Here is a 143,886-nt window from a genome sequence, read left to right on the forward strand (position 1 = left end):
CATTAGTTGTTGTGGTGGGATTTGCGAGAGAAGGACTTGGGCACTCCGTTTGCCCTTGCCATTGCATTTGATGCACATGTTTGAGTTCTCCACGGTGATACGTGGAAGTGAAGTTTGAATAGCTTATTACTCTTGGGTACTTGGTACTCTAGAGCTTGTTCCTCTTGGGTGTTTGGGCGCCCTAGACGGTTGGTGGTGTCTCGGAGCTCAATCATTGTGGTGTAAAGCTCCAGACAAGCATCGGGGTCTCCAATAAGAGGTGGAGATTGCCCCGTGCAATTTCTACGTGTTTCGGTGACCGCCCCCAAGGGTTGACAATTGTATGGGTTCGGTGACCGCCCTCAAGGGTCCATAGTGTGGAACCACGGTATCTTGCATCGTGTGAGAGCGTGAGGAGAATACGGTGGCCCTACTGGCATTTTGGGGAGCATTGTGCCTCCACACCACTCCAAACGGAGATTAGCATCCGCGAGGGTGTGAACTTCGGGATACATCATCGTCTCCGCATGCCTCGGTTATCTCTTACCCGAGCTCTTTACTTATGCACTTTACTTTGTGATAGCCATAGTGGTTCATGTTATATATGTTGCTATCACTTAGTTGTTTATCTTGTTTAGTATAAGTTGGTGGTGCACATAGGTGAGGCTAGTTGGTTTAGGTTTTGTGCTTGACAAATTCAACACTGGTTTTATGCTGTATTTGTTCAAGCCTAAACCATAATTATTTTAAAGCGCCTATTCACCCCCCTCTAGGCGACATACACGATTTTTTGTCCGCTCCTTTCCTCCTCCTTCCTTACACTAGTCCCGCAACTCGATGACGACCCCTTCCTAATTCCATGATCTCCTCCAACAGGTCGCTGCTCATAGGTCCAGCGATCCTCTCATCACTCTCATTTCCAATCAAAACTCCCTCCTTCCCTTTGCTCTTATCTGACCCAAGAATTGAGATCTTTCCCCTCCATCTGGTTACACACTCACGTGGATTTAGAGATGCCATAAGAACCCCAAGAGCCTTCTCCCTCAACCTCTCCCACTCCCCTTCTAACCCCATTTCGGCGAGGCAAAAGCCCTGACATACCAACTCAATCTCCCTTCCTTTGAAGATTGGAACCGCCTCGTATGTCGTTCCTACCATCGTCGTTCTACGATTGTTGATGTGTCAACGTCTCAGTTCTGCCCCACGTCTCCTGCCACTAACCCTGGCCGAAATCCTTGAGGCAGTTGGCGTCATGCATATTATATCAATTCCTGTCCCCGCAATTTGGCCAGGACAATTTTGTGGAATGAAGCTATACAAACAAAGGGAAAATTTTAGGTTAACGACCCCTTTTTCTAAAGTGGCAGGGGTCATCAAACACATACTTTTCCTATGCGAGACTGACGAAGGGTGCTTGGTAAACATTAGGGTTGGAAAACATTGCACAAGAAGCATGCAAATGTCGTTAGATCAATCTTTTTTGCTGCTCGGGAACATCTATCGTGGCTCCCGGAGATGCATTTGTCAGTTTTGAACCAAATTAGGCTTCGGGAGAACTTTCACCGCGACAATCTTGGTATATTTGATGGGAAAGACGTCCGCTGGTGCATGGCGGACCCATACACATGTTTACCTAAACCACCATGTCAACCAAAGCCGACGTAGAGAATTTGACGAGGGCTCGGCGGAACGTAAGCAAAACCAAATCCTCCTGCACTATGTTCGAAGGAGATATCCAAAATTCGAACTGTGGACATGTAATAAGTATTTTGAAAAAAAAATCAGGTTTTGTATTATATACTCCCTCCGTTCCTAACTATAAGTCTTTTTAGAGATTTTAATATGGACTACATACGAATGTATATAGACTTATTTTAGAATGTAGATTCACTCATTTTGCTCCGTATATAGTTTATATTAAAATCTTTAGAAAGACTTATATTTAGGAACGGAGGTAATATATATGAGTATAAAAAATGCCCCAAAGACCAAGGTATTTTGGTGAGGAAGAAAAATTATCCATATACCCCAAAACTCCACTCCTCTTTGCCGTACCTTTCTTTCCTCTCTCTCTCTCTCTCCCTTCCGAGTCCTGACCTACCAACGCAATCCCTCCCTCCCTCCCTTCCCCCTCCGAAGATCGGAGCCGCCTCGTCCGCCGTCGCCGCCGCCGTCGCCTCGCCGTCCTACAGCCTCCGCCGCGCCACACCTCAGCGCCGACGCCCCAATCCCGCCTCCCGCGCCCCCCGCCCTCCCGCCTCTCGGGGTCGTCGCCGCCATCGCCGTCCCCGCCCCTCCTCGCCGGCACGTCGCGCGCGCTCCTGCCGTCTCCGCCCCGTCCCAGTCTCCGGCCACTGGGTCTCCTCGGAGGTACGAGCTAGGTTGGTTCCATCCAGCGATTCCCCTAGCTAAATCCCACTAGGGGTAGGGCTCGACCTGCACGATTCCTGGGTGTGCCGCGCCGGCGCACACCCGGCGCGCCGTCTAGATCCGCCCCTGCCCAAGGCCGCGGTTAGCTCTCCGTCGGGACACGTGCCGCGTGTTTCCCCATTTCTTCGCCGCCCTGCCCTGGGGTTTGTTTGCGGTCTGGGCACCCCTTGTGAGTGCAGTATGGGATTATGGACTCTTAATTGTTCTCTTTGATGGAGAAATGTGGTGTGTCTGTTTCATCTGAGTGTGCCGGATTCATGTTTTAGGCTTACTCGGTACCGTGAGAATGTCCAGTCAGTGTAACTGTTATGGGCTGTTTGACCGGTTGCCACTGTATGTTTTATTGGTGTGCAATCATAGAGGACCGAAATGAGTAACCACTTTGTGCACATTACCTGCTTGATCGTGATATTCTCATTCTTGGAAATATGGTAAATGCTTTTCTGTTGGATTGGATTGAACTGAGATTTTGAGAATGTCATAATCAGGATGAGAACATCAATGTAATGATGTTTCTGTTGTCAAATAGCCTTCTGTGTTGTAATGTTATAGTTTTACCTTCCGTACGCACATTTGCAAAATGTGTCTTATTGTCCTATTTCTATTTCTATTTTTTCTGATGACAAATATGAGGTCATTTTTTTGGCTGAGAAATGTAAGCTTGTTGGTGCTAATCTAGATGTCTACAAATATATTCGTAACCAAAATTAGGAAAGTTCAATCCCACTGCTCCATTGTTTTGCTGCTAGATGTGCATGGTACGAAAGAAAATGGAGTAGGGATGTAAATCTGAAGTATCTTAAATGTTCCCTTGATCCATGGACTGGCATGTTTTACATAATCCTGTTATTGTTCGAAGTGGGCATCGAATAGTTCAGTCTTATAGCCTTTTTTAATGTGTTGATATTTGAAAGGGGAACAGGGCAATGTGTTGCCACTCCTGCTGTTGTTAGAGCGCTATATTTTATTGTTAATCATGCTATGTTCCAAACTCCTTTTTATTCTGCTCATATGATATTGCTCACCTTTTGTTTTCTGTCCTGATGCCTCATGTATTTACAGTAGTAATGTTCTAAATTTAGTGTTTCTTGAACATGGTCAGGGCAATGGATAAAATCTAGATCCTAAGTTGACTTTTTTCCCGCGGATTTGCTTATCGTGAAGATGCACAAAGGGTCTATAGCTCAAGCATTGGATGCTGACAAAATAGAAGTTCCTTCACCAAAGGAAGAAAGTAATTCCACCGATTCGGAAGCTGCTACAGATACTGAAAACTTTGAAATTAGTGACGACGACGATGATGATCGTAATCACAAGCACCGAAGAAGAGAGGCTATGCCTCAACCTTTTGGTGAGAGTATCGAAGAGCAAGCTGCAGGGAGGCCTTTTAAAAGAAGGCCCAGGATTTCTGGTAATGGGCAGCCTTTTGGTGGAGCTGATTCACGTGGGGAAGCACAGAACAACTTCATACCAAAATTCAAGAGGCGTCCTGGACCAGGAGCTCACAGTCGGGGAGGTAGAGTGAACCAGTCCTTCCATTCAGCTTCTGCTGCTGCTCGCCCTCCTATGGCACGGGGAAGAGGACGGAATGGTGCACCCTGGACTCATCATGACCCAAGATTTAACACACTTGACATGATTGATTTTGCATCACAGATGGCCTCACAAGGACCACCCACACATCCTAACTTATTTATGGGTCCTCCACTGCCGAGTGGCGGTGGTGCTCAAAACGGTCCGTGGGGTCTGTATGGATTTATGCCTGGAATGCCTAATGGAATGATGGATCCAATTCACCCACTTGGAATGCAGGGCCCTATTCAGCCTCCTTTAATTGATCTTGGCATGCCTCGTCAACGTTGTAGAGACTTTGAGGAGCGTGGATTTTGCTTGAGAGGGGATATGTGCCCCATGGAGCATGGTGTAAATAGAATTGTTGTCGAAGATATGCAGGTCAGTCTGTTTCTTGATCTTCAGAGAATATTCTGCATTACATCCTGCACTTTAGTGTTATTTCAATCGCAGCATTGAAATAGTATGATCTATTACTTCACATTTTCTGTATCATGAGGACCACTGCCACGTTGTTCCAATATAACCGTAGCCTTGAAAGGTGTCCTCTAAGTGCTGTTACCATTGATGATTTGAATTGCAATTAACGTTCTTCACAATACCCTGTCCAAAATCGTAACTGAGTAGCGTCAACGAGCGTCGGATTCAGACCCCACTATGTTGTAACACTTGCTTGCCTGGACTATTTTCTATACTGCAGCATTTTATGTTCTGATAGTTCTTTGACCTTACTTGGCTTGAAATAATTTTCTAAATTATAATGACTTTGTTATACTGTTCTTATGCAATACAAGCTAAAGTTCCTGTGGACAAGTATTACTGTATGCATACTGTCAACTCTTGGAAGATTCCAGATCTCAATATGATGTAACTAGCATGTCTTGGAGTAATTTATTCTTCTGGCTATTATTTAACTTTGTTAAATTCTGCTGTTCTTTCTACAAAAACTTCGTTATACCGTGCTTTTGCAAGCTGAGGTGATGTTTTTGTGGCCAAGTAGTTACTTTTTTTGCTTAGGTCAATACATTGATTTTTAATAGAGTAGTTTTTAAACACTTTGCAGAGCCTATCACAGTTCAATCTTCCAGTCTCAGTTCCAAATGCTCCAGGACTAGGAATCCAAAGTGAGACAGGAACTGCTCATGTTAACTTAACAAACCTAGGGGGCAGTAAAGGTGTTCCTGCAAAAGATATCAAATCTGGTGTGGCAGATAACCCATCGAAGCTAAATGGAAGCACTGCTTCAGCTGTTGCTGATGCAGATGTATATGATCCTGATCAGCCCCTGTGGAACAATGAACGGCCTGAAGCATCTAGTGCTGGTTTTGCACATACTAATGATGGAATATGGAATGCTGAAACCTCAAGCTATGAAGCAGGGTGGGAGCATGCAAATCAGGGTTTTGCAGCTGATGATTCACAAAATCCAAAGTCTTCTGTTTGGGGGAGAATAGCATCAAAGAGAAAACCCGGGCCTGGCAAAACAGCTAATACTACTTCGACGAGTGCAACTGGAAACCAAAGAAGTGACTACAATGATGATATGGCTCCTAGCACTGTCCAAGTAAAGCCTGCTTCTATTAAGGATACTAATGGTCGACCCAGTTCAAGAATGTCTGCAGATGTGGGCCGGCAAAGTAATAGTAGGACCTCTCACAAAGCATCTCGCACACTTTATGTAAATGGCATTCCACCAGAAAGTAACAGATGGGAGGCCCTTCTGTCGCACTTCGAAAAATTCGGTCAAGTAATAGATATATATGTTCCAGCTAACAGTGAGAAAGCTTTTATCCAGTTCTCTAAAAGGGAAGAAGCTGAAGCTGCCCTAAAAGCTCCAGACGCTGTGATGGGAAACCGTTTTATAAGGCTATGGTGGGCGAACAGAGACAGGATTACTGACGAGGGAGATGGTAGAATCTCTGCGAAACCTCCTCTGTCAAATTCTGCCCTTCCCCAACCATCTTCATCCAACAGAGGCAAGGATCTTCAATCTACAACTCCAAGGGCCAGTTCTGGATCTTCTGCATCAGGCCCTGGTATAGGTCCTAAAAAGTTGCCTGCCAACAGTATAACATCAATACCTCCCCCTGCTCCCAAAAGGCAAGAAAATCTGGAAATGCTGGAAGCAATTCGTAAAAAACAAGATATGTTAGCTCAGCAGCGTGACGAGTTACTTCAGCGGTTAGAGAAATATGCGAAACAAGTACTTACTATTTCCTTTGATAATACTTTGGTTTCAATTTTTTTTTGTTATCTATATAACCTATGTGTTTAGCTGAACAAATTTTCATTAGTACTGGTTTCTACTAATGCAGACAAGTTCAGCAAATTCAGTAAAACAGGCAGAGGCTGGTGGAAAAACAGTTGGGTCAAATGCTGTGGGGAAAGTGGGCGATGTCAGTTCCATGAACACTGGGACAGAAGGGCCGCAAGAGGTCGCTGGTACACTGGAAAAGAAAATTTCTGGGGAGATGGCTTCATCTTCCCCAAAATATGCTCCAACATCCACACAGAAACCAGCTGTAGCTGCGAGGCAGCTGTCTCCTCTGTTAGCACCACCGCAGAATAGGTTTAAGCTTGACAACCGGACCACATCGTTTAGGATCCTTCCTCCTTTGCCACCTGAAATCGCAAATGTAAGTGGACTACCTAACCTCTTGTCCTTCCGTCATTGATCTTCTTAACCAACCAAAAAGGGTGAACTAAACATGCTTAGAAGCACAGCTCCCTGTTTTCTTTTCACAATAGAGATCAAACACTGAAATGTATAGGTGGGGTACCTGCTTTTGCTTAATTTTTGGCATCCTTACCATTTAATGAAAGCTACTCTTGCACTTGTTTGATGTTATCCTTTGGATCTCAACCCTGTCTAGGTGTTGAGGTTAGATCATCTGGGTTTCACAAGCACATTCCATCTTGAAAATATGGGTTAAGAAAGTTTTTGTGTATTGTGCTATATTAATACGCTACTGCAATTTCTTTGTTATGACCTTTATTCAGTTACACAACAGTTGATCTTATTTTGCTATGGCAGTTGCCAGGGTTCAGTTATGTTTTTTTTGGTAATCATATATGTGCTTAAGATTACTATTATTTTATTCTCCGATTAGATGTCATACATCCACTCAACAGAACAGATATTTTGGTATAAATAGCTTCTATTTTGCTTTGCTAGTGTGTTTGTCATTTCTGCTTAACTTGCATTACAATAATATTCATTGGCGAATCCTTGGTATAGTGTTTTGTCTCCAGTTTCATGATGATACTTTTGATTAAGAGAAGCTTTGGTGTGACTGCGAGTATTGTTTAGACAGTGGCTGAAACCTGCCCACCAAAGTTTTCGGTCAAAAAAAATCTGTCCATCAAATTATTATTATTTTTGGCCATGACTCTAATTTTGGTCTTTGTTTGGATAGTTGCCGGGTTTTTTGGCATGACAATGGCTCTTTGCCCATTCTAGTTCATTTTCCTTGCCAACATAGCCGATGCCAAACATAATCTGTACATAATAACTTGTCTTTTCATGTTCAAACAAATGTAACTTGTCTTTTTATGTTCAAACAAAAAACTATTAATTTTCTCCATTCAGAAGAGTAAGATGTTGAAGAAACTAAAGCCCGATGTATACTTGTGCTAACTTTGACTGATCATTCATGTTCCCTTTTGTGCTGATGTGCTTGATTATGAGCTGTTTCTTCTACTTCTGATGTCTTTGACTACTTTGTTTACAGGAAACTGTCTTGAAAGATCATTTTGCAGCATTCGGTGAGCTTTCATCTGTTGTACTGGAAGACACCGAAGCCCACAACCATGATACAACCTTAAAGCCTTCCCTGAGTTGCTCGGCTTGTGTGACGTATGCAACGCGGCAATCTGCTGAGAAAGCATTTATTAGTGGCAAATCTTGTAAAGGGCACATGCTACGGTATATGTGGTTGACGGCCTCTCCTGGCTCTAATAACCAATCAATACCTCAGAAAAGTTTAATTCCTGTCAGGCCCACTGGCATCTCAGGCCAAACTGGCAACATGACATCTGAGTCCCAAAGCCCTGTTGGGAAAATCTCATCTGCTGCCACATCTGGTACAGCAGCCATTCCTTATAGTGAATCCGTTCCAAGTGCAGAAAGTTCAAAGACATTTCCTATTGGGATTTCCAAAGAATTATCTTCCAGTTCCTCTCTATCATCAAATGTGGAGTGTCCTCCTGGAAATGATTCCACAATGAATGCCGTCTTTACAGACCCTGGTGTTGCGCAGTGAGGTATGCTGCACTTTTTGTTGGAAAAGAGTTGTGGTTCATGGCAAGGTTTGAAATATTTATTTTTTATTTTGCTTGTTATATGTATAATATATAGAACTATGTGTTACACTGCTACTACTTGCCTACCTGTTGAATAGTTTGAAGGAAATCATCGATACCAGCTTATACCACTAGTTGGCAGAATAGCTGGCAGGATTAAAGTATGACATAAGCTTGTGATTTAGCATAGGAGCTGGTCACTCAGGTGATGTGCAGGGTGTGAAAAACTGGTGGGAACCAAGTGGTTCCCTCAGATTTTTAGTTTTTAGGACCCGGTAACATAACAGCAATAATTCTAGGAGCTGAATTTATAATTTTGAGTCCAATTTGATGAACAGTTGTTATGTGCCACATGGAGTCTAATTCAGATCGTGTGTGCTATATAAATATGCAAACTGAAACTGACTTTTTTTTTGGCTCTGCCAGGAGCCGGTTCCAGCTGCCTTTATTTATTTATTAGGAAAATATGTTCTCCCTAATGCCTGTAAGCAGTTGCCTATCAGCTATCATGGGACGTTAGTGTACATTGTTCTGAAACAAAACAGTAAAGCTCAGTAGGTACGAGATTTATCACAAAATAGCTTCACATAAAATGTTTATGATGTAACAGAAAACAAGGAATATTACGGAAATATTGTGTAAACGAGCTGTTGGTTGATATATTACCTCTTTGGGTGTCGATTTTTGTAGCAGACTAGTTAAATGCTTGTGCATTGCTATGGATGTTATTAAACACTTGTGCCACCATAGTTCGTGAGTAGTTGAGTTAGTATAAAATAGGATAAATTAACTCAAAATATAGATAAGTCCAATCAACCATATGTAGGGTAATTTCTTAGTAATAACTTGAGAGATGAACTGAACGTCACCTACACAGATCTTTATAATAGTATAAAGATAAGTTCATTCCCTCAAAAAAGTGTTCATGCCTGCTTTTGTTATTAAGGTCCTATTTCTTGTACCGTTAACAGTGCTAAGGTACATGCTATTGAGGCTTACATACTGACGACTAGTTTACTACTCCCTCCGTCCGGAAATACTTGTCAGAGAAATGGATAAAATGGATGTATTTAAAACTAAAATTTGTCTAGATACATCCATTTCTCTGACAAGTATTTCCAGAAGGAGGGAGTACAATTCTACAAAAGTTGCTGCCAGTAGCCAACATGTACTCCCTCCGTTCCGAATTACTTGTCGCATGTATGGATGTATCTAGATGTATTTTAGTTATAGATACATTCATTTCTGTGACGAGTAATTTGGAACGGAGGGAGTATTTATTAACTTAAATTGTTGATAAGTTAGAATATGCTGATTGATATGGTTATCTTGTCAATACTAGATTTACCGAGCTTGTTAAACCATTGTTTAGCTTGTCCATTATTGTTATCTTACACATGAGTAAATTTATCACATATAATTCCAGATGATTTTCACACTGTGGTATACTGGTATATATCAGTATAAATATTCTTATATGGGATTTAATTCTAAGGCATGGGCATACCGATGGCTGGTATGTGGCGGGGTGATGGGGTCGCTTGTGTGGGGGCTGTGGCAAATAGATTGCAAGTCAGGCTCATCAGACATGAGCTTATAACTCTGTCAGCCTAAACAAAACATGATGCTAGCGCTAATTACCGCTGCTAGTTTTGCTGCTTTTCCTTATAGTTTTCACAGTTGTGTTTTACCCCTGCGATGTAATACCGCAAATTGTTTCTGCTGTTGGAAAACCTTAAATTGTAGCGCTAATATTGTTTTTCTCACAGGTGCTGGAACGGAGCGGATCGAGAAGAGCCGACGGGATTCTGACACTTCTTTTCGGTGGCTCGTCTACACAGCGAGTCTTTACAGAGTCGGTTGGAACATATGTTAAATCATACACGGAACCTGCGAAGACCTGGGCGATTGATTTACTGATCTTGGGGGGAAGGGGAACATATACCGGGCATTTTACAGACAGCGTCGTCGCCCATTCTTAGTTTATTATGAGTGAAATGTAGATTGTGTTTTGGTTACTGTACCAATTCGATATCAGGTCAGATAGCATCATCATCTGGCCGAAAGCGGCTGGCATTGTGGTTGGTTTTTGTTGCCGAAATTGAAATGTATGCATTTGGGTGGATCTGCCTGTCCATGTCTCAGCAACAACTTCCGGTCAAGAATCTCTGAACTTGTGCATATTGAACGATTGGATTCAAGGATCAGTCCCCTTGAATGAGGAAATTTTGTAACCTAGTATGTCTTGCCATGCTTTGTGATCATGTTTTTATGTCGTTTTGAATTTGTTTGAACGCCGTAGCTATTCCTTCCTTCCCATCGATGTTGTTTTAGAAATGATGCCAGCCATCATCACGTGATACCATGGTACATGTTTTAAAATAAAATCTTGTAGATGTTTTAAAAAGTTCTGAAAAAATCATGAATTTTCACAAGATAAATCAAATCCAAAATCGAAATACACATGGAGGGCAAAAAAGCCAAACCCAAATGTGAAGAGTGTGATTTTTGCTCGTCTTCTTTTGAGACTTTATGGCGGGTTTGTTCAAATTCGGATTTGAAATTCTAGGAACATGGCTATAGGGGTGAGGATCCCTGCCTTAAGTGTTCGCTGTTAGGTAGAATGACTGAGTTTTACTCGGATTACACCCTGCGAGTCAAACACTGAGGGCGGGGTTCGCCACCATTGGTGGTAGAACTAGATGAAATATGCTAGGGAAGCGAAAGACAAAATATTGCTTCATGTTTTAGCAATCCCAGTTTAGATATTCTACCTCCTTTTAAATAATAATGTGCAAAACATGACAGATTGTCCAACCATGCTAGACAAAGAAGAAATTTTGCAGGTTATTAAGGGGATGAAAAGGAATGCTTCTCCAGGACCAGATGGTCTCAGTGTGGCTTTCTACCTTTCAGCTTGAAAGTGGATTGGAAATGACGTAACCAAGTTGGTAAAAGATTTATACATCACAGGTAAACTTCACCCTCAACTCAACAAAGCTTATATTACTTTAATTCAAAGAAAGAAAATGTTAAGAGCCCTCAAGATTTGGGACCTATTAGCCTATGTAATGTAGTGTATAAATTCATTACCAATACTATGGCTAATAGCCTTAAGGATCACCTGCCTGATTACATACATGAATGCTTGCAAACTTTTACCCAAGGTATAAGAATTACTAATAATATTATTGTTGCTCAAGAAATTACTCTCTTTTCAGCTTGCCTTGTGGAAACACAAAGCTTTCACGCTTAAAATAGATCTGGCTTTTGACAAGAGAATGGAGCTTCAACAGGAGAGTGTTGCTATGTGAAGAGATGCATGGTTAGTTCGTAGATTTAATATTTGAATGTATCTCTTCTGCCATGTTTTTAATTAACATTAATGGGCAGCTGTTTGGCAGCTTTAAAGGACCCCGAGGTATTCGGCAACGTTGTCCTCTGTCGTCATATCCTTTTATTCTTGCTGTCAATGAATTGTCACCTTTTATGCAAGAAGTTTTAAATGCAAGTCATTTGAACATCATCCAGTTGGGTCCCTCTTGCCCCCTATCCACTCTTAATGTTTGCAGATGATCTTATCATTTGCGATAGGGCTGATAAAGGTGATGCGAGCACTATTGCTTGCATTATTAATAAGTTTTTTGCAGCCTCTGGTCAAACCCCTACTTGGAATAAATCTGCTATCTTATTTAACATACACACTGATTATATCAAGAATATTTTTCCTACCCTGGATATGGATCTTAATGCTACTCACCTTGGCCACCCTCTCATAATACCAGGCAGGAATAGAGTTGCACCCTACAACTTCATCATTGACTAGTTTAAGGCTAAACCCAACTACTACAAGGCCATCAGACTTTCACATGCATGTAGGCTTACTCTCACTAAATTTGTGTTTGCTTCTCTTCTTGTTTACTACATGTCGAACATTCTCTTGAGTAAAACCACCATTGATAAAGATAATGATTCTAAGTCTATTTGTTTTAGAGCTTCGGATGACATCTGCAAACCTATGCATAAAGTGTTGGGGAACGTAGCAGAAATTCAAAATTTTCTACGCATCACCAAGATCAATCTATGGAGTAATCTAGCAACGAGGGAAAGAAGAGTGCATCTACATACCCTTGTAGATCGCTAAGCGGAAGCGTTCAAGTGAACGGGGTTGATGGAGTCGTACTCGTCGTGATCCAAATCACCGATGATCCTAGTGTCGAACAGACGGCACATCCGCGTTCAACACACGTGCAGCCCGGTGACGTCTCCCATGCCTTGATCCAGCAAGGAGAGAGGGAGAGGTTGGGGAAGACTCCGTCCAACAGCAGCACGACGCGCGTGGTGGAGGAGCGTGGCAATCCTGCAGGGCTTCGCCAAGCACCGCGGGAGAGGAGGAGGACTTGGGAGAGGGGGAGGACTGCGCCAGAACTTGGGTGCGGCTGCCCTCCCACCCCCACATATATATAGGGGCAAGGGAGAGGGAGGCCGGCCCCCTCAGATCCAATCTGAGGAGGGGGCGGCGGCCAGGGGGGTTGCCTTGCCCCCCAAGGCAAGGGGCACTAGTAGAAAAAGGGTCAAACGTGAAGCACATTAGTGCCGGTTTGCATTAGAGCCGGCACTAATGTGTACATTAGTGTCGGTTCGTGGCGGCGATCAATAGTACCGGTTCGTGGCGAACCTTTAGTACCGGTTCATGCCACGAACCGGTACTAAAGAGGCCGTGTCAGCCTGCGGTCAGGCTATGGCCCCACCATCACCATTTAGTGCCAGTTCGTACCACGAACCGGTACTAATGAGGTTATGGCAAGCTGTTTTTAGTCCCACCTCGTCAAGAGAGAGGCAGTATGAGCGGTTTATAAGCCGTGAGTGCACAGACAATGACGAAGAGTTGCAATGCTCACCTACATGTTGATTAGCTTCAAGCCTTGCGGAATAACATAGATTGCACTGAGCTATGTGCAGTGGCTTAGTGCAATCTATACTATTCCGAATGGCTTGAAGCAAATTAACCAGCATTGCACCTCTTTTTTATTTTTAATAACTTATTTAAACTCCGGACTTCTTTTGTGTTCAGTATGCAGCATTTAAAGCGACGTCATCAATTTCCAACATGCTCTGACATCATTTGTTGTTTTTCGGTCATTTACCTAATTGTTTAGAGAGCTAAATGACCGTGAAATTGAAAATCACTACAAAATGAATCTTGAAAATGTTGAAACTTGGCATGGTATCATCATATCACCCGCATAGCATGCACGAAAGAGTAGAGAGGGTCACGGCAAAAACTGGACGCACTTCGTGTACAAACTGGACATACTCTTTCCGAGTATCAGGGTTTCGGACGAGAACTTATCCGTTACATGGCCACTTCAATGTTTTTTAAACTTATTTGAACTCCGGACTTCTTTTGTGTTTAGTATGCAACATTTAAAGCGACGTCATCAATTTCCAACATGTTCTGACATCATTTGTTGTTTTTCGGTCATTTACCTAATTGTTTAGAGAGCTAAATGACCGTGAAATTGAAAATCACTACAAAATGAATCCTGAAAATGTTGAAACTTGGCATGGTATCATCATATCACCCGCATAGCATGCGCGAAAGAGTAGAGAGGGTCACGGCAAAAACTGGACGCACTTCGTGTACAAACTGGACAAACTCTTTCCGAGTATCAGGGTTTCGGAGTCCGGAGTGGATACTAATGTGCATCCCACCAATCAGGAAGAATCACACGGATCGTGTGTTTCTGATACGGACGTTGATGCTAGTGATGTCGAGGGATCAATACAGCGAAATATCTACGCTCCTAATTATTTTCAGTTGAGTGAAGATGGCTCGGTGGTCAAATCATTGAACAATCATTCTTGTTTTGTTCTGAGCACATGCAATTACGGTGTATTTCTTGATTTGGTCCCGGGAGATAAGAAACGAACTGAGTTATATGGTAATGGAAAACTACAACGTGAGTACTACTTGCATGGATCTCGTCGGTCCTTGAGCCATGCATACTCAGGCCACAAGGTTGTACGTATGGATGAGTTTACAAGGGAATATTCTAATCGGAGATATAGAGGCGTTGTACGCTGGTTTAAAAGGAAATCAATGCAATTTAGATTTTTATATTTATTCTTGCTAGGCAAAGAGACGTATCAGGGAGGAACATGTAGAAGATGCAGCGCATGGAGTCTTCTTTCCTTAAAGGAAATTGGATGGGGTCCACCTGCCATGCAATCAGAGAAGACGCACGAACCTACAACAGAATTAGTTTCCTTTTATGTTTAGCCGTGAGAGATATCAATTGATGAATAGTTTGGTTTGTTGCTCAAGTTAGATGGATTGGCTAATATATAAAGCCATGATGCGTTCATTGTAAAGGAGGTTATATTTTTATGAAATAGACACGATGTGTTTTTAGGGTAGACACCCGTATCAAGTTTTGGAGGGATCTTTAGAAAACCTCTGTGTTGCGATTTCTCTTTGTGGAAATTGTTTTGCGCATGAGTACCTTCGTCGAGATTGGTTTTCTCGTACTGGGCCGCAAGGTTCAAACCCTCTACATCGTGTACATCGCGTGCGCGGGCGAGAGGTTACTACTATTGGTGGTGGAGTGTCGTGAAAGGTCGGGCCGCAACGACGGATCGGATCTCGCCACGAGGTTCGGTCTTTATCAGTTTCTTTCTAGCTCTTGCGAGTCGTTGGATCAAGGGTGTGTTTCTTCCTAGCTCATGTGAGTCGTTGGATCGAAACTACCACAATCACTTTGTGAGCCAGACGACCCTATATATAGCCCACCTCTCGCCTTCCCTGCATAAGTCTTTCAGTTCATCGACTACATACATCTACCAGTTCATCGACTGCATACATCTACCAGTTCATCGACTGAATACAAATCATTCGGATTCGCCATCATACGTCCAACCGTGCATTTGATATGCATATATATGCATCACGAGCCACGGTTGGGCTGTATGATGGCGATACCGATTGGTTTGTTCTAGATCCGACATAAAAGGTTTGATACAACTTTTTTTTTGTGACATAAGAGCTATCTCTCCTCCTACCTATTTTAGTTACACAACTATCTATTTGTGCCAAATTTTCACTTTTGCTGTTGCTCTTGCATCATAAGCATCCATGTTAACTGGACTTATAAGTAATGCAATTTAACCAAACTATCTTGTGATCTTCGCCAAGAGAGAGGCAGTATAAGCGGTTTATAAGCCGTGAGTGCACAGACAATGACGAAGAGTTGCAATGCTCATCTACATGTTGATTAGCTTCAAGCCTTGCGGAATAGCATAGATTGCACTGAGGTATGTGCAGTGCAGTCTACACTATTCCGAAAGGCTTGAAGCAAATTAACCAGCATTGCACCTCTTTTTTATTTTTAATAACTTATTTAAACTCCGGACTTCTTTTGTGTTCAGTATGCAGCATTTAAAGCGACGTCATCAATTTCCAACATGTTCTGACATCATTTGTTGTTTTTCGGTCATTTACCTAATTGTTCAGTATGCAGCATTCAATTTTCAGAAGAAAATAAATAGAAGAAAATAAATAATGCAGAAAATAAAAAAACTATACAAAAAAATTACTCAAAAATAAATAGAAGAAAATAAATAATGCAGAAAAGAAAAAACTATATAAAAAACTACTCAAAAATAAATAGAAGAAAATAAGTAATGCAGAAAAGAAAAAATTATATAAAAAATTTGTTGGCGCACTGCCCAGTGGGCCTGCCAGACCTAGGGCACGACGCAAATGGACACACGCGAAGAAAAAGTTTCACAACTAAAAATAAATAAAACAAAATAAATAAAGCAGAAAAGAAAAAACTAAATGAAAAAAGCCCACCTACCGGGCCACAGCCGCCTGCATACGACTAGAAACCCGACCTGTTGTTGGGCCAGGATGCAGGCCCGCAAGCCCAATAGGCCCCACAGGGCAGAGTAGCAGAGGTAGTCCCAGAAGGCCTGCTTTAGAGAGGAGCTCGAGACAGCAGCGACGGCGGGGCTTATAAGCAGGTGTGAGCGCCCTTCGGCTAGCGAGGTGGGACTAAACTTCTGCGCCCCTCGCCTGGCAGCGCACACCCCTTTAGTACCGGTTGATGGCTCCAACCGGTACTAAAGGCCCCCCCCCTTTAGTACCGGTTGGTGGCTCCAACCGGTACTAAAAGCCTTCGTTTCCCGCCGCTTGGCCTGGCGAAAATAGGCCTTTAGTACCGGTTGGAGCCACCAACCGGTACTAAAGGCCCATCCTATATATATAGCACTTACGAAAATTTCAGTTTCATCTCCCCACTTCGTCTCCAACCTCCGCCGCGCGCGCCGCTCGATCCCGTCGTCGCCGCCCGTCGCCCGTACCGTCGTCCATCGTCATCGTCGCTGTCCCCGCCGCCGCCCGTCGTCGTCGTCGTCTCGCGCTGCCGCCCCGAACGCCGCCGCCGTCCGTCGTCATCGCCGCGGCCGTACGTCTCTCTCTCGCTCCCGCACACACATACATACACACATACACACACACACCGGCGCCCCCGCTCGTACGTACGGGGCGGCGGCGTAGGGCCGCACACACACACACATATACCACACACACACACGCATACACACACATACACACATACGTACGCACACACATATACGTATATATACACACACATGCATACACACACATACACACACACACATTTTTTTACTTATTTTCTGTTTTTTAGAAAAGTTAATTAGATGATCGAATGTTAGATTAATGTCGAATGTTAGATGAATTATCAAGCTAGCTAGATAGAAAAATTGTCGAACTAGAGATTAGAACTAGTTGAATAATTAATATAACTAGTTTATTTTTAGTAAGAAAATTTAGGTATATGAGATTAGAACTAGTTGAATAATTAATATAACTAGTTTATTTTTAGTAAGAAAATTTAGGTATATGAGATTTGATGATCTAATTAAAATATTATTTGTTAATGAGTTTTTCTATTTATTTAATTTTTTATATATTTTGAGTTTATATAAATGTTAGATTAATGTCGAATGTTAGATGAATTAGATAGAAAAGTTAAATATATAGTAATGTCAATTGAATATATAGTTAGATATATTAATGTCAAATGTTAGATGAATATATATTTGGCTAGATATAGGTGTTTAATGTTTCACCTATATGAACATAGGAAATGTCATCTGACGACGAAAAAGATTTTATTATGTGCGAACACTGTGAAGACCAGCGTGGCCTGTGCAACCAAAATTTCCTTGTTGATGGTAGACGCTTCAGCATCAAGCTGGATAAGACATTTGAAGTTGATACAGTAAGTCACTTTGTCAATTATTATTTGAATGCAAAACTTATGCTTCATTTGCTTCAACTTATAATTTTAAATTTTCACTATTCTACTAGCGCATCCCCTGTCATGCAAGAATTTTTGTCTTGGATAAGATAGGTTTTAGTGCTATAGATGATATGGAGGTAAAAAGAGTTTACTTGAAGACGGAGCATGGGTATATTTTCAACGTCAAATTATATAATGGAGACACATACACCCATTTTGAATGCAAAACTTGGCAAGCACTATGCAAGGCTTATGCATTTGAGCCTGATATGGTTATCACCTTTGATATTCGTCCGGAAGATGATATTGAAGGTAATATAGACATCTGGGTCGATGTGCAAACGCCTCCAGTTCTACCATTTGGTGAGTTTTTCTCAACCATGCATGCATATGTTTACGTCTTTCATACAGTTTATTCAAAAATAGTTGACAACTAATTTGTATTGTCAGCTTATTTCGGTTCAAGCAAACATGTCCGGCGCTTGGTAGACAGGACCTACTACTGCCCCGGGGCTCAACTAAACTGCGAGGAGATAAGTCATTATGTTTCATGGCTTGAGGATCTTAATACTGTCAAGACAATTTTTTTTTCCTAAACTTAGAAATGTTAGTACTCAAAACGTGCGACCAATGGTGATCGTATTGAACTACGGTCACATCTATAATCAAAAGATGGTAAGATTTTAAATATTTGTCCTTAATTAGTGCATCTTTTGCATACATTATTTTTGAAGCTAAAACTTTCATTGCTTAGTATATTAATTACTATACGATGTTGTTCAACAGGGACTTCCGATGACAGTTGTGCCTCAGTGGATCGAGACAAAAGGTCGCATGTCAATGGTTAGCTTACGACCAAGATTTCCTACATTGCACATGAGTGCATTCAGGATTTCTGAAAGTGAAGAATGCTTAATAGTGAAAGATTGGAGCAAAATTGTTAACGATCGCAGAGAAGTACTAGGGGCAGTAAGGAGAAGCGCAACCAAAGATTAGGAGACAGATTCATCTGCATGCTCCAGTATGATGAATCAGGAGATCTATAAATGTTCTATGCTATTCTACCTGAGAGGGAGCAGCAGGATCAGTAGCTACTACTTCATGCTCTTAATTAGTACTTGTCTCATGGATCCGTGTCCTGAACTTCGATGTTGGTGATGATTATGTTGAACTTGATGATATCTCTTTGCTTCTGTTACAAAGTGAATGTTTCCTCTTTAAGCTAGCCAACGTTGATGATGATTACATAGCTAGCGGTAATGACTATGATAATTAAATAGTGGTAATTAGACAACTACGATGATTTTTAGCTAGCTAGAGTTTATTTATTTATTAATATGCGATGATGATGATGATGATGATGACGACTACAACTCATTATAACGTAAAACAATCCTAAATTAAATTGATAACACAAATTTAATTGAAAAATACAAAATAAAACAAAAACCCACAACCATTTAGTACCGGTTGGTGTTACCAACCGGTACTAAAGGGCTCCCGGCCCCCGGAGCTGGCTCGTGCCACGTGGTACCCCTTTAGCACTGGTTCATGCTGAACCGGTACTAAGGGGGGGGGGGGCTTTAGTGCCGAAACTTTAGTGCCGGTTCCTGAACCGGCACTAAAGGGCCTTATGAACCGGTGCTATTGCCCGGTTCTGCATTAGTGGGGGCGCCCCCCCTTTAGGGTTCCCCCAAACCCTAGGCGCATGGGCCCCAAGGGGGGGAGGCGCCCAGCCCACTAAGGGGCTGGTCCCTTTCCACAAACAGCCCATAGGGCCCTCCGGGGCAGGTGGACCCTCCCGGTGGACCCCCGGAACCCCTTCGGTGGTCCCGGTACAATACCGGTACCCCCCGAATTATTCCGGTGACCGTATGATGACTTCCCATATATAAATCTTTACCTCCGGACCATTCCGGAACTCCTCGTGACGTCTGGGATCTCATCCGGGACTGCGAACAACATTCGGTAACCACGTATATCTATTCCCTATAACCCTAGCGTCATCGAACCTTAAGTGTGTAGACCCTACGGGTTCAGGAGACACGTAGACATGACCGAGACAACTCTCCGGCCAATAACCAACAGCGGGATCTGGATACCCATGTTGGCTCCCACATGTTCCACGATGATCTCATCGGATGAACCACGATGTCGAGGATTCAATCAATCCCGTATTCAATTCCCTTTGTCTAGCGGTATTGTACTTGCCCGAGATTCGATCGTCGGTATGCCGATACCTTGTTCAATCTCGTTACCGGCAAGTCTCTTTACTCGTTCCGTAACACATCATCCCGTGATCAACCCCTTGGTCACATTGTGCACATTATGATGATGTCCTACCGAGTGGGCCCAGAGATACCTCTCCGTCACGCGGAGTGACAAATCCCAGTCTCGATTCGTGCCAACCCAACAGACACTTTCGGAGATACCCGTAGTGCACCTTTATAGTCACCCAGTTACATTGTGACGTTTGGTACACCCAAAGCATTCCTACGGTATCCGGGAGTTGCACAGTCTCATGGTCTAAGGAAATGATACTTGACATTAGAAAAGATTTAGCATACGAACTACACGATCTTTGTGCTAGGCTTAGGATTGGGTCTTGTCCATCACATCATTCTCCTAATGATGTGATCCCGTTATCAACGACATCCAATGTCCATGGTCAGGAAACCGTAACCATCTATTGATCAACGAGCTAGTCAACTAGAGGCTTACTAGGGACATGGTGTTGTCTATGTATCCACACATGTATCTGAGTTTCCTATCAATACAGTTATAGCATGGATAATAAACGATTATCATGAACAAGGAAATATAATAATAATAACTAATTTATTATTGCCTCTAGGGCATATTTCCAACAGTCTCCCACTTGCACTAGAGTCAATAATCTAGTTCACATCGCCATGTGATTAACATTGACAGGTCACATCGCCATGTGACCAACATCCAAAGAGTTTACTAGTGTCACTAAACTAGTTCACATCATCATGTGATTAAGACTCAATGAGTTCTGGGGTTTGATCATGTTTTGCTTGTGAGAGAGGTTTTAGTCAACGGGTTTGCAACATTCAGATCCGTATGTACTTCGCAAATCTCTAGGTCATATTGTAAATGCTGCTTCCACGCTCCACTTGGAGCTATTCCAAATGGTTGCTCCACTATACGTATCCGGTTTGCTACTCAGAGTCACTCGGATAGGTGTTAAAGCTTACATCGACATAACCCTTTACGCCGAACTCTTTATCACCTCCATAATCGAGAAACATGTCCTTATTACTCCAAGGACAATTTTGACCACTGTCCAATGATCCATTCCTGGATCATTCTTGTACCCCTTGACTGATTCATGGCAAGGCACACTTCCGGTGCGGTACACAGCATAGCATACTATAGAGCCTACATCTGAAGCATAGGGGACGACCTTCATCCTTTCTCTCTCTTCTGCCGTGGTCGAGCTTTAACTCTTAACTTCATACCTTACAACTCAGGCAAGAACTCCTTCTTTGACTGATCCATCTTGAACACCTTCAAGATCATGTCAAGGTATGTGCTCATTTGAAAGTACCATTTTGCAGTTTTTGATCTATCCTCATAGATCTTGATGCTCAATGTTCAAGCAGCTTAAACCAGGTTTTTTATTGAAAAACAACCCTATATGCTTTCCAGAAATTCTACATCATTTCCGATCAACAACATATACTCATTAGAAATGCTATAGTGCTCCCACTCACTTCTTTGGAAATACAAGTTTCTCATAAACTTTGTATAAACCCAAAATCTTTGGTCACCTCATCAAAGCGTACATTCCAACTCCGAGATGCTTACTCCAGTCCTTAGAAGGATCGCTGGAGCTAGCATACCTTTTAGCATCCTTAGGATTGACAAAACCTTTCTGATTGTATCGCATACAACCTTTCCTTACGAAAACTGGTAAGGAAACTCGTTTTGACATCCATTTGGCAGATTTCATAAATGCAGCTAATGCTAACATGATTCTGACGGACTTAAGCATCGCTACGGATGAGAAAATCTCATCGTAGTCAACTTCCTTGAACTTGTGAAAAAATCTTTGCCACAAGTCGAGCTTCATAGACGGTGACATTACTGTCCACGTCCGTCTTCTTCTTAAAGATCCATTTATCTCAATGGCTTGCCGATCATCGGGCAAGTCCACCAAAATCCATGCTTTGTTCTGATACATGGATCCTATCTCGGATTTCATGGCTTCTAACCATCTGTCGGAATATGGGCCCACCATCGCTTCTCCATAGCTCGTAGGTTCATTGTTGTCTAGCAACACGACCTTCAAGACAGGATTACGTACCACTCTGAAGCAGTGCGCATCCTTATCGACCTACGAGGTTTGGTGGTGACTTGATCCGAAGTTTCATGATCACTATCATAAGCTTCTACTTCAATTGGTGTAGGTGCCATAGGAACAACTTCCTGTGCCCTGCTACACACTAGTTGAAGTGATGGTTCAACAACCTCATCAAGTCTCCACCATCCTCCCACTCAATTCTTTCGAGACAAACTTTTCCTCGAGAAAGGACCCGATTCAAGAAACAATCCCTATTGCTTTCGGATCTGAAGTAGGAGGTATACCCAACTATTTTTGGGTGTCCTATGAAGATGCATTTATCCGCTTTGGGTTCGAGCTTATCAACCTGAAACTTTTTCACATAAGCGTCGCAGCCCCAAACTTTTAAGAAACGACAACTTAGGTTTCTCCAAACCACAGTTCAAACGATGTCGTCTCAACGGAATTCCGTGGTGCCCTATTAAAGTGAGTGCGGTTGTCTCTAATGCCTAACCCATGAACGATAGTGGTAATTCGACAAGAGACATCATGGTACGCACCATATCCAATAGGGTGCAACTATGATGTTCGGACACACCATCACACTATGGTGTTCCAGGCGGTATTAATTGTGAAACAATTTCCACAATGTCTTAATTGCGTGCCAAAACTCGTAACTCAGATACTCATCTCTATGATCATATCATAGACATTTTATCCTCTTGTCACGATGATCTTCAACTTCACTCTGCAATTACTTGAACCATTCAATAATTCAGACTTGTGTTTCATCAAGTAAATATACTCAGTATCTACTCAAATCATTCGTGAAGTAAGAACATAATGATATCCACTGCGTGCCTCAGCACTCATTGGACTGCACACATCAAAATGTATTACTTCCAACAAGTTGCTTTCTTGTTCCATTTTACTGAAAACGAGGTTTTCAGTCATCTTGCCCATGTGGTATGATTTGCATGTCTCAAGTGATTCAAAAATCAAGTGAGTCCGAACGGTCCATTTGCATGGAGTTTCTTCATGCATATACACCAATAGACATGGTTCGCATGTCTCAAACTTTTCAAAAACGAGTGAGTCCAAAGATCCATCAACATGGAGCTTCTTCATGCGCTTTATACCAATGACTTACATGGCAGTGCCACAAGTAGGTGGTACTATCATTACTATCTTATATCTTTTGGCATGAACATGTGTATCACTACGATCGAGATTCAATAAACCATTCATTTTAGGTGCAAGACCATTGAAGGTATTATTCAAATAAACAGAGTCACTATTATTCTCTTTAAATGAATAACCGTATTGTGATAGACATAATCCAATCATGTCTATGCTCAACGCAAACACCAAATAACAATTATTTAGGTTTAACACCAATCTCGATGGTAGAGGGAGCGTGCGATGCTTGATCACATCAACCTTGGAAACACTTCCAACACATATCGTCAGCTCACCTTTAGCTAGTCTCCGTTTATTCCGTAGCTTTTATTTCGAGTTACTAACACTTAGCAACCGAACCGGTATCTAATACCCTGGTGCTACTAGGAGTACTAGTAAAGTACACATTAACATAATGTATATCCAATATACTTCTATCGACCTTGCCAGCCTTCTCATCTACCAAGTATCTAGGGTAATTCCGCTCTTAGTGACTGTTCCCCTTATCACAGAAGCACTTAGTCTCGGGTTTGGGTTCAACCTTGGGTTTCTTCACTAGAGCAGCAGCTGATTTGCCGTTTCATGAAGTATCCCTTCTTGCCCTTGCCCTTTCCCTTCTTGAAACTAGTGGTTTCACTAACCATCAACAATTGATGCTCCTTCTTGATTTCTACTTTCGCGGTGTCAAACATCGCGAATATTTCAAGGATCATCATCTCTATCCCTGATATGTTATAGTTCATCACGAAGCTCTAGTAGCTTGGTGGCAATGACTTTGGAAAAACATCACTATCTCATCTGGAAGATTAACTCCCACTCGATTCAAGTGATTGTGGTACTCAAACAATCTGAGCACAAGCTCAACGATTGAGCTTTTCTCCCTTAGTTTGCAGGCTAAGAAAATCGTCGGAGGTCTTATACCTCTTGACGTGGGCACGAGCCTGAAATCCCAATTTCAGCCCTCAAAACATCTCATATGTTCCGCGACGTTTCGAAATCGTCTTTGGTGCCTCAATTCTAAACCGTTTAACTAAACTATCATGTAGTTATCAAAACGTGTATGTCAGATGTTCGCAACATCCACAGACGACGTTCGAGGTTCAGCACACTGAGCGGTGCATTAAGGATATAAGCCTTCTACGAAGCAACGAGGACAATCCTCAGTTTACGGACCTAGTCCGCACAATCGCTACTATTAACTTTCAACTAAATTTTTTCTAGGAACATATCTAAACAGTAGAACTAAAGCGCGAGCTTACGACATAATTTGCAAAGATCTTTTGACTATGTTCAGGATAATTAAGTTCATCTTATGAACTCCCACTCAGATAGACACCCCTCTAGTCATCTAAGTGATTACATGATCCGAGTCAACTAGGCCGTGTCCGATCATCACGTGAGACGGACTAGTCAACGTCGGTGAACATCTTCATGTTGATCGTATCTTCTATACGACTCATGCTCGACCTTTCGGTCTTCCGTGTTCCGAGTCCATGTCTGTACATGCTAGGCTCTTCAAGTAAACCTAAGTGTATTGCGTGTGTAAATCTGGCTTACACCCGTTGTATTCGAACGTTAGAATCTATCACACCCGATCATCACGTGGTGCTTCGAAACAACGAACCTTCGCAACGGTGCACAGTTAGGGGGAACACTTTCTTGAAATTTTAATGAGGGATCATCTTATTTACTACCGTCGTTCTAAGCAAATAAGATGCTTAAACATGATAAACATCACATGCAATCAAAAAGTGACATGATATGGCCAATATCATTTTGCTCCTTTTGATCTCCATCTTCGGGGCTCCATGATCATCATCGTCACCGGCATGACACCATGATCTCCATCATCGTGTCTCCATGAAGTTGTCTCGCCAACTATTACTTCTACTACTAAGGCTAATGGTTTAGCAATAAAGTAAAGTAATTACATGGCGTTGTTCATTGACACGTAGGTCATACAATAAATTAAGACAACTCCTATGGCTCCTGCCGGTTGTCATACTCATCGACATGCAAGTCGTGATTCCTATTACAAGAACATGATCAATCTCATACATCACATATATCATTCACCACATTCTTTTTGGCCATATCACATCACATAGCATACTCTGCAAAAACAAGTTAGACGTCCTCTAATTGTTGTTTGCATGTTTTACGTGGCTGCTATGGGTTTCTAGCAAGAACGTTTCTTACCTACGCAAAAACCACAACGTGATATGTCAATTGCTATTTACCCTTCATAAGGACCCTTTTCATCGAATCCGATCCGACTAAAGTGGGAGAGACTGGCACCCGCTAGCCACCTTATGCAACAAGTGCATGTCAGTCGGTGGAACCTGTCTCACGTAAGTGTACGTGTAAGGTCGGTCCGGGCCGCTTCATCCCACAATACCGTCGAAACAAGATTGGACTAGTAACGGTAAGCATATTGAACAAAATCAACGCCCACAACAACTTGTGTTCTACTCGTGCATAGAAACTACGCATAAACCTGGCTTTGATACCACTGTTGGGGAACGTAGCAGAAATTCAAAATTTTCTTTATGGAGTAATCTAGCAACGAGGGGAAGGAGAGTGCATCTACATACCCTTGTAGATCGCTAAGCGGAAGCGTTCAAGTGAACGGGGTTGATGGAGTCGTACTCGCCGTGATCCAAATCACCGATGATCCTAGTGTCGAACGGACGGCACCTCCGCGTTCAACACACGTGCAGCCCGGTGACGTCTCCCATGCCTTGATCCAGCAAGGAGAGAGGGAGAGGTTGGGGAAGACTCCTTCCAACAGCAGCACGACGACGTGGTGGTGGTGGAGGAGCGTGGCAATCCTGCAGGGCTTCGCCAAGCACCGCGAGAGAGGAGGAGGACTTGAGAGAGGGGGAGGGCTGCGCCAGAACTTGGGTGCGGCTGCCCTCCCACCCCCACATATATATATAGGGGCAAGGGAGAGGGGGGTCGGCCCCCTCATATCCAATCTGAGGAGGGGGCGGCGGCCAGGGGGTTGCCTTGCCCCCCAAGGCAAGGGGGCGCCCCCCTTTAGGGTTCCCCCAAACCCTAGGCGCATGGGCCCTAAGGGGGGGAGGCGCCCAGCCCACTAAGGGGCTGGTACCTTTCCACAAACAGCCCATAGGGCCCTCCGGGGCAGGTGGACCCCCGGAACCCCTTCAGTGGTCCCGGTACAATACCGGTACCCCCCAAATTATTCCGGTGACCGTATGATGACTTCCCATATATAAATCTTTACCTCCGGACCATTCCGGAACTCCTCGTGACGTCCGGGATCTCATCCGGGACTGCGAACAACATTCGGTAACCACGTATATCTATTCCCTATAACCCTAGCGTCATCGAACCTTAAGTGTGTAGACCCTACGGGTTCGGGAGACACGTAGACATGACCGAGACAACTCTCCGGCCAATAACCAACAGTGGGATCTGGATACCCATGTTGGCTCCCACATGTTCCACGATGATCTCATCGGATGAACCACGATGTCGAGGATTCAATCAATCCCGTATTCAATTCCCTTTGTCTAGCGGTATTGTACTTGCCCGAGATTCGATCGTTGGTATGCCGATACCTTGTTCAATCTCGTTATCGGCAAGTCTCTTTACTCGTTCCGTAACACATCATCCCGTGATCAACCCCTTGGTCACATTGTGCACATTATGATGATGTCCTACCGAGTGGGCCCAGAGATACCTCTCCGTCATGCAGAGTGACAAATCCCAGTCTCGATTCGTGCCAACCCAACAGACACTTTCGGAGATACCCGTAGTGCACCTTTATAGTCACCCAGTTACGTTGTGACGTTTGGTACACCCAAAGCATTCCTACGGTATCTGGGAGTTGCACAATCTCATGGTCTAAGGAAATGATACTTGACATTAGAAAAGCTTTAGCATACGAACTACACGATCTTTGTGCTAGGCTTAGGATTGGGTCTTGTCCATCACATCATTCTCCTAATGATGTGATCCCGTTATCAACGACATCCAATGTCCATGGTCAGGAAACCGTAACCATCTATTGATCAACGAGCTAGTCAACTAGAGGCTTACTAGGGACATGGTGTTGTCTATGTATCCACACATGTATCTGAGTTTCCTATCAATAGAATTATAGCATGGATAATAAACGATTATCATGAACAAGGAAATATAATAATAATAACTAATTTATTATTGCCTCTAGGGCATATTTCCAACATAAAGGTGGGTTGGGCATCATGGATTTGGCTCTCATGAACAAATATATGGTGGCTATGAGCCTATGATGGCCTGGAGAATTATCAAGAATCTCAATTCCTTGATAAATAAAATTCTTAGAGCTAGATATTGTCATAACTCCTCTATTTGGAAACCCAACTATTATACTCCTAAATCAACCATATGGGTTTCTGTTATTAAGATTGTTATTTTCATTCTTAAGGCTAGGCAACTTCAAATTGCTAATGGGAACTCTTGCATTTGGATTAGACCTTGGTGCAAGGAATGGAAGAACATTCATGATCATCTCAAGCCTAATTTGGAAGGGCCTTGTTCAAGTATTATTAGTGATCTTTGTAAGCACTATACCAAAGTTTGGGATGAAGAGAAAATTAGTGTCTACTTTGATGAGTGCTTTAAGAATACTTTATTGAACATTCCTATTATCAACGCTAATCTTGAAGATACCATGTGTTGGTCTCACACTCCTAATGCAGGTTGTACAACGAAAAGTGCATACAAAACTCTCGTGCAGGAAATTCAAGATAACTCTTTGAGAAGAGAATCTCTTACTTTGGATCAAGAAGAAGTTGCTATCCTCAGCCAGGTTTGGAAAGCAAAACAACCACTATGGTCAAAACTTTTGCGAGGAGGCTAATTAGGAGGGTTGTAGCTACATGACTAAAATCTTCCAGGTACTCCAAATGTATCAAGAAAGATTGTTGTAGGTGTGCCCAAATAGAATCCGATTTATAGATTTTTCTTACAATCTAGCTTTTCTGGATCAATTTGGTTCACTTTTGGTTTCAAAACTGATATGTTCAATTCCAGTCTATATCATGTTGATGTCATTCAAATGATATTGACCACTCAACACCCACAACTGAAGTTAGACACTATTTTCACAATTCTATGGAACATATGGAAAGCCATAAATGGACTTCTCTTCAATAAAAAAATGGAGTGCTATGTAGGTATCCATGCCACAAAGTTATGCTTGGTGTAGGTTTAATGTAGGAGAAAGGGGAAGGAACTAAGCTTCCTGATGATAACCACTCCAATTCTTCTCCAAGTACAATTTTGCATACTCAACTTACAGGTCTCCTAGCCTATGTTGATGCGCATACAACCCTATGGTGGCGACTGATGAGGCATCTCTTCGAGTGTTCTAAGAAATGAGCAAAGTGGACATTCCGTTTTCATCCAAGCAGCATCTGTGAGCGTGCATTTTGTTTTGTAGGCAGAAGCTCTGGGATTACTTCTCATAGCAACAATTGTCAAGGCTTTAAATTGGAACAATGTATCCTTTCTCTCTGATTGCAGCACCTTGGTGGAATCAACTAAAGCCAAAGATTTACGACAACATGCAGGTCATTGGAAGATCAGACCGGTACTAGTAGAATTCTTCAATCTTACTTGTGATCTCTCTCAATGTAGGATAGAACACATTCCCAGACTCAAGAATCTTATAGCTCATATACTTGCAAAAAGGCTTTTTTGTAGTAGATCCTCTTCTAAATGCAACTTCTTCTGTAGCAAAAGCTTCTAAATGTAATTCCAAAATGGATTTGGAAGCCATCTCTTTCGCCATGGGGAAGCTACTCTCTGTATGCTGCTTTGGTTGCTAATGAATAAAGTTGAGCCCTCTCGGAGAGCATCTGTTTGCTAAAGAACACCGGTCCATTAGAATCCAGCAATGGTGCCTACATGGATGTGATATGGTAAATGGTAGAAACGACATCAATAGTGCAGTTCTTCCATGAACCAAGGTTATTGATACATAGAGATTGGTTTCTAAATAGCAGCACAACACAAATAACACAATAAACACACACATATCTTAATCAAAGAGATGTACAAGAAATATGCATGTGTACATGAAAGACCACATCATGAAAATAAAAGTAAAGCAAATGAATCGGACCAGTTGCCGTTGGCTGCTGCTAAAAGCTCGTTGGAGCAGGCAGTATAAGCATAACCAAAGAGGACAGACCAAAACCGACAAACAACCCCTAGGAGGAGTGGTTGAGCATTTTGGCGGATCCCGACAACCAACTTGTAAACAATGTGGGCTACGATCCTATGCATCTTTCTCCTTTTCCCCAGCATAAATTATTATTTTTCACGGACTAGTCTCTTGTTCACATTTTACCAAGATTGGATCAACTTTCTAGGTATTATCAAACTACACCCAACTTGGTTATAAAAAGTCAGTTTCCTCCTATAAATTCCCCATCTAAACCCTCCCATATTTTTTCTTCACAAACTTGGTTCAAAACCCGGGGGGGGGGGGGGGGGGGGGAGTGGCAGTGCCCTTCTGAGAGTAACACATAGCTCCGCCTTTATTCACCACTATAAACAATAGTCACTGAGCTAGCACTTAGTTCTCTGGATTTGAAATTATTATGGATAATAGAAATATGTTTTAAAAATTATTTTAAAAATTCACAAATTTTTGAAACATCTAATTCAATTTTTTGTGGCATGATTATGTGAAGATTCATATCGATGACGCTTTCTCACCGAGCAATCATCGTGGTTGCTGGGATGTAGCGATGCGGGACTGCTCGGGGAATGTGTTGTGTTAATGTTGCAGGTCACTTTGTGTCACTTCATGACCCTTTTTCGTGCTGAAGTGATGGCAGCTCGGCGGGCAATCCAAACTGCAAATGAGTATGGGTTGGGAGGTGTGTGTTTGAAAACTGTGTGATGCTGTTGAAGGAGGCCCGTGAGAACCAAAGGCATGATTTGTCAAGCTCGAGGATCCTCGCTGAAGATTTAAAACTGTTCAATAGGTTAAAATCTTGTGATGTCAAAGTAGTGTACTACCCTAGGGACTGTTACAAGGCCGATAATGCTCTTGCAGCTAAGGGTGCTCATATGGTGGCTGATGCTCCAGATATAATGGACTTGTTCTACCATGTGTCGCCACTAGGTCTTTTAGTGACGAGCGATTTTGCTTCACACACTAGTTAATGCATATGTATTGGGTTAAAAAAATATGCCTTCACAAAATTTTGAAACATCTTACTTTGGATCGGAGGGAAGTAATTTACTTTTTGTGGTGTGGTATAAAATCACAACTCTCAAAGGACTAAACTGCGAAGTTCTTCCACCCAACGCCGCCGTTTCCGCCCCGCCGCCGCTTCCTCCCGTCCGCCGTTGCCCGGTGATGGAGGCGGCCGCCGTCGCTTCCCCCGGCTCCGGGCTGCGCTACCTGCCACCGATCAACCCCGCCCAGAAGCGGCAGCGGAGCCGGAGCGCGACGGCGGGGGCCTTCGCGACCACGCGGCGGCAGCCTCGCGCTGCTGTCGCTTGCAGGCGGCCCCATCGCGTTGAGGCGGCGGCGGCGGCGAGGGATAGCGGTGGATCCGGGGACTCTTCTCACTGTTCCGGCGGAGTGAGGAGCAGGAAACGCCTCGCGGTGTTCGTGTCCGGCGGCGGCTCCAACTTCCGGTCCATCCACGAGGCCACCGCCGCGGGCGGCAAGGCGAGCAGCGGGGATGTGGTCGCGCTCGTCACGGACAAGCCAGGTGATGAGGATGATCCGATCCCTTCCTCGTAGCTCCGTTCTTCCCCCTTGTTACTGTGAGGTGAAGTGGGGATTGGACTGGGGTGGTTCTGACGCGACGGGATGGAATGGAATGGACTGGGATGTTGCAGGATGCGGCGGAGCGGAGTACGCGAGGCGCAGCGGCATACCGGTGGTCCTGTTCCCCAGGTCCAAATCGGCGCCGGAGGGGGTGCCGACGGCTCAGCTTCTGAATGCCCTGAGGTTTGTTGGCTCTGTTGTTGAACTCATCTCAGAGGTCAGCTTGTACATTTCTAATTCTTCAGAGGAGAAGGCCATCAGTGTATCGACTTCCACTTTTAGTCCGGTTGTTGAATGCTTTCATACCATGTTCTGAAGTCAGTGAACATAATTTGAGTAGATGACACACAAGCTATATGTTGCTCTTCTAGCCGCATGAACTTGGTGCCACCAGTGTGCTTCAGTTTGCCCTTTCAAGCGTGAAGATTTTGTGTTTGTGGCGCGTGCAGGGTGCCTCATCTTAGCTCATGATTATGTCTATTGTGAAACAGGGATCTCAGGGTGGACTTCGTTCTGCTCGCTGGTTACCTGAAACTTATACCCAGTGAGCTAGTCCAGGCATATCCCAGATCCGTACTGAATATACATCCTTCGCTCCTCCCGGCATTCGGAGGCAAGGGTTATTATGGTCTGAAGGTGCATAAAGCCGTCATTGCGTCTGGAGCCAGGTGTTGCATGTTTTCTATAGAACTTTTCAGTTCAGCACTTCCTTTTCTTTTTTTTCAAGTGCAAGAGCTATTACTCGCAACCGTGTGGTGGCAGATAATGTCGATTTGTTTGATGAGGGCCCTGGCTGCTACAGTACCCATTGCTTTTTGTTTTTTGTTTAGCATCCACATGAAACTATCTGTTTTATTTGATGATATTTTCCAACCATTTGCAGATATTCAGGACCAACTGTGCACTTTGTGGATGAACAGTTCGACACGGGAAGAACTTTAGCCCAAAGGGTTGTGCCTGTGCTAGCCGACGATACTCCAGAGCAATTGGCTGCAAGGGTTCTACATGAGGTAACATCTTATCTGCAGCTGAGGTTCCTCTGCATGCTACATTATTGTGTTATTCACAATTCTTAGCTGCCAACCTACCGTTGACTTTGACATTTCAGGAGCATCATGTTTATGTTGAGGCAGTTGCTGCCTTGTGCGAGGATCGAATCGTGTGGCGAGAAGACGGTGTCCCACTTATCAGAACTCAGACAAACCCCGATGCATACGCCTAATTGGTGGTGCTACCTTGAGGTCTCCTAGACGCTAACGAAATTTATATACCCCCTGCCAGTTTTCCCCAAGGCATGGGAGTTAATTCACCATGTTTGTCTGACTGGGTGAAATAACCTGCCTGATAATCTGGTCACAGAAACATAACTTGCACCTTGCACTGTGTTCCGCTCGTTGCGTGGCTTGGCTTTGAAGATAATCCGTGCTTTCATTTGCAAACTCTTCAATGAGCAATCCACTAACCTACCCTCGCATATCCACATCTCTCCTTTGTTCAAATGATGTTTTCTCTTTGAGATGTCAATTTGGTTTGTGCTGCAGTTTGACATGCTTCTTTATCTGAGAGGGATAGAGAAGGGGATGGTGCGAATCGTAGCCATTCTTGGAGAGCCCTCTCAGACAGCAAGGGATAAGAGGAAGATGAGCGGGTGGCCATTCGGCCATGCAAGCTGCGTTACCGACCCTATCGCAGATTGTGGTCGTAATGCCTACATTTCTCAGTTTCCAACAAATACTGCATCTTTAGCATGATGGCAACTGCATCTTTAGCATGATGGCATACACAAACTAGACCAGTGGAAAGATTTCAGTTGCATTATCTGAAGAATACATAAACACACCCGAGGTTCTGCTTTAGTTACTTATATGAAAGCCAACTCCTTCGGTCAAACTTTGAAGTTTTGTTTAGCTGTAACCTCAACTTGATGGATCCTCATATGCATTTTTTTTCTAGATTTTTTATCATACTCCTCCCCTGTATAGCATGCCTTTTCTATAATCTTTTCTCATATACGCAATCATACAATTCCATATATTTGGCTGCGCAATAATGAAATTCTTCGCTCTCATGTCTCTGATTCAGATTCCTGTCCCAATTTTAGTCCCAACCAAAACGACTCTTCAGTTTTTTGTTCTGAACTGACCATGACTGTTAAGTTATTCTGGACTCACCACTGCACAAACTATGTTAGCCTTTTTGCATTGCCTTAAAAAAAATGTAAATTCTGCTATAGATTAACGCAACTCTACCCTGATTAAAGAATTATGAATTTCAGGATCCATCTTAAGACCTTCCTGCCCAGTTGATACTTTTTCTTGAATTTTGACATTTTGTATCTCTGATTTTGTGCCAATTTTAACAGCAAATCCCAGGCTCGGTCCCACAAGTCCTTGGAGTTGCTGAGGCAGGGGAAGTGTCACTTGCCATTAAGCTTGCCAGCCATGCTCAAAAGTCAAAACCAAGTGTGGATATGACATGCCACTATATATACCTCATCATGATGGTCGCTTGGCACTAGTATTTGCCTCTCCCACTTGGGTCCTTAAGAAGAGTCGCTGTTTCTAGCGAAGTTTGATCGTACAGTTTTGCTAAGTCTCAGTCGACTGAGACTTCGTTATGTATCAGCCGATACTATCTTCCTTTGGTTTTGCATGGAGATTTGTGCAAAAAAAGAAATCTTTTCAGTTTTTCTTTTTTCTTCTTACATACTATATCACTTGACTGAGACTTGATTAAGTCTCAGTCGAATGAGACCTAGCCACACCCTTGATCGTGTGTTTCTTCTTTCGGAATGTTGGTTTCATGTGGGTGCTTGGTTCTATTCTGTGCAATTTAGTGTTCCATGTTATCTTGCTCGCTTTCCTCCGTTTCCTCCTGCGCGAGGTGCTGTAATGGTGATATCGGTTGCTGTAGTGCTCTAGTGTTTTTGTTGCCTTGAGAGATGGTAAGCTGGGCTGGTGAGGTCTGAAACCCGGCGCAGAGGTGCTGGGTTTTACATGCTGTAGGTGTGTTCAGTAATGATATTTTTGCAGGTTAGAGCGGCCAATCAGCATCCACGTTTTGTTTGCGCGTTTTGTAAAATGTGTGATGTTTGCTGTACTGTTTCCGCGTTCGTCTTTTTGTTTTTTGCCCCTTCCGGCATGTATGTAATGTACCACGTGCATGCACGCGCAGTGAGTGATGGACGGTTCTCCGCTGAGAAGCTGCCCTCGTGCGTGCCTCTGAAGTCTGAACTGAACATCGTTGTTGTCTGCATTTTATAACGGCAGCGACGTTAACCAGTTACCAACCCAACCCAGTCATACAGACGCAGATGCTGTGAGGAAACAGCTAACTTAACAGGCGAAAATTCCACCGGTCTTGCCGAACATGGCGGCCCGATTGGCAGCATGTCATGGAGTGAACCTTGTCTGGGTTTGGCGCACTTGACTTTGACCAGCGACCGGTTGACCATCTGGACGATCTGACCAAGAAGGATGCTACTACTGCTGCTAACGCACGCAGGTGAAGCCAGCTAGGTTAGGCTAGGTACTACACCCAGCCTAACTAACGTTAGGTGTAACTAGCAGAGCAGGCACTTAGGCATGCAGCAGCAGCTTGCCAGCCAGCCAGTCAGCATTCCTCTCTTCTCTCCAAGGCTCCAATGCAGAGAAACAAAATAGAATAAAATGTCTAAGTCAATTCACTTGCGTACTCCATCTGTAAACTTTTATAAGATCGTTTACATCTAAACGAATGATCTTATAAAATGCCGCAAAAAAAAAGAATCATCTTATAAAAGTTTACGAGAGGGAGTACTAATTTTCTATTCATTTTGTTGTAAAAAAAAAAGAATCGCTATTCATTTTAGCCCGGACGCCGACGGCACTGATGGTTGCCAAGAAATCCGGCAAAGCAAGCGGACGCGGGCAGGCCGGCGATCCGAAGAGCACGTACCCATCAACCACCGCTGGAATGGAAGAAAAGGACGGCACAATCTTCTGTGTCCGAGTTAATTGCACGGAAGTACCACAATTTGGACATCACATGCAGATTGGTACCACGATTATTAATTTTTACATGTCAGTACCAACATTGATCCGGATTTTTGCAAATTAGGCTAAAACCCGTATTTATACGTATTGACAGTGTATCTGACTGTTGGAGCCCGTCTGTCAGGTGCCGACGTGGCATATTTTTTTACAGAAAACCCCCTTGCTTTATACGTAATCACATAAATACCCGTTATTTTTGCGGGAAAAATGTTAATGTGAGAGAATTTTTTTATTCGGACTTGTTTGAAAGTTTCCAACGAACTGGACAAATAAATAAAGTGAATAAAAAAATCGCGCGCGGCAGGTTTCGAACCTGCGACCTGCAGCACGCGGGCGGAGCGTGCTAGCCACCCGGCTAAGGTGGCCTTTGTTTGAGCTGGAGATAGTGATTCCTGAATTCTAGCACAGTCAAAATCGGATTCACAAACAAACAGGCAGATTCCAACATCAGATGCCTAGAATCGATTCTCCAACTTGCACTGGACGCGGCCGGAAGCTGGAATCAGCGATTTTGCTGATTCCCGAGCTGCCACTTACCCCCTTTCAAATATGGGGCAACTTCTACCCGTTATTACGATGGAAATGCCACCGCATGCCCAGCCCAACCTCTCCATCGACAGGCTCATCCTTTCGTTCGCACACATCCACACCTACCGAACAGAGGCAGAAAAACAGAGAGGGGATGGCTCTCTAGGGTTCGCCCGCCGCCACCGTCGCCGGTCCCGTCGCCGGCAAGGCGTGTGGATCCGGTCTCCGCCGCCCCCGGCCATACACCGGCTGCATCAGATCCGTGGCGCCGCCGTCCCTTAGCACCTGCTGCCCCCGCTCCCAGTCTGTCCCCGTGCTCCACCTGCACCGGTGCCGGAGCTTCATCTGCACCACGCCGGAGCTTCAGCTGCACCACGCCGGAGGCCCCCCCTTGCCCCCCGACTCCACCTCCTCCTGCCTGACTGCACCAGCCCTGCCCCATCTCCTACCTTTGAGAAGGTAACTGTTCATCAGTGCTAAAAATGTATTTTTTGCTTGATGCTCTGAATTATGTTCTTATGTACGAACTGCTTTAGTAATAGGCCTTTATTGGAGCAGTAGCATTGTTCAGATTTAGTAAAATGTCAGATTTAGTAATAGGCCATGATTGGCTGGATATATGTAAATCACCCTTATTGAATTTCATATGTTATAGATGTCAAAAGCTAATTGGAGTCCAGAAATGACCACCATTTTTTGCAATCTCGCTGCTAAGGAGAAGGAAAAGGGGAATAGGCCTACCAAATTTTTGAACCCTACTGGATACAAGAATGTAGAAGTTGGCTTCTTTCAGCAGACCGGAAAACTTTACAGTAGGCTGCAGTTCAAAAATAAGTGGGGCAGTTTGAGGACCTTGTATAGGGATTGGCTGATCCTAAAGAATACATCTACTGGACTTGGTTGGAATGATGAAACGAACACCGTGATTGCTGATGACGAATGGTGGAAGAAGGCCGGTGAAGTAAGTCATGTTCGTAAGATCAAATTGTCTTGTGGCTAATATTGCACTAGAACTTTTTGTTGACAAGTGCCAAATGAATTACTTATGCAGGAAAACAAGGACATCTTGCAGTTTTGTAAATGTGGTCCTGAAAATCTGAACCAAATGAGCATCATGTATGAGAAAATCAATGTTACAGGCGAAACTTCTATGATGCCAGGTGGTGAGCATGAAGTGCTTGATCTTGAAGAAGATGAAACCGAGGAGGAAGAAGTGCAGACTACCCAAGCCAAGAAGGCAAAGAAAGGGCCATTGAAGATAGATGGAAGTTCTAGCAAAAAGAATCCTGTTCAAAGGGACTTCAAGCGCATGGTTGACCACTTGATTAGTGAAGATGTCGCGATGAACTCACATAAGAATAGTGTTGCTGCTGAAATTGAAAAGATAATGGAAGAAGTTGTGGCATGTGGAGCCAATGAGGCAAGTGATGAGTACTTCATAGCAACCAAGTTGTTTGTGAAGTTTGAAAATCGTTGTTTCTTTAACAATATGAAGACTAGCAACGGGAAGAAGAATTGGCTTAGGAGGATGTATGAAGAGCGAAATAGGCATTAGGATTACACTTTAGACGTGTGATCATGAATATGTTATTCCCTTTCTTTAAGTTATGTCGCTTGAGACCTGTTGAACTATATTTCCTTTCTTGTTATGTCACTTGAGACCTGATGAACAATATTTTCCTTCATGTTAGACGAACAATATTTATGCTTATGTTATCGCTTGTGTTGATCCTGACATGCATGTGTTCATAATATTTCTGTGTTTATGTAGATGAGCACAAGTGACAGCCATAGTGAAGAGTCCAAAACTGATTCTGATGCTATGCCAACCTCAAGGAGGCAAAGGAGAAAAAATACATGATGGCTGCACTTGTTGGTATCATGTACAGTGAGAAGTATCTCATGAAAAAGAAGAGAAGAGTTCCGATAATGACCGGACAACAGTGGGTTACGGAGAACTTGAGTACTCCAAAAGATTGCTATAACATGTTCAGAATGTACAAGCCTTGTTTTGATAGGTTGCATCGTACACTTGTACACACATATGGCTTGAAGGGGACAAGAAACATGAGTTCAGAAGAAGCATTGGGTATGTTTCTCTGGACGGTTGGGGGGCCCCAATCCGTAAGCCAAGTGGAGAATCGTTTCAAGAGATCAACTGAAGTTATACATCGCAAATTCAATGAAGTATTGAAATGCTTGAATGACATGGCTGTAGACATCATTCGACCAACTGATCCGGAGTTCAGAGTTGTACATGATAGGCTTCAGGATGCGAGATTTGCACCTCACTTTGATGGTTGCATAGGTGCGATTGATGGGTCACATATTCCTGTAATTGTTCCAAATGATGAGATCGTCAACCATGTTGGTCGACGTGGATACCCAACACAGAATATCATGGCCGTGTGTGACTTTGACATGAGATTCACTTCTATTGTCGCGGGATGGCCAGGGTCAGCACATGACACAAGGATATTCAGAGATACTTTGGTGAAGTATGCAGATAGGTTTCCACATCCACCTATAGGTATCCCTTTCACTTACATGTGCACGGCAATATTGTTTTAGTTATCTTGTTGATCCCTTGTGCAAACTTTTACTTTATGCAGGAAGGTACTATCTTGTTGACTCGGGTTATCCCAATTGTGATGGATATTTGGCTCCATACAAAGGGCAAAAGTACCATGTGCCAGAATTTCGCCAAGGTCTCCCACCGAATGGGAAAAAAGAAATATTTAACTTTGCACATTCATCTCTACGCAATGTTATTGAGCGTTCATTTGGTGTCTGGAAGATGAAATGGCGTATTTTACAAAAAATGCCAAGTTACCCTCCTGAGAAGCAAGCTCGAATCATCATTGCATGCATGGCACTTCATAATTGCATTAGGGAAAGCAATTTGAGAGACTTGGAGTTTGACAAATGTGATCGTGATGAGAACTACATGCCAGGGAATTTACAACCTCTACCCACAGGACATGTGTCCAATATTGTGGTTGGTGATGATGCAATCATGAAAGCAACACGCGAGGCGATTGCTGATGGATTGATGGCGGATCAAGTATAATTTCACATATTACTTGATGAGTCTATGATATCTAGTGCATATTTTGGGTTATATGTGTACGTATGTAAGACTGATGGTTAGTACATATTTTGGATGATATGTGCGCGTATGTAAGACTATGATGGTTGGTCCATATGTGGATGATATATTTCGTATGTAAGACTACGAGGGTTGATTCTTTTTTTGGATGTTACATTTCATATGCATGTTTCAGATTATATATTCATACCATCATGTCATTTCTAAAAAAAATGTATATATTTTGTTTTTGTGCTAGTTCTCACTTTATCAAGTCAAAACAGATAATTTGTGCTTTAATCCGCATATAAACATTATAGTCAACAGTCGAGGGCGTTACTGACATTTCACAACACCCACAACTCCTAAAGCTGACAGACAACAGGGTAAACAAACAGTCAGATTCTGATTCTCAGGAATCCAGAGCCACAGCTGATTCTCAGGAATCTATAGCAAAGTGATTCTCAGGAATCTGTAGCCCAAACAAAGAGGGCCTAAAGGGCTGCTCGTGTTTCTGTCCAGGCAGGATTTTATTTATACAACAGACGAACGCTGGCCGGTGGTTGGGCCAACCAAGGCCTGCAATTGTTTTTTCGTTTCGCCTTTTACTGACGCGCGTGCTGGGCTCGTTCGCCCGGATTTCTTTTCTATTTATTTATTTTATTATGCTTTATTTTTGTTTCTGGTTTTGTCTTATTTTTAGGTTTTTCTTTCTTTCTTCTTTTATTCACTGGGTTCGTTCTTCTTCTGTTTTTAACATACTTACTAAATATTTTTTTAGATAGGCTTCAATACATGATGTTTTCAAATACATGATGAACATGTTTTCGAATTTGCATGAACAATATCTTAATGTACGTTGAGCACCTTTTCTGCGTATAGTGATCATTTTTTAATGCTTGATGAACTTTACTTTGCAAACAGTGAGCATTTTTTTAATATTTGAACTTTTAGGTTGAATATTTTTTTAATATATACGATGTTGTAATTTAGGTTGCTCATTTTTTAATATATACGGTGATCATTTTTGTAATATAGGTTGAGCATTTTCTTAATACATGATGAATTTTTTTGACAATGTGTATTTGAGAAAATGTTCAGCATGTTTTAAAAACTTATTGCGTAAAATCATTCTAGCATTTCGAGAAACACATCTATTTTTTAATAAAAGTTGCACTGTTTTACTGCACTAATATGTAATCGCAAAAAAATGTATTAATATTATGATTAAAAAATAAGTGATTCAGGGCACGCAGCAGCGCTGGGCTCGGCGGCCGGCCCAGCGTGGCTACTATAATATAAAGGACCTCCCGCCTGTAACCTAACAGAAGCTTCGCTGTGGCCTGGTGGCTAGCGCGCTCTGCCCGCGTGCTTGTATGTCGCAGGTTCGAAACCTGGCGCGCGAGATTTTGTGTTCACTTTATTTATTTGTCCAGTTCGTTGGAAACTTTCAAACAAGTCCGAACAAAAAAAATTCTCCCACGTTAATATTTTTCCCGCAAAAATAACGGGTATTTATGTGATTACGTATAAAGCAAGGGGGTTTTATGCAAAAAATATGCCACGTTGGCACCTGACAGACGGGCCCCAACAGTCAGATACACTGTTAATACGTATAAATACGCGTTTTAACCTAATTTGCAAAAATTCAGATCAATATTGATACTGACATGTAAAAATTAGCAATCGTGGTACCAATCTGCATGTAATGCCCGAATTGTGGTACTTCCATGCACGTGGTGCCATGTGTCCTTCTAAATTAGCAATCGTGTCCTTCTCAATGGAAATGGTCGAGGGCTCGAGTCCGGGCTGGGACGTACACATGTTGAGATGATATACAAGGTTTTGCCCGTGGTGCCAGGCTCCATGTTTCTTAGGCCAACTCCGACGCACCAACCAAGCACAGCCTATTTCGTCCACGTGTGTCTTTTCGGGTCTAAACGAATAAAAACAACGGCCCAACGCACAAACTCATCTCATCTTTTTCGTCTGTTTTGTGTCCGTTCGGACCCATTTTCGAAGCAAATCTGCTTGCGATCTGGGCGGAATCAATGTATACGTGTTGGGTGCAGATGACACCAACGACTTTTGCTGATCAAGTGGAGTTATACAAGTAATCAACTTCCTTATCCTAACGAAAAGTCACAGGATTTTGACTCATATTCAGTGCAAGCAGTAATGGTTAGCCTAGGTGATAACCCACAAGTGAAATGAAGCAATCAGATACACACCACATCTTTAGTATGAGATTCATATTGTCATACTCACGCTAATTTTTTTTTGAGCAACCAGCAGGAACATTGCCTTTTCATTAAGGAGGAAATATGTACACGTTGGCATGTTGTAAGGGGTACATATCGAAAACCACCAGGTAGACCAAAACCACATGTAAACTACACTTGGATTTCAATAACTCTAGGTCTAAAGGCCGAATCTCGTTGCACAATCTTCTCGAAGGTGAGATGGCCCTGATTCATCTAGATCATCTCATAAAAAGATGCAAGCACTTCAACGACACCCCCAAAACGCAAACAATCAAAACTCCTACTGCTACTCTCACAAAGCCTTGTATTTAGAGGGACTTTGGTTTAGATAAATCGCCTTATGATCCAGTCGATCAAAAGAGAATTTTAGAGTGCACCAAACTGACTGACCCTGGGGGCTTGCAGACTTGCAGTACCCTACCAGCCACTTGTTTACAGCCTTGAGCTATAGAAATTCCACATGAACTCAGCATGGGTTCTGTATCATAGCTGTTGTGTTTCAGATACGGTCTTTCGTCACTCTCAATCAATGCCCTTGTTTCTGACCTTTTATAAGACTTATCTCTTTGCTATTTCTATGAACCGGTGTGTGCATGCAAATGTGATTATGGGCATCTCTTGAACATCTTCATAATTATCAAAGATATATATATATATATATATGTGTGTGTGTGTGTGTGTGTGTGTGTGTGTGTGTGTGTGTGTGTGTGTGTGTGTGTGTGTGTGTGCCGGATTGTGGTGTATCTGCAACGAATGAACTGTTTTCTTCTCTCCCGTGTATGATCCAAAGGAGACTGCAATGAAGGTTCTCATCGAATGGCAGAGGTACTAATGTTTTCTGTTTAGATCCGTTCATATTCGTGCCGCCGATAATGATTGGTTTTCTCCCTAGAAATACCGACCCACACGTTGGTTCCATCGAAAGAGGCGGCAGTGGCATCCGTCGGCACGGCTCTGAGGCGCCGCGTAATGGTTTCGAACGCACGCCAAGCAGCTTGTGGGCTGCTCGCCTCTGGTGGCGTGGTGGCTGCGCGGTACCTGGGAAGAAAAGAGAGATGCTACACTTACGCGCAGATTTTTACGGAATTAAGTTACACCCTGAATTTTTGTATATAAGGCCACAAACTCATATTACAGGTATCAAGATAAAAATTAATGCATGTTTAAGTCAATGTTGCAAGATAGTAGCTTGTCATCTTGTTTGTCGTGTTAATTAATGTGGTTTTCTCTCCCACGCACAACAAGCCAACCCTCTTCTTGTTGGTTGATTAATGTTGGAAATGCAAGCCAACCTTCTCACTCCCGCATGCATGTAAAAGTAACTAATGTCCCCAGGTGCTAGTACGAGGTAAACACCATCAATTTTGCCTCGATTAATTTTAGTGGCCTTGTATAGTTGCAAATTGTAACTTTGATAGTACTCCCTCCGACTAGGTGAATAAGTCATCTTAGGTTGTGCACCATGACCAAGGAGGAGGGGAAAACGAGAGAACTTAATGTTTATTTGCTAATTAATAGCATTGCATGCAATGAACTAACCACTGCATGTCGTGTTTGTAGTCTCAAGTCATTAAAAGCATGCACACCCACATCTCTTATTGGTTGATATGTTAAGAAACAAGAAACAAGATAGAAGTTAATGCACCGTGCCTAAGTGTTTTTGGATTATTTAATTTTCGTAAGATGATTTACGCACGTAAACGGAGGGAGTAGTCTTGTATTCAAAAATAGAAGGAGTAGAACTGAGATGTTGAATTTCGATTGGAAATATGAAGAGGATGGGACCCACACACACTAAAAATCGAGGGAGTAGTTAGTGCACGGAGGGGTCCGTAGCTGGGCTTCCGTAGGTCTTGCCCGTAAGTGTAGGATTTTCGGAAAGAAAATGTCCAAGGCCTAGAAATCGTGGACATTCTAAGTAGTTGCCAGCACCCCGAGTTTGACTTTTGTACTATTGTAAATTCTTTTCGGGATGTCATTTTCCACAAGTTGAGCAGCTTCCCGTCAAGTACTCCTACTTGTGTCTTTCTCTCTCTGAATCAGTGAAGTAGTTTGCCCATCACTTATGATGAGTCAACCATCAATGATCTATCCAAGCAAGAGTTAAAAAAGGAACACGCTAGTTCTCACATACAAGTTTTTGTTTTTTGAAACTAGGCAAAAATCTCACATACAAGTGGACAGTTGAGTTAACATCATGAACGAACTTTATTAAATTGCTGGATGAATATGCACCCTTGCTCTCACATATAATAAGGCACGAACATAGAAGTAGTAGTCCCGCAGATAGACCTAGCCGTGGGCAGCCCGGCCCGGCCTGAAAAAGCCCGACCCGGCCCGGCCCGACCTTGTCCACGGGCCAGGCTCAGGCCTAGATTTTGAGCTCGAAGCTAGGGTCGGGCCAGGCCTGGGCCCGCCATATTTGCCATTTATTGAAGAGGCCCGGCCCGTGGCCCGAGGCCTGCCGGGCTTCTTGACTGATGGGCCGGGCTTGGGCTTGATTTTTAGGCCCGACAGCAGGCCGGGCCAGGCTCGGGCCTAAGTTTTTTGCATCAGGCTTTGGTAGGCCCGGCCCGAAGCCCGACCCAGCTCGAGGGATGGCCAGGTCTACCCACAGTGATGACACTCACATAGTAGGCTCACATCCGTAGATGGAGTATAAGCAGTACACTCTCACATATATAACTCACCACACTAGCATAGCTCACTCGCACTCACATTGCTCACCAACATAAACAAATCTCATAATACTCCCCTGTCCTTCAAAGAGTATACTTTCAACTCTTTGTTAGAGGGTCAAACTATCTTAAAATTTGATCGAGTTTGTACAAAAATATATCAATGTTTGTGAAACCAAATAGATATATGATGAAAATATATTTTATCATGAATCTAATGCTACTAATTTGATGGCATACATGTTGGTGTATTATTATATTAATACGATGAAACTTAAAAAAGTTCGACTTTCCAACAAAGTTGAAAGTACACTCTTTTAAGGGTAAATGCACTCTGGGTCACTAAACTTGTTAAGGCTGGTCACTCTGATCAATGTATTGAGAAAACAGTTTGTTACGGTAATCATACTTGCTAACACGGACTGAAATGGTCACTGCGTACGTTTGACGCTCGTTTCTGTACGTATTTTGCCCTTGTGGCCCCTTTTGACCGGTCCACTTGGCCACGTAGGAGGTGGGTGCTAGTGGGTGATTTTTGTGGGGGGGGGGGGGGTTCTGCATAATTGCCGCATTACTTCACCACCTGCCGGCTTGATCATATCGTTTCGAAAAGGAAAGCAAGGGCTTGTGGCGTGAACGTCGAGGCAAGGGACGCGGAGGCGGAGGTGTTGGCGGAGGCGGAGGTGCGGCGGCCCCCGGCGTCGGTGGCGAGGGAGACGCCATGGCTGCCGTTCGTCGACGCGATGGCGCTGATCCCCCGGTGTACGGTAAGGCCGCACCTCTGTTCCCCTGTTTCGATCAAAAGGGGGCGATTTGTGGTCGATTTTGATGATCAAAAGGGGGGCAATTTATGGTCGATTTTGTCTTACATTAGGTCGCCTTGTCGATCGAACCCTGTTTTCATGGATTTTTTGTAGTCATGGTAGTTGGTTAGGGGAGGGTTTTGGGAGGGTTTTGTTAGGGTTTTGAGAGGTATTTGTGGCCGATTCAAGTTTGATGGATGTTTGCCATGCGTAATGTAGGTCCCCGAAGCTTGAATTTCTCCGTTGAGTTCAACGTAGGTGGCTATTTCCTTGGTACTGGAACAAACAGAGCATATGTGAATGGGAAGGCGATTTGGTATGATTATCTTCATGTGGACACTTGGTCAAATCTTGTTGTGGAGCATATGGTGGAAGAAATTGGTTATGAAATGGCAGGGAGAATCAAGGCCTATTACCTTATACCAATACTTGATATTACAAGAAATGGGCTCAGGCAGATAAGAGATGATGATGACACGGACAAAATGTGTGATTTTGTAGGAATTGGTTATCATTCTATGCAAATCTTTCTTGATCGTGATGACGGCCTCAACTCAGCAAATAGGGATGATGTAGTGCATTTCCCAGTAGCACATCTACCAACTGTTATTAGTCCAAGAAAGTGCAAGGGCAATGCAGAGCCTGATGCAGAGCCTGAGGCAGATGCAGAGGCTGATACATATGCAGACCATGATGGAGGTACATCACATACAGAGCTTGATGCTGCTGGTACAGATGCACACCATGATGGAGGTACAGCAGATGCAGAGCCTGATGCTGCTGCTACAGATGCACACCATGATGGAGGTACAGCAGATGCAGAGCCTGATGCTGCTGCTACAGATGCACAACATGTTGGAGGTACAACAGATGCAGAACCTGATACAACAGCAAATGCAGAGGCAGCAAGAGAAAGAGAGGCAGAAATAAGGGCAAGAAATGCAGAGGCAGTGCAAGCTGATTACCAAAGGCATAGATTGGGCCAGCAAAGGAGAATGAATGCAAGAGTGCATCATGCTGGTGAATATACAGACTCTGAAGATGAAGACTTTGATCCTGGAGAGATAGTTGACTCTGAATATGAAATATCTGAAGATGATGATGACTTGTATCAAGACAATGTGGACTATGAAGAATATGGACAGATCAGCCATGAACCTCAGGCATCAACAAAGGGAAAAGGAAAGCGATAGTTACTGATACAGAGGAGTTGAAGCCTGCAACTGATGATGAGTCTGAAGGAGATGACATCTGGGCACCAGACTCCGATGAGGAAGCACACAAATTCAGATTCAAGACATTCAGGAAAGAAGATCTACACTGTCCCAAGTTTCATGTAGGTCAAGTGTTTGAGACAGTTGAGATGCTTAGGCGATCAATTAGGGAGTACAGTTGTCAAAACAGGGAGGAATTCAAGATTCCAGTCAATGAAAAGAAGAGGGTGTGTGCTAAATGTGATGCAAACTACAGTTGGTACTTGTGGGCATCTTATGACTCAAGAACCAAGGCTTTCATGGTGAAGAAGTATACTGCAGAACACTCTTGTACCAAAAAATGGAAGATAAAGGCATTTACTGCAAAGTTTATTTCAGAGAAGTACATAGAGCATTTTAGAGCTGACCAAGGCATGAATCTTAGAAATTTTTCTAGGATTGTACAGAAAGAGTGGAACATGACCCCTAGTAGGACAAAATTGCAAAGGGCAAGAAGGTTGGCTATGAAGAAAATACATGGGGATGAAGAAGCTCAATATAGGTTGTTATGGGAGTATGGCAATGAGATTAGGAAAAGTAACCCTGGAAGCACATTCTTTGTGACCCTTGATAAGAACTCCAGGTTTGAGAAGTGTTACTTTGCTCTGGATGCTTGCAAGAGAGGATTTTTAGAGGGGTGCAGACCTATAATCTTTCTGGATGGATGTCACATCAAGACAAGATATAAGGGCCAGATACTAGCAGCAGTGGGTATAGACCCAAATGACTGTATCTTCCCTATAGCAATTGCAGTTGTAGAAGTGGAAGATACACCTAACTGGTCATGGTTTTTGGAAACATTGAAGAGGGATCTAGGGATTTACAACACATATCCATGGACACTCATGTCATACAAACAGAAGGTATTCATCTTCTTTGCCACACTATTCTGGTTCCCAGCTGTAAGGCTATGTAGTTCAATGTAGTTCATAACTTTGCTGACATTGTGATGTCTACAGGGCCTAATAAATGCAGTGAATGAGCAATTCCCTGATGCTAAGCATAGGTTCTGTGTTAGGCACATGTGGCAAAATTTCCAACAAACTTTTAAGGGTGATGTCCTGAAGAACCAGATGTGGAAGATTGCTAGAAGCACAACAACAACTAAGTATGAAGAAAACATGGAGGAGATGAAGACAATCAGTCCAGAAGCATATGTGTGGTTAGCAAAGCATAGCCTAATACTTGGGTTAGGGCTTTTCAGAGTGATATACCTAAATGTGACATACTTCTCAATAACATTTGTGAGGTTTTTAACAAGTAAGCATCAGACACTATTGTTCATCTTTGCTTTCAAATACTTGGTTCATTTTGGTGCTTTACAATTGTTACTTAACAAATGTTGGTTCTTATTGTTTCTTCAGGTACATCTTAGATGCAAGGGAACTGCCAATTATCTCAATGTTTGAGACAATCAAGGCTCAGATCATGAGCAGGCACTACTCAAAGAAGAAAGAGACTGCCAAAATGACAGGGAAAATCTGCCCAAAGATAAAAAAGAGGGTGCAAACAAACAGTGAGTATGCAAGCTTGTGCTATGTTGGTGGAGCAAGTGATGGTGTATTCCAAGTGCATGAAAGGGGTACAGATTATATTGCTGACACTATCTGCCAATCATGCTCATGCAAGAGGTGGGATCTAAGTGGGGTGCCTTGCTCTCATGTGTTAGCCTGTTGCAGAGATGATAGGATAGATGCTGACACTATGGTGAATGATTGCTACTCAATTTCCATGTTTAAGAAGGCCTACAAGTACATCATATACCCTACAAGAGATATGAAAGAATGGGAAAAGATGAATGGCCCAACCCTTGAGCCACCACTATATCTAAAACAAGTAGGTAGGCCAAGCAAGAACAGAAGAAAAGCACCATATGAAGTTAATGACAGAAGTGGTGGTAAGAAAATGTCAAGGCATGGGGTAATTATGCATTGTAGTTACCGTGGTGAGCCTGACCACAACATCAATGGATGTAAATATTTGAAGAATGGCTTGCTACCACCTAATGCCCAAGTGAATGCTGCTGCTGGAGATGCACATGAAGAGCAAGCAAATGCAGTGAATGGAGATGCACATGCAGAGCAAGCAAATGCAGTGAATGGAGATGCACATGTAGAGCAACCAAATGCAGTGAATGGAGATGCACATGCAGAGCAACCAAATGTTGCTGGAGATGCACATGCAGAGCAACCAAATGCTCATTATCAGCCTACTGTGACACCATCAAACATTGTAAACAGACTTGTGGATACAATGCTTCAACAGGTAATTGAAAAAATTGAACTTTCTTATTTACTACACTGTACTGCACTACAATGTACTGACTGAATTCCAATGCAGAGGCCAACTACAAGGCATAGGGCAGAGATGCCAATCCCTGAGTCCACATTTCTAACTGCTGCTCAAGCTAGGATCAGTCAGGAGCAAGGTGGATCAAGCTCTAACTCCATCATGCAGGGAGAATTGGCTGAACAATTAAGGGCCATGAAGATGCAGAGAAGCTTGGAAGCTGAAAATAAAAAGAGAGCAGTGTTTGAAGCTAGGCAGCTGGCAGAGCTCAAGAAGCTTGAAGCAAGTGCAAAGAAGAAGGAAGAGCTTGCAAAGAAGAAGGCAGAAGAGGCAGAAGCAAGGAGGTTGCTTGCAGAAGAGAGGAAGGAGAAAAAAAGGCAGGAGAGAGAGCTGAATAAGCAAGTACAGGCTGAAACAAGAAAGATCATAGCTGAGGCCAAGAGAGCATCTGCTGCTGAGATTAAAGCCGAGCTAAATGCACAGAAGAAGGAGGCTATAGCTGCTGCAAGGAAACAAGCACAAGCACTAGCTTCCCTGGAGAGATCAAGACAAAATGAAGAGAGGAAGTTGCTCATTGCTGCTGCAAAAAGTGCTTCACAAGCTGCTGATGCAGTCAGTTCTAAAACAGTTGGTGCATCCAGTTCAGGAGCTACTACAGAAGCAAGAGGTGTGAAGAGGCCAGCATCACTAACTCAGACATCAATGGCAGTGCAGTCAGCTAAGATTGCAAAAACAAGCTCCATGTTTGATGTTTTCAGGTGATTGTGCTCTGTTGGTTACTGTGCTACAAGATGTGTCCATGGCAGGAAATTTTGATTGCTACAGAACATGACTGAAACTTTTATTGCTTTTGTCTGCTGTGCATGATCCAGCATGTTTCATACTTCATTTCCTTTACAGAACCATGTTCCTAGACTCTACTTTGTTTACAACATGTGGTTGTGTTGGCTGTCATGGATTATGTGTTACAGAACCATCTTATGGATTATGCATTTCACATTAAGTCAATCTTTCAATCTTTTATGGATTATGGATTATGTATTTCACATTATGTAATGATCATGTAAAAGATGCAATCTTTCAATCTTTTATGGCCAATGTACTTCACATTAAGTCAAGAATATGGAGAACAAGTCATCCTATGCACATTGACAGAAATATTTCATGAGTTACTCATAATTGATCCAAGTACATAGCCATTACACAAAAGAAAGATGCCTTGCATCACTTCTACATCTTAACCCAGGTCCAACTACATAGCCATTACACAAAAGAAGATGCCTTGCATCACTACATCAGCTTAACCACTATTTAACAGTAGCTACAAGCTCTAACATAGTTGCAACAACAGCAGCACTACATCATTTCAGAATTAGCACAACAAGGAGCCCACATAGAACAACACCTACAGCCACTACAATCTTCAGAAACAGCAGTAACTGTGCTCCAAGCTCTAACATTCTTGCATTGTTGGACATCCCAAACTCTGTAATTGGTCCTCTTGCCCACTGTTCAACAACAGCACTTTCATGTCCACGCTCCAGCTCCTCCCTCCTGTCCTCACTCCAGCTAATAGCATCGACGGTAGCATTTCCTCTCAGGAATTTATGTTCCACAAGATAAGCGACGTACTCACGCTCCCAATGCCAAAATTTGCAACCACGCTATCAAATGTGAAATAAAGGCATGAGAAGAAATGCATCTGGGCGGCCATCTCTGCATAAATGTAAGTGGGGGAAAGGACTTACATCATGGTTGATGCATCTATAGAAAACCCAGCCATCGTGTTCATCCGTACCGGAGATGTAGCGCTTCACCGTCACCCCACAGTCCGGACAGCCGATCCGGGGGATCAAGGGGCCGCGGCGGCGCTGAGCAGAGCGGGAATAGCTCGAAGACATGGCGCAAAACAAACGCCGTCCAACGGCGGCAATCGACGGCGGCGGCGCGGCGGCGACGCGGCGGAGGTCACGACGAGCTGAGTGGAGAGCGCTAGGGTTCGTCGCAACGGAGTGGGGAATTTTGCAGCACGAGGCGGAGAGAAGAGGGGGTGAAGTTATGTGGCAATTTTGCAAAAGAATCCTTGTATAGATAACAAACTAACACCCACCTCCTACGTGGACAAGTGGACTGGTCAAAAAGCGCCACGAGGGCAAAATACGTACGTAATATGAGCGAAAAACGTAGCCAGTGACCAAATGAGCCCGTTCACTCAAGTACAATTACCGTAATGAGTCAATCTTTGAATACATTGACCAGAGTGACCAGTCTTAACAAGTTTAGTGACCCAGAGTGCATTTTACTCCTCTTTTAAAGACGGAGGGAGTAGCAGACATATGGTGGAGCATCGAACAACAGATAGACGGAGTCATTCAGAGCAAATGATCATGAAGAATATGCACAACATCGTCGCCGTGCCCACGTATGCTCCCCAGCACAGAAATGCGAGATGGAGGTCAGAGAGAAGGCGCTCTCCGTTGGGGACCTTTTGGGTTATTATTTACTACTCCCTCTGTCCGAGAAAAGTTGTCACCAGCATAGTGTACTGCCAATTTTGCAAAGATGCCCTCGTAGCTTGAAATCTGTTACAAACAGTTGGCCGTCTCCTTCCTTCTTCCTCTGCCCGTTGCCCGCGCGCATCGCCAGGGTCAGTCGTCGCCAGGACCTGCACCGGCGCCACCCAGGGCTTTCTCCTCCGCTGTCCAGGACCCGCGCCGCCCAATTAATTGCTCCATCGCCGCCCAATTGCTTGCCCCGGCACCGCCCAGGACGGGCTCCTCCGCCGCCCAATTGCTTGCTCTACCATCGCCCAGGACGTGCTCCTCCCCCACCCAAGACATGCGCCGCTGATATCCCCTCCCGCCACCCACGACCTGCACTACCGCCGCCTAGGACTTGCGCACGTCGGGTCTCGAGCGCCTGGACCTCGAGCTCCCTCAAGCTCTCTCGTTGGCCTGGAACTCAAGCTCGATCTTTTATTTGCTGCTCCTCTGAAAGTTGGTGCTCCTCCCCTGCTCGTGTTGCCGCCCGGAGCTCCCCGGCTCGTGTGCTTTCAGCAGAGGTCCCCTACCCGTGCTGCTGCCAGTGAGAAGAAGTACAAGGCTCCTTGCTTTTTCATCTGTAGTTCCAGATCTGTACCTTGCTCCCAGTATCTCCTCTGCAAGCACTCTGAGAAGAAGTACAGGGCTCGGCCCTGTACCTTGCTCAAGCTCTTACTTGTGCTGCTACCGATGAGAAAATGTGCTCCAGAAGCCCCAATTTCGAACACAATTTCTTTACATTGCAGCGTGTACCTTGCTTGCTCTGTAATTCGAAACACAATTGATCATGTCCTCTGAAGAAATGTTACAAAAAAAAGTTCAGTTAACTGTTATGGTCTAAAATGGGAGAAGGGAAATATCTGTGGAATCATTGATGGTCTGTAGCATTTTCAGCAATTATAAGTGTTCTGTCAATTTCTGTAATGTTCACTATGACATGGAGTGTTAAGTACTGTCAATTTTGTTTCTGTAGTTCCAATTAGAACATTACAGTGGACTATTGTCAATTTTTGTAATGATGATGGAACAATCTTTAGTTGCCATGATTGAAATTTCTGTTTCTGAACTGTCAATTTATCAACATTTATGTTCATGTCTGATGGGACAATCTTTAGTACTGCCAAAAAGAAATTGTTGTTAATGATGACAGTGGAGTATAATGATGACAGAACATTAAGATAAGATTGATGTTGATTTGGCATTATAACTGAAATTTCTATGCAAGTTCTATGCAAGATTGATGACATAACATTAAGATAAGATAAGATAAGATAAGATAAAAAAATTGGAGTACGGTTCTATGCAAGTTACATGTTCAAAATTGAGATGTGTGGACTAAATCAAACTGAATCAAACTGGACAAGAAGCAATGAAGGAAATTACTGGAGTAGATCAATATACTGGTATATCCATGATGTTGAACAGAGGGTAGTACCTGAGCACAGTATAGCAAACTGAATCAAACTGAATTTCAGTAGATCAAATTGCAGTACATCAAACTGAAATGTAGAGCATAGTGTTTCATGAGTAGTTTAAGTGAATGATCCGGTTTTATTTTCAATAAATAATGGCCAAGTTTATTTTCAGTAAATGTAGAGAAAATTGAATCAACCATGATTCATCAAATAATGGTTTATTTTCAGATTATATGCATGAGTAGTTTAAATTTAATGGTACAACACTGAATTTCTGCTGCTGAATGTTGACAGTACAATATACTCCGAAGTTTAATTTCTGCTACTGAATATTGACAATACACCAGTATTCAGTTTATAAAAACAACAATATATTCTCTGAAGTTGCTTTCTTCAGTCAATTTTACCCGATGCTGTCAAAGTGAAAATCCATCCCTGGATATAATTAAGGTGCAAACATCAGTACAATTCCTGTAGAAGCTAAAAGTGGGTGTCAAACTTCTAATTTGCACATGTTTGTTTTATGGTTTGCTGCTTGCCCCTGATGTGCCAGTCAGCAATGCAACATTGAGCCATCACTTCAGTACATGAAAATTTACTGTCAATTTTCAGCAATGCAACATAAAAGATCAAAAATCAGACCTGCCAGTAGTAAAAGATCAAAATTACTGAATTTTGACTTCAGTAGTTACTGGTTTCTCATTGACATTGATCAAGATTTGTCGGAGTAAATAGCCATGGGTAGCCTAGCCGGCTTCCCCTGGCACTCCTGAAAAAATTACGAGCCCGCCCGGCTCTCAAGAATCCAAGACATGGGGCCGCCTTCCCCTAGCCGGCTGCGATCAAGGCCGGCTTTCGGAAGGCGGTCCGACTTTAACCCTCATGAGAGGGCCGACTCCAAGAAGCCGGCTGTGAGAAGGCCGACTCCTTCGAGCCGGCTCCTCGTAAAGCAGTCAAGACCGTACCCTCAGAGTTTGCACCCACCTAACGGCGGTGCGACGGGGCGTGGCTACAGAAGAGCCTGCCACCCCCGAATCCCGGGGCACGCCTGGCACAGTGCGCCGTACGAGGTAGGCATGACCCGTCCGGCGCAGCACTGTTGCCATGTTGACCCTGGCCTCACCCACGACGGGCCGCCAGCGTGGCCCACAGGCGGTGGGCCCCTTAGAGCAGAGAGACGGCCGAAGGCGGCCCCGCTTCCAACCAGCCGGCCCAAGACGGAGCCGGCTCCCCGCAGCCGGCTTGCCGCCTCCCTCAAAGAAGACGCCCCATAAAGGAGACAAGACGCGGTAAGGCTACAGCGATCGTCCGACGGGTGGCGGTACTGTAGCCGCGCTTACCACGATGAAGCTCACGTCAGCAAGATGAAGCCACAGTGACCAGCCGCCGACGTGGCCCCGGACAGTGGAGCCTGCCTGTCGACCAAGGAGTTGGCAGCCGGCGGGACCCACCAGTCGGCGGGCCCCAGCAGCCGGCGCAGAAGCCGGCGAGCGCAGTCACAGACGGCTGGGCCCTGCGCCCAGCCGGATTACCATTGTACCCCGGGGGGTAGGCCTATATAAACCCCCCGGAGCACCCATGCAAAGGGTTGGACCCCCTGCTAGTTCTAGACACCATACAAGGAGAAGAAGCAGGCTAGCCGTGCCCTTTCTTCCTCCTCCCCCCAAAAGCAGCTCAAGGAGCGTCGTGTAGCTACTCGATTCATCTAGTGAGCATGCGGAGACCCCGCAGAGCAGCAGTAGGGGTGTTATCTCCTCGGAGAGCCCCGAAGCTGGGTAAGATCCGCCGGCGTGCATGTCTTCGCCTCATCCCGTTTCCAGGCACCGGCGATGTCTTACTGGTTCCCACAAAGATAAGCCACCCGTTGGCATATGTCGCACCCACCACCCGACATTTGGCGCCCACCGTGGGGCCAGGCGCACCGTCGTCCGGAGACCTGTTCTGGACGGGAACCCTCTTTCTCCCCAGCGAGCGTAGACAGCCCGGCACGCCCGATGGCGCTTGCCACGACGCGCTGCAAGGCGTCACCAGCATCTGCGCGGCAAGCGGCCTCGCCGATCTCCCCGACGAGACCTTCACCTCCAACGAGCCCGCCTCCGATGCGGGCACTGACCGCCTCGCCAACCTTCTCGGCCAGCTCCATGTCTCCAGCGAGCCCGCTGCGGACCTGGAGTCGGTTGGCTCCACCGACCCGATGCCTGTCGACTCTGACACGGCCTCCTACGACGCCTTCCCCACCAACGTCGCGATCTACAACGACCCGCTTCCTCGAGCCGACGGCTACGATGTTGTCACCGCCGAAGTGATGGTTGTCGGCCACGGCGGCCTGGCCGAAGAGAGTGCCCGCGACGCCCCGCGCGCGGCGGCCCACGACTTGTCCGCTCCTCTCCCGGCCGACGCCGACGACGAAGCACTGGAAGCACACCGCCTCGCTCTCCTCGCCGAGGGCCGGAGGCTGGCCTCCGTAAGACGCCTCACTGAGGCCTACCGGCGCGAGGCTGACCGCGCTGCCTTCGGCACGCCGGCCCCGGGCGGGCCAAGCCGGGCCGGCCTTGTCAAGCAACGCGGCGCCGTCATCGCCGACACGCTGGGAGTCGACCACCCGGTCTATGCCACTCCGCTCGAGAACTTGCGTGCCGCCCAGGCGTCTGTAGACGAGCTGGACGGCATGGAAGCCGAAGACCTTCCCCACATGACCCGGCGCATCCAGCAGTTGATTGATGCCGCCACGCAGCGGCACGGAGCCGACGCTCGCGTGGAAAGCCTTCCCCCGCGCCGAGAGCACGGTGCGACGTCCCGGACGCCGACTACGAGCAATACCCACGCGCGACGCGAGAAGGAGCCGGCTACCAGCCGCAGCCGGACCCGGATCTCCATCGAGCGGGACGCGGACGGTCATCCCCGAGCCATGGAGTGGCGGGGCGACCCGCCTCCGCCTTCGCCCCGCGGAGAGAGATATCCCGCCTCACCGCCAGTGGCGCACCCGACTCTCAGCGGCCGGCTGGGCCGCCGCGAAGGAATCGGCGAGAACGACGCCCGTCATCGGATCGACCGCCTGGCGCGATCCCTGGTATTGGAAGAAGAAGACGATGTCGGCCCGCCTTGCTTTGGCCCCCGCATCCGTGACGAGCCTTTTCCCAAAGGGTTCTCGCTCCCGAGAGACACGCCCAAGTACAACGGCTCCGTGAAGTCGGAAGATTGGTTGATCGACTACTCCACCGCAGTTAGCATAGCCAACGGCAATCGGCGCGTCGCCGTGAAATACGTGCCCCTCATGCTGCAGGGCACGACGCGGACCTGGCTCAACAGCCTCAAGCCGCGTAGCATCAACAGCTGGCTAGACTTCACGGAAGCCTTCATCCGCAACTTCACCAGCACCTACAAGCGGGCTCCCAAGCCCAGACAGCTCTCCTTGTGCGTACAAGGCCCCGCCGAGTCCACTCGCGATTACCTCACGCGTTGGGCCGAGCTCCGCAACTCCTGTGAAGGGGTGCACGAGGTGCAAGCCATAGAATACTTCACAGCCGGATGCCGAGAAGGCACCCTCCTCAAGCACAAGCTCCTCTGTGACGAGCCGGCTACCCTCGACGAGCTTCTGGACATAGCGGACAAGTACGCCACCGCCGACTCCTCGATGAAGACCGAGCTTCGGGTAGACGCGCCCGGAAAGGTGCTCAACCCGGCGCCCAAGACGCCGGCTGGAGAACCTGGCCGACACCCCAACTCGAACGACAACAAGCGCAAGGGCCCCGCGCCGCCTCCCGCTAGCCGGCAGGTGGCCACGGTCGAAGATGCGCCGCCTGAAGAACGACCGGCGCCCAAGAAGCCCAAGGGCGGCAGGCCGGCTTGGCAGCCCGCCTTCTCCTACGAGCAAACCCTCGACGCCCCTTGCAAGTTCCACAGCGGCGCGAAGCCGTCCAACCACACGACCCGGAAGTGCAACTGGCTCACCCGAATCTCTAAGGGCGAGGGGCTCTTGCCACCTCCGCCTGCCGGCCCGCCGCCTCTGCCTCCGCCGCCTCCGGCCGCTCGGCCCGCAGTGGGAGCCGTGCATGACGAGTTTCCTGATGAGCAAGCAACCTACATCGTCTTTACAAGCCAGCCCGAAGACCGGCGCAGCAAACGCCGAGAGCACCAGGAAGTCAGCGTGGTCGCTGCCAACCCCGCCGGACACATGCATTGGTCAGAAAAGCCCATCAGCTGGAGCCGGGCCGACCATCCGGAGGTGATGCCATCTCCTGGCTCTTATGCTTTGGTCCTGGAAGCCACCCTTGCAACGGACAGACGCGCCGCCCGCTTCTCCCGTGTGTTGATAGACGGCGGGAGCATCATCAACATCCTGTATCGTGACACCCTGGAGAAGTTGAACGTCAAGACAAAACAGCTCACGCCCACTCGGACAGTGTTCCACGGCATCGTACCCGGCCTGTCCTGCGCCCCCATTGGCAAAATCAAGATTGATGTACTTTTTGGGGACAAGGAGCATTTCCGCCGGGAAGCGATCTGGTTTGAAGTGGTGGACCTGGAGAGCCCTTACCATGCATTGCTGGGCCGACCTGCTTTGGCCAAGTTCATGGAGGTTCCCCACTATGCCTACCTCAAGATGAAGATACCAAGCACCAAAGGCGTCATCACCGTAGCCGGTGACTACAAGAAGTCCTCCGAGTGCGCAGCGGCCAGCAGTCGGCTGGCCGAGTCCCTTGTGATCGCCGAAGAGAAGAAGATGCTGGACCGAGTCGTGGCCATAGCCGGCAAGCAGTCGGCCGTGTCCCCCGACCCCAAGGAGCATGATACTCAAGGGTCTTTTCAGCCGGCCAAGGAGACAAAGAAGATACCCCTTGACCCCGAGCGTCCAGAGAGGTTTGCCGTCATCGGGGCAAACCTGAACAACAAATAGGAAGGCGAGCTCGCCGATTTCCTCCGTGAGAATCGGGACATCTTTGCGTGGTCCCCCAAGGACATGCCGGGTGTTCCGAGGAAATTCGCCGAGCACAAACTACATGTTCGAGAAGACGCAAAGCCTGTCAGACAACCCCTTCGCCGACTGTCAGAGGAGAAACGCAGGATTGTAGGGGAGGAGATAGCCCGGCTCTTGGCGGCCGGCTTTATCATGGAAGTTTTCTTTCCAGAGTGGCTCGCCAACCCGGTCCTTGTGCTAAAGAAGAATAACAAGTGGCGCATGTGTATAGACTACACAAGTCTCAACAAGGCTTGCCCCAAAGATCCTTTTGCCCTGCCAAGGATAGACCAAGTGATAGACTCCACAGCCGGATGCGAGCTGTTGAGTTTTTTGGATGCTTACTCCGGATACCACCAGATAAAACTAGACCCGGATGACCGCCTGAAGACCGTCTTCATCACGCCGTTCAGAGCCTTCTGCTACCTGACTATGACATTCGGCTTGAGAAATGCCGGTGCCACCTTTCAGCGTTGCATGCAGAAGTGCCTCCTCAAGCAGCTCGGCAGGAATGCCCACGTTTATGTGGACGACATCGTGGTGAAAACGGAGAAGCGTGGCACCATGCTGGAAGACCTCAAGGAAACATTTGAGAACCTGCGCCGGTTCCAAATCAAGCTCAACCCCGAGAAATGCGTGTTCGGGGTGCCAGCCGGCCAGCTCCTAGGCTTCCTGGTCTCCGAACGCGGCATCGAATGCAACCCGGCGAAGATCAAGGCCATCGAGAGAATGGCGATCCCTACCAAGCTTCGAGACATTCAGAAGTTCACCGGGTGCTTGGCCTCCTTGAACCGCTTCATGAGCCGGCTCGGAAAGAAAGCTCCCCCCCTCTACCGCCTCATGAAGAAGAGCACTCACTTCGAGTGGAACGACCAGGCCGACCAAGCTTTTCATGAGCTGAAGAAGATGCTGGCCACGCCGCCTGTCCTCGCGGCGCCGACCGAGAAAGAGCCCATGCTCCTTTACATCACTGCAACCAGCCGGGTGGTCAGCACCGTCATCGTAGTCCAGCGCCCGGAAAAAGGCCGAGCCCAGCCGGTCCAGAGGCCGGTGTACTATTTGAGCGAGGTGCTGTCCGCCTCAAAACAGAACTACCCGCACTACCAAAAGATGTGTTACGACGTGTACTTCACCGCCAAGAAGCTGAAGCCCTACTTTCAAGAGCATCCCGTCACGGTCGTATGCACTGCCCCGCTAGCCGAGATCATAGGCAGCCGGGATGCATCCGGCCGGGTCGCGAAATGGGCAATCGAGCTGGCCCCCTACACGATCTTCTACCAGCCCCGCACCGCCATCAAGACCCAAGCACTGGCCGACTTCCTCGTCGACTGGGCCAAGACCCAGTACCTGCCGCCGGCTCCCGACTCCACCCATTGGCGCATGCACTTCGACGGGTCCAAGATGCGCACCGGCTTGGGAGCCGGCATCGTCCTTACCTCTCCCAAAGGCGACAAGCTCAGATACACGCTACAAATCCACTTTGCCGCCTCCAACAATGTGGCCGAGTACGAGGCGCTCATACATGGGCTCCGGCTTGCCAAAGAACTTGGCATTCGCCGGATCCTATGTTATGGCGACTCAGACCTGGTAGTCCAGCAGTCATCCGGCGACTGGGACGCCAAGGACGCGAATATGGCGAGCTATCGTTTCCTGGTCCAACAGCTCAGCGGATACTTTGAAGGATGCGAGTTCCTCCACGTACCTCGGGCCGACAACGAGCTAGCCGATGCCCTGGCTCGAATAGGCTCCACTCGGCAAGCAATTCCAACCGGCGTCGCTCTACGACGCCTCCTCAAGCCGTCCATCAAGCCGTCTCCAGAATCCGATTCCATCTTCGTGCCGCCTGACCCCGATGCGGCCAGGTCCGGCTCGAAGAATCAAGTGGCCGACCCCAAGACCCCCGTAGCCGGCTCGGGGACTTCGGCAGCTGGCTCGGGGACTTCGGTAGCCGGCTCGAGGACTGCGGTAGCCGGCCCGGGGACTGCGGCAGCCGGCCCGGGGACTACACCAGCACTACAGCCGGCGGCTGACTCCAGCACCTCACCGCCCAGCCCGCCCACCCTGGTAGCAGTAGCCACTTTGGCAGTAGAAGAAGTCGCGGCTCCGTCATGGGCTCAGTCCATCCTCAACTTCCTAGTAAACCAAGACCTGCCGGCTGACGAAACAGAAGCAAGACAAGTCCAGCGTCGAGCCGGAGCGTACACAATCGTCAACAGAGAACTACTCAAGCGCAGCGTCACCGGAGTCCTCCAGCGATGCGTCGAGCAAGAGAAGGGCATTGCAATCCTCGCAGACATTCACCAAGGAGAATGCGGCCACCATGCGGCCTCAAGATCACTTGTCGCCAAAGCCTTCCGCCATGGTTTCTTCTGGCCGACTGCTTTGGACGACGCCAAAGAATTAGTCAAGCTTGCAAGGGATGCCAGCTCTTCAGCTCCAAGCAACACATGCCGGCTTCGGCACTCAAGACCATTCCCCTCACTTGGCCCTTTGCCATTTGGGGACTGGACATGGTGGGCCCATTCAAGACGGCGCGCGGTGGCATGACGCATTTGCTCGTCGCCATGGACAAATTCACCAAGTGGGTTGAGGCGAAGCCGATCAAGAAGCTGAATGGGCCGACTGCTGTGACGTTCATCGCGGACATAACAACTCGGTACGGCGTGCCGCACAGCATCATCACCGACAATGGCACGAATTTCGCCAAAGGAGCCTTGGCACGTTTCTGCGCAGCCCAAGGTATCCGGATGGACTTAGCATCCGTCGCCCACCCGCAGTCAAACGGCAAGGTCGAGCGAGCCAACGGCCTCATCCTCTCCGGCATCAAGCCTCGACTGGTTGTACCTCTGGAGCTCTCAGCCGGCTGTTGGCTCGATGAGCTGCCGGCTGTCCTCTGGAGTCTGCGCACTACACCAAACAAGTCAACCGGCTTCACCCCTTTCTTCCTTGTGTATGGTGCCGAGGCGGTCATCCCAACTGACATCGAATTCGACTCGCCTCGAGTAACCATGTACACGGAAGCGGAGGCCAAGGAAGCACGAGAAGACGGCGTCGACCTGCTGGAAGAAAGCCGGCTGTTAGCTCTCAACCGGTCTGCGATTTACCAGCAGGGTTTGCACCGCTACCACAGCCGGAAGGTCAGGCCAAGATCTTTCCAAGAGGGCGACCTTGTGCTCCGGCTGATTCAACGAACAGCCGGCCAGCACAAGCTCTCAGCCCCTTGGGAAGGCCCTTTCGTCATCAGCAGAGCTCTAGGCAACGACTCCTACTACCTGATCGACGCACAGAAGCCGAAGGCACGCAAGAGAGACGACTCCGGCAAGGAGTCGGAACGACCATGGAAGGCCAACCTCCTTCGAAGATTTTATAGTTGAAAGGCAGTATGTATCACGCTAACTTTTGTATTAAGTACAAGACAATAGGCTCCCCGAGGAGGACTCGGGGACTGCCATCCCTTATTTATGAATGTAAAGTATCATGCTTATGACTTGTCGTATCATTTACTTATTCCGTCCGGCACCGAGTTCGACTAGTCGGCTCGAGGACTGGCCGACTGAAGTTATATTAGAAGTCCTACCCGCAGTCAGACAAGTAGTGTGCCGGCTCTCAAGCGTTCCCTTGCCAAAAGTCGCAGAGGGCGTGCTTCCACGCGCCTCGTTGCTGGAGGCACGGTCGGCCTGAGGTCGGCTGGTTGTTCCACCAGCCGGCTCGACGTCTCCGCCGTCGCCGTCTTCGTCTTCTTCGCCCTCGTCGCTGGAGGCGATCTCCTCCGCCGAGTCCTCGCCCACCGCCGGGTTCAGCCCGAACCATTCCTCCGGCTCCGCGACACCGTCATCATCGATTTCGGGCGCGAAAACGCTGATGTCGGTGCACTCGGCGATCGTTGAAGCCCGCTGGGCGATAGCCGGCCTCACCGCCTCCAGCTCCGCGTCGGCCTCCATCCGCCAAGTGCGCAGCTGGTCCAGGCTCAGCCCTGGGTACCAAGCCCGGATGAATTCCAACGCCCGCCCGGCTCCGAGGCGGGCCGCTGACGCTTTCCAAGCCTCGAAGCGACCAACTGCGACTTCCAGCCAGTCGGCAGTTCGGCTCGGAGTGCGGGGGATCGTCTCGCCGGGCCAGAGGGCGGCCAACACTTGCGCCCCGGCACGTTGGAGCTGGCGAAGCATCCGATGAGCCAGCTGCAACCGTGCCTGGACAGCCAGAAGCTGCTCCTCAAGGGTCCGGTTTGCATCCGGCGCGATGTCGGCCCCCGCTTGCCGGCGCGCCTCGCGATGGTCCTCAATGCTTTGGGCGGCGAAGGCGGAGTAGCCTGGGAAGTAATCTGCAAGAAACAACAAGCAAGAGCTCAAGATAAGTCAAAAAAACCCAAGCGATAAGTGGCAGGAGAGGGCCGAGGACGGCAGCTTACCGTCGATCAAGTCTTCGATCCGGCCGAAGCCTTCGTCCAGGCCTCGCCGGGTCTCAGACCAGGTCACCGCCGCCATCTCATACTCCGCCATCAAGGCGTCTTCGCTTTCCCGCGCCGCCTGCAGGGCCGCTTTGTTGGTTTCCTCTTGGTCGGCCAGCTTCTTGGCCAGGCGATCCCGTTCCTGGGCCAAGGCAGTGCACTCGGCCTATTTGGCGTAAAGGGCGGCCTTCGCTTCGCCAAGCTCCTTCCTCAAGTCGGCGTTGGCCCCTGAAGATAAAGAAAAAAGAAAAATCAATAAGAAAAGAGTCGTCAAGAAAGATTCGACCCGACTGCGCAGCAGTCGGCCCGAATCTCGGGGACTACACCCAGTGGGTGCGCTGACGCGCCCCCACAGGAGACAAACAAAACCAAGTACTTACTTCGGCTGTCGGCCAGGTCGTCGGTCCGCCGGCTCAACTCTCGAGCCTGGGAGTCGAAGGCGGCAGCACGAAGGTTGTGGTATTCCTGAAAGTTTAGAAAGAAAGCAAAGTAAGGTGGCCGTCGAGAAAGATCCGACCCGACTGCACAGCAGTCGGCCCGAATCTCGGGGACTACACCCAGTGGGTGCGCTGACGCGCCCCCACGGAAGAAATCAGGAAAGCAAAGCAGCCAAGAGCGAAGGACGCACCCGGACAGTGGTTCGCGTGGACAAGAACTCTTGGTTAAGCTGTTGCAGCAGAGCGGCTTGAGCTTGTAGCCGGCTCCAGACCCCTTGAGCCGCCGCATCCAGCTCGCTAGCCCCCCCGCTGGGAGTCCACTCGGACACGGCGGTGCTGGCCGCCTCCAGATCTCCCGCCGGCTGGCCTGCGCCCGCGGCTCGGCGCAACTCCGGCGGAGCGGTGCCTCTCCCAGCGCGCCGGCCCACCGCCAGCTGCACCTCGAGGCCGGCTCCGCTCTCCGGCTCCCCGCCGGCCGGCTCCTCTGGCGCTGCTGATGATTGACCGCCTTGGCCTGCTCCGGTTGGCGCCGCAGGCGGCGCTCTCCCCGCCAAGGCCACGGGGTCCTCCTCCTTCTCCAACAGCGGCGGGTCTTGGATGATCTCCTCCGCCAAGGGCAACGGGGTGTCGGGGGACACGGCTCGGAGGGGAATGGCGAGCAGCGGAGGCTGGCTGCGCGAGCTTTCCGCCTCCGTCTCTGCGGGAGCCGCCTCCCTCTGGGCCTTAGCTACCGCTTCCGCCTGCCCCTTTGCCGCCTGGGCTGCCGCCTTCTCCGCCGCCTCGCGCTCTTCCCGCGCTTCGCGGGCGTTCCGCTCTGTGGCCTCCCTAAGATCGGCGCGGGGGTCCACGCGGCGGGAGCTCGAAGACCCTCCAGCCGGCCCCACGACGGAGCCGCCCGGGCCCCGCTCAAGGGAAAGCGGCGCCCTGCCCAGCAAGCGAGGAAAAGTTAAGAAGAAATTCGAAGAAAAGAGAACAACGACGAGTGCGGCAAAGCAGTTGAAGACTTACGCTGAGACCGCCTGGGGCTGTTTCACAACCTTGCGTAAGCGGGCCGCCTTCGCGGCCGCCTCATCCTGCTTTGTTGCCGCGGTGGAAGGCTTGGACTTCTTCGGCCGACTGCCGAAGAGGCCTAGAGCGGTCCAACGTTCGGCGCGACAGACGAGCCCGCGCCCTGTTGGTCGGCCGCCGGCTGGCGACGCGGAGCGACTTCGGCTTCGAAATCGTCCGGCCAGTCCTCGAAGCTCGCGGTGAACCTTGAGCCTCCGGGCTCGGCACTGTCCCCCACGACGGCGTCCTCCATGGCAGCCGCCCCCAAGTCCGGGTCGTCAACATCATCCACCGTGCGGTCGGGGGCGTACTGGCGTTCGATCCCTGCCACCCCGGCCGGCGTAGCAAGAAGAGGGTTCTGCTCAAAGAACCGACTGGTCAGAAGCCGGCCGTCACAAAGCCAGCTGACGGCAAAAAGGAAGATAAAGAGAGAAACTTACCACGGGTGGAGGATTTGCGCGAGAATACGGCGCCTTGCCGTATTGCCAGTCCCCGCTGAGCTTGCAGTTGGCGATGTAATTGACCATGAGCGCCACCTCCGCGTGGGGCATCTCCCATGTGCTCAGCCGGCTTGGGTCGAAGCGGCCGCTCATCTGACACATCATATGGGGCCGGCTCTAGAGAGGAAGGATCCGGCGCTCCACGAAGGCGGCCACCAAGTCGGCCCCGCGCAAGCCTTCCGACTGAATCAGCACCCGAAGCCGGGAGATGGCGGCGTTCCCGGTCGGAGACAACGACCGGGATCGGAAGCTCCACGAGGGCTGCCTCCCAGCCGGCGGGCCGGCTACGTAAGCCGGCAGGTTGATGTAGTCTTCTTGCTCGGCGATGTTCTTCACATAGAAATAAGATCGCTGCCAGACCTTTACCGACTGGATTAGGGGGATGGGCGGGAACGGATTGTTCTCACTCGCCCTCCTCATGGCGATGAAGGCCCCGCAGGGGCGGGCACGTCGGCGACGACTGTGCCGAGCTTGCTCTGGAAGAACTCTCCCCAGAGCTCCAGCGTGGGGAGCAGCCCCAAGAAGCCTTCGCAGAGGGAGACGAAGGCCGACAGCAGCATCACCGCATTGGGCGTGAGGTGATGCGGCTGGAGGTTGTAGAAGTCGAGGAAGGAGCGCAGAAACCTGCTCGCCGGGAGGCCGAAGCCGCGCAGGCAGTGCGAGCGGAAGACGACCCGCTCGCCCTCCTCCGGCGCCGGCGAGATCTCCCTCGCGGGCGCCAAGCGTACCTGTACGCGGTCGGCGTCGGGCAGGCGCCGGGTCTGGCGAAGGAACTCCACGTGATCTTCATGGACGTTGGAGCCGTCCCAGGAGCTTGACAATGCCATGGGAGCGAGGTGGCGTGGAGACGCGACGGTGCTGAGACGGGAGGCTGCGGCGGCAGCAAGAGGAAGAAGACGAGAGTTAGGAGGGACGGAGTGGGAGGGAGCGCGCGAACCTCTGTCGCTCCCCCTCCTCCCCCTACTTATAGGCTCACGTGGCGGAGCCGAGGAGGCGTGGCATGGGGAAGCGTGGGGGTCGATCGTGCCCACTTCCCACGCCCCGCGATTATCGATCCTTAATGGCGAGACGAAAACTGCCTTGAGAAGGCGAGCGGCCCTGTGGGCCACGGGAGATCCGCGCCCGGACCGAGGCTCGCGAGTGGCGGGCCCGGGCCTGCGGCGGCGTCCCGTCGCGCGCGTGCGCTCGCAGGATCCTGCCGCCACGTGGCCGCGAGAGGGCCCGTGGTCAGCACGTAGGTCCCCTCTCCTCCCGCCTACGCGGGGCTATCTGAAGTCGGCGTACGCCCGCGGAGCCGGCTCCTCAGGATAGGCAGCTGACCAAGCTTCTCGTCCCCCTGTTCACCTCGGAGCTCGATCAGCTTCGGGGACTACTGTCGGAGTAAATAGCCATGGGTAGCCTAGCCGGCTTCCCCTGGCACTCCTGAAAAAATTACGAGCCCGCCCGGCTCTCAAGAATCCAAGACATGGGGCCGCCTTCCCCTAGCCGGCTGCGATCAAGGCCGGATTTCGGAAGGCGGTCCGACTTTAACCCTCATGAGAGGGCCGACTCCAAGAAGCCGGCTGTGAGAAGGCCGACTCCTTCGAGCCGGCTCCCCGTAAAGCAGTCAAGACCATACCCTCAGAGTTTGCACCCACCTAACGGCGGTGCCACGGGGCGTGGCTACAGAAGAGCCTGCCACCCCCGAATCCCGGGGCACGCCTGGCACAGTGCGCCGTACGAGGTAGGCATGACCCGTCCGGCGCAACACTGTTGCCATGTTGACCCTGGCCTCACCCACGACGGGCCGCCAGCGTGGCCCATAGGCGGTGGGCCCCTTAGAGCAGAGAGACGGCCGAAGGCGGCCCCGCTTCCAACCAGCCGGCCCAAGACGGAGCCGGCTCCCCGCTGCCGGCTTGCCGCCTCCCTCGAAGAAGACGCCCCATAAAGGAGACAAGACGCGGTAAGGCTACAGCGATCGTCCGACGGGTGGCGGTACTGTAGCCTCGCTTACCACGATGAAGCTCACGTCAGCAAGATGAAGCCACAGTGACCAGCCGCCGACGTGGCCCCGGACAGTGGGGCCTGCCTGTCGACCAAGGAGTTGGCAGCCGGCGGGACCCACCAGTCGGCGGGCCCCAGCAGCCGGCGCAGAAGCCGGCGAGCGCAGTCACAGATGGCTGGGCCCCGCGCCCAGCCGGATTACCATTGTACCCCCGGGGGATAGGCCTATATAAACCCCCCGGAGCACCCATGCAAAGGGTTGGACCCCCTGCTAGTTCTAGACACCATACAAGGAGAAGAAGCAGGCTAGCCATGCCCTTTCTTCCTCCTCCCCCCAAAAGCAGCTCAAGGAGCGTCGTGTAGCTACTCGATTCATCTAGTGAGCATGCGGAGACCCCGCAGAGCAGCAGTAGGGGTGTTATCTCCTCGGAGAGCCCCGAAGCTGGGTAAGATCCGCCGGCGTGCATGTCTTCGCCTCATCCCGCTTCCAGGCACCGGCGATGTCTTATTGGTTCCCACAAAGATAAGCCACCCGTTGGCATATGTCGCACCCACCACCCGACAAGATTACTGAATTTGTTTTCAGTTTTCACAATTTTGACATTGACTAAGATTACTAAAGAAAACAAAAAAGCTCGGGCAGTAGCTAAATTTTCCCTACTCTGGTGCACCATAATTTTCCATATTCATTGAGCAAAATTCAGTCCAAACCTGTCAGTATAAATAAACTTCAGCTCAAAACTATAGCATGAACTTGAGTACAACTTCAACAAAGAACTAGAGCATGAACTTGAGCTTACTCTGGATCTGAAGCTCCGGCGAGCTCTGGACTTGAGCACGTGGAGGTGTTGTGGATGCCTTGAGTGCGTAGTGCCCGACGATCTCGGCGGTGAGCTCCTCCACCTTGACCACCCGTGCTTCCCAGTGCTTGGGTCGACGACGTCCATGGAGGGGGCGAGCTTCGTGGTCGGCGACGAGAAGGTGGTCTGGCGAGGGGGCCAACAGGGGTCGCCGGAGTCCAGGTTGACGGGTAGTTGGCAGGTGCCGGCTAAGGCGAGGAGGGAGGAGCGGAGACGGGCAGGCGGGAGGGGGGAGCGCCACGGCGAGGAGAAGAGGCCGGGTCGACGAGGCGACAGACGAAGGTGGGAGCACTCGAGGAGGCGGCTAACAGAGGAGGTAGACATGGACGACGGGTGCCTTGGCCAGGGGCCCTCGAGGATGGATGCCTCGCTAGGCCGCCCCACAAAAATCCAACCTTCGGGCAAAATTCCAAGCTTCAAACGAGGCATGGGGAAAGAAGGTGGCACCGGCGTGGGCGAGGGATGGGGAGGGATCAGGGGGAGGCAGGGAGGGTCGAGGCGGCGCAGCGTCATGGCGTCCCCGGCGAGCAAGCGGTGAAAGAACGGGGGAGCGAGGGGGAAAATGGGCGATGTGGAGTGTGGATTGTGTCGGGGGAAGCTGTAGGTATTTTCTGCAAAATGTACACGGTGACAAGTTTTCCCGGACGAAGGGAGTATTTTATAAACTTCACCTTATTTACAAGGTTGGGGGGCAATCGCCCCCCTCCCCCTCCCCGCGCCCCACACCCATAAATTTGCCACTATTTATAGTTTTACTGTGAGATGGCCCAATATTGGACAATGAGTAGTTCATACTCATGAGGGCACTCATTGACTCCGCCCCTGTGTGTGGGCATCGTGAGCGCTACTAGTATGATTGTAGAGACGAAGCTTCAACGGGCTAGATTACCCGTCTAAACTCCACACGATGCAAGAATGAACAGTGCTATCTACCTCTGCTCTAACGCATGGACGGCTTGATGTGTAGGGTCGTGCATAGATCGCCCAAAATTAGCCGTGTGTGTAGCAACTCTCAAAGCGAAAGTATCCTTCTCAGCTCGAGCTCAAATGAGCTCGGTGAACAGTAAAATAAAAGAAAATCAAAAAAAATCTGATTTTTTTATAAACTTTGACCAATGTTCTAAGTGTTTGCAAATTTTTATTATGAGATCACATTTGTGGAAGGTGTGGCTATAAAATAAAATAAGTGCTCCAAAATGTTTTCGAACATAGCATTTTCGGAGCATCGATCTATTTTTCTTGCCACGGTTTACACGAATATGATCTCAGATGAAAATTTAGAAGCACTTAAAACATTTATCAAAATTTACCACAAAAAATATTTAAATTTTTGTTTCTTCTTTGATTTTGCTGTTACCCGAGCTCTCCGTGTCCCACTCAGAGAGGAAAATTTAGGACAGTAAAACTGAACCAAATCCCTGCCCTCTCACGCGCTCATCCATTTCAAACATCGAATCTCGCATTAGGATCATTTCTGGTCGTTTGATGTGCTTTCTGTTCCGGCCTAAACAGCTTGTATTTTTTTCGTGGCCCAGTTGTCCTAAAGGGCTGCTACTCCGGTAGAAAAATCCGAAACATGTGGTTGCTGGGGCCTTTTCCTTGTCCTTTTTGGCTGACCTTTATGGCGAGTAGACATGAAAGCCACACTATGGACTAAAAAAAATGAAAGCCACACTAATTCCAATTGCAAATGGCTGGCCGTTGACTGTGCCAATATTTTTATCGCATTGCATTGATTAGGCCGTCACGCGTACGAACGGTGATCGTCTGCTCCGAGGTGCACTGCATTGGTACACATTCTTGTGTGTTTTGCGGACGAATGAATGTACGTTGCTTCGGAAGATAGCATTTTCAAACTGATTTTCTCTACGGCATCGCAGTTTCTGATCATATCCTCTCTTGTATTTACAGTTTATTTACTCTCTTTGTATCCATTGCCGTGGGCGCGTATGTCGTCGATCGTGCTCCCTTCCTAGCTTCCCCTTCCCGTCGCGCCATGTCGACAAACTAGTTGATCCACCTAAAATCAACACACCAAGACTCCAGTAGGTCAGCCTTCAAGGGTTTGATGTGCAAGGCAATGTGTTGGCTAGGTGTTGAAGCCGAAACCCCTACGTATATGAGACCATATTGAATTGGATTTCATGCATCTAAGCAGTTCACCTAAATTCTCAATCGAAAAAGTGCTCCCTCTGTCCCATAATATAAGAACGTTTTTGTCACTATACTAGTGCCAAAATCGTTCTTATATTATGGGACGGAGGGAGTAACTCGGAATAGGGGATATGTCGACATCCATAGTTTAGCCACCGGAAAGAAATGTAGGTGGGGTGACATTTTGAGGAATCCGGAAATACACTTTTGCCCCTCCCACTTATGACTACAGGTGCTTCTTTTGTTATGCAAGAGAGAGTAGCTTCTTTTGTTATCCCTTGTCACTGAAGCACTTGTTTGTCACGCAAAATAATGCAGACTAGAGTAGCCTTTTTTTTTGAAGCGACAAAATAATGTAGCCGGTACTACTACATGTGTGCGCATCATCAGCGCTACTGTACTATGATTGTGGGGAAGATTGACATGGAAGCCACACTAATTTGCAAGTGTGCCGGCCATCAATTGCATCAAATCAATCTCTAGCTACCGTTGACCTACGGTGCCCATGTTTCAGTGCATTGCATTGCATTAGTTAGGCCGTCACGCGTACGAACGGTGGTCGTCTGCTCGGAGGTACACATCTTATTCTTGTGTTTTGCGTACGAATGTACGTTGCGTCTCAAGATTTTTGATTTTGTCTACGGCATCGCGTATCTCTGTCGTGTATCACGTGCCCACGGATCATATCCTCTACTGCGTCTACAACTCTTATTTAGAGCAACTCCAATGGACGACCCATTTTGTCCGCCGTCATCCGTTTGGATCGGCGCGGACAAAAAAAGAGGCCCAACACTTCGACCCAAACCCAAATCGAGTTCGCTTCGCGTTCGCACCGACGCACTTGCGGCCCAAATTTGCGCCTCACCTGACGGTCGTTCAACTGCCCGCGGTAAGCCTGGTCAGCTTAATTTATGACCACGGGCACCACGCGTCAGCGACGGCGGTCGTCCTTTTTTAAGCCGACCGTACGGCGGGGCCGTCCTCATCCGCTTCCAGCCAGCCCCGTCCCCATCTAGACACACTCTGTTGCCTGTCGGCGGCAAACCCTAGCCACCACAGCGAAGCTAGATGGGGCTCTTCCCTGGCGCCGGCAGCAACAAGTCGAAGGGCAAGGCCCCCGCCATCCTTCTCCTCCGAGTTCCTCCTGCCTCCGCCGGCGCCAGCTCGTCGGCCGAGGCAGCGCATCAGCGTGCCAATGCACCAGGCGGAGTGGCACTGGCAGCACCGCGTGCCTCTCCCGTACCCCGACGCCACCCTGCGGCATGACTGGCACCTGGATCCGGAGAGGATCCCAGTGCCGGCGGCGCCGCGGTCGACTAGGGCGCACGCGGTGGAGGTGCGGCATCGGCGGGTGCTCCTAACGGCGGAGCAGCGCCGCGATCCTGCCTACGCATCCGACTCGCCCAACTGGGCTCGATGGTTCGCCTTCGAGCATGAGGAGGCGAGGCGACACGGCGTTCACGAAGTCGACCGCAGAATGCCGTCGCCCCCCGCTCGTCGTCCTCAAGGAGGACCAGGAGGCGAAGGCCGCCTACCAGGCGGCTATTGCGGCGGTCTTCCGGGAGAGCGAGGAGGACGAGCGGCGCAGGCTGGTGGCGAACGAGGAAGAGGAGGCGGCGTACGAGGCGGCCAGGGCGCAGGCCATGGCCCTCTCAGCGGCGGGCGACTGCGTCGTGCCGTCGGTGGCCCCGCCGTCCCCTGCGAAAGCTGAGCCGGAGCCGGAGCCGTCCCCCATCGAGTGCTACTCCTGGATGGGAGTAGTGCATGAGTGGGTGAGCGCGCCGCCGGTCTGGATGAGGGCGACGCCGGCGCAGGGGGCGGCGTACCTCGAACAATGGCGCCAGCGACGGCTGGCCGAGGAGCGCCGCCACGGCGAATACCTCGAGATGCTCGAGCGCGACGCCAAGGCCGAGCAGCGCGAGGCCGAGGAGGAGACTCGCCAGGCCGCGGCGGCACAGCCCCACCCCCACCCCCCTGCGGCGGCACAGCCCTCGCCCGACAAGAACGCCCTCTGGAACACGACGTTCCCGTGGGCCGGCCCTGTGCCGACGTTCATCGACCTCACGGACCCCGAGGACTACGCCGATAACGCCTAGGGCGGCGCGCCGCCTCGTAGTTTAGTTTGTTTTAAATTTTCATTAATGCAAATATGGACGCGTGGACTTTCGCCGGCCTTTCTGGCCGGCTTTAATGTTTAATTAATATATATTTTTATTTTAGAAATGTTTTTTCTTTTTTTCTCGCGCCGTTAAAATGTGTCGGGTCAGTGTTGAGCGCATGCACCAACCCAAACGCGAAAGCGGACGTTCGTGTTCGCCTGACTGACCCAAACAAACAAAAAGCGGACAAAATCACCGTCCGTCTGGGACGGCCCGTTGGAGTTGCTCTTACTTTTTTTTATCCACGGCCGCACGTGCGTGTGTGCGTATGTCGTCCGGCCACTTGGCGCCGCCCGCGGCGGCCGTGCATGGCTGGCTGCCTTGGCCGGCCGGGGATCGCCGCCGTCGATCCCGCTCCCTGGCTGGCTTTCCGTAAAGTGGTGCCCTGTCGTCTTTTCCCTGTGAACCAACCAAAAGGACATGTGTGGTGCGTCGCCGCCGCGCGTTGCGCCTACAATATTGTAGGACGCCGTCGAGTCGATTACACAACGAAAGCAAGTATCGTCCAACCACACGGACTAGCAGCAGCAATTAAGCGTGCACAATCACCGTGTACTTTATGTAAACTGAGCAGCAACAGATTGCTCTCACGGATTAATGGCCACTGGTAGAATTAGCTCTCAGGAATGTACAAACTCTGTTGTAGGAGATCGGGAAGAAGAAAACGTAGAAGAAAAATAATTGAAAAGAGGTGTTCTCACTCGCCACCACACGCTGCCGTTCACACCTCACCTCGATGGCTCGATCGCCGGTGATGCGCGACGGTCGGCGATGTGCACCGCGTTTCGCACCACTGTTCACACTCCACATCAATCTTTAATTTTCCATGGTCTGTTTAACTAACTAATCTACTCATTAATCACAATACATACTTGCATTAACCTACCTACCCGATGATGATTAAATATAATTTGGAATTTCTAAAAAATGTGGAACATGCTAGAATTGATTTGTGGGTGTCTGATTTAAATATATAAAAAACAGAAACAAGATATGCTGCTCGAGGAAAATGAGATCATTCACACCTGGGAACATACCCTGAAAGATTTACTAGACCAGGGAGATGAGGAGGGAGATAGAAAGGATGATGAGGATTGGGAAATAGTTAGAGAACTTTTATCATCAAGGGGGGGGGGGGGGGGAGGAGAAAACCACTAGAGGTTCTGGGGTTAAAACTGCCTTTGCTGTAAAAATGCTACAATCCTCTACTAAGAAAAAAAACAAAAGAAATAAGAAGTATTTTTTGGAATATGAGAGGTTTTGGGGGACATTAAAAGAAGATTCCTTAGGGAAATGATAATGGATATGAAAGTAGATTTTCTGGGTTTGCAAGAAACCATGAGACAACAGTTTTCTAGAAATGATTTACAGCAAATTTGTGCTGGCAGAGACTTCCACTGGCATTTCACTCCAGCTAAGGGGAAATCTGGTGGACTCTTGTTAGGGGTGAATTACACCACTCTAGATGTGATATCACAAGATGAAGGAGACTATCACATTAAAATAACAGTGCAGGATCTAAAAACTAGGTTCATTTGGGACCTGGTAGTGATTTATGGAGATGCTCAACCAGATAGGAAAGCTAAATTCCTGGCTGAGCTCTCTAGAACTTTTCAAACTAATGTAAATCCCATTTTGATAGGGGGTGATTTCAACATTATTAGAAAAGCCAGTGAAAAAAATAAACCTGGCACTCCTGGACATTGGAGTTTTTTGTTTAATGCTATTTTGAAACAAGCTGGAGGTAGAGAGCTTGAAATGAATGGTAGGCAATTTACATGGGGCAATAATCTGTCTGTACCCACCTTTGAAAAGATGGATAGAATTTTATGTAGTACAGAATGGGAGGAGGTATACCCCTTGACTCAAATTACATCACTAACTAGAGAGAAATCTGATCATACACCACTTCTTTTAGATTCTGGTGACATTCAAAAATCTGATCCCATTTTCAGATTTGAAAATGTTTGGTTCTTGAGAGAGGGAATTGACAAGATTTTTCATGATGTCTGGAATGACACCAGTATCACTGGGGACAGTGTGGACAGACTGTTGGGAAAATTTAGGCTACTCAGGCCTAAACTCAAAGGCTGAAACAGAAACAGGAATACTTCGTATGTTGAGTTGAAAAAAGACATTTTACTTAAGCTAGATAGTATTGATAAACATTGTGAATAGAATGGGCCCACTGCTGCTGTTAGAAAGGAACAAATAGAACTTAGATCTCAGTTGGATAGGCTGCTACAACAGGAAGAAGTTAAGTGGAAGCAAAGGGCTAAGGTGGATGAATTACTGGAAGGAGATAGTAACACAAAATTCTTCCATGCCAAGGCAAATGGGAGACTTAGAAGAAACAAGATTAATAGGCTTGAGCAAGAGGATGGGGTGATTGAGGGGGACAAAAATCTGGTAGAATATATAACAAGTTTCTATAAAAACTTGTTTGGTCATCCTAACAACTCTACAATTTCTCTAAATATTGAAAATCCAAAAAGGATTCATGAGCAGTATAGAGACATAGTGATCAATGAGTTCTCTATTGAGGAAATTAAGAATGTGGTCTTTAATATGGCCCATAATAAGTCACCTGGCCCTGATGGATTTACAACTGAATTTTATCAGCACTATTGGGAGTTGGTGAAGCATGACCTTAAGTCCTTACTGGATGATTTTGCAAACAAGAAAATTGATATTATTAGGTTGAATTATGGGATTATTACTTTAGTCCCAAAAAGCAAGGATGCTGCTAGGATACAAAATTTCAGGCCTATTTGCTTGTTAAATGTTTGTTTAATAATTATTACTAAAGTTCTGATGAACAGATTGAATATGGTGGCAGCAGATGTTATTTCCCCTGTGCAAACTGCTTTTGTTAAGGGTAGATATATTATGGAGGGGGTTTTGATTTTACAAGAAGCCTTGAATAGCAGAAAAAGAAGAAACAAGGTGCTTTGCTTTTAAAAATAGACTTTCAAAAAGCTTACGATAAGATTAAATGGTCCTTCCTTTTCCAAATGCTCAAAATGAAAGGTTTTCCAGACAAATGGATAGATTGGGTGATGGAAACAATCAGAGGGGGAAAGTTTGTGTGAAGGTAAATGAAAACCTAGGGAAATATTTCCCTACTCATAAAGGGCTAAGACAGGAGGATTCCCTGTCACCTCTTAATTTTGACTTGGCAGCTGATGCTTTGGCTATCATGCTTGATAATGCTAGGAAATATGGGCTAGTTAAGGGGGTACTAGAGGAATATGCCACAAATGGGATTAACATGTTGCAGTATGCAGATGATACCATCTTTCTTTTGCAAGATGACATGGATAGTGCACATAACCTCAAATATATATTATTCCTATTTGAGTAGATGTCTGGTTTAAAAATTAATTTTCATAAGAGTGAACTTTTCCTTTTTGGGGAGGCCAAAAACAAAAAAGATGAATATGCTAAGATATTCACTTGCCCCATTGGGGCTTTACCAATGAAATATTTAGGACTACCAGTAGATGGAAGTAGAATTAGCAACAAGCACTGGAAACCTCCACAGAGTAAAATGGAGAAAAAATATGAAACCTGGCAAGGGAGGCTCCTTGCTAGTGCTGGGAGGGTCACTTTAATACAATCTTCTCTGACAGGCATCCCCTACTTTATGATGTCCTTTTATGGATTACCTGTTGGGGTAAATAAGCGAATGAATTTCTTTAGAGCTAGGTTATTGTGTGCTACCTCTTGAGCACTGCGTTGGTTTTCCCTTGAAGAGGAAATGGTGATGCGGCAAAGTAGCGTAAGTATTTCCCTCAGTTTTTGAGAACCAAGGTATCAATCCAGTGGGAGGCTACGTGCGAGTCCCTCGCACCTACACAAAACAAATAAATCCTCGCAACCAACGTGATAAGGGGTTGTTAATCCCTACACGGTCACTTACGAGAGTGAGATCTGATAGATATGATAAAATAATGTTTTTGGTATTTTTATGATAAAGATGCAAAGTAAAATAAAAGGCAATGAAAATAACTAAGTGTTGGAAGATTAATATGATGGAAGATAGACCCGGGGGCCATAGGTTTCACTAGTGGCTTCTCTCAAGAGCATAAGTATTTTACGGTGGGTGAACAAATTACTGTTGAGCAATTGACAGAATTGAGCATAGTTATGAGAATATCTAGGTATGATAATGTATATAGGCATCACGTTCAAGACAAGTAGACTGACTCCTGCCTGCATCTACTACTATTACTCCACACATCGACCGCTATCCAGCATGCATCTAGAGTATTAAGTTCATAAGAACAGAGTAACGCTTTAAGCAAGATGACATGAAGTAGAGGGATAAATTCATGCAATATGATAAAAAAACCATCTTGTTATCCTCGATGGCAACAATAGAATGCGTGCCTTGCTGCCCCTACTGTCACTGGGAAAGGACACCGCAAGATTGAACCCAAAGCTAAGCACTTCTCCCATTGCAAGAAAGATTAATCTAGTAGGCCAAACCAAACTGATAATTCGAAGAGACTTGCAAAGATAACCAATCATACATAAAATAATTCAGAAGATCCAAATATTGTTCATAGATAAACTTGATCATAAACCCACAATTCATCGGTCTCAACAAACACACCGAAAAGAAGATTACATTGAATAGATCTCCACGAGAGAGGGGGAGAACATTGTATTGAGATCCAAAAAGAGAGAAGAAGCCATTTAGCTAATAACTATGGACCGGAAGGTCTGAGGTAAACTACTCACACATTATCGAAGAGGCTATGGTGTTGATGTAGAAGCCCTCCGTGATCGATGCCCCCTCCGGTGGAGCTCTGGAACAGGCCCCAAGGTGGGATCGCATGGATACATAAAGTTACAGCAATGGAATTAGGGTTTTGGCTCCGTCTCTGATCGTTTGGGGGTACGTAGGTATATATAGGTGGAAGAAGTATGTCGGTGGAGCAACAGGGGGCCCACGAGGGTGGAGGGCGTGCCTGGGAGGTTAGGCGCGCCCCCTACCTCGTGGCTACCCTGTTGGTTGCTTGACATAGGGTCCAAGTCTCCTGGATCATGTTCGTTCCGAAAATCACGTTCCCAAAGGTTTCATTCCGTTTGGACTCCGTTTGATATTCTTTTTCTGCGAAACTCTGAAATAGGCAAAAAACAGCAATTCTGGGCTGGGCCTTCGGTTAATAGGTTAGTCCCAAAAATAATATAAAAGTGAATAATAAAGCCCAATAATGTCCAAAACAGAAGATAATATAGCATGGAGCAATAAAAAATTATAGATACGTTGGAGACATATCATTGTGGCAGGAAGATGATAAAAAGAAAAAAATATCATCTGGTTAAATGGTCTGATGTCTGTAGACCTAAAGACATGGGTGGTTTAGGGATTCAAAATTTAGCACTTATGAATAAAGCTCTTTTGAGAAAATGGTGGTGGAAAATTTACAACACAGAAGGGTTGTGGCAAGAGATTATTTTGAAAAAAATACCAAGGATACAAACCTATTGGAAATATAACCACCAAACAAGGAGACTCCCAATTTTAGGAGTTATTGAAACATAGGGATCATTTTACCTCTTTATGTAAATTCATGATAGGAGATGGAGGTAACACCGGATTTTGGGAAGACTGGTGGATTGGATCAGCACCGCTTTGTAAAAAAATTCCCAGGTTATATAATATCTGTTTTGATAAAAACAAAATAGTTAAAGAAATTTTTGAGAAAGGGTTTAATAACATATGCTTTAGAAGGGCCCTGATAGGGGACTCAAAAGAGCTCTGGGATCATATAAAAGAGGTATGCAGCTCGGTGGTGTTGAGAGATACAAAAGATAAAGTGAAATGGACTCTGACAAAAAATGGGATTTATACAGTAAAATCCTTCTACAGACATCTTGTAGAAAATGGGATCAAATACCCACACTTATATATGTGGAAAATTAAAATGCCACCTAGAGTTAAAGTCTTCATGTGGCTGGCTCTCAAAAACAACATTCTCACTAAAGATAACCTGCTACGTAGGGGTTGGAAAGGTGATGAAAATTGTCCATTCTGTGGGCGTAGAGAGAGTATTGATCATTTATTTCTGACCTGTTCAATAGCTAGGTGTGACGCCCGGATATTTAAGCTACAGTAATCTCTGCTAACAATGCCACATCACCACGATTACCGTTGTTAATCTCGTGATGATTCAACCCCGTTTGAATTCAAAATTCAAATTCAAGTTAAATGATAAAAGTTTTCAAAATATTAAACTAAAATATTCGGAGTGTGCAGTTAAATGCCTAGGTAATTATTGTGCAACAAACCCCCTTTTAGAAAATGTCTAAATATATTAAAATGAAATAAAACAGAAAAGCAAAGTAAATAAAAGGAAAAGAAACTACAAAAACAGAAATAAATCTAAACTAGAGAAAAGGGAGAGAATGACCCCCCCTGGGCCAGCAGACCCAACGGGCCGGCCCATTCACCCACTAGGCCCAGCCGGCCGGCCTTCCCCCACTCCTCATTATCCATTCCCCCCCGAAACCATAACCTACCCACTCCCCACTCCCCTCCCCACGACGCGCCCCCCATCCCCCTGATCCAAATCGGATCGGGGCTCGCGACGACCACGCCGCCCCACGCCGTTGGACGCCGCTGCCCGGGACCTCGCCGGAACGCTCCCCCGTCGGACTGCCTCCCGCTCCGCCGCGTCGTCCCCGTCGACCTCCACGAACTTCCCCGCACCCATTGCCCCGGTCGCTACCCCCCCACAGTGAGCTCGCGCCTTCCCCTCTTCCCCCTGTCCCGCACGCGCCCGGCACTGTCCTTCGCCGTGCCAATGCGTGCTCACCGCGCCAGCCCCGTGGCCCCCTGGTCACCGCACCTCGCGGCCGGCCTCGCCGCGGCCGTGCCCTCCCATTTCTCGCTAGTCATGGTTCGGGGCCGTCCCGCTCGGCCTCCGCCCCCTTTGCACACGCCCGTTGCCGCCCCACGGCCGCTGCGACTCACTGCCACCTCGCGCTCACCGTGGCCCTCGCGCCCGCGACCGCGCTCACCGCACCCCGGTTCCTCCCTTCCCTTCTCTGTCGCCGCCGCCGTCTCCCCCGCCGCACCCAACACGTGCGTGGTCGCGCTCCCGTGCGCCCTCGTCCACCACTGCCTGGCCACGCCCGGCGCCCTACCCCACCTCCTGGCCGCGCCCGTGCCTCGTCCTGGCCGTCTGGCTCGGCAAGCCACTCCCCCTCTCACTACAAGAAATATGTCAACTTATGACCTTCTGTCAGTGACCCTCAAAGAATTGGTCATAAATTTATGACCATTTTAGACCAATTGGTCAAAAGCTTTCTTGGGGCTCTAAACCCTAAACCATAACGACCATTTTGGTCAGAAAGGTCATAATTTCATTAGAGGAAATTGTCGTAAAGCTAGTAGCACTGTCCACTGCCTCATGCCTAGCTGATAACGACCAATATAAAATGGTCACTACACTTGAGTTTGAATGAATTAGGATGATTAGGCAGCCACCTCAACAACCTCGCTTATGTGTCACTGTCTAGGTGTCATTTTTGCTTGAGTTTTAATATTCAACAGACAGACGGGGCACACACTGGCAGGCGGGGCCCATTTAACAGGTGGGGCCGAGCGCTTAATTCGCCCAAAAAAGATGCATGAGGCGGGACTTGAACCCACGACCTCGCGCTTGGTTTGCTCGCATGCTACCGCTGGGCTAGAGAGGGACAGTTGCTCACATCTGGGAGTTTATCTATACATTATATAGAACTACGGCTCTCTCGTATGATTGACAAGTGGGACCTTCCGACCAGGTGGCATCGAACAGAGCAACGATTTGCAACACTGACAGGCGGGACCCATTTGACAGGTGGGTGAGCGAGCGTTTAATTCCCTAAAAAATATGCGCTAGCGGGGACTCGAACCCACGACCTCGCGCTGGGTTCGCTTGTTTGTTACCGCTGGGCTAGAGAGAGATTGTTGCTAATGTGTGGGTAGTTTTCCATATAGTATATAAAACCACGGCTCTCACGTTTCAGTGACAAGTGGGACCTTCCGACCAGGTGGCGGCGGGTGGCATCAAACAGAGCAACACTTAGCGTTTTTCTAGGTCTTCCGACCAGGTGGCGGCGGCGGCAGAAGCAACCAGGTGACCTCGCCCACGGCCTCGCGGCGGAAGCAACCAGCAGGGGGCGGAGGCGGGGGCGGGGCTGGCAGTGGAGGCGGGGGTGGGGCTGGCAGGGGCCGGAGGCGAGGCAGGGCGTGGAGGCGGGGGGCAGCAGGGGCGTAGGCGACCGACGGTGGTGGGGGCTCGCCGAGCATGGGGGACTCGCCGCCGCCGCAAGCACACCTCCCGGTATGCACCCCTCACCTCTTCCCCCCTCTCCTCTCTCGTCACCCGAGCAGTGGGAGATGGATTTCAGTCAGATGTTCTTCAGCATAGATGAATTTTGTTGATGCACTGTTAGTAGTTAGGAGATAGCTTGCTTGTTTGGTAGATATTGCATAGATGAATTTTCTTGATGTACTGTTAGGAATTGTTCAGCTTGTTTGTTAAGAATTCTTCAGGCCTTGTGGTTAGGCAATTAGCATATAAATTTTTTTGGAATTTTAGCTGCCATTACTTCCATCCATTTTCATTAATTAATGTTGATGCACTTAGATTGATTTGCTAAGTTGCAACAATTTGTTGTTTTTGGCAGATGGACAGAAGCTGAATTAGAGAAGGAGTTAGAAAGTTTTCGAAAGAACATATGAAAGGAGTTGATGATATCATGGCATTTGTTCGGGCAAATTTTGCCAACGATGCTCACATTCTTTGCCCATGTTGTGAATGCCTCAACCGTCCAGGAATGGCTCAAGGAAGAGTGGTAGCTCATCTGCTTCTTAATGGGATGTCCAACACATATGATAGATGGATATATCATGGAGAACCTTTAGACAGACAACCTCAACATTTTGAAGCTGATACAGAGGCCCCTCATATGATGGGTGGTGGTGATGCTGGCATTGATTTCATGGAAAAGGTTTTGCGAGATAATGCTGTTTTGGAGGAAGAGGATGGGCATGAAGATGATAGGATTCCTGACCTATTAAAGGATTTATACGATGCTGAAGATCGTGCTGATGGACACAAATCGTTGTTTGCTGAGGTGTTAGAAGAGGCGAAGCGCGCAGCTCATGAAGGGGGTAAATTTTCAAGATTTACCTTCATCGTGAAGTTACTCCACATAAAGTCTTTCTACCGGATTAGCAATGCCGCATTCAACGCAATACTCCGTCTTTTGAGCTTGCAATTCCCTGATAGTTGTATTCCCAGATCTTATGATGAAGCATTGAGCATAATCCGCATGCTGGGGTTAGGTTATGTGTCAATACATGTGTGCCCAAATAACTGTGTCTTGTTTTGGTAGGATTTAGCAAAGCATGACAACTGTCCAAAATGCAATGCATCTAGGTGGAAAGATGCTGATGGGAAGAAGTCAATACCAGAGAAGGTACTGAGGCACTTTCCCTTGATACCAAGGCTGCAGTGGATGTTCATCTCGAAGAAATCATCGCGTGAGGTACAATGGCACAAGCTGAAGCGGCAACCTGTGGACAATGAGCTGAGCCATCCAGCGGATGGAGAGGCATGGAAAGAGTTTGACCGTATACATTTAGATTTTTCTGCAGATCCAAGGAACATAAAACTTGGCATTGCCACAGATGGTTTAATCCGTTTGGGAACATGAGCACGTCTTATAGCATGTGGCCAGTTTTTGTGGTGTCGTACAACCTGCCACCATGGGCATGCATGGATCAGTCCAACTTCATGATGTCATTGCTTATCCCGGGTCCAGATTCTCCAGGAAAGGATTTTGATGTCTTTATGGAGCCCCTCGTAGAAGAACTGCTCCAGCTCTGGACTGGTGTACCTACATACGATGCCTTGAGTCTGGAAGAAAAGTTCAATCTACGTGCTGCGATCATATGGTCCATCCATGATTTCCCAGCTCTGCACACTCTGTCTGGGAGGATCACAGCGGGTTATCAGGCTTGTGTCCATTGTGACAAAGACCCTTGCTCAAAGAGAATAAGGAGCAAGATCTGCTATATTGGGCACCGCCGCTTTCTTCACCGAAACCATCGCTGGCGAAGAAGCAAAGATTTTAATGGTGAGAATGAAACCCGTGACAAGCCAGCTGAATTCACTAAAGAAGAGCTGGAGCAGCAACTTGAAAAGGTGAAAGATGTGAGACCAGGAAAGATGGCAAAGAAAAGAAAGCATGAGGAAGGTCAATGTTGGGACCGGAGGTCTTGTTTGTGGGACCTGCCATACTGGGATGATATGAAATTAAGGCATAATTTCGATGTAATGCACATTGAGAAAAACATATGCGAGAATCTGCTAGGGACGTTTTTGAACATTGAAGGGAAGACAAAGGACACGGTTAGTTCTAGGCTTGATTTGGAGGACCTGGGCATAAGAGAAGATTTGCATCTACAGCACAATGAAGATGAAGATTCATTTGAAATTCCACGAGCATGGTATACAATGAATAAAGAACAAAAGCTTGCATTCTATGAATTCCTAAGAGCGGTGAAATTTCCAGATGGTTATGCTGCTAACCTAGCAAAGTGTGTTACTTCTGATGGATTCAAGCTTTCAGTACTGAAAACCCATGATTGTCACATCCTCCTCCAAAGGATTTTACCGGCGGGCCTCCGAGGGATCATGCACAAGGATATATATGAAGCGGTTGCTGAGCTGGGAAATTTCTTTAGAGAACTGTGCTGCAAAACCCTCAAGTTAACTGTCATGGAAAGACTTGAAAAAGAAATCCCAATTATTCTGTGCAAGCTCGAGAAGATTTTCCCTCCATCTTTCTTCACCGTGATGGTCCATTTGGCGGTGCACTTACCCAAAGAGGCAATGCTTAGAGGCCCTGTGCAATACGGTTGGATGTACCCAATCGAAAGAAGGCTGCTTACTTGTAAGCGTTATGTGCGAAACACGGCAAGACCTGAAGGTTCTATTGCTGAAGCATATGTCGTTGACGAGTGCTTGACTTTTTGCTCTAGATACTTTGGTGATGTGGAAACAAGATGGAACTGGCCGGGCAGAAATAGAGAGCGGTCTAATTCACAAAGTGGTGATGTCTCTGTTTTCAACCATGGTGTGAACTTTCTTGGAGCCTCACAATACTTGGAGGCTGGTGATGAGTATGACAAGATGGTTTTGTTTGTGCTCAGCAATCGCGCCGAGGTTCTACCATATATCGAGTATGTTATATCTTGTGCACTCATTATATATTTTTTTGCTTGGGTTGGCACCAGCCTAATGTTTTAATTCACATGTTTTGTTGGCATGGCAGGAAATGCAAGGAAGAGTTAAATCAGGAAGAAAGCAATATCAATGTTGATAAAAGGGTTGCCAAGGGGTTTGCTAAGTGGTTTAAGAATCATGTGAGATCTTTAGCCACTTGTTTTATGTTTTCTGTGTTATTCACCCATTGTTAAATACCATTGTTTGCTAAATGGTTTATTTGTGCAGATTGGAAAGTTGCATGAGGAGAAGAAGGTCAGTGATGATCTATTTGCTTTGGCATGCTTACCGGATAAGCGAGTGAGAGTTTATTCAGCATGCATTGCTGAAGGTGTCCGGTACCACACCGTTGACCGCGAGGAAAAAAGGAAGACACAGAATAGTGGAATTGTCACTGAGGGGTCACATGATGCTGAGATCATTGACTTCTATGGCCAGTTGAGAAGCATCGTAGAGTTGCAGTACAACTCTAGTGGAGGCATCCATCGCTCGGTTGTCTTATTTCGCTGTGACTGGTTTGAGCTTGGTAGCAAGAAGAGGAGAGACTCTTTTGTCAAATATGATGGCCACTTCAAAAGCATCAACACTGCAAGGTGCTGGTATAAGAGTGATCCCTTTATTCTAACAACACAAGCAACAATGGTGTTTTATCTGCCAGACACTCTTTTGCATGGAAAATGGCGAGTTGTGCAAAACTTTCAGCACAGACACTTGTGGAGTGTGACTGAAACTGAAGTGGAAAAGGGCCCCGGTGATGGTGGACTAACATACCAAGATGATGACTCTACGGAAGTTCCGTTGCAAGCTGATGATGACTCTATGGAAGTTCCGGTGCAAAGCAGAGTGCGAAGGGACCGGGAACGTGTGATCGTTGGTGTTGCAACAGTTGAAGGCATCAAGAAAAGAAGAAAGGTGGTAGAGGATGAACATGAAAGCGAGGACGAGGAAAACCGGACTGATCATACTATGCTGCAATATTGTAGTGATGATGAGGAAAACAGGAGTGGGCATAGAGTTCCTTGTTTTCGTATCGACGACGATGAGTAGTGAAGGTAAATTTGGTCTCCTTGGTGATCTAATGCTATTTTGTCTCCTTGGTAGTTGTTGTTGATGTGATCCTGATGTAGTTTTTGTACTACAAATCTCTCCAGGTACCAAAATGCATGAGACTGTGTAGTGATGGAGAGGCAGAAGATGGTTGAAGATACAATGCAAAATGATGTAGTTTTGGTGACGGAAGATACAATGCAAAATGAAGATGTTGTTTTGAATGAAGAAGCAAAATGATGAACTGAAGATGTTGTTTTTAGAGCTGTTTTTCTTAGTTTTGGTGATCATGTAGTTTTGGTTGTGATGTAAAAGATTGCAAAATGATGTTATTTTTGGACTGAAGATGTTTTTTGAACTGAAGATGTTGTTTTTGGTGAACTGAAGATGTTTTCAGAGCTGTTTTAACTGAATTTTTGGGCGCGCTCCATCAGACAGCCATCTGATCCCACGCACGGCCCCATTTCATTATGAGCAAAAACATATGCGCGAGCGGGGACTCAAACCCACGACCGTGCGCTCGTTTCACTGTGTTTCTACCACTGGGCTAGGAAGAGGCTACTGGTCGTCCACTCTATGCCATCTCTTTTCAAATCATCAAACCAGTCAAGTATCAAACACAGACCTCGCTGACAAGTGGGCCACTCGACCAACTCACTGACAAGTGGGCCATTTTGCTACTCTACCCACTCGACTCTTTTCCCCTGAGCTACCAAAAAATATTGGGCGAGCGAGGGCTCGAACCCACGACCTACTGCTTATTCCACTGTTTTTCTACCACTGGGCTAGTTAGAGGCTGTTGGTTTTGTACTCTATGCCAACCCTTTTCAATATATCAAAACAGAACTTGCTGACAAGTGGACCCACTCTTTTCCCCACTCCTCCTGTCCACTTGACCCGCTCCTCCTCTCCATTATCCACTCAACCCACTCCTCCTCTCCGCCGCCGGCATCCCCTTCTCCTCCATCGACGGTGACGACCTCCCTAGCGAACCACTCCTCCATCGATAGTGACGACCTCCTAAGGTATGAATCCGCCGAGTCCTTCCTGTTCCTCTTCCTATTGATTAGATTAGGGTTCCCCGGCGCATGCTGATTAGGGTTCCATTGTAGATAGAGTAGTAGATCAAGAGGAGGCACCGTCCAGGACACCGACAAGGCCAACAAGCTCAAGCAGTCGCCGTCCCCCCAGGTCCGTTCTGTTCCCCCCGTGTTCTTTGATTTGCTTTGTTTCCCCCATGTTCTTTGTCGACAAGGCCAATAAGGCCAACAAGCATGCTGATTTAGGAGTTACTCTTATTGTTCCTGCGCGTGCGTCCCTACTGGAATTGTGGTATACTACATGGCTAATGGTCGTATTGTGCCTGCGCGTGCGTTCTGTTGATTCCAGCCAAACTGTCGAGCGATTGGACCACATTCAGAGGGATTTTGCAGACTGAATTAGGCATTTAGGTTTAGGTCCCTTTTGGCCATGTTCAGTTGATGTGGCGCTACCTTGCTAGGTATGCTAGTTTCCCTGTGGTTCTCTTCACAGTGACGTAGAATTCAATTTTGTTTGATTGTTTTTAAAATAAACATGTTTATATTTGTCTAAAAAGATGCAACGACACACTGGAGCAGTTAAACTTGTATTGGATCTAGCCTCCAGTGGCCTTTGGCTATATAAACCCTAACAAAGCAAATTAAGCCAATAGCTCTGAATCTCTGAAATTCTAGTGTTAAATTCAGTTTTGTACATGACTATATCGGTGTCAAGCCAATAGCCTTCATGCGCATATCGACGACTATAAAGCTGTTCAGTTTTGTACATGACTGTATTGGGTAGGTGTGTTTAAATTGAGAATCTAGGGTTCAGTTCTTAAGTGCTGGGTTCTAACAAAATGTAGCACATGGGAAGATATGGTCCATTTATAGTAGATATGGTTCATTGTAGATATGGTCCATTTATAGTAGATATGATCCTGATGCTATGTTTGCCATTTATAGTAGACATGGGCACATGGGCAGATATGGTCCATTGTAGATAGAGTAGTAGTATTCCAAATGTTCACAAGTGCATTGCTTTTTTTCTCACTTTTGCTATCATAAATATCCACAAGTGCATTGCTCTTCTCATTTTTATCACTTGTGCCATCATAAACTTGGTTCTGTTCCTATTTATGTCCAGTCCTGTTTATGGTAACTTGTTGTTTAATTACAATGCTGCTTTTCAGAGAAGTGAGATGGCTGGCTTGGAAGGTTTCGAGTTCTTCGAGATCGTAATTGAGAAATCTTGTAGTAGGCAGGTATATTTATCATCACTCATTTCTTTATCATCACTCTGCTGTCTAGTGCTTGATTGGCACAATTAACCACTGCTTGACCCTCGCTGCAGAGGCTGCCTAACAAGTTTGCGAAGATGCTCGCCGGCCGTGAGCCCCACAAAGTGAAGCTGCGGGAGGCCGGCAGCGGGCTTCACAGGCTGTGGGAAGTGTTGGTGGTGTTTGATGGTGAAGGCCACATGTACCTAGGGCCCGGCTAGGAGCATTTCGCCCGCGCCCGTGAGCTACAGCTTGGGTACTTCCTTGTCTTCCGCTATGACGGCGACGCCATGTTCACCGTGAAGATGTTCGACAACACCATGTGCCGCATGTACTACCAGCACGACGATGATGCCAGTAAGCTCTCTGCCTCTCTTCTTCCTGTCCTTTTGGCTTCCTCTACCTGCACGACGACAACACCATGTTCACACTTTGTTGCATTTGGCCAGGCAATGGGAGCAGCAACGGGGATGACGAGGAGCAGAGCGGGGATGACGACGAGGAGCAGAGCGGGGATGACGAGGAGCAGAGCGGGGATGACAATGAGCAGCCTATTCTGGCTGACGACGAACATGCTATGGTGGTGGCTGACGACGACCCTGCTATGGTGGTGGCGGATCACGACCTTGCTATGGTGGTGGCGGACGACGACCTCGCTATGGTGGTGGCGGACGACGACCTCGCGATGGTGGTGGCGGACGACGACCTTGCTATGGTGGTGGCGGACGACGACCTCGCGATGGTGGCGGCGCCTACAATCCCACAGCTTGGCGACAGGACCATGCCAATTGTGGTAGAGGAGTACATCCGCGTTGGGATTCGCCACTCTGAGCGCATCAGGTTGATGAAGGAGAAGAAGGAGGAGTGAAGATGTTAAGAAGGTGTTCAACATGTTAGGTTTAAGATTGTTACTGTAATATGAACATGTCAATGTTAAGTATGTCAGGTTTAATTTTGTGCATGCTCATGGATGCTGTATGACAGTGTCATCTAAACAAGTCATGTTTTTAACAAGGAATATTCAGTTTGGTAATTGATGGGAATTGAAATTTTTTATGCATGCTCATGGATGAAAGATAAAATTATGGGTTTTTGTGCATGCTCATGTATGAAACAATATAAGTTTCATTTTTTGAACGCTAAAAACATGACTCAAACCCTAGCCACGGACGACCGCCGTGACTAAATCCGCCGGTTTTTGAAAACACCGTAAAAATTCAAAAACCGTTTTTCATTTTTTGAATGCAAAAGACATGTGTGTTTCGTGAAGCGGCTACAAGGAGGGGCACCCCAAATGGTGCCATTCCATGTATATCTCAAAGTAGACCCTATTTTACGGACGGTCGCCAAAAAGCATGCATTTCCGACCCTCGTAGCTACTCCCGGCAATTCGGACCACCTTCGGCCGATTCAGCTGGAACCGGCTGGAATTTGAACTGCGGGTCCTCCATAGCTTGCCCGTTATTTTCACTAAAAATGCTTTTTAGCTTCACAGGTAGGCATTTCATCACAGAATCGACAACAGATTTGCACGGCTCAAACCCTAGCCACGGACGGTCGCCGTGATGAAATCGGCCGGTTTTTGAAAACACCGTAAAAAATTCAAAAAAAATCAAGAAAATGGGAGACCTCCGCGTCACATCATCAAATGTGGCCTACCAACTAACAAAAATACTAAACTTGCAATACCGGCGTTTTCTTGAAAAAGTGTTCTCAAAAACGACCTACCATGAACGAAGATTCATGGCTTTCAAGCCAAACTTGCAATGATATGGCTGCATCCGTTGAATAGTTTCTGATAATATGCCCAAATTGGGCGCATGCCTCCGTCTTGTGATGGCAAACAATGTTGCCAAAGCGAGGTTCCAACTTGTTTAACAAAAAAACCATTTTTCTTTTTTTGAATGCAAAAGACATGCGTTTTTCGTGAAGCGGCTACAAGGAGGGGCACCCCAAACGGCGCCATTCCATGTCTATCTCAAAGTATACCCTATTTTACGGACGGTCGCCAAAAAGCATGCATTTTCGACCCTCGTAGCTACTCCCGGCAATTCGGACCACCTTCGGCCGATTCAGCTGGAACCGGCTGGAATTTGAACTACGGGTCCTCCATAGCTTGCCCGTTATTTTCACTAAAAATGCTTTTTAGCTTCACATGTAGGCATTTCATCACAGAATCGACAACAGATTTGCACGGCTCAAACCCTAGCCACGGACGGTCGCCGCGACGAAATCGGCCGGTTTTTGAAAACACCGTAAAAAATTCAAAAAAAATCAAAAAAATGGGAGACCTCCTCGTCACATCATCAAATGTGGCCTACCAACTAGGCAAAATACTAAACTTGCAATACCGGCATTTTCTTGAAAAAGTGTTCTCAAAAACGACCTACCATGAACGAAGATTCATGGCTTTCAAGCCAAACTAGCAATGATATGGACGCATCCGTTGAATAGTTTCTGATAATATGCCCAAATTGGGCGCATGCCTCCGTCTTGTGATGGCAAACAATGTTGCCAAAGCAAGGTTCCAACTTGTTTAACAAAAAAAACTGTTTTCATTTTTTGAATGCAAAAGACATGCGTTTTTCGTGAAGCGGCTACAAGGAGGGGCACCCCAAACGGCGCCATTCCATGTCTATCTCAAAGTAGACCCTATTTTACAGACGGTCGCCAAAAAGCATGCATTTCTGACCCTCGTAGCTACTCCCGGCAATTCGGACCACCTTCGGCCGATTCAGCTGGAACCGGCTGGAATTTGAACTGCGGGTCCTCCATAGCTTGCCCGTTATTTTCACTAAAAATGCTTTTTAGCTTCACAGGTAGGCATTTCATCACAGAATCGACAACAGATTTGCACGGCTCAAACCCTAGCCACGGACGGCCGCCGTGACGAAATCGGCCGGTTTTTGAAAACACCGTAAAAAATTCAAAAAAATCAAAAAAAATGGGAGACCTCCGCGTCACATCATCAAATGTGGCCTACCAACTAGCAAAAATACTAAACTTGCAATATCGGCGTTTTCTTCAGCTACTCGGTATGATTTTAACCTTGATTTCTACAAAATTTACAAAAAAACCCTATTTTTTCTACACCCAAATCCAAAAGGATTTCCCTCCCACACCAAAATTTTCCCTCCACCAAAATTTCCCTCTCCCAAAATTTCCCTCCTCTCCCTCTCCCACTACCGGGCGGGACCCACCACTCCCTCTCCCACTACCAGGCGGGATCCACCACTCCCTCTCCCACTAACACACGGAATCCCCTCCCTCCCCTCCCAAAATTTCCCCATTCCCCTCCCCTCTCCACGACGAACCCTCCCCTCCCCTCCCCACCTCCACGCCGCCCCGCTCCCACTCCCTCCCCTCCCCTCCCCTCCTCCGTGCCGCCCCGCCGCTGCGCCGCCCACATCGACGACGACGACGCGATCAACTACATCGACGAGGACGACAGCTACATCGACGACGGCGCGATCGACGACGACCACCGCTGCATCGTCAACATCATCTCCCCCTAGGTACTTCTCCCCTCCTCTGGTGGATCCATCTCCCCTCCTCTGGTGGATCCACCTCTCCTCTGGTCGATCCATCTCCCCTCTGGTAGATCCCCTCATGGGTTAGGATTTTATAGGGTTAGGATCTCCTGCTGGTTCGGTAGGTCCTTGTTCTTGGGGTTAGGGTTCATTTTAATTGTTGCGTGGGGATGATCTACCTCTAGTTCATGGGATTAGGGTTAGGTTTCATGGGGCCAGGGTTAGGGTTCATGGGGTTCATGGGGTTCAACATCATCCACCCCTAGGCACTTCTCCCCTCTAGCCATCTCCCCTCGATATTCATGGGTAGATCTTCTAGGGTTCGGTAGACCCCCTCATGGGTTCATCTAGGGTTCATGGGGATGGATCAATGGGGATGGGGATGGCTAGGGTTAGGGTTCATGGGGTACACGTTTCTCTAGTTCATGGAGATGGTTAGGGTTAGGATTGATGGATCTCCTGCTTTTCTTGTTCATGGAGAAGGATCAATGTGGATTCATGGGGATGATATCCCTCTGGTTAGGGTTTCATGGGTTTCATGGGGTTCCTGGGGTTAGGGTTTCATGGTGTCCTTCCTATGCATGATTTCAATTGTTGTTAAGAGCATGTGCTTCTCTACGTATTGACTACTGTTGCTAAGAGTGCATGTTGGTCCTGTAAATCTTGTACTAATTCACTTGACAGACTTCATATGTAAATCTTGTACTAATTGGTAAAGTAGTCTAAATTCTGATGAGGGTGAGTTACAACAGGAATCATGTTGCTAGTACATGCTACTCTTGTTTATGACGGTCTGCCTATGCATGGGTTAGCCTGCATTTGTGATGGGGGTACACAAAGCCACTTGCTTGCAATTGTTGTGTAGCAGAATTCTATTTTTCTGTTCCATTATTATGAGAATGTGATACCACACATTGATTAGGATGAGTGTATCATGCATGCTTTACTTACTCAACATGATACGTGTCTATATGGGTTGATATACCAAATCAAACCGGGTTTGGCTGCCAACTTGAAGCTTCTGAAAAATTGCTGTATAGGTTGTAGAGGAACATGCATGGGGAATTTTTCTTTGCTTGTTTTGAGTTTGATTCCCATTTACGATTATCATCATCAAAGCTTGTTGAAGTGAAACTGTGGACGCTGAAAGCACCTTATGCATATCCTGTTCATAGAGGATGCCCATAAGGTGCCTGTTGGTGGATTGCGATTTAGACTTTCACTTCCTGATATAGGAACCATACTACATAATCTATTTTTTCTATGTATAGTGACTGATGCTGATTTCATATTTATTAAAGTTATCTTTGTTCATCACATGCTAATTTCTATTTATCTTAGTTTAGTTTAGTTTTTCTTGGCATACACAGAGTAATACAATCAGTAGAATGTCAGTCCAAGCGTTGTTAGTCTCTTCAGTACATCATGGGGATGCTTGCTTGCTTGCTGCTGCTCTTCAATTCAGTTGCTTGCTAGCGTACATAGGGTTAGGGTTTGCATTAGCAGTATTACTAGCACTTTGTTTGCTTGTTGTGTACTTTATATGAGGCACTAGGAAGATTTCTTGATGTTCATTACTACCTCCTGCTTGATGTACATTACTACCTCCTGCTTGATGTAGTGAAGTTATTAAGAGATGCTTCATATCTTTCCAGTGTACATGCATGCTTGTTTAGTGCACTTACATGTTTTCTTAATTAATAACACTAGATCACTGTATTGTTTATCCATCAAGTTTGTTTCACATGTATTACATGTATGTGCATGATAGTCCAAATGCTTTCCTTTATTGATACAAGTGCATCATTTTACTTTATCCCTGTTGTATCTGATTGTTGTTTATTCTATTTTGCAAGCACCACCTCAAGATCATCCATGGCAAGGAGGACAAGGTCAAGCATGAGGCCAACCGTTGGTATGCAACTTGCTCCTTGTGGTTATACTGTCAGTTTCATAAAATATGTGTCTTAATATGCTAAGTGAAATGTATTGCTGCAATCTGAATAAGCTGGCTTAATTGTGCCTGTGTGCTGTTAGTCTTCCTTACCTGAATAACTAGGATTAAATGATAATAAAATTTCATAAGATATGTTTGGCTGTCTGTCCATGCATTCCAAACATTCACCTAATAGTTATGTTTCCTTTATCGTGCAAAGAAGAGCCTCTCACCGAGTACGAGAAGGTTAGGGCTAGAAATATCATGAGGAACAATCGGATGTTCCAGTCCCTTGGCATTGGTGCAATAGCGTCGATGATTAGGAAAACAAATGGTGTACAAGAAGGTAGAAGTGATGAGGTTCAAGAGGGTAGTGGAGTTATCAATGATGACCCAGAGTACAATCCTAAGGAGGATGAAGTTATTGATGGAGAGGAAGTGGATGATGTTGTAGTCAACAAGATTGTTAAGGTGCAAACTCTGTCTTGCTTGGAGGGTTGGGGTTCTGTTATTCTATGTTATTCCTTGTGCTCACATATTTCTCTTGTGATCTAATGCTTTTTTCCGTGCTGTTTATACGAGGCACTGAAGGAATCTAGGACGAAGAGGCCTGGTGTTAAGAAGACAGTCAGCAAGAAGAACAAGAGCTCAGAAACATCTGCTGCAATGCCTCCAGGAAGGGTGATGGCCCCAGCTCCAGGACAAAAAAGAGGATCCTGGAACCTGATGAATCTGCCCTTGATAGAGTCACAAGGCAGAAAGCAAGGATGGCGACTGCGACGGACCATCAGGAAAGTATGCTGCGCATGGACTCTCAGACCTCGGTGCAAACGGGTGATGAGTTGCCGCCCATGGATGAAGGAACCACTCTCAGCATGGATGGAAGTGGCACTGTCTGCCTAGATGAAGCAGGAACCATCTGCACTGATGAAGCAGGCACTGTCCACATAGACCTCAGCCCTGTTGCACCTTCTATTGACAGGAACACTGTCATCAATGAAGAAGAACAGCAGCTTGTGCTTCAATCAGGCAAGTGGACCTTTGCAATGCTATCTTTTACTAGTGCATTTTTCAAATGGAATGATCATGTATGCTTTTGTCGATTCCTGCATTTGTCGATTTCTATTCTAATTTATGAGTTCAGTTTCATTTTCAGATGCAATGACTCCCAAGACTAGACTTAGAAAGGGCAAAGGGCTAGAGAGGATCACCAAGTCGCATGGTAGCAAGGTGCCTATCCAAATTGCCGAAGGGATGATTCGTCCAGAGAAGCCTCTGCAGGCAGCAAAGCTTGCTTCTGAGTGTGGACTCGTTGCAAAAAGCCATCTTCCGGTTCTTTCTCACTTCAAGCTATACAAAAAAATGCTAGTCTATTGGAGAACTACATTGGGAAAGTTGCTGTAAGCTACTTGTTTCATAGTTAATGTGCTATCTATTTTCTGTTACACCTATGCATGATCACTAATATTGTTCCTACCTTGTTTGCTATCTTGGTAGGCAAATTTTGAGATGAACACGAACTCGGAGACCATCAAGACCTCGTGCAAAGATATTCTGCAGAAATATTCAAAGAACAGACGCCATCAGATCAAGAAGAAGTATTTTGATACTGTAGCCGCAAATAAAGTCAGCATTAAGTCTCCGGTGCCTGATCTAACAGATGGTGAATGGCAAGCTCTGGTGGAGATGTGGTCTACCCCAAGACACAAGGTTTGTCTCTGCTTTGTTTGATGCTTTATGTTCTGTACATGATATGCTAGTGCTAGATCATGCTGACAGTATGCTTTTTTGTAGGAAACCTGTGTGTTAAACAAGATGAATCGAGAAAAAGTCATGTACAATCACAGAACTGGTTCCAGTCACTACACAGCACACATTTTTTCCACTGTGAGAACTCTTCTCTAGAGACCTTACCGTTTGATCCTCATTGAATAACATTTCTGATTCTTGCTGAATAACATTTTGATTTTTGTTGAAAAACATTTCAGAAAGAAGAGCGTAAGGGTGAGGAGCTGTCTGCGATTGACTTGTTTAAGGCCACCCACAACAGCAAGAAGCACGGGTTTTCGGAGCCAGTCAAGACTGCTATAGTAAGTCACTCCATGCTTTGCCCTGTTTGATTCACAGCCAGCTTTGATGCTTTGATGATTTGATGTTGTTTGATTCGGAGCCAGTTAAGAACACACGCTATGTTCCATGCTTTGATGTTGTTTGATAGTTCAACAAAGATATCAGAACTTGCTGTAGCTATTTGATGCATTTTTTATGATATGATGAAATTTGATCTGAATGTTAGTTTGATGATCGGCTCACTCGGGAAGCCATTTTATATAGAACCACCATTCTAGGCTTAATGAAGTGATCATATTGTTCCAATTGCATGTCTCCAGGTCACTAGTCATCATCTTCTTGTATAGATTTTGTGTGCTGGTTTGGTTACTTCAAATAATCCATTTGTGTGCTGGTTTGGTTTCTCTTGCTTGGTTTGGTTTGCAAAATGTGAAATAGATCTCCCACTAATGCCTATCATTTTCCTCCATATGCTAGCTTGAGATGGAAAAAATGAAGGACGCGCCGGTACCAGAAGGTGAAGAGCCTAAGTCTGCTGTTGAAATTGTCGAACAAGTCCTCAAGACCGAAGTCAAGCAAAGCACATTCCTCAGGAATGTTGGGCTCTAGTCATCTAGGAACAACTCCGGCAAAGCAACAACTGAAGTTGCTGCTCATGTTCGTGACCTTGAGCAGAAGCTGGAGAGGTCTGAGCTTCAAGCTGAAGTGATGCAAGAAGAATTGGCGGCAATCAAGATGAAGGCGGAAGAATCTGAAGCTGCACGCGACAAGGAACTTGAGCTGCTGCGCAAGAAGTCTCAAGAGCAGGAAGAGCAGTTAGCCCACTTGATGGCTCTCTTTGGAGCTAAGGCAGTTTGATGGTCTTTGAACTTGCTGTGCAGTTTGTCTTTGAACTTGATGTGAAGTTATGTCATAGTAGGTCGTGAACTTATGTGGATCTGGTAGTGTTTTGCATCTGGTAGTGTTTGTTGCATTTTGCACTTGGTAGTGTTTTGCATCTGGTAGTGTTTTGCACCTGGCTGTTTTATGCCTTGTGGATCACTTATGGATCTTGTGAACCTGGGCCTGTTTATAGTTATGTGGATCTTGTGAACCTGGGCTTGTGGATCATTTTCTGAAGTCATGCAAAATATGAACCTAGGCTCTAAAAAGGCCGAGGCCCAAACAAGAATTAGACTAAAAAGGCTTGGGCCTAAAAAAGAAATGACTGTAAGAATTTTTTTTACAAAAGGCTGCATAACACAAAATAAAAAGGCCAAGGCCCAAATTCGAACTAGACTAAAAAGGCTCTGGCCCAAAACAATAGTGGAATATAAAAATATTCATCAGAAAAAGCCTCCATTCCCAGAAAATAAAAGGCCAAATTATTGGGCCAGGCCCATGCAGATAAGCAAAATAAAGAGAAAAAAATTAAATGGGCTGAATTATTGGGCTTGGCCCATCAAGACGGCTGAAATGGACCGGGCTGATTCTATTTTACGACCTTTTCATTTGGTCGTAAGTCTGCCACGTCAGCTTGCCACGGTGGATCTGACGTGGTGTGGTCGGATTACTAGTGACCAAAACAGTTGGTCGTTAAATCTACGACCTTCTTTTGGTCATAAACGTTTGCGACCATTCCAGAAGAAAGGTCGCTAATGTCAGTTTATGACGGTCAGCTTTTGACCTTATGTTTTTAGTCACGAATGGAAATTTGTGACCATTCAGTGACCAATAGTGGTGGTCACAAGTTGACATATTTCTTGTAGTGTCTAGCCCGTGGCCCCACTCCGGCGCCGCCCTGCTGCTCTCCCGCCGGCGTCCCCCCTCCGGTGACCGTCCGTCCCTGCTGGCCTCGTCCCGCCCTACGGGCGGGTGCTCACTCGGGTGCGCCCGCACCCGTTACCGCCTGAACCGTTATGGCTCCCTAGGGCCAATGACAAGTGGGGCCCCCCAGAATGTTTACAAAAATAAAATAAAATAAAATAATAAAATTAATTAATTAACAAATTAATTAACTTAATTAATTCTGATTAAATTAACCAATTAATATTAATTAACCTAATGATTAATTAACCTAATTAACTACTGTTAATTAGCTAATTAGTTAGTATGCCAGTGGGGCCCACCTCCTAATTAATTTTGATTAGTTTAATTAAACTGTGTCACTGACCAGTGGGACCCACTGGTCAGGTTGACCAGTCATCCCCCGTTGACTGCTGACGTCAGCATGACTGAAGGAAATATGCCCTAGAGGCAATTATAATGTTATTATTTTATTTCCTTATATCATGATAAATGTTTATTATTCATGCTAGAATTGTATTATCCGGAAACATAATACTTGTGTGAATACATAGACAAACCAAACGTCACTAGTATGCCTCTACTTGATTAGCTCATTAATCAAAGATGGTTATGTTTCCTAACCATAGACATGTGTTGTCATTTGATTAACGGGATCACATTATTAGGAGAATGATGTGATTGACATGACCCATTCCATTAGCTTAGCACCCGATCGTTTAGTATGTTGCTATTTCTTTCTTCATGACTTATACATGTTCCTATGACTATGAGATTATGCAACTCCCGTTTGCCGGAGGAACACTTTGTGTGCTACCAAACGTCACAACGTAACTGGGTGATTATAAAGGAGCTCTACAGGTGTCTCCAAAGGTACATGTTGGGTTGGCGTATTTCGAGATTAGGATTTGTCACTCCGATTGTCGGAGAGGTATCTCTGGGCCCTCTCGGTAATGCACATCACATAAGCCTTGCAAGCATTTCAACTAATGAGTTAGTTGCGAGATGATGTATTACGAAACGAGTAAAGAGACTTGCCGGTAACGAGATTGAACTAGGTATTGAGATACCGATGATCGAATCTCGGGCAAGTAAAATACCGATGACAAAGGGAACAACGTATGTTGTTATGCGGTCTGACCGATAAAGATCTTCGTAGAATATGTAGGAGCCAATATGAGCATCCAGGTTCCGCTATTGGTTATTGACCGGAGACGTGTCTCAGTCATGTCTACATTGTTCTCGAACCCGTAGGGTCCGCACGCTTAAGGTTTCGATGACAGTTATATTATGAGTTTATGAGTTTTGATGTACCGAAGTTAGTTCGGAGTCCCGGATGTGATCACGGACATAACGAGGAGTCTCGAAATGTTCGAGACATAAAGATTGATATATTAGACGGCTATATTCGGACACCGGAAGTGTTCCGGGTGATTTCAGAGAAAACCGGAGAGCCGAAGGGTTACCGGAACTCTACCGGGAGAAGTAATGGGCCATATGGGCCTTAGTGGAGAGAGAGAGGGGAAGCCAGGGTGGGCCGCGCGCCTCCTCCCCCCTGGTCCGAATTGGACTAGGAGAGGGGGGCGGCGCCCCCCTTTCCTTCTCCCTCCCCACTTCCTTCCCCCTCCTAGTAGGAGTCCTACTCCTACTAGGAGGAGGACTCCTCCTGGCGCGCCAATAGGGGCCGGCCGGCCTACTCCCCTTGCTCCTTTATATACGGGGGCAGGGGGCACCCCTAGACACACAAGTTGATCCACGTGATCATATTCTTGGTCGTGTGCGGTGCCCCCTTCCACCATAATCCTCGATAATATTGTAGCGGTGCTTAGGCGAAGCCCTGCGACGGTAGTACATCAAGATCGTCACCACGCCGTCGTGCTGACGGAACTCTACCCTGAGACTTTGCTGGATCGGAGTCCGGGGATCATCATCGAGCTGAACGTGTGCTAAAACTCGAAGGTGCCGTAGTTTCGGTGCTTGATCGGTCGGGCCGTGAAGACGTACGACTACATCAACCGCGTTGTGCTAACGCTTCCGCTGTCGGTCTACAAGGGTACGTAGATCACACTCTCCCCTCTCGTTGCTATGCATCACCATGATCTTGCGTGTGCGTAGGAAAATTTTGAAATTACTACGTTCCCCAACATTGGCATCCGAGCCTAGGTTTTATGTGTTGATGTTATATGCACGAGTAGAACACAAGTGAGTTGTGGGCGATATAAGTCATACTGCTTACCAGCATGTCATACTTTGGTTCGGCGGTATTGTTGGACGAAGCGGTCCGGACCGACATTACGCGTACGCTTACGCGAGACCGGTTCTCCCGACGTGCTTTGCACAAAGGTGGCTAGCGGGTGACAGTTTCTCCAACTTTAGTTGAACCGAGTGTGGCTACGCCCGGTCCTTGCGAAGGTTAAAACAGCAACTTGACAAACTATCGTTGTGGTTTTGATGTGTAGGTAAGATTGGTTCTTGCTTAAGCCCGTAGCAGCCACGTAAAACTTGCAACAACAAAGTAGAGGGCGTCTAACTTGTTTTTGCAGGGCATGTTGTGATTTGATATGGTCAAGACATGATTTTATTGTATGAGATGATCATGTTTTGTAACCAAGTTATCGGCAACTGGCAGGAGCCATATGGTTGTCGCTTTATTGTATGCAATGCAATTGCGCTGTAATGCTTTACTTTATCACTAAGCGGTAGCGATAGTCGTGGAAGCATAAGATTGGCGAGACGACAACGATGCTACGATGGTGATCACGACGGTGCTTCGAAGATGGAGATCACAAGCACAAGATGATGATGGCCATATCATATCACTTATATTGATTGCATGTGATGTTTATCTTTTATGCATCTTATCTTGCTTTGATTGACGGTAGCATTTTAAGATGATCTCTCACTAATTATCAAGAAGTGTTCTCCCTGAGTATGCACCGTTGCGAAAGTTCTTCGTGCTGAGACACCACGTGATGATCGGGTGTGATAGGCTCTACGTTCAAATACAACGGGTGCAAAACAGTTGCACACGCAGAATACTCAGGTTATACTTGACGAGCCAAGCATATACAGATATGGCCTCGGAACACGGAGACCGAAAGGTCGAGCGTGAATCATATAGTAGATATGATCAACATAGCGATGTTCACCAATGAAACTAATCCATCTCACGTGATGATCGGACATGGTTTAGTTGATTTGGATCACGTAATCACTTAGAGGATTAGAGGGATGTCTATCTAAGTGGGAGTTCTTTAGTAATATGATTAATTGAACCTAAATTTATCATGAACTTAGTACCTAATAGTATCTTGCTTGTTTATGTTTGATTGTAGATAGATGGCCCGTGCTGTTGTTCCGTTGAATTTTAATGCGTTCCTTGAGAAAGCAAAGTTGAAAGATGATGGTAGCAATTACACGGACTGGGTCCGTAACTTGAGGATTATCCTCATTGTTACACAGAAGAATTACCTCCTGGAAGCACCGCTGGGTGCCAGGCCTGCTGCTGGAGCAACACCAGATGTTATGAACGTCTGGCAGAGCAAAGCTGATGACTACTCGATAGTTCAGTGTGCCATGCTTTACGGCTTAGAATCGGGACTTCAACGACGTTTTGAACGTCATGGATCATATGAGATGTTCCAGGAGTTGAAGTTAATATTTCAAGCAAATGCCCGGATTGAGAGATATGAAGTCTCCAATAAGTTCTATAGCTGCAAGATGGAGGAGAACAGTTCTATCAGTGAGCATATACTCAAAATGTCTGGGTATAATAATCACTTGATTCAATTTTGAGTTAATCTTCCAGATGATTGCGTCATTGACAGAATTCTCCAATCACTGCCACCAAGCTACAAGAGCTTCATGATGAACTATAATATGCAAGGGATGAATAAGACTATTCTCGAGCTCTTCGCAATGCTGAAAGCTGCGGAAGTAGAAATCGAGAAGGAGCATCAAGTGTTGATGGTCAATAAGACCACTAGTTTCAAGAAAAAGGGCAAAGGGAAGAAGAAGGGGAACTTCAAAAGGAGCGGCAAGCAAGTTGCTACTCAAGAGAAGAAACCCAAACCTGGACCTAAGCCTGAAATTGAGTGCTTCTACTGCAAGCAGACTGGTCACTGGAAGCAGAACTGCCCCAAGTATTTGGCGGATAAGAAGGATGGCAAGGTGAACAAAGGTATATGTGATATACATGTTATTGATGTGTACCTTACTAATGCTCGCAGTAGCACCTGTGTATTTGATACTGGTTCTATTGCTAACATTTGCAACTCGAAACAGGGACTACAGATTAAGCGAAGATTGGCTAAGGACGAGGTGACGATGCGCGAGGGAAATGGTTCCAAAGTCGATGTGATCGCGGTCGGCACGCTACCTCTACATCTACCTTCGGGATTAGTATTAGACCTAAATAATTGTTATTTGGTGCCAGCATTAAGCATGAACATTATATCTGGATCTTGTTTGATGCGAGACGGTTATTCCTTTAAATCAGAGAATAATGGTTGTTCTATTTATATGAGTAATATCTTTTATAGTCATGCACCCTTAAAGAGTGGTCTATTCTTATTAAATCTCGATAGTAGTGACACACATATTCATAATGTTGAAACCAAAAGATGCAGAGTTGATAATGATAGTGCAACTTATTTGTGGCACTGCCGTTTGGGTCATATCGGTGTAAAGCGCATGAAGAAACTCCATACTGATGGATTTTTGGAACCACTTGATTATGAATCACTTGGTACTTGCGAACCGTGCCTTATGGGTAAGATGACAAAAACACCGTTCTCCGGTACTATGGAGAGAGCAACAGATTTGTTGGAAATCATACATACAGATGTATGTGGTCCGATGAATGTTGAGGCTCGTGGCGGATATCGTTATTTTCTCACCTTCATAGATGACTTAAGCAGATATGGGTATATCTACTTAATGAAACATAAGTCTGAAACATTTGAAAAGTTCAAAGAATTTTAGAGTGAAGTTGAAAATCTTCGTAACAAGAAAATAAAATTCCTGCGATCTGATCGTGGAGGAGAATATTTGAGTTACGAGTTTGGTGTACATTTGAAACAATGTGGAATAGTTTCGCAACTCACGCCACCCGGAACACCACGACGTAATGGTGTGTCCGAACGTCGTAATCGTACTTTACTAGATATGGTGCGATCTATGATGTCTCTTACTGATTTACCGCTATCGTTTTGGGGTTATGCTCTAGAGACGGCCGCATTCACGTTAAATAGGGCACCATCAAAATCCGTTGAGACGACGCCTTATGAACTATGGTTTGGCAAGAAACCAAAGTTGTCGTTTCTGAAAGTTTGGGGTTGCGATGCTTATGTGAAAAAGCTTCAACCTGATAAGCTCGAACCCAAATCGGAGAAATGTGTCTTCATAGGATATCCAAAGGAAACTATTGGATACACCTTCTATCACAGATCCGAAGGCAAAACTTTTGTTGCTAAATTCGGAAACTTTCTAGAGAAGGAGTTTCTCTCGAAAGAATTGAGTGGGAGGAAAGTAGAACTTGATGAGGTAACTGTACCTGCTCCATTATTGGAAAGTAGTACATCACAGAAACCAATTTCTGTGACACCTACACCAATTAGTGAGGAAGCTAATGATGATGATCATGAAGCTTCAGAACAAGATACTACTAAACCTCGTAGATCAACCAGAGTAAGATCCGCACCAGAGTGGTACGGTAATCCTGTTCTGGTAGTCATGCTACTAGATCATGATGAACCTATGAACTATGGAGAAGCGATGGTGAGCCCAGATTCCGCAAAATGGCTTGAAGCCATGAAATCTGAGATGGGATCCATGTATGAGAACAAAGTATGGACTTTGGTTGACTTGCCCAATGATCGGCAAGCAATTGAGAATAAATGGATCTTTAAGAAGAAGACTGACGCTGATGGTAATGTTACTGTCTACAAAGCTCGACTTGTCGCAAAAGGTTTTCGACAAGTTCAAGGGATTGACTACGATGAGACCTTCTCACCCGTAGCGATGCTTAAGTCTGTCCGAATCATGTTAGCAATTGCCGCATTTTATGATTATGAAATTTGGCAGATGGATGTTAAAACTGCATTCCTGAATGGATTTCTGCAAGAAGAGTTGTATATGATGCAACCGGAAGGTTTTGTTGATCCAAAGGGAGCTAACAAAGTGTGCAAGCTCCAGCGATCCATTTATGGACTGGTGCAAGCCTCTCGGAGTTGGAATAAACGCTTTGATAGTGTGATCAAAGCATTTGGTTTTGTACAGACTTTTGGAGAAGCCTGTATTTACAAGAAAGTGAGTGGGAGCTCTGTAGCATTTCTGATATTATATGTAGATGACATATTACTAATCGGAAATGATATAGAATTTCTGGATAGCATAAAGGGATACTTGAATAAGAATTTTTCAGTGAAAGACCTCGGTGAAGCTGCTTACATATTGGGCATTAAGATCTATAGAGACAGATCAAGACACTTAATTGGACTTTCACAAAGCACATACCTTGACAAAGTTTTGAAAAAGTTCAAAATGGATCAAGCAAAGAAAGGATTCTTGCCTGTGTTACAAGGTGTGAAATTGAGTAAGACTCAATGCCCGACCAATGCAGAAGATAGAGAGAAAATGAAAGATGTTCCCTATGCTTCAGCCATAGGCTCTATCATGTATGCAATGCTATGTACCAGACCTGATGTGTGTCTTGCTATAAGTCTAGCGGGCAGGTACAGAAGTAATACAGGAGTGGATCACTGGACAGCGGTCAAGAACATCCTGAAATACCTGAAAAGGACTAAGGATATGTTTCTCATATATGGAGGTGACAAAGAGCTCATCGTAAATGGTTACGTTGATGCAAGCTTTGACACTGATCCGGACGATTCTAAATTGCAAACCGGATACGTTTTAACATTAAATGGTGGAGCTGTCAGTTGGTGCAGTTCTAAACAAAGCATTGTGGCGGGATCTACATGTGAAGCGGAGTACATAGCTGCTTCGGAAGCAGCAAACGAAGGAGTGTGGATGAACGAGTTCATATCCGATCTAGGAGTCATACCTAGTGCATCGGGTCCAATGAAAATCTTTTGTGACAATACTGGTGCAATTGCCTTGGCAAAGGAATCCAGATTTCACAAGAGAACCAAGCACATCAAGAGACGCTTCAATTCCATCCGGGATCTAGTCCAGGTGGTAGACATAGAGATTTGCAAGATACATACGGATCTGAATGTAGCAGACCTGTTGACTAAGCCTCTTCCACGAGCAAAACATGATCAACACCAAAGCTTCATGGGTGTTAGAATCATTACTGTGTAATCTAGATTATTGACTCTATTGCAAGTGGGAGACTGAAGGAAATATGCCCTAGAGGCAATAATAATGTTATTATTTTATTTCCTTATATCATGATAAATGTTTATTATTCATGCTAGAATTGTATTATCCGGAAACATAATACTTGTGTGAATACATAGACAAACCAAACGTCACTAGTATGCCTCTAATTGACTAGCTCATTAATCAAAGATGGTTATGTTTCCTAACCATGAACAAAGAGGAGGACTCCTTCTAGGAGGAGGACTCCTCCTGGCGCGCCAATAGGGGTCGGCCGGCCTCCTCCCCTTGCTCCTTTATATACGGGGGCAGGGGGCACCCCTAAACACACAAGTTGATCCATGTGATCATATTCTTAGCCGTGTGCGGTGCCCCCTTCCACCATAATCCTCGATAATGTTGTAGCGGTGCTTAGGCGAAGCCCTGCGACGGTAGTACATCAAGATCGTCACCACGCCATCGTGCTGACGGAACTCTACCCCGACACTTTGCTGGATCGGAGTCAGGGGATCGTCATCGAGCTGAACGTGTGCTAAAACTCGGAGGTGCCGTAGTTTCGGTGCTTGATCGGTCGGGCTGTGAAGACGTACGACTACATCAACCGCGTTGTGCTAACGCTTCCGCTGTCGCTCTACAAGGGTACGTAGATCACACTCTCCCCTCTCGTTGCTATGCATCACCATGATCTTGCGTGTGCATAGGAAAATTTTGAAATTACTATGTTCCCCAACAATGACATCATGCTGATGTCATAAATCCATTTTCGGATTAATTTAAATAATTAATTACATTCCAGAAATTAACAAAATCTTTAGAAAATCATATCGTTTAATCCGTAACTCGGATTAAATTATTTTCAACATGAAAGTTGCTCAGAACGACGAGACGAATCCGGATACGCAGCCCGTTCGTCCGCCACGCATCCCTAGTATAGCGAACACGCAACTTTCCCCCTCCGGCTCCTTTGCCCGAAAACGTGAAACATCAGGGATAATTTCCCGGATGTTCCCCCCTTCACCGGTACCACCTCGTACCGCGTTAGGGCACACCTAGCATCACGCTTTGTCATGTCATGCGTCGTCATGCATTTGTTGCATTATATTTATTGTTTCTTCCCCCTCTTCTCTCGCTAGACACCGAGACCGACGCTGCTGCTACCTAGTACGACTACGGTGTTGATGATCACTCTCTCTTGCCAGAGCAACCAGGCAAGCCCCCCCCCCTTGATCACCAGATATCGCCTACTCTCTTCTATACTGCTTGCATTAGAGTAGTGTAGCATGTTACTGCTTTCCGTTAATCCTATCCTGATGCATAGCATGTCATTGTTGCTACAACTGCTATTACCTTTACCTGCAATCCTAATGCTTAGTATAGGATGCTAGTTTATCATCAATGGCCCTTCATTCTTGTCTGTCTACCTTGCTATACTATCGGGGCATGATCACTCGGGAGGTGATCACGGGTATATACTATATACTTTATATATCATACTTGAGGTGACTAAAGACGGGTCGGCTCGTAGGAGTACCCGCGAGTGATCCACGGATTGGGTCCGAAAGGACGTTTGTCCCGACGGCCCTCTGAGTGGATCTTTGTGGCGAAGCGACAGGGCAGGTTGAGACCACCTAGGAGAGAGGTGGGCCTGGCCCTGGTCGGCGTTCGCGGTTATTTCAAAATAACACGTTTAACGAGATCTTGGTATTTGATCTGAGTCTGGCTACTGGCCTATACGCACTAACCATCTACGCGGGGACAGTTATGGGCACTCGACGTCGTGGTATCAGCCGAAGCCTTCGTGACGTCAGCAACTGAGCGACGCCCGCCGGATTGGACTGGAACGCCTGCTAGGCTAGGTCTGCTTCCGGCCGCCCACGCAACGTGCAGGTGTGCTAAGGGCGATGGGCCCAGACCCCTGGGCGCTTAGGTTTAGACCGGCGTGCTGACCTCTCTATTGGTCTAGGTGGGGCTGCGACGTGTTGATCTTCCGAGGCCAGGCATGACCCAGAAAAGTGTGTCCGCCCAAATGGGATCGAGCGTGTGGGGTTATGTGGTGCACCCCTGCAGGGAAGTTAATCTATTCGAATAGCCGTGATCTTCGGTAACAGGACGACTTGGAGTTCTACCTTGATCTTATGACAACTAGAACCGGATACTTAATAAAACACACCCTTCCAAGTTCCAGATACAACCGGTGGTCGCTCTCTCACAGGGCGACAAGGGGAGGATCATCGGTTAGGATTATGCTACATGATGCTACTTGGTGAACTTACCATCTACTCTTTTCTCCTGCTGCAAGATGGAGGTTACCAGAAGCGTACTCTTCGAAAGGATTAGTTATCCCCCTCTTATTCTGGCATTCTGCAGTTCAGTCCACTGATATGGCCCTTTACACATATACCCATGCATATGTAGTGTAGCTCCTTGCTTGCGAGTACTTTGGATGAGTACTCACGGTTGCCTGGTTCCCCCCTTTTCCATTTCTCTACCCGATTGCTGTGACCAGACGATGGAGCCCAGGATCCAGACGCCACCTTCGACGATGACTCCTACTACGCTGGAGGTGCCTACTGCTACGCGCAGCCCGCTGGCGACGACCAGGAGTAGTTAGGAGGATCCCAGGCAGGAGGCCTGCGCCTCGTTCGATCTGTATCCTCGTTTGTGCTAGCCATCTTATGGCAACTTGTTTAACTTATGTCTGTACTCAGATATTGTTACTTCCGCTGACTCGTCTATGATCGAGCTCTTGTATTCGAGCCCTCGAGGCCCCTGGCTTGTAATATGATGCTTGTATGACTTATTTTATTTGTAGAGTTGTGTTGTGATATCTTCCCGTGAGTCCTTGATCTTGATCATACATGTTTGCGTGTATGATTAGTGTATGATTGAATCGGAGGCGTCAGAAGTTGGTATCAGAGCCAACTGCCTGTAGGAATCCCCCTTCCACACTCCTTGGCCGAAGTCGAGTCTAGACATTACAAAAACTTTTACTAACATGGCTGTGTGCCTTACGGGCCCACGTCGCCATCTGGGTCGTATTAGGATCTTTTACTCCTCGATCCTTACTCTGGGACTCTGAACTCTCTCCTACTCGGGTTAAACGAGTTTTTATAAATCTAACATTAGGATCTCGTTATCACTTTCACCCGGAGAGCCCCTTATTTGTGATGATCGTCTGTTGCACGTGAAGATCCTGAAGATACTCCCCGCTGTTAACCCGAGAACTTGTGTCATCGCATTTGCGATTCCCCTTCCACTGTCAACCCTGATGGATAACTACTTGTAGTTGTCATTTCTTCCATTCATCCCCAGTTGGTCTTGTTATTACAAGATACCCTGAAATCCTCTCTATTATCCCGATAATATTTTGTGCCTATTGCCTTACAGATCTTGCCGCATGAATACCCCTACGGATAATTCCTTGCACTTATTGAGTATCCGCTCATTCCCAGTTGTTCATGTGTTTCGCAAAAGACTTCGAAATATCATTCGATCTTCCAAAAATCCTGAGCAGCCTATTGCTCTTGAAATTCTTGCTTGCTTGCATTATGGTTAATCCCATAAGTCTCGTAATCTTATTGGCACCCCTTGTCTTTATCATTTTAAGTCCGTTGATTCAATATGTTGAGGATGCTAATCCTAGAATTCATCCTTCCGGCTCAGTGTCAGTTTGAACATGAGCTGGTTCTCAACCAATTAAATTGTCGTCGGTTGTACCCCTAAGTCTATTCAACTATTCCCTCCTTAATCAGAGCATTTGCTTCTGATCCCTTGAAATGGGAAATCATAAATCCTTTGCGATTGAGCTTTGAATTAGTCAGTTGTTTCTATCATATGATCTCCTAGCATTCTTTCTTCTTCTGGTTGAGTACCGATGCTCACATCAGGTCCCTTATGGACCACCAGATCCCTTGTTGGATTTTATCTGACAACGCCCTTCATATTCAATAACCTTGTGAGCCTATTCTCGGATACATAATGCCTTTGGTAAATTGTATCCTCTGCTTTCTCGACCATGCTCTGCCTTTGAGCTTGAGTTAAATTACTCCTAAAGATTGTGGTATATGTTTCTAAGATGCCCCGATGGGTTGAGCCTATTCCTTCTCTAAAACCGTGTGAATCCGAAAGTTTTCACGAGTCATATTCTCCTGGTGATTTACCAGATAAAATTTCAACACTACAACTCCATCGAAAATGAGGAGTGAATGATAGGTTATGCATTGGAGAAGTGGGAGTCGACCTTGAACTTTGTGTTCATGCCCATGGACACGATGTAGATCTTGTCATGGAAGCTTCTCGTAACAATAATTATCCCCTTGATATAATTTCATCTTATATCTGGGATTTGGTCTTTTGCAATCATGGTTTCCGACCATATTGTTCTTCCTTGATCCAATTTCTCGGACAAGTTCAAGCAATTGTCTTCTGGAGAGCAATAACCTAGTCCAACCTCTACTTTGATCTGTCATCGAGTATTACCCCCTGGTATCTCGAGAATATCAAGGAACTGTGTTGCTTCCTATGAGTCTTCATCTAGTATTGCTTCTCGCCGTCTTCAGATTTTCCCCGGGTTCTGAGTTATTAGTAACTCGAGAACACCGATAAGTGAATTGATTCCGCACTACGATTCAATAACTCTAAGTAATTCTCGTTGCTTACGAGTTTAATAATCCTTCAAGTCATTCCAAGCCTGATTGGCTATATCATTATCGTGCTGATTTTAACTGTGCTACCTGGTCCTTATTCCCGGAGTACAACTTTCGACGATGAGCTAAGCTTACGTTGATCTTCCTCATCATATCATTTCGCCTTGAATAGCAATGCTTGATTTCGAGTTTCTGTCGTACACGTGGTTCCAATAACCTTGCGCTTCATCATTCCTTCGATTTGATGTCATCGCCGACCGATTACATCTTCATGAAACCTCTCGACAATTGTGTCGTGATCATCATCAACATTCTGAGTGTTTCCAGGATATCAATCGAATTCTTGATGAGAAATAGCATCCTTTGCCCTCGATGATTTGGGTTATCATCGACAACATTATCGCATTCCCTCCAACACAGAACTTGTTCCTGTTTTGTGTATACCTTGAGATCCTTGCTACCCAGCATTTGTTCTCCTTTACCTTGGAGTATTACCATCTTTTATGTCAAGAATGTTGATAGAATTTGACCACCTCTTAAGAAATTCTTGATATAGTAATACTTACCGCCATCTCCATTCATCTCTTGGTCCCCGTGTTGTTTCCAATCGGAATACCGACTATTGAACTATGAGGTGTAAAATTCAAAACTTCTAGCAACCCTATTGCTTGTAAGTTAATGAATGATAGTTTCATTCTTTGTGTATCGGTTACTGAATCACCATTCTAAACATTGATCATGCTACCTAAGCCCATATTATGGGTGCACCTTTCAACCAATGCTTAATTGTGTGTGTTTTCGTCGAGCATACATCATTATACCATTTGATTTGACAAATGTTATCTCCTTGTTCACATGATTGTGGAAATCCATCTTTTGGAAATCTCGATGAATTGTCGTTTAGTCCATCAGCCATCTCCTCTTCCTCTCCTTGGTTAAATGATGAACTCTTCTTTTGGAACTCGCTTCCATAGATCATTTCCAAGAATCTTACATTATCATCTCGTTAATGTGTGTTACACCTTTTCTTCTCAGGCACCCTGAGTCTGAGGTATCCTAACACCGACCAGATCTGAATCCCGGTCAGATATGATGGTTGGAATATATTTCCAAGGGTAATAACAATGTTCTTTTATGACCCGGTAAGGTGATGTCATGCCCAGCACACCTGGCCGGAGGACCTACTATTATAGTTTCCTTTTTAGCAAGGTTATCCATTCTTCCATGAGTAAATTGAAAGACTTATTCTATGAGTTGTTCCTGATGTATCCTTTGTGTATCCAAAGTCTGACCTTTGCTTGAATACCATGTCAATGCTATCTCGAAGCATGTCTATGGTACTCCGATTTTCAACAGGAATATTTGAAGCCCAATGCTAAATGTTTCCTGCTCAATTATCCAAACACCGTTGTATGGGTAATGTCATGAAATTTCTCTCCCCTTTCCTAAAGGGTTTTCTACATTATATCCTGTCATGGATATCATGCTCTGCTTGTCCTTGGGAAGGATATACCCATGAAATATGTGTTTAAACGCATTTTCCTTTCCATTGTTTTGTTTAGCCTTTCTTATAATCTACTTAAATGAGCTGTGATAATTCCCTGCTTATGTAAACACCTCGAGGTACAATTTTGTCAGTAAGACCCCGTTACTTCTGTTGATGACATTTCGGTAACCGCCGATGGACGAGAACTTTACCTACTGGTCCGCCTCGTCTCAACGAGCAGGAAAATGGTTCTCTTCATCCCTCGCCCTCGGTACTGCTGTTGTTGACCGAAATAACTGACAGACTATCCTCTGACTTGCCATGCATACATGGTCGTGCAAGACGTCACCGCCCTTCCTACTCTTAATCCACATGGTGGGCCCATGACCCACAGTTCCACAGGATCGAAACCTAACTCTCCTGTACACCCCCTATTTCCAAAGTTTTATTCCTCACACTTGGCTTCGTATGTAATTCACGAGCCACCTTCTAGAGATCATCACTTTTGGTATGAAACACAATACTTATTCCCGTTGCTCTGAAACCCTTTCACCTTCTGACTGGGCATTGAACGATTGCCTGGCTGCTTGAAACTTCTTATTGTACCTTTGAACTTCACTCTCGATGTGTTTTTAATTGTTCAACTCAAGAGGTACTCATATGCTCATTCATGGGATAATCCCAGATTATTACCCTTATAGCCTTCTGTCGTTGCCGATCTGCCCCGTTACCTATTCGTAAGTACGAAGGAACCCCCAAGGAAGGATGACAACTTCATAATGACGACCTGTAGCAGTGGAATGAAGACATCAGTGTAATGGATCGATCTCTTCGAGAAGAGCAACCAAGATTGAGAAGATCCGTTAGCATTTCGTAACCAGATCTTTCCCCCTACTCTACCTCTTAAATCTCGGGACGAGATTTCTTGTAGTGGAGGAGAATTGTGATGCCCGGATATTTAAGCTACAGTAATCTCTGCTAACAATGCCACATCACCATGATTACCGTTGTTAATCTCGCGATGATTCAACCCCGTTCGAATTCAAAATTCAAATTCAAGTTAAACGATAAAAGTTTTCAAAATATTAAACTAAAATGTTTGGAGAGTGCAGTTAAATGCCTAGGTAATTATTGTGCAACAAACCCCCTTTTAGAAAATGTCTAAATATATTAAAATGAAATAAAACAGAAAAGCAAAGTAAATAAAAGGAAAAGAAACTACAAAAACAGAAATAAATCTAAACTAGAGAAAAGGGAGAGAAAGACCCCCCCAGGCCAGCAGACCCAACGGGCCGGCCCATTCGCCCACCAGGCCCAGCCGGCCGGCCTTCCCCCACTCCTCCTTATCCATTCCCCCCCGAAACCCTAACCTACCCACTCCCCACTCCCCTCCCCATGACGCGCCCCCCATCCCCCCGATCCAGATCGGATCGGGGCTCGTGACGACAGCGCCGCCCCACGCCGTTGGACGCCGCCGCCCGGGACCTCGCCGGAACGCTCCCCCGTCGGACTGCCTCCCGCTCAGCCGCGTCGTCCCCGTCGACCTCCCCGAACTTCCCCGTACCCATTGCCCTGGTCCCTACTCCCCCACGGTGGGCTCGCGCCCCTCCCCTCTTCCCCCTGTCCCGCACGCGCCCGGCACTGTCCTTCGCCATGCCAACGCGTGCTCGCCGCGCCAGCCCCGCGCCCCCCTGGTCACCGCACCTCACGGCAGGCCTCGCCACGGCCGCGCCCTCCCATTTCTCGCTGGTCATGGCTCGGGTCCGTCCCGCTCGGCCTCCGCCCCCTTTGCACACGCCCGCTGCCGCCCCACGACCGCTGCGACTCACCGCCGCCTCGCGCTCACCGAGGCCCTCGCGCCCGCGATCACGCTCACCGCGCCCCGGTTCCTCCCTTCCCTTCTCTGTCTCCGGTGCCGTCTTCCCCGCCGCGCCCAGCACGTGCGTGGCCGCACTCCCGCGCGCCCTCGTCCACCACTGCCTGGCCACACCCGGCGCCCTACCCCGCCTCCTGGCCGCGCCCGTGCCTCGTCCTGGCCGTCTGGCTCGGCAAGCCACTCCCCCTCTGGCCCGCGGCCCCACTCCGGCGCCGCCCTGCTGCTCTCCCGCCGGCGTCCCCCCTCCGGTGACCGTCCGGCCTCGCTGGCCTCGTCCCGCCCTACGGGCGGGTGCTCACTCGGGTGCGCCCGCACCCGTTACCGCCTGAACCGCTATGGCCCCCTGGGGCCAATGACAACTGGGGCCCCCAGAACGTTTACAAAAAAAATTAATTAATTAATTAATTAACTTAATTAATTCTGATTAAGTTAACCAATTAATATTAATTAATCTAATGATTAATTAACCTAATTAACTACTATTAATTAGCTAATTAATTAGTATGATAGTGGGGCCCACCCCCTAATTAATTTTGATTAGTTTAATTAAACTGTTTAATTAAAATGTGTCACTGACCAGTGGGACCCACTGGTCAGGTTGACCAGTCAACCCCCGTTGACTGTTGATGTCAGCATGACATCATGCTGATGTCATAAATCCATTTTCGGATTAATTTAAATAATTAATTAAATTCCAGAAATTAACAAAATCTTTAGAAAATCATATCTTTTAATCGTAACTCGGATTAAATTATTTTCAACATGAAAGTTGCTCAGAACGACGAGACGAATCCGGATACGCAGCCCGTTCGTCCGCCACGCATCCCTAGTATAGCGAACACGCAACTTTCCCCCTCCGGCTCCTTTGCCCGAAAACGCGAAACACCGGGGATAATTTCCTGGATGTTCTCCCCTTCACCGGTACCACCTCATACCGCGTTAGGGCACACCTAGCATCACGCTTTGTCATGTCATGCATCGTCATGCATTTGTTGCATTATATTTATTGTTTCTTCTCCCTCTTCTCTCGCTAGACACCGAGACCGACGCCGCTGCTACCCAGTACGACTACGGTGTTGACGACCACTCTCTCTTGCCAGAGCAACCAGGCAAGCCCCCCCCTTGATCACCAGATATCACCTACTCTCTTCTATACTGCTTGCATTAGAGTAGTGTAGCATGTTACTGCTTTCTGTTAATCCTATCCTGATGCATAGCCTGTCATTGTTGCTACAACTGTTGTTACCTTTACCTGCAATCCTAATGCTTAGTATAGGATGCTAGTTTATCATCAGTGGCCCTTCATTATTGTCCGTCTGCCTTGCTATACTATCGGGCCGTGATCACTCGGGAGGTGATCACGGGTATATACTATATACTTTATATATGATACTTGAGGTGACTAAAGACGGGTCGGCTCGTAGGAGTACCCGTGAGTGATCCACGGATTGGGTCCGAAAGGACGTTTGTCCCGATGGCCCTCTGAGTGGATCTTTGTGGCGAAGCGACAGGGCAGGTTGAGACCACCTAGGAGAGAGGTGGGCCTGGCCCTGGTCGGCGTTCGCGGTTATTTCAAAATAACACGTTTAACGAGATCTTGGTATTTGATCTGAGTCTGGCTACTGGCCTATACGCACTAACCATCTACGCGGGGACAGTTATGGGCACTCGACGTCGTGGTATCAGCCGAAGCCTTCGTGACGTCAGCAACTGAGCGGCGCGCGCCGGATTGGACTGGAACGCCTGCTAGGCTAGGTCTGCTTCTGGCCGCCCACGCAACGTGCAGGTGTGCTAAGGGCGATGGGCCCAGACCCCTGGGCGCTTAGGTTTAGACCGGCGTGCTGACCTCTCTATTGGTCTAGGTGGGGCTGCGACGTGTTGATCTTCCGAGGCCGGGCATGACCCAGAAAAGTGTGTCCGCCCAAATGGGATCGAGCGTGTGGGGTTATGTGGTGCGCCCCTGCAGGGAAGTTAATCTATTCGAATAGCCGTGATCTTCGGTAACAGGACGACTTGGAGTTCTACCTTGACCTTATGACAACTAGAACCGGATACTTAATAAAACACACCCTTCCAAGTGCCAGATACAACCGGTGGTCGCTCTCTCACGGGGCGACGAGGGGAGGATCATCGGTTAGGATTATGCTACACGATGCTACTTGGTGAACTTACCATCTACTCTCTTCTCCTGCTGCAAGATGGAGGTTAGCAGAAGCGTACTCTTCGAAAGGATTAGTTATCCCCCTCTTATTCTGGCATTCTGCAGTTCAGTCCACTGATATGGCCCTTTACACATATACCCATGCATATGTAGTGTAGCTCCTTACTTGCGAGTACTTTGGATGAGTACTCACGGTTGCCTGGTTCCCCATTTTTCCATTTCTCTACCCGATTGCTGCGACCAGACGATGGAGCCCAGAATCCAGACGCCACCTTCGACGACGACTCCTACTACGCTGGAGGTGCCTACTGTTACGCGCAGCCCGCTGGCGACGAACAGGAGTAGTTAGGAGGATCCCAGGCAGGAGGCCTGCGCCTCGTTCGATCTGTATCCCCGTTTGTGCTAGCCATCTTATGGCAACTTGTTTAACTTATGTCTGTACTCAGATGTTGTTGCTTCCGCTGACTCGTCTATGATCGAGCTCTTGTATTCGAGCCCTCGAGGCCCCTGGCTTGTAATATGATGCTTGTATGACTTATTTTATTTGTAGAGTTGTGTTGTGATATCTTCCCGTGAGTCCCTGATCTTGATCGTACACGTTTGCGTGTATGATTAGTGTACGATTGAATCGGGGGCGTCACACTAGGCTTCTGTGGAATATTTTGAAATGTGCTTTCAACTTAACTGATATACCAGACGAATTAGAACTGGTGGTCAATAATTGGGCAAAAAACTTTGGAAAAGATGAGAGGAGCTTAGTTTTGATAGGAATTTCAGCTATTTGTTGGACTATTTGGAAATTGAGAAATAGTGTTGTTTTTGATAATAACAGGGTAAATGATCCTTGTATACCTGTCAACTTATTACTCAAGAACTTATATGAGTGGAACATCTTGCAGAAAAACCCCGTAAGAAATAAGATGATGAAGGCAGGAGTGAAGCAGATCGGCGAGGTAGCTGAAGAAGTGTTCAAGGCAGTCCATGGATGGCGTCTGGAGACCAGAAGAATTGTGGGACAAGCTACAACTCCTATGCCAGATGTTGCTGTGGTGGACGCTTGATGAGGCCTTTGCTGCCCTACTCTCACCCCGTATCTTTTTGAGCTCTTTTGTATGGGGATGCTTTAGCTATTGTATGATGTTAAAACTGCTTTCTTTCTGCTCTTATGAACCTTGTAATGCTGGTATTGGGACCGGTTTGAGCCCAGGCCTTAGATCTTTCCCTGGGGGTGAGGGCCTGTGGGAAGGGGATGGATGGCTCTCCTTCCTCCTCGATAGCCCCTGCCTTACCCCCCGGGGGGGGGGGGATAGATATGTTTGTTTCTTTCTTTGCTTTCCGTCCGTTTTAGCTGTAAGAAGACCAGGTGATTTCTCTTAATAGAAATCGGAGAGAGAGCTCTCTTTTATCAAAAAAAACCTACCCGATGATGATCACCAGCTCAAAATCCAAGCTTCAAAGTTCAAACATGAATGGAATTTGAATCGCCGATTTATAATAATCTACCCGGGGCGTGCGCAGCCGACCGGAGTCATCGTCGTCATCGGTCGTTGATCAGTAGGGGTGGGCGTGGCTCCGGCTGATGCCGTTAACGTTGGCGAAGAACCCCACCAGCTCCTCGCAATACGGCAGGAACGTGCGCCGCAGCGTGGCGTTGTAGGCCATCCGGTGGGCGGCGGCCACCGTGCCCATCTCGCTGCCCTTCTTGGTGCCGCCGGATGCCCGGTTCGGCGTCCTCAGCCTCAGCCTGGGCTTCGGCTTCTGCTGCCGGTGTGGGTTGACGGGGAGGTAGAGGAACTTGGACCCTCGTGCGTGTCTTCGAACGCTGTCGCTGTTTGTATTTTACAACGACCGCAACCTGAACCAATAGACAGCCTAACCTACTGTAGTAATATAATTAAATTAAACCCAAATGATAAGTGTCACACATGTGGTACGAAGTAACACCATCCTGACGTTATTATAATTAAAATTGCCAACCAAAAAACTGAAACTTGCCATTAGACATAAAGTTGTCATGCTTCATAACTAAAGTTGCCATTTTTAAATAACTACAGTTATCGTCAAGAAACATCAAGACAGAATTGCTTCATGCCACATGCGTGACACTTATGCCAAAATTCCATCATTCTTAGCCAACATGCTGGCCGGATTGGCAGCATGTTATGGAGCGACTTTGACCAACGACCAATTGACCATGTGGGCGATTTGACCAAAGAAGATACTGAGTACACACTATATAGGCAGAGGCTTGCTGCTGCAGTGTATTACGTAGAAGAAGACGAAGCTGCATGCATGCATGCATGCATTTGATTTGCGTCATGCTCTCGTACGTCAACGGGAAGCATGCACTCACCAAGACGATACGCATTAGTTTATCCTAGGGACACAGCTAGCTAATTGGCCGACTGATTGATGATTACAACTCCATCACGCACGCACGCAGGTGAAGCCAGCTAGGTTAGGTTAGGTACTACACCCAGCCTAACTAATGTTAGGTGTCACTAGCAGAGCAGGCAGCAGCTTGCCAGCCAGCCAGCCAGCCTTGGGCTAATCATCCTAGCCTAGCCCTAGTAGGAGAAACCATGCATGAAATCAATCTAGATCTACCCATCGCTTTCCTCTATTTCTCCGTGGCAGTGGCACTCCAATGCAGAGAAAATAAAATAAATTAAAATACAGATTATCTAGGTCAATGCACTTGCTAATTTGTTAATCTCTTTTAGCCCTGACGCCGACGGGACTGATGGTTGCCAAGAAATCCGGCGAGCAAGTCGGCGCGGGCGGGCCGACGATCAAAAGAGCACGTACCCGTTGCGTCAACCACCGCTGGCGCCTGGCGGTGGCGCCCATCTAAATGGATGGATGAAAAGGACTCGAGTCCGGGCATGAACGTACACATGTTTCTATTCTAGCTGATGAGATAGAAGGTTCCGTCCGCTGTGCCATGATACATGTTTCTTAGAGCATCTACAATCGCACGTCTTAAACCTTTAAATATTTGGGCGGACGGCTTCCGTCCCCAGATCTTAAACATCTGGGCTGACCGGTACCACTCATATCCAGCCTAAATATATGACGGATATGAGAAGACCCGGGTACATCCGCCACGTCGAACCTGACACCCCGACCCCACCACAAATTGCATCACATCCATCAAACCCTTCGCCCTCCTCTCGCTTCCCTCCACCAATTCCCGCCTTCAAGTCGTCGTCGTCGCCCACGCTTGCTCCCCATCCTCGTCGCTAGCTCCCATCCGCCACCCTAGATGTCGTCTTGCCCGCCCACACCACTGGGACGACAGCTGTGTCGGCGCCATCCGTCGGTGTCCCGTCCTCGGGTACGCCGTGCAAGCCGGAGAACATCGCCCAGAGGGACCTGCGATGGAGGCAGCGGGAGCGGGAACCGGATGCAGACCTCGAGGAGCAGCTACCCCCCCCCCCACCCACCCACCCACCCACCCACCCACCTCCACCCTTGCCGGGCCCAGGACCCTGCACCCCCGTCCATCCAGTCATAGACAAGGATCGAGCCGTCAGACCAGGTTGGGACAATAAAGAATCCGACAGCCAGTTGGTGCATTCCGGAGAGCTTTCCACGAACGCAAATGCCGCCAGTGGACGTGTGTCAGTCGCCGCAGCTTGTTCTGGCGCGGATGAGCATGGGAACCGGTGGCGCCCGGGTTGCCCATGACCTGTTCGACGGAATGACACAACAAGACTCGGTATGTTCTTTTTTCTCCTCTCCGATCAGCTCTGCATATGCCATGGTCAATGTTTTGCAAACACCGTTAGGCCGGTTAGGACATGATCCATGATTGTAAAAGCATGATAAGTAAGGAGTTTATCATGTCGTACATGATCAATAATAGTCATGAATCGACCCAAATGGACTACGAGTTAGGGGATCCAATTTTCCCCTCATTTAAAGTTGGGGCAACATCAAATCCCAATCCGAGCAAGAACATAAAGAAGCCAAAGGCAAGAGGTCCGGCATTCTCAATATTCGAGGATATCTTATTGGTTATCATGTTTGGCCACAACAATAGTCTCATATGTTGCACAGAGCAAAAAGGGAATACGTATTGGGAGAAGATTTGGAAGGAGTATCATGAACGTCAAAAGCAATATGCGGAGCCGCATCCTATCGTCACCAACCGCAATGTGGCATCTCTCCAACATCGATGGACATCATTCAAGGGTAAGTGAACAAATACGTCAGCTACTATTCGCAAGTGCTTGGCCGCCCTCAAAGTGGGATGGGAGTGGCAACTCATGTAAGCTAAATTATTTTATCTTGTCATCATTTGCATATGCATGTTTTATTTTGCATTCTCATTGCCATACATTTTTTGTTAGCTAGACAGTGGTGGCGGTTACCATGTATTAAGAAACAGAGAAGAAACCATTTGGTTTTAGCCATTGTTGTTGATATTGAATGGCAAGCTAAAGTGAACACAACTTGTTGCCGATCTCAAGTCTGGCAAGAAGAGGAATAATGGCTCAAGCTCCCAACAATCAATTGGGTTAGATGAAGAAGATGAAGACAATGGTGGTGGTTTTATTACTGAGTCAACAAGCTAGTTAATCCACCTAAAATTTTGAATGTGTTGTGGATATATTTTAGCCCCCCCTTCCCACTTGAACATACCGAGACTCCACCAGGTCAGGACTCATCAGAGGCTTCTTGTCTAGTGTGTTGTGCTAGTGAAATCTTGTGGATTTGATACCGTATTGAATTGAATACAGGTAAGCAGCTTACCTAATCTCAATCTAAGGCATGTCAAAAATATTTTGTTTGAGAAACACCGATTACAATGTAGACGCATGCGCGCGCGCGCGCACACACACACAATAGTTTAGGGAGCCAAAAGGAAGATAAGATTCGAGTGACATTTGTGGAACCAAACCAAAAACACAATGTTGGTTCCACTTGTCACTACACGTGCTCTTTTGTTATGCAAGCAAAGGCCCTCCCTGTCCTTGAAGCACTTGTTTGTCACGCAAAATAATATAGTAGCTAGTACTACATGTGCGCATCATCAGCGCTGCTATGATTGTGGGGAAGATTGAGATGAAAGCCACACTAATTTGCAAGTGGGCTGGCCATCGATTGCTTCAAATCAGTCTCTAGCTACAGTTGACCTACGGTGCCCATGTTTTTCTATTGCATTGACTAGTAAGCTTGCACGTGCCATGCACGTATCCTGTAGCCAAAGCCATGTCATGTATATGCAATAATGGCACCCCTCCCCAGGAGGTGGATTAGGAGCACTCGGCGACTCCCCCATCCGAAATCGCCGCCGCCCGCATGCAGGCTTGGGATCCGTGCCACTTTGCTGAAAATCATTACATGCGGCGAATACGGCAACCACGTCGTAAGATGTAACAGTATATACATGTTCGTGGTCATTTATTGTAGAGAGAAGTGCATATTACACCCCTCAACTCTAGCCCTAGTCTAATATACAACCCCCAACTCCAAAACCGTCTAATCTACAACCTCCAACTCTTAAAACCGGCCAAAATTCAACCCTCCCCTCCCCTTGACCGGTTTTGACCGGGTTTGACCCATTGATTGATGAACAGTAAGTTCGGAAAAAAATGAAAATTCAGAAAAATAAAATTTTAGAAAGCATTTTTTGCCTCCGGATGAACAGTATTTCAAAAAAATTGGGAACAAAATTTTTAAAAAATAAATTCAACTTTTCACCAGTGAACAGTATTAAAATTTCAGTTTTTTTACATGTACCCGGAGGTAATAAATTGGAAACAAAATTCACCGGGATTTGTTTTTTGAATTACTGTAAACAGCATGAACAGTATTCAAAAAAGTAAAAAAAAATCAGGAAAATCATTTTTTCACTGCGTGAACAGTGACCGAGGGAAAATTTTCGTTCCAAAAGTTCGAAATTTTTTTGAATTACTGTTCGCACGGTGGAAAAGTCGAAATTATTTTTAAAATTTTGTTCCCAACTATTTCTTGAATTTACAATTTTTTTATTTTTATTTTTCTGAATTTTCCATTTTTTTCAAATTTACTGTTCATCAGTCAATGGGTCAGACCCGGTCAAAACCGGTCAAGGGGAGAGGAGGGTTGAATTTTGGCCGGTTTTAAGAGTTGAAGGTTGTATATTAGACTAGGGCTAGAGTTGAGGGGTGTAATATGCACTTCTCTCTTTATTGTATGCAGTCTGTGAGGCACAGGTACAGGAAACCAGCCCGATGTAATTAATTCCCTCCACCATCACCTACCTGTGCAGTCCCCTACTTGCACGCAAGCACTCCATATCCAGATCTGAAAAACTATTCTCCTCTCGCCAGCTGCTAGTGATTGACGCACAAACAAATTCCTCACAGTAGAAGTGGATTTCAGATTTGGTAGTAGTCCTTTGAGGCCGCTGATTATCAATAATCTTGAACTGCTGTCCTTCTTCGGCGGAAGGAGATGAGCAGTTCAGTAGATCGGCTGGTGCAGCGACCACCCTTCGTCGAATCCGTGTAAGTTCATTTGGTTTTGAAATGATTGATAAAACAGACCGCTTTACTAGTTGCAGATCTGTTTATCTTGATTTTTCTTCTGTCCCTTTGTAGATCGAATCAAGATATAAGAGCCGATGAGTGCGCAGTCGGGATAGCTCAGATGACCGTCAAAGAGGGGCGCCAGCTTTCGACAGTTGCTGAAGCGGACGAGCTCGATTCTTCTAATGGCTGGGTTCGACAGTTCTAGATGCAGAGCATGGGTCGAAATCAAGGACTCCAAATCTTATTGCTGTGGAAAGGGAAAACAGCGGCTGGGTTCGACGGTAAGTTTCTTCAGTACACGTCCGATTATTAGATGCACAAGTATAAATGCTTACGTATGCTTTAAATAGTGAAATAGAAAAATATTAGTTCGGACACAGATACAGCACTGAGAAACGCGGAAAAATCAACTGCAATATGATTATATACGTTCATCTTATTTTTCTGTAGTAAACCGAAAATTCCTAGGTTGTTGACACTGGTCATTAGTTTACCTCCTATGCAGACATAGGCACGGTTGGGGAGGGCGTGTTGGGGGCTCGGCTGGAGATGCTCTTAGTCAGTTGGCTTGTGTTTGGGGATCAGTGCAAGTTTAACCGGAATGATTTTCAATGTCTCAATACAGCAGACGTGAGTATATATGTACAGTTTCAATCTGTCCAAGTGTCCATACACATTTAATTCCAGGCAGGGTGCACATGTCCGTGCAGAATCGAGCGCCTGATTCATTTATGAACTTCCTGGAAGTCATTTATTATTAGCAAGACTCTCATAACGCATCTACAGCAAATCTCTCATACAGTAATAATTTTATTATGTGCATAGCCGTCGCATACCTTAATCACAAACGAAGCATATATCTTTTCAAGTCACTTGTTGATTCATCTCTCTGTTGTTAGTTATTTTAAGTTTGATTCGGTAACAATGACGAGAAGTTGTAATTCTCTTTCAGGCACCAGTTTAGTACACGTTGGAAGAAGGATTTGGAGAGACCGACCCCATGTGTCAACTATGTTCAACGAAATGTGGAGCGTGGTTTTAAATGGAGATTCTTGGTATGGCGTGTGCGGACGTAAGTCAGTAGGAGAGAAACAAGGTGACGAGGTTAACAGCTTCCCATGCAACGAAAGCGTGAAATGATGTCATTGAATCTCACAATTAGCCTGTTGCAATTCAAGATCAGAGAAGTGATACTATGTATCTTCGTAATGAATGAATAAAAAGAATTTTGCTCAGCGTATTACTGTGTACTTTTTTTGTCACTCGTAGTAGTTAATCAAATGGTATGTTAATTTGAGAAATGCTTTGCCTGGACAACTAAGCTTTCTTCAACGAATCAACATAGGTCGATGAAAAATCATGGAGTACACAACTGTTTCTCCAAAATGGGACATGGAGTTGAGTTGCATGTCAGGCCAACGTACGTGCATGGTAAAGTTCCGCGTTAAGGGTCCCACATGCATGCATGCAATTTCTAAATACAAGTTACTCCTAGTTCATTAATGCTTTGCGTGTCTAAGATAGATAGGCCAACAAAGTCACTCCGATGCCACAAAGTGTGCGCCCGAGTTACTACACACACTTTTAAACGCACCATCTCCCCATCGGATGATTGATGGAATCAGCAGTGAAAATGTTTGGAACAAAGTGTGCATCCGTTTTTTTACTAACTTTATGCACCAGGTGTCACACAACGAAAATGAAAAAGCTTTTTCCACTATAAATCAAGAGTTCAGTTCACCGCAGGGAGCTTTGAACTCTTGATTTATTGTACTAGAAAAAAAGAATGCGCATTAAGCAACCATTTTCCATGGAGAAAAAAATGTGGGAGATTGAGGAGCGTGGTGCATTGAATTGAAGCTCTGGTTGTTGGGCGTTAGTAGTTGAGTAGGATGCATGCACGCCATGTCAGAAGTCAGAACAGGAATGACAATATGCATCATTTAATACGAAAACCGCTGGAGAGCTATACACGGCAAAAATCATCCAACACGCACAAAGCTAATATAGCGGATGGAATCCCGAGGCAATTGAATGAGCAGATTACAGTGAGCGTAGTCGCCAGGTGCTCCAACGCATTTTCGCCCCTCCCCACCTCATCCCATGTCATGTATATGCAATAACGGCACACCTCCGCTCGACCATCAGGGCTGCCTCTCTCCTTGCCTTCCCTTTGTCATAAATTTCCTCACCCCGCAGCACCACTCTCCTCTCCTGTCAGTACGTGCGGATAAAACTCAATGTGTGCTGGCGCCCGCGGAGAGCTGTAGCAGAGAAGACAGATAATACAGACAATGCCATGGCCAATGGGCTAGGAGCAGTGCAAAATTCCGAAGGGCTTCAAATTCAAAGGACTAATTCAGGAAAAATGTAACGCATCCACATGCTTCATAGTTGCCTAGATTCTATTGGTTTAGCCAAGGCTAACAACTACTCTTTCAAAGAAACCCGGAGAAAAACAAATACAACAGAAAATGAGGGATTCGTCCCGCCATTATGGCCAGACACAGTTAGACCTTACACTCTGTAGATTACCAGAGAACAAGAATTAAAATTGGCAGGGGTGCATAATACAGATACATAATTCCATCAGAAACCAACATTTTTTGCGAGTGATCCTCTCAGGGCAATGTACCAAGTCCAGCACCCATCCTTCAAAAATGATCAAGATGGTCTGCTCCAGAAAGTTTGAGAAATGAAGCTCCTCAGAACTGTGATGTTGATTCTCTTTATTCGATATTTCCAAATATTTTATCTGATGGTTATGTGGATACAAATGAGACTAAATGAACCAGCCGATTGGCGGACATAACAAAATGTTTAGTTAAAGCCTGCATTTTAGTTACAATATAGAAAAAGATAATCATTTCTCCAGTTCACGGTAACAGTTCACAATCCATGGTGCCTAGATTTAACTCTTCATCAGAAACAATTACCTCCTCTAAATCATAGTAGCCTACACGGAAAAAATAATTTAGTACATTTATTTCTCATACCCTAAGATATGATTACCATACTAAAATGATACATGTAACGATATTTTTCCAGCAAAAACAATCCAGCCTACACAAACATGATAGAATCAAGTACTATTTAGCCAAATACACTTTTCAAGCTTAGGAACCAATATTAATTACCACAGGCCAAGGCTTTACAACTCGAATACTATGGAGATGATGGTAGGAAAATCAGGAGGATTGAGGACGATATATGCTCTAGAATTGTTGTAACTGTCATCGGAAGCCTGTACCAGAATCAGATATTGACTGTAGAACTCAGTTTGGGTATGGGTAGAAGTAAAACAAAAAAAGTAACTATGCAATTAATACATGGTTAGTCCAGAACATGAATTTGAATTGTGTGGATGCATATTATGACCTGCAATAGAAAGACACAGATCATCCACCACAGATATACATCCATTCATCAGGATAAATTGTTTGTTTTTTTCTTTGAAGAGAAACAGTAGCATATACATTCACCTGGATTTATTTGTGACTCAATACATGACATGGAGTAGCACAAAGAAACTTGGTCAGCGGAAATTCGTTTTGGCTCATGCCGTTGGCAGTTTGGTCTAGAATTCTAGATGGAGCCCTCGTGTCCTCATCCACGAAGATGCCGCCTGAACCCATGAAGAGGCTCGGGTATTCAGAACTAAATTGGGCAGCTACACAGGTCAACCAAGATGCTGAAAAGTTACTTAGGCTGGCCATAATGGGGTAACATAACTAGTATCATATATTTGGAACTCGCAAACATGCTTACATGGCAGGAAATTAAAGAAGAGAGAGGGTCATAGTAACATAAGTAGATACCGTAATATAATAAATGTTATGCTACTATGTGTCATGCATGACAATAAATGAAACCATCTATGATACTACTTTATGATACTATGCACTATGGATGTAGTATTATACACTAGTATCATATGCATGATACTAGTATATGTTACTCCCCAATATGACCAGCCTTACCCATCAATCGGATAGACTTGGAATCCATCCCCGGTTCTTGTGGTCGTGGAGGCGGCGGCACATGGCGGCGCGGGAGGCCAAATCTCACCAATAGCCCGACAGAACAGATCCTGAGGAATCCCTATCAATCACTGGTACTAGTAGTGTGGTATGTGTTCTTGCCGCAATCAACAAGCCCTCTCCATGGTGGAGAGCAGGAGACCTTGCCGGAGCCGGGCGAGGAAGAGAGATGCGCAGCAGGGCCGTGCGGAGCAGGTGGCAAGGGGCGGCAAGGAGGGAAGCAAGATGCGGGCGTCACCGCGTCAGGAAGAGCGGCTGCTGATGTGCGGCGGGCGTCCAGGGAGGGTGGCGGGCGGGCGCAAGGAGGGCCGGCGAGGATTAGGTATCGCGGGGGAGTTTGTTGCGTGATTGTAGTTTTTTATTTTGACGGGACACGTTGGCTACCCTTTTCGTGCCGATTCAGTGGATGGCAGAGTTTTCGTTCACCTTTGAGGATGTTTTCTTGTTTATAATAGTAATATAGAAGTATAGATTAGGCCATCGCGTAGTACGAACGGTGATCGTCTGCTCGGAGGTGCGCTGGTACTACACATCTTCTTGTGTTTTGCGTAGTGAGTACTAATGTACGTTGCTTTTGAGGATCTTTCCAAACTGGTTTCCTCTACGGCATCGCATGTTTCTGGTGTGCATCCCGTGTTTAACTTACTCTTTGTATATCCACGGCCGCGCGTGCGTGTATGTCGTCCGGCCACTTGGCGCCGCCGTGCGGGCGTGGCTGGCTGCCTTGGCCGGCCGGGGATCGCCACCGTGGGCACACGTCGCCGTCGATCGCGCTCCCTTCCCGTAAAGTGGTGCCCTGTCGTCTTTTCCCCGTGAACCAACAAGAGGACGTGTGTGTGGTGCGTCGCCGCCGCCCGTTGCGCCTACAGTATTGTAGGACGCCGTCGATCGAGTCGATTACACGACGAAAGCCAAGTGCTCGTCCAACCACACGTACTAGCAGCAATTAAAGCGTACAGTCACGGTGTACTTTATGGAAACTGTGCAGCAACAGATCGCTCTCACGGATTAATGGCTACCAGGAATGTACTGTAATACTCTACGTACGTACAAACTCTGTTGCAGGAAGAAGAAGAATGAATGAATAATGCAGAAAGAAAGATGTGTCCTCACTCGCCACCACACGCTGCCGTTCACACCTCACCTCGATGGCTCGATCGCCGGCGACGCGCGACGGTCGGCGATGTGCACCGCGATTTCACACCACTGTTCACACCCCACATCAATCTTTAATTTATCATCAAGTTTAACTAACCTATTAATCACAATACTAGTAGGAGTATTAACCTACCTACCTGCTGATGATCACCGGCTCACAAAAATCCAAGCTTCAACGTTCAAACACGAATGGAATTTCAATCGCCGATTTATAATAATCTCGCCGGCGCACGCGCAGCCGACCGGCCGGCGTCGTGGTCGGTCGTTGATCCGTAGGGGTGCGCGTGGCTCCGGCTGATGCCGTTGACGTTGGCGAAGAACCCCACCAGCTCCTCGCGGTACGGCAGGAAGGTGCGCCGCGGCGTGGCGGCAGCGAGCCAGCGCCGGCCTTGGCGCCGTAGGCCATCCGGTGGGCGGTGGCCACCGTGCCGATCTCGCTGCCCTTCTTCTTGGTGCCGCAGGCTGCCGGGTTCGGGCTGGGTTTGGGCTTGGGCTCCTGCTGCTGGGGCGGGTTGACGGGGAGGAAGAGGAACTTCTCCTAGCCGTCGCAAAGTGTGTCAGACCCTCGTGCGTGTTCTCTGAACGTCGTCGCTGTCTGCATTTTATAACGACCGTAACCTGAACCAATAGGCAGCCTAACCTACTGCAGTAAGCTTTGTAAACTTTGATAAAGTTTAGAGATATAAAAATATTAACATATACAGTAACAATAATATCATTAGATTCATTATTGAATCTACTTTCACATTATATAAATTTGTGATGGTAAATATTTCTATTATTTTCACTAAATTTGGTCAAATTTTGCAAATCAAATCTAATATGCGGACTAAATAAAAACAGAGGGAGTATTATAATTAAACAAGCCAAAATTCCAACAGTCTTAGCCAACGTATAGTAGTATATGCAGAGGCTTGCTGTTGCACAGTGTATTACGTAGAAGAAGACGAAGGTGCGTGCGTGCATGCATGCATTTGACTCGCGTCATGCTCTCGTAAATCAACGGGAATAATGCACGCACCAAGACGATGCGCATTTAGTTTATCGTAGGGACACTGGCTAGCTAATTGGCCGACTGATTGATGATTACAACTCCATCAGGCACGCTGGTGAAGCCAGCTAGGTTAGGTTAGGTACTACACCCAGCCAAACTAACGTCAGGTATCACTAGCAGAGCAGGCAGCAGCTTGCCAGCCAGCCATCTTCGGGCTAATCATCCTAGCCCTAGTAGAAGAAACCATGCATGCGTGAAATCCATCTAGACCTACCCATCGCTTTCCTCTCTTCTTGGTCGCAGTGGCACTCCAATGCAGAGAAATAAAATAAGACATAAAATGTCTAAGTCAATTCGCTTACTAATTTGTTAATATCTTTTAGCCCGGACGCCGACGTACACTGATCAAAACAGCACGTACCCATGAACTATCGCTGGCGCCTGGCGGTGGCGCCCATCTATATGGATGGATGAAAAGGACGGCGCAAAGCTTGTGCGTCCATCTAAATGAAAATGGTCGAGGGCTCGAGTCCAGGCATGGACGTACCCATGTTTCTATTCTAGCTGAGATGAGATAGAAGGTTATGTCCGTTGGTGCCATGGTCCATGTTTCTTAGATCATCTACGGTCGTGCGTCTTAAACCCTTAAGGGCGGACGGCTCGGTCGGTGGCATGTAAAAGAAAAAACCCGACCCGCACATTAAACCCTTAAATATAGGGGGGACACGGGAAAGCTCTGGCGCGTCCGCCACGACCCCACCATGACCCCGCCGAAGAAAAACCCGACATCCTGACCCCACCATAATTGCACCACATCGATCAAACCCTTCGCCGTTCTCTGTGTCCCTCCACCAACTCCCGCCTCCGAGCCCTCGTCGTCGTCGGCCCTCATCCGCCACCCTAGATGTCGTCCTGCCCATCCCACACCAACGCGGCGGAGGCGGCGGCCGTCGGTGTCCTGTCCTCGGGTACATCATGCAAGCCGAAGAACATCGCCTAGAGGGCCCGACGATGGAGGCAGCGGGAGAGGGAAGCGGATGCGGACTTCGAGGAGCAGCTATCCGCCCCGCCCCTCCCGCCCGCCGGCCCGGGACCCCGCACCCTGTCCATCCAGCCGTCGACAAGGATCGCCGTCGGACCAGGTTGGAAGAGTGGGGAATCCGACAGATGGTTGGGGCATTCCGGGGAGCTTTCCGCCAATGCAGATGTCGCCGATGGACGTCTGTCAGTCGCCACAACTCGTTTGGGCACGGACAAGCACGGGCACCGGCGGCGCCCGGGTTGCCCACAACCTGTTCGACGGAATGAAAGAACAAGACTCGGTATGTTCTTTTTGCTCCTCTCCGATCAACTTTGCATATGCCATGGCCAATGTTTTGCAAATACCGTTAGGCGGATTGAGACATGCATCCACGATTGTAAAATCATGACAATTTAATGAGTCTATCATGTCGGACATGATCAATGATAGTCATGAACCGACCCAAATGGACTATGTGTTAGGAGATCCAACTTGCCCTTCATTTGAAGTTGGGGCATCATCAAATCCCAATCCGAGCAAGAACAGAAAGAAGCCAAAGACGGCAATGGCAAGAGGTCCGACATTCTCAACATTTCGGGATATCTTATTGGTTACCGTGGTTGGCCACAACAATGGATCTCATATGTTGCACGGGGAAAAAAGGGAACACAAATTGGGAGAAGAGTTGGAAGGAGTATCATGAACAAAAGGCAATAAGTGGAGCCGCATCCTATCGTCACCAACCGCAATGTGACATCTCTCCAACATCGATGGGGGTCATTTAAGGGGAAGTGAACAAGTACGTGTCTACTGTTCACAAGTGGTTGACCGCCCTCAAAGTGTGATGGAAGTGGCAACTCATGTAAGCTAAATTATTTTGTCTTGTCATCATTTGCATATGCATGTTTTGTTTTGCATTCTCATTGCCATACATTTTGTGTTAGCTAGACAGTGGTGGCCGTCATTATGTGTCAAGAAATAGATAAGGAGCCATTTGGTTTTAGCCATTGTTGGTGATATTGAATGGCAAGCCAAAGCGGACACAACTTGTGACCGATCTCAAGGCTGGCTAGAAGAGGAATGATGGCTCAAGCTTGCACCAATCAATTGGGTTATACGAAGAAGATGAAGACAATGCCGGTGGTTTTCTTACTGAGTCAACAAGCTAGTTGATCCACCCAATCGCGGAGCTAGTCAATCAATGGAGCTGAGGCAAAATACAAAGGGATGTGATTCATGTATGTGTGCCCACTAAAACTAATGATCAATTCTCCAACTTCTTCTATAATTAAATGAGAGTTACTGGGCAGAGCCTGGACAGCTGCCCAGGGTCGCCGGGAGATGGCTCTGCCATTGGATCCACCTAAAATTGTGAATGTGTAGTGGATATATTTTAGCACCCCTTCCCACTTCAACACACCGAGACTCCACCAGGTCGAGCTTCATCAGACGCTTGTTGTCTAGTGTGTGTGGTTTGGTGTGATGTGCTAGTGAAACCTTGTGGATCTGATATCGTATTGAATTGAATGCATCTAAGCAGCATACCTAATCTCAATCTAATAACAGAAAATGCATGTCAACTTTTTTTTTGTTTGAGAAACACCGATTACAATGTAGGCTCTCTCTCTCTCTCTCTCTCTCTAGTTTAGGGACCCAAAATTAAAATTAGATTGGAGTGACATTTGTGGAACCAAACCAAAAAACACAATGTTGGTTCCACTTGTCACTACACGTGCTCTTTTGTTATGCAAGCAAAGGCCCTCTTTGTCCTTGAAGCACTTGTTTGTGACGCAAAATAATGTAGCTGGTACTACATGTGCGCGCATCATTAGCGCTGCTATGATTGTGGGGAAGATTGACATGAAAGCCACACTAATTTGCAAGTGTGCCGGCCATCGATTACATCAAATCAATCTCTAGCTACCGTTGACGTACGGTGCCCATGTTCTTTTATTTCATTATTGCATTAATTAGGCCGTCACATAGTACGAAGGGTGGTCGTCTGCTCGGAGGTGCACATCTCCTTGTGTTTTTTCGTACGAATGTGCGTTGCTTTTGAGGATTTTTTTTCAAACTGGTTTCCTCTACGGCATCGCATGCTTCTGACGTGTATCTCGTGTTTACAATCTATTTACAGTTTTGCTAAGTCTCGCTTGACTGAGACTTTGTTATGTCTCAGTCGATTCTATCTTCCTTTGATTTTGCATGAAGATTCATATAAAAAATTTATTTTCAGTTTTTCTTTTTCTTTTTACATACTATATCACTTGATTAAGACTTCGACTGAGACCTAGCCACATCCATCTATTTACTCTTTGTATATCCACGGCCGCGCCTGCGTCGTCCGGCCACTTGGCGTCGCCGTGCGGGCGTGGCTGGCTGCCTTGGCTGGCCGGGGATCGCCACCATGGGCACACGTCGCCGTTGATCGCGCTCCCTTCCCGTAAAGTGGTGCCATGTCGTCTTTTTCCCGTGAACCAACGAAGTGGATGTGTGTGGTGCGTCGCCGCCGTCGAGCCTCTCATCGAATCGATTACACGAGGAAAGCCAAGTATCGTCCAACCACACGTAGTACTAGCAGGGATTACGCGTACACAGTCACAAGCGCACTTTATCACTGACGCAGCCGTCACTGGTTTTATCGCTCTCATGGATTCATGGCCACCCCAAGTATTGAGAGCTCTCAGGAATGTACGTACAAACTCTGTTGTAGTATAGGAAAAAAAAAGGAGAAAAAAAATGATCGCCGTTCACACCTCACCTCCATCGCCGGTGATCGGCGGCGGTCGGCGATGTCCACCGCGTTTCACACCACTGTTCACACCCCATGCCAATCTTTAATTTTTCCATGGACTGCTTAACTAACTAATCAATTGATTAATCACAATACTACCTACCCACTGATGATCACCAGCTCAAAATCCAAGCTTCAAAGTTCAAACACGAATCGAATTCGAATCGCCGACTTGATAATTTTTGTGGAGCGCGCGCGGCCGACCGCCGGCGTCGTCGTGGTCGGTCGTTGATCAGTAGGGGTGCGCGTGGCTCCGGCTGATGCCGTTCACGTTGGCGAAGAACCCCACCAGCTCCTCGCGGTACGGCAGGAACGTGCGCCGCGGCGTGGCGCCGTTGGCGGCGACGCCAACGCCGGCCTTGGCGCCGTAGGCCATCCGGTGGGCGGCGGCCACCGTTCCGATCTCGCTGCCCTTCTTCTTGGCGCCGCCGGCTGCCGCGTTCGGCGCCCTCGGCCTGGGTTTGGGCTTGGGCTCCTGCTGCGTCGGCGGGTTGACGGGGAGGAAGAGGAACTTCTCCTTGCCGTCGCTCTGGCTGCGGCCCACCACGAGGTCGCTGATGCGGCGCCACCGCGCCACGGACGACCCCGTGGACCCGCTCTTCCCGCCCCGCGGCGGCCGCGGCGACTCCGACGGCTTGCCGCCGCCGCCGGGCGCCCACACGCAGTAGCTCTCCGGCGCGGCGCCCTCGAGGCCACCGTCGCCGTCCCCGTCGTCAGTGGTGGCCGCGGACGACGACGTGGACGCCGTCGACCCGGTACTACTGCTCGACGAGGAGCTGTTCCACGCGCGGGTCTCCTCGAGGAAAAGCCGTCCGAGCTGCCCCCTCGTCCTCCGCTCCGTCGGCGCCGGGGCGAGGCCGAGGCCGTCGACGTCCCCCGCTGAACTCGCTCGCGCTGACGGGCGGCGGCCGAAGACGGGGTAGAAGGCGGCGGGGCGGATGCGGCCGTCGGCGAAGAGGTCGTCGGCGGGCGCGGGGGAGCCGTGGTCCCTGCCGAGCAGCGACGGGAACTCGAACTCGAAGCCGGGCTCCGAGTCCCCGTCCGTGGACTCCTCCCCCGACGAACACGAAACCGCCGGGGCTACATCGGTGGCCTGGTCCCGCGGTTCTCGGAGCCGGGGGATGATAACTCTCTCCTCCATTGCCGCCCCCGCTACGTGCTTGCAGCGTGTCCGCTCTCCGGCGCGCCGCGGCGAGTGGAGGGAAACGACAGAATCGGGAGGGAAGCTTCGCGGAGAGGGGAGAGGAGGCGGGTGGTGGTGGGGGATAATGGAGGGAGGAGGGAGAGAGCGGCGTTTATAAAGGTGGTGGGGATGGATCGCTGGGATCGACGGCTTGGAATGAATGGCCGCGACGGCGACGGATGGATCGATGTGGGCTTGGAGAAGGGGCGTGGCGCGACGGAGCAGAGACCAACCAATCCGGGCCGAGCACACTCTGCTTTTGCTCTGGCTGATGGTGCAGAGTTTGGTGCAGGGTGGACTATTCCGCTCTCGCTCTGCTTCGGCTTGGGTTGGATTGGATTATTCTGCTCCTTGTCCGTGAATGTTGGCGGGTTCCAGATAGGTTCAGTTTGAGAGGGAGAAGAATTCTTTACTTCTCGATTACGCACGCATGCAGAGAAGTAAACTGGTAAGGTAATGTGCAGTGTGTACGATGGATTTCTAGAAGGAAGCGAGGATTCTGGATCGGCATGGGTGGCGATCAAGTCGGTCAATGCATTTCTATGCACGGCAAAATTTCTTCTATTAAGTCAGTATCTTACTTTTTTTCCGGGTCAAGTCAATATCTTACTAGCTCGTGACAGCCCGATTGCGCCGATGGGAATGCAATCTCCCGTGCACATCATGCAACCAATTCGTGATTGCTCCGACCTACAACCTCCATCACATAATGTAACAGGCGTCCTATATTATGGGACGGAGGAAGTACTCAGGTTCGGCCCTCTCAACAAGCTTGAGTATCGACACCCAGAGATAGGCAACACATTTGTCATAAAGAATGTACTTCTTTCAGCAAGGCGTGTAACGTTAGTTAAGTAATTATCCTGAGCTCAAACTTGATTCAACAACACGCGCGTGATCCACTGTGTGGTGTGCCATGTAGTGATCGAGGGCACACGTCACTGCTCTTTTTTTGGCACAAGGAGTAGACGAACATCGAAGGTTTGCAGCAAGGGAATGAGCGGTAGCGCTGCCCCCTTGCATCTTCGCTTACAATGGCGGTCCGTAACCGCAACACAACTCCCAGCAGACCTCGCCGCTCCTTCACACCATCAATTGTACCGGCCGTCGGTGACCCCCACCCCGGCCATGCGACGCTGGTGGTCAGCTTCTCCCAAGCGCACATCATGCCGACGACCCGGTCTGGATAATCGGGGCGACCTTGCAGCTTTAGTGGCGCCACAACAAAGCCCTCTTTGCCCCTTTGAACCACGGAATGCGTCCTCCCCTTGCAGCATGCCACAAACGATCTCCAAGCAGCAAGCTGCCATGGCATAGCATCCCCAACCCTGTCTGACTTGCAACATCCTGGCAACCCCTCCTTTGCAGCAGCGTTTCCTTGACACAGCGCTGCACATGCAACACTGCGTGGCCTTCAACGCTGGTGCACGCCCCTCTGCAACAGTGTCGACCCTGTGCATGCATGTGGTTTGGAGGGCTGCCTCGCGGGACCTTGCGTGTGGGTGAGAGAAGATGAATTGAAGAGAGGCGAACGGAGAGAAAAACACATCGAGGATCAATGGAGATCACGGGTAAGATGACGCACAGTGGAGATGATTTCGACAGATCCCTCGGTAGGGGTATCTGAAAGAGGTGAGTAGGCCGGATGGTAACAAAAGGTGAGTCTTTACCAAGTTCACCCCTCTTGGCGGAGGTAAACCCTACTCTTGCTCTTTGTTTATTGTTATAGGGTGTACAAAATATAAGGTGTAGAACCGAGAGATTGCATTATCCAACGTTGTGTTCCATCGACTAGGTCGGCCCGGTTTATATAAGATGTTGATGCCCTAGGGTTACAAGAGATCTAGTCGACTACATCAATGAAAAGGGGTCGACCACGAATCTAACTTCCTTGTCTTGAATGGCAAGGGTTCTAGAGTCCTCTTTCTTCAAGGCCCATGGGCGGGCTTGAATGCCCATGGCGGAACCGGCCTAGGGGGTCTTAGGCCGGTAACTGACAAGTGAGGCACCCCCAGGCCGTAACACGGTCATAGAGGATAAGGTTTGTGAAAGGAAGATGAAAATGACCGCGGGCCCCCATGATGTGTATCACCCGCACAAGGCGACTGATCACAGAGACAAGATCAATAGTTGAAGTAAAGAGTTTTTCGAAAATCTAACATGGCACAATCCATAAACTCTTTTTTTAGGATCAGAATCCATAGTACTAGTGGTAGCAGTTTGTTGTCCTCTTTTTTTTTTCTAAAGGAGAGGCTTGTAACTTTATTCAGATGCGACAACCATTACAGTACAATGATTTGGATCAATATAAGACAATATCCAAAACACTAAGGTACTACTCCCTCCGATTCTAAATACAAGTCTTTTCGGAGATTTCAATAAGACTACATACATATGTATATAAATATATTTTAAAGCATATATTCACTCATTTTGCTTCGTATGTACAGTTTGCATATGTAGTCCCTTATTATAATATCTTAAAAAGATTTATATGTAGGAACCGAGAGAGTACAGTACTAAATAGCTCTTGAAACTACTCTCTCCGTCCCACAATATAAGAACGTATTTTACACTACAGTAGTGTAAAAAACGTATTTATATTATAGGACGGAGGGAGTAAGAATTAATAGAACAAAATCTGTCCGACACACCTGTGAATGATACGGCTACAGCCTACATGTGTTTTGTACGGGGTGCGGCAACATGCACGCAAGGCGCACCACAGCAGAGCAGAGCTCTGGTCTGTTTACTTTAACTTTAGGGCATGTACAATGGTTGATAAGATAGTCTTATCTTAAGTTTTGCATGCAATTTAGAGAGGGTTAATTAGATAAATGCCACTGCAATTATGGCGATTCATAAAAATGTCATTGTAATTTCCAAACTTTGAAAAATGCCACTGCAAATTTTGCAATCTTTGAAGAACACCACTGCAGACTTCGAAAAATGCCATTGGAAGTGGCATGAAATGGCATTTTTCAAAGTTTGGAAATTACGGTGGCATTTCTCAGAATCGCCATAATTGGAGTGGCATTTATCAAATTAACCCATTTAGAGATGATAAAGAAAAATGTCTACAATGGGTCATCTCTTAGCCTTATATTCAATAACTAGCAATTCCTAAAAATATGGTGAGACATATTGTGCTAAGAGATCATTTCTTGTCTTATCTTAAATAAGAGAAGGCAAGCTTTCTCTTATGAGTTCTTTCTCCTCCACCTCATCATTTATCCTACATGGCACTCCTAAGATAGCACCATTATACATGCCTTTATTAATCCTGAAATGTTAAAAATCCTAATCCTGAAATGTTAAAAATCCTAATCCTGAAATGTTAAAAATCCTAAATCGTGCGCGCGCGCGCACTTTAATCAGGTGTCGCTTGACCGTGCCGGTCCGAGAGTTGTTTAGTTTTGTGTGGTTGAACGAGCAAACAGCCATGGATCAGTTTGGCTGGTGTGTGGGGTTGAATTGAGAAACTGGCGTGAGCACCACCTTCCAAGTTCCAGCGACCGACCGACGATGGACACGACTGCCACTACTCCCTCCATTTTAAAATATAGTGCGCTCGTGCTTTCCGAGGTTCAACTTTGACCATAAATTTAACCAACGAGACCAACTGCGACGGTAAAAAAATTATACAATTAAAAACTTTTTTCGAATACGAATTCACTGATATAATTTTTGCTTCCGCCGCAATCGGTCTTGATAGTTAAATTTACGATCAAAATTGAAGCACGGGGATAGAGGAAGCACTATATTGTGGAAAGGATGGAGTACTAATCTGCCAGTGGACGACGGATTAATCAACGACCCGACCCGCATGATGATTCTCCTGCCCTACACGCGGGACCCACGGCGCGACTTATTTGGAAAGCTGGAGTGGACGTATACGGACTAGGGAGTAGGTCCTCCCCTCCCTTGGACTCCAAGTCTCCTTTGCCCTCCATTGCCATTGGTGCTACGTGCTGGAACTGGAAGCCAGCGAGGGACCATTATATTTGTAGCCCGCCCTGCACTCATGACTCTGTTTCCATTCCTGGATTAGTCTCCATATAATTTATTAGCAGGAGGCTAATTAGTTGCCTGTCATCAACCGGCCGCCCAAGTACTACACCTGTACTAGTACCAAAAATTCAGCATGCATGCACGTGAGCGTGGCCTCCACAGCTCCACTAATAATGTGTTTCCCAAGCCGTGAGCCCCCGGATCTTGTTACTGTCCAATATGTTGAAGTCTACTACCATCTGATAATACTCCCTCCGTTTTTATTTACTCCCCATATTAATTTTGGTCAAAGTCAAGCTTTATAAACTTTAACAATGTTTATAGACAAAAATATTAACATGTACAATAACAAATCAATATCATTAGATTCATTATTGAATGTACTTTCGCATCATATAGATTTGTTATCGTAAATATTTATATTTTTTTCAATAAATTTGGTCAAACTTTATGAAGTTTAACTTCAATTAACTCTAATATGCAGAGTAAATAAAAATGGAAGGAGTAGTTGCATAAGATCTTCTAGTGCCGCGTGTGTAAGCGTGTTGATGCATGTCGCTGCTGCATGCAGCCCGGGGCAGCATGCAGTTTACACCATGTGTTGTTGCTGTCGCTGCTCACAGTTCACACCCTATTAGTAGTTATTACCGCTGCAATTCACACTCTTAATTCATCTCTGGTCATCTATCTGATGACCAACGTACTACCTGTGGAAATGTATTGTTGGGCTAATTGCCAACACGTACTCCCTTCATCTGAAAATACTTGTTATTGAAATAGATGTATCTAGATGTGTTTTAGTTCTAGAAACATCCATTTTGATGACAAGTAATTCCGGACCGAGGGAGTACGTACCATCCCCGGGAATAGCTAGCTAGCTGGCTGTAGATCGATCGCCGATCGCGTCGGGAGCGTAGCTAGCGTCGGCGGATCTGTTGCTGTTGACATGAAAGTTTCAGGGTCACAAACAGCGACAGATACAATTAATCGCTGTTGCATTCGTGCAATATACTGTGAGTCAGGACCGACAGGGCACATGCGTTCCCACGCACCGAAAGCTGCGGCGGCACAAGCGACCTGCATCTGCATGCGACACCTCCCGCGCAACAGTGTGCGTTTGCACACAGGAGAGCAGACGCCTGGTCGATCGCCTTCCCCGATGGACCCCGTTGGTTTGTTCGTTCGTACCGGCCAGGCGGCGCCGCCGCGCCGCCGCATGATGGGAACGGAGCCGTGCTCCGGTCGCTCGGTCTGACAGTGGCCGGGGACCAACGTCCAGCGGCGCGCCCCGTCGGCTGGCCGGTCAGAAAACTGGCCGCCAAAGGGAACTAGGAAGTGGGTGTTCACTGCACACTCTCTTGCGGGCCTGGGGCTAACGGTAAATAAAAGAAGGTCCAGCTTAAGACAAGCACGTGTCACTGCATGAGATGGAATGAATTTGTCCCCCCTCAGTGGGTCAGAGCATCTGCTCTTTCCTTGTGTCTCTTGGCACATGAGGGTTGAATATTTGAAGCATCAAGACAAGTTACAAGTGCTATTTTTTTTAAGAACACCAAGACAGTTGCGTGCCTTTTGTATTATAAGATATAAGAGAGGGACGCCGAGTATCTAGTCCCGAGCTCATATGCTCTCTAATGAACAGTACAGTAAAAAGTAAAAAATCATTTGAAAAATTCAAAAATAAATTGTGCAAACTTTGACAAATGTTCTAGCTTGTAAATGTTATTTCGAAATAACATTGGTGCAAACAAAAAACAAACTCGACACTCAAAAAATGCTATTTTCAGAAACATTTTGGAGCGGGTTTTTTTTTTGCCATGACTACTCTGCTCTCCTCTGCTTCTGCTTGTCCGTGAGACTTCTCCTTGTCCGTGAATGTTCACGGGTTCCGGATAGGTTCAGTTTGAGGTGGGAGAAGAATTCTTTACTTGTCGATTACGCACGCAGCTAAGCAAGTAAACTGGTAAAGTAATGTACTCCTACAGTGTGCACGATGGATTTCTAGAAGGAAGCAAGGATTCTGGATCAACAATCAAGTCGGTCAATGCATTTTTATTCACGGCAAAATTTCTCCTATTAAGTCAATACTAGCTCGCGACAGCCCGATTGTGCGGATGGGAATGTTAGAAGGGAGAGAGGGATTTGGTGGAATAATCATTGTATTGTTTGAACCTCGTGGACATATATATAGGAGTACAATCATCTACTTGGAGTACAAGACAAGCCAGAACAAATCCTAATCTATCTTGTCTTTCCTAATAAACATTATACTCAACACCGCCCGCAGTCACAACGGTAGCGACGCAGACGGTGAGACTGGAGAAGAATCCGAAGGCAAGCCGACGGATACCCCCTCCCCCCAGTCGTAACGGTCGACGCATTGCGGAGTCGTGGCTGGAGTGAAAACCGACGAGGTTGCTCAAGCAAGGCGGTAGCCCTTTGTGCCGTTTGTTGATGGAGCCGAGAGCCGAGGGTGGTGTAGCCGTGGTCGAGGTAGCCGCACGAAGAATGTCGTGGTCGATGTCGAGTCGGGGAGCCGGTGTCGAGGATGTCGCCGTGGAGCCGCGGGCGCAAGGAGACACAGAGTTAGCATGGGCGCATTGGTGTCGAAGTAGTGGTGCGCTGGGAAGAAGATGTTGTTGACGACGCGTCGCGGCGGGTTTGCCGAACCGGGGGACACATCGTAGACGAAGGCACGCACCGGTGTTGCCAGCACCGGACATGCGTAGACGGACGAAGACGAAGTTGACGAAGCGCCGCACCAGGCTTGCCAGGCCCGGGGAAACATCATGGACGAAGGCACGCATCGGTGTTGCCAGCACCGGGCATGCATAGACGAGGACCTGCACAAATTGTACGCCATGTCGGAGGAGTCGGAGAGGCCAGCAGAGAAGGACTCGACGACGGTTGCGGCGTCAATCAGTGCGGAGCCGATGTCGCCTGCGGTTGTCGGAGTAGACGAAGTGGTCGGGGTAGATGACGGTGACGCTGGCGACAGGCTGGTGCTGGACGAATACGAAGGAGGTGGACGGGCGGCGGCTACGTGGGTAGCGGCGGCGGCCAAAGAAGAGCGACGGCTAGGTTAGGAGCGCGGCGGCGGTGCTCGAAGTAGGCGAAGAACCCGACAGCATGACGAAGACTGGCGCGGATGATGGCGTTCCCGCGCCAAGGGAGGTGGCGCGACGCGTACCACGGAAAGTCAACGCGCGTGGACGACGAAGTGGACCGTGGGCCGCCGCGCTACGGCCCGAAGGGGCGATGCAGCGGCGGCGGGCAGGTCGGGGTGACGGCGGGAAGACCTCGGGGCAGCGGCAGGGACCGCGGGCCGTGACGCGACAGCCCGAAGGGGCGGCGCGGCGGAGGAGTGCGGGTCGGTGCAACCGCGGGGACGGCGTCTGGACGGTGGCGTGGACCGCGTGCCATGCTCGCTACGGCCCGACGGGGCGACGCAGTGGCGGCGCGAGGGTCGGTGCTGCCACAGGGACGACCTGGAGCGGACGGCCTCTGGGCGGCGGTGGACCGCGGGCCGCGGTACTACGGCCCGAAGGGGCGACGCAGCGGTGACGCGAGTCGGTGCAGCTGGGAGAAGAACCACGGGCGGCGGCGCTGCGGCCTGACGGGGCGACGCAGTGGCAGCTGCTACCTCTTGAGCACTGCGTTGGTTTTCTCCGAAGAGGAAGGGATGATGCAGTAAAGTAGCGTAAGTATTTCCCTCAGTTTTTGAGAACCAAGGTATCAATCCAGTAGGAGGCTACGCGTGAGTCCCTCGTACCTGGACAAAACAAATAAATCCTCGCAACCAACGCAAATAGGGGTTGTCAATCCCTATAAGGCCACTTACGAGAGTGAGATCTGATAGATATGATAAGATAATATTTTTGGTATTTTTATGATAAAAATGCAAAGTAAAATAAAGGCAAAGTAAATAGCAAAGGAAATAACTAAGTAGTAGGAGATTAATATGATAAAGATAGACCCGGGGGACACAGGTTTCACTAGTGGCTTCTCTCGAGAGCATAAGTATTCTACGGTGGGTGAACAAATTACTGTTGAGCAATTGACAGAATTGAGCATAGTTATGAGAATATCTAGGTATGATCATGTATATATGCATCATGTCCGAGACAAGTAGACCGACTCCTGCCTGCATCTACTACTATTACTCCACTCATCGACCGCTATCCAGCATGCATCTAGAGTATTAAATTAAAAACAGAGTAACGCCTTAAGCAAGATGACATGATGTAGCGGGATAGACTCATGCAATATGAAGAAAACCCCATCTTTTTATCCTCGATGGCAACAATACAATACGTGCCTTGCTGCCCCTACTGTCACTGGGAAAGGACACCGCAAGATTGAACCCAAAGCTAAGCACTTCTCCCATTGCAAGAAAGATCACTCTAGTAGGCCAATCCAAACTGATACTTCGAAGAGACTTGCAAAGATAACCAATTATACATAAAAAAATTCAGAGAAGATTCAAATATTATTCATAGACAGACTTGATCATAAACCCATAATTCGTCGATCTCAACAAACACACTACAAAAAGAAGATTACATCGAATAGTTCTCCACAAGAGAGGGGGAGAACATTGTATTGAGATCCAAAAAGAGAGAAGAATCCATCTAGTTAATAACTATGGACTCGTAGGTCTGAGGTAAACTACTCATACTTCATCGGAAGGGCTATGGTGTTGATGTAGAAGCCCTCCGTGATCGATGCACCCTTCGGCGGAGCTCCGAAACAGGCCCCAAGATGGGATCTCATGGATACAGAAAGTTACGGCGGTGGAATTAGGGTTTTGCCTCAGTACCTGATCGTTTCGGGGTACGTAGGTATATATAGGAGGAAGGAGTACATCGGTGGAGCAACAGGGGGCCCATGAGGGTGGAGGGCGCGCCTGGGGGGTTAGGCGCGCCCCCTACCTCGTGGACTCCTCTTTTCTTTCTTGACATAGGGTCCAAGTCTCCCGGGTCTTGTTCGTTGAGAAAATCACGTTCCCGAAGGTTTCATTCCGTTTGGACTCCGTTTGATATTCCTTTTCTTCGAAACCCTAAAACAGGCAAAAAACAACAATTCTAGGCTGGGCCTCTGGTTAATAGGTTAGTCCCAAAAATAATATAAAAGTGGATAATAAAGCCCAATAATGTTCAAAACAGTAGATAATATAGCATGGAGCAATCAAAAAATATAGATACGCTAGATACGTTGGAGACGTATCAAGCATCCCCAAGCTCAATTCATGCTCGTCCTCGAGTAGGTAAATGATAAAAACAGATTTTTTGATGTGGAGTGCTACTTGGCATAATTTTAATGTAATTCTTCTTAATTGTGGTATGAATATTCAGATCCGAAAGATTCAAGACAAAAGTTCATATTGACATAAAAATAATAATACTTCAAGCATACTAACTAAGCAATTATGTCTTCTCAAAATAACATGGCCAAAGAAAGTTCATCCCTACAAAATCATATGGTTTAGTCATGTTTCATTTTCATCACACAAGAATGCTCTCGTCATGCACAACCCCGATGACAAGCTAAGCAATTGTTTCATACTTTAGTAATCTCAAACCTATAAACTTTCACGCAATATATGAGCGCGAGCCGTGGACATAGCACTATGGGTGGAATAGAATATAATGAGGGGGGGGGGTTATGTGGAGAAGACAAAAAGGAGAAAGTCTCACATCAACGAGGCTAATCAATGGGCTATGGAGATGCCCACCGATTGATGTTAATGCAAGGAGTGGGGATTGCCATGCAGCGGATGCACTAGAGCTATAAAATGTATGAAAGCTCAACAAAAGAAACTAGTGGGTGTGCATCCAACTTGCTTGTTCATGAAGATCTAGGGCACTTGAGGAGGCCCATTGTTGGAATATACAAGCCAAGTTCTATAATGAAAATTCCCACTAGTATATGAAAGTGACAAAACAAGACACTCTCTATCATGAAGATTACAGTGCTACTTTGAAGCACAAGTGTTGCAAAGGATAGTAACATTGTCCCTTCTTTCTTTTTCTCTCATTTTTGGCCTTCTCTTTTTTTCCTTTTATATGGCCTTTTTTTATAATTCCTTACTTGGGACAATGCTCTAGAAAATGATGATCATCACACTTCTATTTATTTACAACTCAATGATTACAACTCGATACTAGAACAAAAGATGACTCTACATGAATGCCTCCGGCGGTGTACCGGGATATGCAATGGATCAAGAGTGACATGTATGAAAGAATTATGAATGGTGTCTTTTCCACAAATACTATGCCAACTACATGATCATGCTAAGCAATATGAGAATAATAAATGTGTCATGATGAACGGAATGATGGAAAGTTGCATGGCAATATATCTCGGAATGGTTATGGAAATGCCATAATAGATAGGTATGGTGGCTGTTTTGAGGAAGATATAAGGAGGTTTATGTGTGAAAGAGCGTATCATATCACGGGGTTTGGATGCACCGGCGAAGTTTGCGCCAACTCTCAATGTGAGAAAGTGCAATGCACGGTACCGAAGAGGCTAGCAAGGATGGAAGGGTGAGAGTGCGTATAATCCATGGACTCAACACTAGTCATAAAGAACTCACATACTTATTGCAAAAATCTACAAGTCATCAAAAACCTCGGTACTACGCGCATGCTCCTAGGGGATAGATTGATAGGAAAAGACCATCGCTCGTCCCCGACCGCCACTCATAAGGAAGACAATCAAATAACACCTCATGTTTCAAATCTGTTGCATAACGTTTACCATACGTGCATGCTACGGGACTTGCAAGCTTCAACACAAGTATTTCTCAATTTCACAACTACTCAACTAGCACGACTTTGATATTATTACCTCCATATCTCAAAACAATCATCAAGCATCAAACTTCTCTTAGTATTCAAAACAATCTTAAGAAAATTTTACTAACTTCGAATACCTAGCATATTAGGATTTTAAGCAATTTACCATGCTATTAAGACTCTCAAAATAATCTAAGTGAATCATGAGAGATCAATAGTTTCTATAAAACAAATCCCCCACCGTGCTCTAAAAGATATAAGTGAGGTACTAGAGCAAAACTATATAACTCAAAAGATATAAGCGAAGCACTTAGAGTATTCTAACAAATTCCAAATCATGTATGGCTCTCTAAAAAGGTGTGTACAGTAAGGATGATTGTGGTAAACTAAAAAGCAAAGACTCAAATCATACAAGACGCTTCAAGCAAAACACATATCATGTGGCGAATAAAAATATAGCTCCAAGTAAAGTTACCGATAGAAGTAGACAAAAGAGGGGAAGCCTTCCGGGGCATCCCCAAGCTTTGGCTTTTAGGTGTCTTTAGATTATCTTGGGGGTTCCATGGGCATCCCCAAGCTTAGACTCTTTCCACTCCTTGTTCCATAATTCATCAAATCTTTACCCAAAACTTGAAAACTTCACAACACAAAACTTAAAGTAGAAAATCTCGTGAGCTCCGTTAGCGAAAGAAAATAAAAGACCACTTCAAGGTACTGTAATGAACTCATTATTTATTTATATTGGTGTTATACCTACTATATTCCAACTTCTCTATGGTTTATAAACTATTTTACTAGCCATAGATTCATCAAAATAAGCAAACAACACATGAAAAACAGAATCTGTCAAAAACAGAACAGTCTGTAGTAATCTGTAGCTAGCGCACGATCTGGAACCCCAAAAATTCTAAAATAAATTGCTGGACGTGCGGAATTTATCTATTAATCATCTTCAAAAATAATTAACTAAATATCACTTTCCAAATAAAAATTACAGCAGTTCTCGTGAGCGCTAAAGTTTCTGTTTTTTACAGCAAGTTCAACAAGACTTTCCCCAAGTCTTCCCAACGGTTCTACTTGGCACAAACACTAATTAAACACAAAAAACACAACCAAAACAGAGGCTAGATAAATTATTTATGAATAAACAGGAGCAAAAAGCAAGGAATAAAAATAAATTTGGGTTGCCTCCCAACAAGCGCTATCGTTTAACGCCCCTAGCTAGGCATAACAAGCAAGAATAGATCTAGGTATTGCCATCTTTGGTAGGCAATTCTTCAATTAGGCATCTACCATCTTTAGGAATTTCTATATTTTTATTAATTATCAAACTTTTAGGCACAAGATCGAAAAATTCATGTGTAACAAATGGTTCCTTAATGATAGCAAAAAGATTGGGATGAATACTTATAGATTTGAGATCCGCATTTTCCTTACTAGAGGATTCACCCTTATTTTTAGGAACATACATAAGCTTCACAATTTTAGTGGGAGGACTTGGAGTATTCTTTACGGAAGAAAAAGTGGTTCCCAAATTGGTGATAATACCCTCAAGTTTATTGATCCTAGTGGAATTGTGATTTATTTTCTCATTAACTATGGGTTCCTTTTCTTTAATATTTTTCAAAGTAACTCCTACTTTAGATCCATATTGAGAGATTCAGCTGTGGATCTTTTTATCCAAATTTTCAATTAAATCTACAATAGCAACCTTATTTTCAATAATTTCAAGCCTTTGCATTACATGCTCCAAAGTTAATATAGTTCCATTAACCAAGAGAGGGGGTGATACGTCTCCAACGTATCTATAATTTTTGATTGCTCCATGATATATTATCTACTATTTTGGACATTATTGGGCTTTATTATCCACTTTTATATTATTTTTGGGACTAACCTATTAACTGGAGGCCCAGCCCAGAATTGCTGTTTTTTTGCCTGTTTTAGGGTTTCGAAGAAAAGGAATATCAAACGGAGTCCAAACGAAATGAAACCTTCGGGAACGTGATTTTCTCAACGAATAAGACCAGAGAGACTTGGACCCTATGTCAAGAAAAGAAACAGGAGGCCACGAGGTAGGGGGGGCGCCCTCCACCCTCGTGGGTCCCCTGTTGCTCCACCGAGGTACTCCTTCCTCCTATATATACCTACGTACCCCCAAACGATCAGATACGGAGCCAAAACCCTAATTCCACCACCGTAACTTTCTGTAGCCACGAGATCCCATCTTGGGGCCTGTTCCGGAGCTCCGCCGGAGGGGGCATCGATCACGTAGGGCTTCTACATCAACACCATAGCGTCTCTGATGAAGTGTGAGTAGTTTACCTCAGACCTACGGGTCCATAGTTAGTAGCTAGATGGATTCTTCTCTCTTTTTGGATCTCAATACAACGTTCTCCCCCTCTCTTGTGGGGAACTATTCGATGTAATCTTCTTTTTGCGGTGTGTTTGTTGAGACCGATGAATTGTGGGTTTATGATCAAGTCTATCTATGAATAATACTTGAATCTTCTCTGAATTCTTTTATGTATGATTGGTTATCTTTGCATGTCTCTTTGAATTATCAGTTTGGTTTGGCCTACTAGATTGATCTTTCTTGCAATGGGAGAAGTGCTTAGCTTTGGGTTCAATGTTGTGGTGTCCTTTCCCGGTGACAGTAAGGGCAGCAAGGCACGTATTGTATTGTTGCCATCGAGGATAAAAAGATGGGGGTTTTCTTCATATTGCATGAGTCTATCCCTCTACATCATGTCATCTTGCTTAAGGCGTTACTCTGCTTTTTAACTTAATACTCTAGATGCATGCTGGATAGCGGTCGATGAGTGGAGTAATAGTAGTAGATGCAGGCAGGAGTCGGTCTACTTGTCTCGTACATGATGCCTATATACATGATCATACCTAGATATTCTTATAACTATGCTCAATTCTGTCAATTGCTCAACAGTAATTTGTTCCCCCACCGTAGAATACTTATGCTCTCGAGAGAAGCCACTAGTGAAACCTATGGCCCCAGGGTATATCTTTATCTTATTGATCTCCTACTAGTTAGTTATTTACTTTGCTTTTATTTTACTTTGCATCTTTATCATAAAAATACCAAAAATATTATCTTATCATATCTATCAGATCTCACTCTCGTAAGTGGTCTTATAGGGATTGACAACCCCTATTTGCGTTGGTTGGGAGGATTTATTTGTTTTTTCCAGGTACGAGGGACTCGCGCGTAGCCTCCTACTAGATTGATACCTTGGTTCTCAAAAACTGAGGGAAATACTTACGCTACTTTGCTGCATAATCCCTTCCTCTTCGGGGAACACCAACGTAGTGCTCAAGAGGTAGCAAGAAGGATTTCTGGCACCGTTGCCGGGGAAGTATGCCCAAAAGTCAACATACCAAGTACCCATCACATACCCTTATCTCCCGCATTACATTATTTGCCATTTGCCTCTCGTTTTCCTCTCCCCCCACTTCACCCTTGCCGTTTTATTCGCCCTCTCTCTCTCTATCCTCCCTCTCTTTCCGCTCGCCTTTCTTCCGCCATGTCTGA

General features: G+C 46.5%; 7 protein-coding genes, 1 long non-coding RNA gene and 2 pseudogenes across 10 annotated transcripts; 9 read left to right on the forward strand and 1 right to left on the reverse strand.

Moving 5' to 3' along the window:
- The first annotated feature begins 2,078 nt into the window (after positions 1-2,078).
- Positions 2,079-10,521, forward strand: LOC125530687 (zinc finger (CCCH-type) family protein / RNA recognition motif (RRM)-containing protein). 2 transcript variants are annotated; one of them, XM_048695093.2, is made up of 6 exons: positions 2,079-2,360; positions 3,512-4,362; positions 5,045-6,184; positions 6,297-6,617; positions 7,713-8,244; positions 10,053-10,521. In XM_048695093.2, the coding sequence occupies exons 2-5, from the start codon at positions 3,574-3,576 to the stop codon at positions 8,241-8,243; spliced, it is 2,781 nt and encodes a 926-aa protein (XP_048551050.2). In that variant the 5' UTR covers positions 2,079-2,360; positions 3,512-3,573; the 3' UTR covers position 8,244; positions 10,053-10,521. The 2 variants fall into 2 exon arrangements, with proteins under 2 accessions (XP_048551050.2, XP_048551043.2); XM_048695086.2 differs by having other exon boundaries at positions 2,079-2,349.
- A 19,875-nt stretch (positions 10,522-30,396) lies between these two features.
- On the forward strand, positions 30,397-33,757 carry LOC125530704 (phosphoribosylglycinamide formyltransferase, chloroplastic). The gene is made up of 6 exons (XM_048695103.2): positions 30,397-30,845; positions 30,976-31,087; positions 31,396-31,572; positions 31,788-31,914; positions 32,013-32,145; positions 33,267-33,757. The coding sequence occupies exons 1-5, from the start codon at positions 30,485-30,487 to the stop codon at positions 32,124-32,126; spliced, it is 891 nt and encodes a 296-aa protein (XP_048551060.2). The 5' UTR covers positions 30,397-30,484; the 3' UTR covers positions 32,127-32,145; positions 33,267-33,757.
- A 2,014-nt stretch (positions 33,758-35,771) lies between these two features.
- On the forward strand, positions 35,772-38,717 carry LOC125530712 (uncharacterized). Its single transcript, XM_048695113.2, has 3 exons — positions 35,772-35,925; positions 37,238-37,996; positions 38,079-38,717. Exons 2-3 carry the CDS (start codon positions 37,324-37,326, stop codon positions 38,534-38,536), a joined length of 1,131 nt encoding a protein of 376 aa, XP_048551070.2. The 5' UTR covers positions 35,772-35,925; positions 37,238-37,323; the 3' UTR covers positions 38,537-38,717.
- On the forward strand, positions 35,793-37,177 carry LOC147992881 (L10-interacting MYB domain-containing protein-like). The gene is made up of 3 exons (XM_087532358.1): positions 35,793-35,925; positions 36,122-36,427; positions 36,518-37,177. Exons 2-3 carry the CDS (start codon positions 36,122-36,124, stop codon positions 37,019-37,021), a joined length of 810 nt encoding a protein of 269 aa, XP_087388484.1. The 5' UTR covers positions 35,793-35,925; the 3' UTR covers positions 37,022-37,177.
- A 5,947-nt stretch (positions 38,718-44,664) lies between the features above and the next one.
- On the forward strand, positions 44,665-48,603 carry LOC147992882 (uncharacterized; annotated as a pseudogene).
- Positions 48,604-66,538: 17,935 nt separating this feature from the next.
- On the forward strand, positions 66,539-70,277 carry LOC147992883 (uncharacterized; annotated as a pseudogene).
- A 10,406-nt stretch (positions 70,278-80,683) lies between these two features.
- On the forward strand, positions 80,684-82,681 carry LOC147992884 (uncharacterized). The gene is made up of 3 exons (XM_087541705.1): positions 80,684-81,591; positions 81,684-81,774; positions 81,863-82,681. Exons 1-3 carry the CDS (start codon positions 80,684-80,686, stop codon positions 82,679-82,681), a joined length of 1,818 nt encoding a protein of 605 aa, XP_087397831.1.
- Positions 82,682-85,059: 2,378 nt separating this feature from the next.
- LOC147992885 (uncharacterized) lies at positions 85,060-85,858 on the forward strand. Its single transcript, XM_087541709.1, has 2 exons — positions 85,060-85,337; positions 85,430-85,858. The coding sequence occupies exons 1-2, from the start codon at positions 85,271-85,273 to the stop codon at positions 85,846-85,848; spliced, it is 486 nt and encodes a 161-aa protein (XP_087397835.1). The 5' UTR covers positions 85,060-85,270; the 3' UTR covers positions 85,849-85,858.
- A 32,137-nt stretch (positions 85,859-117,995) lies between these two features.
- On the forward strand, positions 117,996-119,566 carry LOC125539595 (uncharacterized). 2 transcript variants are annotated; one of them, XR_007296904.2, is made up of 4 exons: positions 117,996-118,311; positions 118,405-118,616; positions 118,841-118,965; positions 119,288-119,566. It is a non-coding gene; the product is annotated as an uncharacterized LOC125539595 (long non-coding RNA). The 2 variants fall into 2 exon arrangements; XR_015615418.1 differs by lacking the exon at positions 118,841-118,965.
- Positions 119,567-128,139: 8,573 nt separating this feature from the next.
- On the reverse strand, positions 128,140-129,669 carry LOC125530724 (uncharacterized). Its single transcript, XM_048695126.2, has one exon. It carries the CDS (start codon positions 129,481-129,483, stop codon positions 128,575-128,577), a length of 909 nt encoding a protein of 302 aa, XP_048551083.2. The 5' UTR covers positions 129,484-129,669; the 3' UTR covers positions 128,140-128,574.
- Positions 129,670-143,886: the final 14,217 nt, after the last annotated feature.

This window comes from Triticum urartu, chromosome 1A (assembly GCF_056163025.1).
Source record: "Triticum urartu cultivar PI428250 chromosome 1A, HENAU_Tu73, whole genome shotgun sequence".
Lineage (NCBI taxonomy): Eukaryota > Viridiplantae > Streptophyta > Magnoliopsida > Poales > Poaceae > Triticum > Triticum urartu.

Bases quoted from the DNA above. Each gene is read 5' to 3' on its own strand.
- LOC147992884 (XM_087541705.1), top strand. From the start codon at position 80,684: ATGCACATTGAGAAAAACATATGCGAGAATCTGCTAGGGACGTTTTTG. The intron at 81,592-81,683 runs GTATGTTATATC...TTGGCATGGCAG, and splicing joins GAGGTTCTACCATATATCGA to GAAATGCAAGGAAGAGTTAA. The intron at 81,775-81,862 runs GTGAGATCTTTA...TTATTTGTGCAG, and splicing joins CTAAGTGGTTTAAGAATCAT to ATTGGAAAGTTGCATGAGGA.
- LOC125530687 (XM_048695093.2), top strand. From the start codon at position 3,574: ATGCACAAAGGGTCTATAGCTCAAGCATTGGATGCTGACAAAATAGAA. The intron at 4,363-5,044 runs GTCAGTCTGTTT...AACACTTTGCAG, and splicing joins TTGTTGTCGAAGATATGCAG to AGCCTATCACAGTTCAATCT. The intron at 6,618-7,712 runs GTAAGTGGACTA...CTTTGTTTACAG, and splicing joins TGCCACCTGAAATCGCAAAT to GAAACTGTCTTGAAAGATCA.
- LOC125530724 (XM_048695126.2), bottom strand. From the start codon at position 129,483: ATGGAGGAGAGAGTTATCATCCCCCGGCTCCGAGAACCGCGGGACCAG.
- LOC147992885 (XM_087541709.1), top strand. From the start codon at position 85,271: ATGTTCACCGTGAAGATGTTCGACAACACCATGTGCCGCATGTACTAC. The intron at 85,338-85,429 runs GTAAGCTCTCTG...GCATTTGGCCAG, and splicing joins CCAGCACGACGATGATGCCA to GCAATGGGAGCAGCAACGGG.
- LOC147992881 (XM_087532358.1), top strand. From the start codon at position 36,122: ATGTCAAAAGCTAATTGGAGTCCAGAAATGACCACCATTTTTTGCAAT. The intron at 36,428-36,517 runs GTAAGTCATGTT...TTACTTATGCAG, and splicing joins GGTGGAAGAAGGCCGGTGAA to GAAAACAAGGACATCTTGCA.
- LOC125530704 (XM_048695103.2), top strand. From the start codon at position 30,485: ATGGAGGCGGCCGCCGTCGCTTCCCCCGGCTCCGGGCTGCGCTACCTG. The intron at 31,088-31,395 runs GTTTGTTGGCTC...ATTGTGAAACAG, and splicing joins CAGCTTCTGAATGCCCTGAG to GGATCTCAGGGTGGACTTCG. The intron at 31,573-31,787 runs GTGTTGCATGTT...AACCATTTGCAG, and splicing joins GTCATTGCGTCTGGAGCCAG to ATATTCAGGACCAACTGTGC.
- LOC125530712 (XM_048695113.2), top strand. From the start codon at position 37,324: ATGATGGCTGCACTTGTTGGTATCATGTACAGTGAGAAGTATCTCATG. The intron at 37,997-38,078 runs GTATCCCTTTCA...TACTTTATGCAG, and splicing joins GTTTCCACATCCACCTATAG to GAAGGTACTATCTTGTTGAC.